Source organism: Corvus hawaiiensis, chromosome 1 (genome assembly GCF_020740725.1).
Source record: "Corvus hawaiiensis isolate bCorHaw1 chromosome 1, bCorHaw1.pri.cur, whole genome shotgun sequence".
In the NCBI taxonomy this organism is placed as follows: domain Eukaryota; kingdom Metazoa; phylum Chordata; class Aves; order Passeriformes; family Corvidae; genus Corvus; species Corvus hawaiiensis.
In genome coordinates this window covers 43,514,624-43,658,802 of record NC_063213.1, presented here as the reverse complement: position 1 = coordinate 43,658,802, position 144,179 = coordinate 43,514,624, and the positions used below count along the sequence as shown (strand labels likewise).

Here is a 144,179-nt window from a genome sequence, read left to right as displayed (position 1 = left end):
TACACGCAGAGAACAGAATTCACCATGTGAAGTAAAGAAGGAATAAAATAAACATACAGGTCATGCTTGCCAACAAAAGCAAACAGCAGGCCCTCCAAAGCAGCCTAAAAACCTGCCTGTGAACAGTTCTGGAGTCTCAGTACTGTTTTAACATAACAAACTCCTTCTGGGACTCCCATGGTAATTGCTGCAAGAAAAATCATTTTCATGTGGTAGCTAACTATGCTGTATTTCAAACCAGTGCCTAGATTATCCTCAAATACCTTTGACCCCAGGGAAATTTAAATTTAACCTTTCATAACATTGCATTTGCCAGTTCCAAATTACCATTGCCATTATTTTAAGTTATAGGTTTGATAGACTATGTGGCCTAGTGTTGATAAGATATAATTGAGACTGGACAAAAGTAAATGATTGTTTCACACTCTGTTCTGGAAACTGATCAATGTGTTAATGTGATATCTTGCAGATCTGATTGATCAAGCAAAAAAAAAGAAGAAGAACAAGGAAGGTTTTCATCTGTCTACTTTAGTAGGACACCATTTCAGCCTGTACTCCACACTTCTCCATATTTACAGCTGCAGATAACACCTGGCTGACTGGAGAGGTACAAAAGGCTTTCTCCTGTAGAAAAGTTACTCTGCATATTGGACCATAGCACATTCAGAAAGAAACTATCCATTCACACTCCCTTCAGATCCAGAGGACAGAAATGAATGGTTCATATGGCACCTCTCTAGCTACTGAGTAGCATCTCTGCTGTAATATTGTCCACTGGGTAAATGCTATTTTTCATTATAATAGTAAAATATGAACACCAGACTAAGTTCAATAACACTCATATTGTGGGCAGTAGGAACTGGAAAAAAGGCCTACGTCTTACGAAAGTTTGAAGAAAAAGGTAAGAGTTGTGTAAAAAGATTCTAGAATTAGTAAGAATCTCCATTTGCCCTTCAGCTGTCCTTTCTTTTCTATTAAAGCTTTGGGGGAAGAAATGACAATAGTTCATCTATTTTATTAACATCTTTTCTTCCCAGGAGAATTAGATGGGTGCAGACAGCAAGGATAGAGAGGATTATTTTAGGCTAGTACCTAGGGTATTAATTATATACCTAGGGTATAATTAGGGTATAGCTAAGAATCCTGGGATAATTATAGGAAATGGAAAACCAAGGCTGAATATTTGAAAAAGTTCTTTCTGTCTGTATTAGTCTGTAGAATTGTTGCCCAAGAGAAATGTTTATTGTTTTGCATATATAAAAAAGTGATGGACTATAAATTGGGAAATATATCTTATAAATTTCTTAGCTTTCAAAACATGCTTCTCATTTTAAATTCCAGATGAACCATGTCTGTTGGTATCCTCTGGTTTTCACTTGTGCCTTGTTTAAATCAGAAATATGAGATAATGGGATTGAGGTTTAAGAGTTGTTCATGTGCTTGAAATCCAGAATAATTTGTTTTTTCACGCATCCTTTCTGCTGTTGTTACTGCTTCAATGACAATTGCTCAGCTCTTTTCCCTTCGGAGTTTCTAACACGTTGTTTAAGGAAAACACAAGCTCTGCTGGGCACTACATTACAAGGAGTAAACTTTCCAGGAAGGTGGTCAGGATGCAGAAACAAGTATCTCCTAAATCTAACTTTTGGGATTATCTGAAAATGGAAAAAAAATTCAAGAGGAGGAACAGGAGGAGGATAGGAATGAGTCCCCTACTGCTACTACAGAAGGGCTGGTCAGAGTGAAGCCACCACCCATTTGGCTGTGAAAAAGGCTGCATTCTGGCATGCCACCTATTGTCTTGCTCAGCCAGCAGCACAGGCATGAGCAGAAACCCTTCCAGCTGCATTAGCTACAGGGAGTGAGAACTTGCAGGAGCAAGACCATGGTATTGCTTGGTTATGTGCTTCAATGCCTCCTTTTGCTGAGCACCAATCCCAGAGCCAAGCCCACCAGTAAACTGCAATCCACTGATTTAACTCCCCTGAGGTCTTCCCACAGCATCTGCAATCATCCCTTAAAAGAACTCAGGATCTTGCGGGCTCTGATCTGCCCCAGAGTGTGAACAGGTGAAGCATGGGCAAAACCATTATGTGGAATGTCCTTTCAATGACCACGGGGCTTTGGTCTGTGCCACTAGTATTAACCAAGACAGGATAATTTGTGTACCTTTTCCTCTGGTGATACCTGGTAGTGCATGCCACTTCCTTTATCTGAGTTTCAGACAGAGAAAAACAAAGATTGAAAATTACAGCTAGTATTTTAAACTGCAGGAGAGTGTACCTGTTTTTCTCTTGTTCTTTACAGGAAGATAATTGCTGTCATCTTCTAGGAGAAAGTGCCCTTACAATTGAATCTCAGGAGTTTTATAACGTCTTAAAAGTGGTTCGTTTATTATTTTGGGTTTTCCTGTTGTTCCTCCCCTCTCTCCACTGATTTGCTTTAGAGAAGCTAAGTGTACTATACATACATACATAAACAGCTACAGCAAAAACTACTTGCTTTTTTTATTCCATATTTTTACATACGTTTTTAATGACTTTCAATCAGACACAATCTGCAGTTATAATAAAACAGTGGATGTTTATTATTATTGCTATTACATTATTATTATTATTATAGTCTACACTATTATTATTGAATTGTAAACTTGAACTCTGTGGTGCATTTTTACAATTTTCTGTGATTTGCAAGTGTTTGGGGGTTCATTTACATAAAATGAAGAACTGATGGAGTTTTCATGCATCCTACAGTGAATTTCACTTTGTAGATTTCTTTTACAAGAGGAATGTCACTCATTTTTGATTACCTTAGTAATTTGCTTTGCCTCTAGTTGGTCACAATTTTAATTTAAGGAAAGGATTCAGTGTCTCAGAGACACTGGCAGATCCTGCCAGTGAATCCCACTGCCTGTGGGAAGTGCTGATTGATATTCAGAGCTTTAACACTTCCCATTTTGCTGAAGGAGGAGCTTCATCACAGACATTCTAGCTCTTTGGGCCCTATTTTTCACTTTTTTACATCCCAACCACGTGTCTCGTGCCGTGCCACAGCTACAGCGCTGAATTCCTCATCAGAGAGCTCTCTGAAAGCAAAATAATACTTCCGCAGTCTCAGCAGTTACTGTGTCCTCCAGGAAGTAAAAAATATCAGTTGGGGGAATCGACAGGACCTACATTATCCTTGTTTTATGCTGTTTAACTTGAAGCAACAAACCCCCCCAACTTTTCTTGAGGAGAGGGCATTTGTGTAAGACTGTACATCTTGCCATGCACTGAGACAAACACTAGTTAGTGAATAGACAGTTTTCAAAACCATCTGGGCATCTGTGCAGGTTGCTGCATGAAGGGCAGCAATCATCTCTGGTGTGGTCCCAGGTCAGGATTTCCAGGTGCACCCACAGCTCTGTAGAGGACAGCAAGTCACAAGGCACATAGGTATGACCCAGAGCTGAGCAAAGAAAAAGCTCTTCTAGGCGTGAGGCTGATGGCCCTGTTCTTTTAGTACTGTGTGAGAGATAACCCAGTTTAAAGGTAGGCATTTTCTAAATGGGATTGGTCAAGGGGATGTTTGAATGCCTGAGATGGTTTGACCTGTGACTTTGTCCGCCTCGTGATGAAGGTTGTCATTCCCAACTTGTCCCCCCTTCCTTTAACTACCAGCTCTTTCTCTCGATGTCCTTTTTAGCTGGGTGAAGTTTATATGCTTCAATCATATTCAATCAACCAGCAATTGCTTCACCTGAAACCTTGCTGCTGATCTGAGCAGAAAGCCCAGAAAGCAGTGCACAGACTCTGCTTTTCCATCCAGCACCACAGAGAGAGGTATTAGAAATGTCTCCTTCATGCTCAGGTTTTCAGCAACTTCTTCCAGCCAGCCAAAGACTTAACCTCATGTCTCCTTCTGAATATGGCTGACATGAGCCACGGTGGATTTCTGATAATCTCTTTGCTTTTTTCCCTCAAGAAAGAAATTGATGTGTTTTATCTGCTTTTGGCAAAAACAAGCAACCGACCAAAGAGCTACAGTGGAAAGGTGGGGCCCAAGGCCACAGTACAGCAGCAGTTTCTGACAAAGAGCTTCAGAAAAAGCCACGATGCCCCAGGGGTGGGAGAGCTCTTTCACTGTTTCTTGGAGACTTGAAAAGGAAAGGACAATGGGTTTAATCTCCAGACAGGTTATTTCTATTAAAGCTCACAGTAGAGGTAAGGGGGGACTCTATGAAAAGTTTGGACACCTTCACTCCCCTTGAGACTCCTAGAGGAGATGCCACCACAGCCTGATGCCACATGTTGGCAGTCTCGAGGAGCAGGGACGCAAAGGAAGCCCTGAAGTCCTGCTTGAGGGAGTTAAAGCAGTGTTGTGAAGAATCACTTCAACATGACAAAGGCCTGGTGGAGAACATGCTGGCAGCACAGGGCTCCCAAAGAGTTGTGTGGCAGACCTGGTGGTGAGAGCAACAGGTAGCACAGGGCTCCCAAAGAGTTGTGTGGCAGACCTGGTGGTGAGAGCAACAGGTAGCAAGTAAAGTGAGCAGCAGTAGTGGAGGGGAGTACTGGGATTGGGACTAGTGGTTTCTTGGCTAAGGTGGTGCAGCCTGACACCCAGAAGGCTGCGTCACCTTAGGGGAAATGCTGCACCTCCGTGAGGGTAATGGCTGGAGGAGGAAAACAGCAACTTGTCACCAATGCTGTCACTCATCCTTGCTGAGAGAAGGCTTGGACTGTGGCCAGAATGTTCTGGAGGCTGGTAGTTAGCCATTACTAATATGTTCATTTTTTCTTCTTCTTTTGTTCCTTTCTCCCTTTTTCAGTAGCTGCTCTGCCGTTTAAATCCATGCACTGAGCTCATGGCATGTAAGGGGGAAAAAAAGAGTGTTCCATGTGCACCCAAAGCCATGGGTTTTCTGAGATTTCTGAGCTTGGAGTTTGTGCCAGGGTTTAAACATTTCAGGAAGAATTCCCTAGAGGCCCCTCACGGCTGCCAAAAAGCATCCTGGCAGATGGGTTGCTACTCCAAGACTTGATGCAAGGAGTGGGAGGAGAAAGCTGCACGACGTGTCACGGCCCTGCCGCCTCCCAGCACTCACACTGCCCTTCAGCAGCAGCCACTGTGCTGCTGGCTCGCCCTGCCCGGAGAGGGAAGCGCTCCCAGAGAAACTCTCCTGGCATGTGGCTATTGATCTCACCAAGTGTTGCTGTAAAACGATCACTTACAGCATGGTCTGTAATCAGGATGAAGCTGAGATTTATTGAAGTTCCCCTCCTCAAGAGCCAGGGGTATTTATCTGAATTCAGTGGGTCCCCATTTGCCTGGCGACAGGACTGTGCAGATGCTCAATCACTGCCTTTCTTATGTTTGCAGCAGCAGACACTTTTCTTCTTGAAGACTAGAAGGGTAAAGCCCTCTGAAACAAAAACCCATGTCAGAGGTTAAAAAAGCCCAAAACACTAATTAAAATAAATAACTAGGGACACAGTGAGACTGTCTGCCCACAAGGCAGGTTCCTGCAAGCTGTATTTTTCAACATTCCAGAAAATAACCACTGAAAATTTTGGGGTTTTTTTTTGCAAGCGTCTACTTGCAAAGTCCTTTCAGTAGCATGGTACTTGCTCTTAAACATTTAATATGTCACTGTTTGCAGAAAGGCAGTGAATATTTTCTTAGCGTGTTCTAAATTATTTGAAGCTTTTTGCTAAAATAACAAATTAGTGCTCACCTTAGCCAAACCCACAAATATTTGTACAATTAAACAGCAAGCTTTGTAGTCAGAGTAGGAAAAGCATTCCCTTGTATTTTGTGGCGCCAAGCAGATTTTTTTTGTCCCACTAGATTAAGTTACATTTACCAATCAGATAAAATGAGCAACACCAAATGTATTAAACAATAAATTAAAGCCTACTTTTTTAGGAATGCTTAATTCATTAGCTTTGACATTTGGAAAGACTGAAATGCTGTGGTGGAGATAACGTCTTATCTGGGAATTATACCTATGGGGTTTAGAGGATTAGAGAGGGCAGCTGTAGTATGCAGGTGGGTCAAACCCAAGTGAACAGAAAGCAAACAAGGTGACATGCTACCTTCAACTGTGTCTGGTAGAAATGTCTCTTTTTTAGGTATTATGTAAGTTATTGTTATGTAAGCAACCTGCAGTCAGTCTTCCTGCCTCTTGTCCATTATAGTCAGCTGGGAAGACGGTAGAGGTGAGAATAAAAGAGTGTGAAAAAGAAAAGGGGTGAGATGAACTATTTCCTTGACCCAGACCAGACCCAAGAAGAGCTCCAAAGCTGAGGGCACTGTGCCAGCAGAAAGATTTCAGGAGAAGATTGACGTGCCAAGAAGTGCCTGGTTGGGAGACATTTTTCTGTGCGAGGAAGTGTCCTGTGCAAGGAGCCTCTGCTGCAGGTACAGGGCAGGGTGTGTGTGGATCCTGCCTACCCTGGCCTGCAGGACACCCCTGCGGCAAAGACCCCTCTGGCTGGAGCAGGACAGTGGTGGGATTTAGGTTGTGTGTCAATGCCAACTTAATTTACTATTTTCTGTGATGACTGAGAAGCAGTAAAGGGGGTCATTGACCATCAGAAATGAATGTTCTATTTTGTGTAGGATACATCATCTTTTTATTGATAGGTGTAACTCGTTCCATCTCTCTGTAATTCACTAGGGACAAGTGAAAGCCAAATATTTCGAAAGTCATTGTAAAGTGATGCACATAGCTGATAGGAAGGGCATAACCCCTCCCCTCCAACACCATTCCCCCCTTAAACTGCTATTTTGTGGAAAGTGTTGACATACTAGAAACTATTCCATTGTTTTAATATAGAATTTCAGCCTTTCTGTTTCCAGGGATATTTTCATAAAGACATGGTCTTTATTGCTTGAGAGATCATCTGCTCCTGCTGCTTATTCATCACTTGCAGCCATATAACACACAGTCCTCTGTGACATCATAATCATCTCCAGAGCAACTAATTATGATGCCACAATCACAGGAGTGACTTCAAGTGAGGAATAAGCAGCAGGAGCAAATGAACTTGCTAAGTAACAAATAGTCTGTTTTCAGGCAAATGTCCCTAGTAATAAAATAGGAGGAGGGGGGAAACCTACAGAAAACATGACACATGGCCAGAAATGTTCATAAATAGACCATTTAACAAAGTTTTTCACAAACGCCTCTTTGATGTCACATGCTGTAACTAGCTTCTCTGGGCCAAAATCTGAAAAACTGGAATAACTCCAAGGATTTGAGTCACTTGTACTGGCAAAGAAACAAAATGCACCAGATTACTTCAGATTTGCCCCAGTGCAACTGAACCTACCATGGAAATAGAATTAAAGTGACATGGGTAGGAGCTTTTACATTCAGATCAGACAAAAGATAAGAAATTTAGTGGGAATTGATAATTCTCAAATAACAGTGGCTTTAAACTGATTTAGCTGGAATTTGGCTTTGTAGAGTCAATGGTTATGCATGCACAAGTGTGAAAGGGAAGTCATCCTTTTACCTGTGCTACAGAGCTACCGTAGTCTTGAATGACGGCCCTGCAACTCTAGCAGAAAATAGCATAGCAAACCTCAGGCTTTCTAGTGAATCTGCTTGGTTTCAAATAAAAGGGGAAAAAAAGATACTTTGGAGACTGAGGAGTGGGTGAAGAAGTAGTGCAGTTGTTGCTGTTTGATTTGCTTTTTTTTTAATTTACATAAAGTATACTCTATATTGAACAACAACAGATGTCCTAGGAGTGAATGCAGGGTCGTAACTCATTCTCAAGGCTCTGTAGCTGTTCATAAACTGCTCAGGCGCTGTCTGACATCAGCAGAGTCCTGCAAGTGAATTACGGTCCCCTATCCACACTGGGGCCATACATTACTGGATGCAACGGGCAGCCAAGACACAGTTGGCTCATGTCACCAACTGGTTTACAGGCTGACGGGTAGTGAAGGAAAAAATTTTATTAATCAGAAGTATTTTTCCTAAACACCTTTTGCTGGGACACGTTCTGAAACAAATGTTGGTATTGCAGCGTTGGCTGCATTAACTTGAGGATTTGCTGCTAGAGTAGAAGGAACTTCAAGGACCATGTGAAACCTCCAGGAGAACATGATGTCTGAATTTCATTCATTTCTGCCTGTGCAACACCATGAGAATAGGAAAAAACATTAGTGCCCACAAAATGGTCTGGGGAACAGGTGTTACAGCCGATGGCAGGTTAAAATAGACCTGGAGGCTCCAAGAAATAGCCATTTCCCAACTACCAGAGAATAGCCCAGATGGCAGATATTCTGATATCAGTGAATCTTTAATACTATCTCATAAAGATTTAAAATGCAGTTCAATTTCAGCACAGTTATAAACTCACATCTTACAGTCATACCAAAAGCTCCCTTAATACAATATGGCTGCTTGCACTAAAAGCAACTTAAGCTAAGGATCACTAGTAAATCATTTGTTTTATGCTCAGTTCCTCTGAAAAAGTCTTTCCCAGATGTAGCCACTTTGTTCTCAGCATTTTTCTTCTGGGATTTAAGTAACTCACAATCCCTTCTCATCTTACTATATACCTAAAATGCTACATAGTGCAAGAAAATTTGGCCAGAATTCTTCACTTAAAAAGAATATTCAGGTTATTTTAGAATCTTTAATAACTAGAGAAAACCTCCCTCACCACCCAAAAAAGGTCTTTACTACCTATCCTGTCCCTATGTCCCATTGCCACATCTCCCATCACTACCATCCCCCAGAGGCTGAGTTTGAAGCCATCTATCTGTAACAGACACAGCTGAAAGGAGTGGGAGGAGAGCAGTGAATCAGCACTATAGACTTTAGTTCAATTTGCTTTCTTTTTATTTCCACTTCACCATTAAGAATTTAGCCAGAAAGGTTAAAATGAGGAACATGGCATGAATCAGGGCAAAGTGAAAACTATAAAGAAATTTAATGATTTTTTTTTTGTTTCCTTTTTTTGCTAACCATTGAGGAAGGACAGGGATAGAAAAGCCTACCTTGTAGGTGAATCTATTAATATAGGCCAGGTAGTTGCTGGGAATAAATTAGGGAAATCCTGTGACAGCTTTTATCAACACATTGGAGAATTATATTTTAACTACTACTTTGTTTTCAACACAAGGAGCTGGTTGTTAGGCATCAAATTTGGAAGAGGAAAGAAATAGTTATGCTAATGTAATTCATGGTCAGATGATACAAAGTCAAAAGAAGTTGCAAATCTGAGTGAAGATAGAAAAATTACAATAGGCTACAGAGAGGCTAGAGTCATCGGCAAAAAACAGCATAAAGGGATTCAGTGTGGGGAAAAACAGTAGCTCAGATAGAACAATGGAGGCAAGTGATCCAGAACACTGAAATTCAATGGAAAGCCAAAATATGGAAAGCAATTGCTCTGTAAAAAAGGAAATGTTGTTACTGGGCAGTAATTAGATATGGGTTTGAATTGCAAATAAATCAGCCAAACAAATAAACAAATGAAAAAGGACAAGGGCAAGATCAGGCTGTATATGTCAAAGTGCAACATGAGCAGAGACAGTGGTTCTTAAAAAAACTGAGTTGACTCTTTCTTTCTGAGTGTCACACTAGCAAAGTAAAAAAAACCCAAAAACCTAGCAAGTCATTAACTTCTTTCATTCTTTTGTGAGGAACTTCAAATTTCTTTTCTGTTGTCCTCCAATGCCTCATAATCAATGAGGGACTATTCACTCTGATTTGAAAAGTGCTCTTTCCTAAATTAAGTCAAATAGAGGCAAATTCATTGGACCGACCCAAGGCCTGGCTGTCCTCATCCTTGTGCAAGAGTTGAGTGTTCTTCCAGGTGTCTCTGTTATTAAACAGCCTCTCTGCTGATATCCCCATATCAAGCCATTACTGTGGGGTTTTTTTCTGACTTGAAAAAATACACTACTCTCAAACCAGTCATCTGCATGTTAAGCTGTATTTAGAACAAATCATTTTAAAGCAAAACAACAACACAAAAAACAAAAGAGCCGTGCCGATTTTTTTCTAGATTTTTAACAAAATGTTTGATGTTGTAGAGATTTCCAAACAATTAATGTGAAATTGGGGATTGTTGTTCCCATGATTTATTTACCATCTATAGAGAACTCAGCTGTGGTGCTGCTGCTATTGCTACTTTTCCCTCTGCATTTAGAGTTGAAAACTGATAAGCTCTTTGTTGGGGCACGTTTCCATGAATTAAAGTGTGCTGGAACTGCAAGGTTCAAGCTGCAGCAGTGTGAAACAGTTGTTTGAGCAAACACATGCAGCAGAGGTTGGCTTAGGGGCTTTTTGATTTTTTCTCTCCCTAATACATTGTCTAGCCTTGGGAAGGCCTAAAGAGTCATGTTTTTAACTGTGACTTGCTTTTGTGGTGAGGAAGGTGGTGCTGTTCCCACAACAGGAAGATCACCTGTATCCAAGGGCTGTTGCTTGTGGCCACTGCTCTCCCTGCCTGCTCAACACTTCCCCGCTTGCAGTTAAACAACTCATCCTCAAAGCTTGTTTCCTCTTGTAAGGCTTCATGCTCTGCTCTAGGAAACTGAAGCAGTGAACTTGTGACACGCTCCATTTGTGTCTAAAAGGTGCAAAACAAACAAAGCAAGGCAAATAGCCAATTTTATTGGAGCACTATGGGCTTGCTGTCAAAAAAGGTGCTTTTTCACAGAAGAAAAAAATGGCCATGTTGCAACAGATGCAAGGAATAACTTGCAGGATGCCCTGAATTTCTGTGTAGCTTAATAGAGAGAGAGTTGTGCCAGCAACGATGCATTTAAAATGAGCCTTAGTAGTGGGGAATATTTTCATCTCTCAGCTGAATTACTATAATTTTGCTCCAGTACACCCGTGTCGGTGGTGGAGGGAGGGAAGGTGGTTTATATAGGTCCATGGCAGACGATTGCCAGCTCTTCAGCCTCACCTCCAGCAGATCCTCTTGGGCCACTTGGGCAGTAAACCTTTGTCCTGGCTTAAGAGACCTCTTTAGTTACTGGTTTCCTTGTAACACAGTTCGTATGGAGCTGCAAATGTTGAGCTGTTTTAATTGGGCTTTCTTTTGGAAAAGACAAATCTCAGAGGGCAGGGGTAGCCACTGGGGACCAGCTGCTTTGTGCTTGCTCCAGCCAGAGTCAAGCCTTCCCTGGCCACGTGCTTGACAAGCACCTAAATTACCAGATTTTTTCTGCCATACGCTTCACTGGTCCCCCAAGGGGAACCAGTTGATTGGTTGGTTTCTATCTATATAACAGAGGGAAGCGATGCAGAGGTTTGTGGCAGAACTCCGGGAGAAGGAGGATATTTTGTCTGCCTGTGCTTTCCTCAGTTAGAAAACCATTTGAATTTTTTTTCCAACCACTGCTTCTTAGAATCCTATTTCCCTTGTCTCTTGTTTTAATACCGTAGGGCTGCTTTTAATGGTGACAATGTAGCCAGAATTAGATCTAATAACAGTGTTGGTATAGAGACTCCGAGATACAGCATCACATAAATAAACTAGACTGGGTATTCTACAATATTGTAAAAATGAAATAAGGAAGGTGTGACGTTAGGGGGGTGATTTATATGTGGAAAACTAGTGCCAAGAATATTGTTATGGGCCTGGCTCCTAGAGGCAAGATTTGTTAGCAGAAACTGTCTCTAAATATTTATGTTCAGCTAAATAATTGCTAAATAATTCCAGTTCTCAGATGGAAATTCAGGATCAGGCCTACCTCGAATGGGTGGTTGAGTAGGATGGTATATTGGTGTTTTATACAGCAGTCCTCTTACTCTATGACACTTGTAACTTTCAGGATATAATTAATCTTTTACAAAGTGCTCTTCATGGTCTGTCATTGGAACACTTTTAGATGTATTTCTTTAAAATAAATGAAGCGCTTAAAAGCAATATATTTGGTATTATTTATTTGGGAATTAGTGAAGAATTGCTTGTGCTTTTCTGCCCTGATTGTGTACTCTGCTTTGCATGAACTCTATTTTTGTCAGTTAACAACTTTGTGTGTGAGAGTGAGATTATGCTATTACTGTCATTATTTAGGCTTCCACAGCTTAGGGACAAGATTTTTTTTAATGTTCTTTTTACCATGTTGGCTAATACTTACTGTGCTCAAGATTAATGGTGGGCTCCCTGTAAGGAGTTTTTTATGGAGAGACTCTAGAAGAAATTACCTCTTATGAACATACAGGGAAGAGAGAGCCTCATCACTCAATGCAGCTGGGAGACAGACATCTACAGTACAATATTCTTCTATTTTCCTCATCTCAGAGCAGTGTTATAGTGATGTGGCAAAGGGGACTATTTTGAGTTTATGATCATGAAACAAAGAAACATTTTAAAGGGACCTTGTCAAGATTGGGAATTTTGATATTGGTACAGGCCCTCCAGTGGACTGGCTTTTGGTTACCTCTGTCCTTTCCCCTAGGCCATCCCTTCTTGCCCAGAAGACCAATTTGGTAAATCTGTTGAAGTAACCCAATGTCAGGATTCATAAAAAGCCCTGATCTTGGCGAAAGGAAGAAGAATTGCTTCTGGGCCATTAAAACGGGACTGCCAGGACCTGGGCAGGAGCAGTGGACATCGCAGGCTCCACTAAACTTGTTTTGTGGGGTCTGAGAGCTGGGGAGACCAAATGGGGTGCTCTTGATATTCATGAGTCAATGCTCTTATCCTCAGAGGTGAAATCATGTTGATCTCTCTTAGAAATCAGCTGCCAGGAAGTAGATATATTTTTCCAAGTAGTGACTGGGGGATTTGTCCAGACTTTCAAGTGCTTTTATCTGTAACTCACTGACACCACCAGACTTGGACAAATCTAGCATGGGTTGTCACAGTAGAACCAAAATCTTTCCTTGTCTTCCCATCTCTAAAATCCCTTTTGTAAAGTTCCGGACTGCCAGAAGCACTCCCTCCCCACAGGGAGGGAGAAAGAGTTCTGTGATATGAACAAATGACTGGGAGAAAAATGCACCCTAAAAATGTAAGACTCTTAATCTTCTGGACTCTAAGACATTACTGGATTTATGGAAGATAGATATCTTGTATCACTTACATGTACAAAGCATCACCTATCTTCTGAACCTGATATATTTTGAATATTTATGCAGAAACTGCTCCTTTATGCATTTTGAAATGCTCCTGATCTAGTTTAATCAATTAAAACAACATTAAATGCATTTGAATATCTCAGCTCTTTCTCTTATCAATATAATTCTCAAATGTTTTCTTTTCAGAGCCCAAGGTGATGAAAAATAGATTCATTTACTCTATTACTTCTTATAATTGTGGCTCCAAGAATTTTTTTCCCCTAATTTTGAAGCCACAAGAAGACTTTATGTGGCTCTAAAACTGCTGTTGGTTTTCATACCACAATACTCAAGGGCATATCTCTCCTTCAGGCTGCTATTGTTTGCAATCTGGAGATAAAGGCACACTTGATAAAACTCTTTTAATGATGTTAATATTAATACTTTGGTGGAATACTTTATCCTCTAGTAATAGCTTTAAAGAGTTTGTTGAGATTTTGTCATCTCATACATTTTAATAGAAAATTAGGTTTGTGATTAACAAGAAAAATATATCTACCTGTTACTTTATTTTACTTACAGTGTCATATAACGGCTGCCAGTGGAATAATGTATACCTTGCACCATATGTAGCTCGGCACTCGTGGTGAATACTTGATGCTTCAGACAGAAGTCAAGGTGTAAACTAGCTACTAGCATTACCATAGGCCACGCTGCTCCGTGTCTGTCCCTTGGGAATGCCTGCACGAAGGTAAGGGCAGGCTGTGAAGCACCTTTTTCTGAAGGAAGGAAAGCTCTCTCGTAGGGAACACAGCTGCCCCCAGGGAATGCCTGCACGAAGGTAAGGGCAGGCTGTGAAGCACCTTTTTCTGAAGGAAGGAAAGCTCTCTCGTAGGGAACACAGCTGCCCCCATTCTCCCTCCGCAGAGGTCATTTTGTGATCTGTAAGCCAGCAGCTCTATGTAGGCTCTGGAGCTAAGCCAGAGATTTGTAGTTTGCCCCTCTCTGCTCCTTTGGGAGGTTTTTATGCTTGGGGAAGTAGGAACAGTGGCTTGAGAGCACTTAGTTGCAGGGCTGTGGTGAGGAGGGAAGAGGAGACCCCACCTGTGGAGTGCTTTGTCAGCTGGAAACACTACCAGGAGCTGTGTGTGATTGCAGTTGAAGTTGTGCAGTGCCACCCTTGGAAGAAAACTCAGGTTAGCCCCAGGGTAGGGAGATCTTGCACTGCCTTCATCTCCTGAGGACCTCAGACTGCAGTGCATGGAGCACAGAGTGCTCGTGGATCATTGCAGTGGGATCCTCTCTCATAAAAGCCAGGATGAAGAAACAGTTTGGGGCTGCTCAGTGCTTAGGGACAGGTCCTTACTGCTGCATACTCTTTACTAAGAGCCATGAGGTGCACTTTGCTGGCTCCTTTGGCTCCTATTTCTAACCCACTTTTGCTGTATTTGTCATGCATCTTCTGAGCCTCAGCCAAATGAGCCGTCCTTTGGGCTTTAGGTTCAGGTAGTCACAGACACATTTCACCACGCTGCTGGCTTTAGAGGTAGGAGTACTAATCCCATTAGCTATTGAACCTGCACCCAGTTCTCCAGCAAGTGTACAAGCAGACTAAAGTGAAGGCTTCATTAAAGGCAGCTAAGTCCCTATATGGGAAGTCCTCCTATGGGCTATAGCATTGCTCACTAACAGGGTTCTTAAGAAAGATGGAAGCAGTCCTGCTTAAGGGAAATCTTCTCTGGTCATGTTACCCAGTGCTACTGCTACCTAACAGGGGCAAGGCAGCATTTGCTGAATAGGCCAGATTTACTTGCATGCAAGAGAGTAGGGGATGCATCCCTGGTCCCCTTGGCAGAGGGCAGTGCTGCTCTGCCCAGCATGGGGCTGCAGCAAAGCCATGTGAGAGCGATCACTATCCTTGCACAGGTCAATCACTTCACATGCTATTGCATTCCCAGCTGCATAATTTATTGTGGCTGCCACGTGAGGGATAGTGAAGACAGCCAGAATGAAGTGCTGTGCCAGTAACAGCCTTGGTAAATTAAGTAGTGATGCGCCTGAACAGTAAGATTTTGATATGGATCTGAATTTTGAACAGCTCGAGTTCAAGGGAGCTGGGATCCTGGTTTTGGGCTCTGTCCCATTTAGAATTACAGCAAATGAACCCATCACCATTTTGAACCCAATGTTTCACACTGTGATAGTGGCTGTGGGAACACTTGATCAGCTGCTGTCAGTCAGAGCAATAAATTGGCCAGCTTTGTGTCAGCTGATGAAAATGCTACAGAAAAAAGTGCAGGTTTTAAATATCCTTTGGTCTTTTTTTTCTCGGACCAAAAAACAAAAGATATTTGCAATAATATAAATAAGAATGAATTCCCCAGATTCCCTTCCCTTTCAAGCTGGTAAAACAATCATCTTCTCTTCTTGCAATGCTCATCAGAGCTCAATTCTTTGTGTCGCAGCCAAGTATAGCAAAGCCACTGCAAATCAGGGAAAATAAACATTCTCTTCTTGCTTGTAATTTGAGGTTATCTTAACCTGATTTCAGCTGAATGACATTTTGCAGGGCCTCATTACATGGCTCAACTATTTCTTCACCTGAAGGAACTTGCCAGCTCCAGGAAAAACTTCTCAGAAAGGAAGAATTTTTCATCCCTCACATATGGAAGGACTTAATCTTGGTACTAGACAGTATGCAGGATTCATGCTTCATAATGAGCTTCCACTGTGAATCAGGATGAGACTTTAAACCTGTTAGGGGTGGTGTAATGTGGTGATGAGAGATAATCTTTCTTGGAATTCCCTAGAAAGACCTAATGACTGTTGGACAAGCCAACAGGATTGACTGTGCTGAAAGTTCAGCCAGCTCAGTCTGCACCAGTGTGTGTTTGGGCTGTTTTGAATGTATCTGTTTATCTTCCAGGTACATTGTCCAGTGCATAACTTTAGGGGAACACTTAAGTGGTGTGTTTAGCCAGGGAGTAAAACTTCCGTGCAAAATTCAATGTATGCAGAAGCTGCAGGGAAACTCTGTCAGGGAATGTAGTGTGACAGGAACTCTTCAACTTGCATTAAGAAAATTCAGTGTAGGCCACATGGTAGCCTTCTATTTACTGAGAAGCTGGACTGTTATTTGCACTAAGCTTGACAATCTCAATTAACAATGTCCTTAACCTGTGTTAGAAGTCCTACAGTTATGTATGAGTATTACTAATACAGAGCTAGAAAAAAAGAGTGATTTATTGCTGAATGCCCAGCATTCATGACAGTAACATTTTCCTTTCTCCTTCTGCTGCCCCAGGACTAATTAACAGTATTTTCTAGACATCTAGGGAAACTATATTCATTTATCGTTTGATCTTGCTATTTTAGATGTAATTGTTATTTCCAGGTCTTTTTCCCTTCTTTTCAATCTTTTTCCTTTCTTTTCAATTTTCTTCCATCATCATTTCTTTTCCAGATAGTTCACATTGCCCAGTGTAACCTTGCTATCAAACATAATGGACTTTCTGAAAGACTCCTTAAGTCCCTTCTTCTATGAATAATCCTAATTGCCTAAACAGCCCATATGGCTTCAATGAGATTACTTGTTTAACTAATAGTTTCTCTCTCTTGCCTTACTGTCTCTTTCAATCCATCTGGTAATCCAAGGTTATAACTGGTCACAAATACTAGGTTAATTTGCTTTTGCAATTCAAAAAGAAAGAAACAAACATTACATAAATTGTTCTTCTTTGCTTACCTTTTAAGGCTGTCACTCTTTGACTTTAAAAAGTCTAATGAAAATTCTAATTCTACTGAAAAGCGCTAGCAAAATTTTGAAATATTTTCATCTTCTTGGCTCTTCTGACCAGTATCTTTAAACTCCGGTTTTCCTATTACAATCTACTGGACCTACCTCATGCATATGCATGACAGTAAGTCTGACAGTATCAGGTTACAAATATGATTCAGTAAACATTTATTCTAAGGAGAGCATTTCTGTTTTGACAATACCATCATGTATTGTGGTCCTTCACTGTCCTACAGTGCCTTTTAAGCAGTCCCCTTTTTCCAGTCTCAGGAGAACTTTTAAAGAGTGACGGGGTGATAATCTGTAATAGGATTTCTGCCTACAGAGTATTCACAGGGTTTTGAAGCTAAGAACTTTAACTAAATATATTAAACATTCTTGAACGAAGCATGCCCAAAGAAAGAGTAATCTCAATTCTGATGTACAACAGTAGATCACCAACTTAAAGGCTAACTGATGAGTGCAGATGTTCAGAGATCATGGCTAATTACATCACAAGCTGGCAACCACTGGATTCTAAGTACCATATGTTGTTTCTCAAAAATAAGTGATGCTTCTCCTATCCAAGAGGCTGCCACCACTGTCAAGAAGCTAATAAAAGAGTTTGGGGTCTCAGCGGATCTGCATTGGAGCCAATGATGTAAATTTGAAGATGCCACTTCACAGATACAGCCCAATGTTTGTGTGTCTGAGATCTAGACAGTGCTCCAAGCACAAGTGTGAGAGTTGCTGCCTGTTCCTCTTGAGAACAGTCTTGCTTGCTGGTATTCAATAGGAAATTTGGTGCCTACGGTGATGGTAAATGCTGAAACATTATTACAGGCATTCTGCAAATACTTTACCAGTCTGCTGTTTGTTCTGTGAATATCAAACCTTGGAAGAGTTTTACCTGTTCCCTTATATACTAATGTTCATATATAAGTCTTCCTCCTGCAGCAGCACAGAGTGGATCAGCTCTGCTGAGCTCTGTACTCTTAGCTGTGCCTGTCTGCAGACAGGAGGTGATTCTCAGTGTGGTCTAAAAGAGCTGTACCTGCTCACTGCATGACCATGGCTCATGTGGCAGCTAAGCCCAGCATTCTGTCCTCTCCAGGGGTGGGGTTTCCCCAGGTACAAGGGTGGCTTGTCTCAGCCAAGGACTTAGGTAGGCTGGGCCAGTGGAGAATCTGAGCTGGAGCACTGAGCTGGCAGGACAGTGTAGGTATATCCATGTTCACTGAGTTTCCTTTTCCTTCAGGGAATGTTGCAATGGACTCCTGGAGACCTATGCAAACAGAGGCTTGTGGGTATTAGCTGTGAAGGAAAGGAAACATTCTGCAGTAGTTTTACATTACATTTTTCAAGTAGCCCAGTTATAATTATCTGTATTCTGAGAGAATATTTGTGCAAGAAAAACTGCACATTTAGTATAAAACAGTGATAATTTTTACTGTTGGTCGGATGTTCTGCTTATCTGTACTCACATATTTTCCCTCTTATATCAAAAGCTGATCATAGAAATTTAACACCACGGAACAGTAGTGAAAAATACGTAGGGAAAAAGAAATAGTGAATGCTGACGGCTCTGGAGTTTCAGTTCCTAGACATAAGACCTCATCTTCTGTTTCATCACAGTAAATGGCAACTTGACCAGCAACTTGGGGAATACAACCATTATGAAAGGCAATGTCGAACATCCATTTTTAAAAAGTCCCTTCTGTGTAGGTTTTATGATACATTGTTTTCTCTGGATTTTAAAGGTGTCATCTGTTCTATAAAGGAAACATTTTCTTTGAAATAGATCTACATGGAGAATGAAAAAATGGGTGTTTGGCCAAGACCAGATATGGTCTGACTGATTGTAGAAGTAATTATAATTAAGGTAGGAGAAGCTCTAAAAGGGCAACATAGAAAATTGACATAATAAATACAGTAATAAAACAACATGGAATTTAGTACTTAAAAAGGCAACCCTTTATCTGTTATAACTTAGGACAGTGATTTCTAGCACACAGCACCTCACATAGTGATTGATATCAAAGAAGTCTTCATTTGGAGTGAGAGATGCCTCATCAGGTGTGCTGGAGCACCTGCTACACGTGCACCTTTCTGAAATTGCCTATAACCATGACACTTACTATCCTGCTGTTTACTCACATTTAAGATTAAGAAATTATTCATTGTTTAATACAGCATGTAATGCCTCCCCTAGAAAACACCTCCTCTGTGCAAACATACCATGTATTTATTATGAATGAAACTCATTAATAAGTAGTGCAATCAATATTTGAGCTCTCACAAATATCAAATGCTGGGGTTGCCTTTAGGCTGGTATTCGTCTTAATGTCAGGATTTGGAGAACAGGTTGTACTTCAGCAGAGGTATCAATTTCCATAAGTCAGAATCAGAAGTCGTGTCACCTGTTTTGCCATTTATCTACTAAATCATTCATCTGTCTCTTGCACATGTGCACACCCACTGCAGTCACTACTTATGGCTGCAATACTTACTCACTTTTGCAGAAGTTTTCCCCACCATGCCAAACAGATGTTTATGCTGGAGTCAGAAGGATGTTTTTCATCTTAGTCCTCATTCAACCACTTTCTACTCAAATTGGTTACCTCATTCTTAACCAGACTCTCCTTGCCTTCCATATTTTACCACATGTGAGGCACTTCAGTCTAGTCCAATTCCCAAAACCTTAGAAAAAGTTGAAAATGTTAGTAGAACTGATTGAAATTTTCAGCATAAACCTCTGCATATTCTTCTGTTGTCTGTTTTTCTTTACTTCTCTATTATGAACTCAGTGCATGGGGAGGGGCTTGTACATCATCAGACCTGATGAAAAGCAGGGCTGTAATGGGAGAGGTGGGTGAAATGAATATGACTAAATGACTAAATCTGTAGGAACTGAGAAATGATCCCTCTGGCTCAGCTATCTGCAAGGTGTAAGATTTAGCAGAGCTAGAGAAAGACTGTCTTTAGACCAGCTGAGGCCCTCTCTGAGTGAGGCTGGAGGTCTCATAGGGAAGCAGCTCTGGGGGTCCTCAGACCGTACCTGGTCTTTGAAGTTCACTGGAGAGATTTTGGTGTGGGACAGATGCCCTGGACTGTAGGAAGAGCAGCTCCTCTGTGGGCAGCTCCTACCTTCCCCGTCCTCTGTCCCTGCCTCACCCCAGCAGAGGCACATTGCCCTGCTCTGCCACTGCCCCCTGCAAGAGCCCATTCCAATGGAATCACCACAAAGACCTCAAGTGCCCCCTCCAAAGACTTTTGCTGCACTCTTTTTTCCCAGTGTAGCCTTTAATGAAGAAATACTTGTCTAAATAAATAAGCTGTACACTTTGCAGAATATTTCCCGAGTATAGGTCTCTTTATTATGGTCAGGACAAAAATAACTAATTCAATGCTAAATTAATTCAGTTGTTCTTCTTGCATTTCTCCTGACAGGCCTTTGGATTTTGAGTGATGTCCTTTTGTGACACTAGAAGATTCCTTTTTGTAATATCTTCCTAATTTTTTTAAGTTCAAATTTCTTTTCTTGAGCATGAAATTACACACAGTCATTCCCTTTTTGTTCTTTACCCTTACATGAATTTTTTTAAAATGCCTATTATACATGTCTTATCTTTGTCTTTTTTCCTGAGAAAAGAAAACTTACTGCACCAAACCTTATTGTATATAAAGCCGGGATAAAGCTGTCCTACTATTTGTTAGGGCTGATCTGTTCAGTATATTTATTTTATTCAGTTTATGAGCCATATAATTCCTGACCTATTCAAAGACAGACATCCAGACCTCAGGCTTCATAGCCTCACTACAAGTAAATATATAATACAGTAAAAGCTAAGGATGTAGCAAAATCAAGAGTGCAAGCTGAGTTCATAATGTCCAGCTGAACTCATTGGTTCCATAAAAACAGATATGCCAAACCATCATAGCAATATATGTGCGTGCATTTTAATGCTGTTACATGTATATTTTAAATTTTCATTGTGATACATTCTAAATTGAAACTTTTATTTTTTTATGGGGCTGTTAAGCAGTAAAATACCTGTCTTCCTATAGGAAACATAGGTACAGATTTCCTGGCTTATTTTCTACTATAGATTTAGAAACCTTCCCCCCCTCCATATCTTTCACTTTTTTTTTTTTTTTTTTTCTTTCTTTAGGGATGTAAGAAGCACATTGGCACAGAAGTCCAATACAGCTAGTGTAAATCAGTGTCACTCCCTCCAAACAAGCAGACCTACACTGATTTACACCAGCTGAGGCACCAGCTGAAGATGGTCATAAATTTTATGGTGGTTTTTGACTTTGGACTTCCTCCTTTTTCAAGGATATGCGTGATGAGTGCTATTCCTTTTGAGAAGCTGTGTGAGTTTGTGTTATGTGTTGCTCCTAAAGGTGTTTCTAACTGTCCTTGATTGTTCTTCTACTAAGTCAGCAGTTAAGCATAGCTCTGAAGAAACAGTTTTCTTACTCTGAGTCTAGTTTTCTATGCTTCCCTTTTTCTGGCTATTGACATCCTCAATGCACGACATGTTAATCAAATAAATAGTACTTCAAGCAGTACATAGCTGAACTTAATTTTTAAGGAACAATATTCTCCTCTCTTAAGTATCACTGAAAGCTTATACACAGAAAAAAAGAAGAACAGTTATCTGCTGAACTGTATCAGCGTCCTCTGATATAGCCATCTTTAAAGCGCTCCTTTGGGTAATAGTACTAATTAAATCCTGCAATGCTTATTCAGTCCTCTGTCCATAAAAACTCCCACTGATGGGATCTGAGAGTTCTCTGAAAAGCAGGGCTAACTTTATTTACGTGTATAGATATGGATTCAAATGCCTAACATTACACAGTCTGTTGGAAAATGTTGGCCTCCGTGCCCAAGGACTACAGAATAAGAGACTTTAGAGATGGACTGACCATTAAATAGAGTTTTTCTCAGCCTCCCACCAATATAAAGATGCACAGTACGCTACAGTGTATTTCTTTCTTTCAAGGAAAAAAACAGGAATCATTGAAAAGATTGAAAAGGAAATCAATACACTGGTTGCACTGAGTTTATAGAACATGAGTTCAAGGTAATGCACAGTTACAAGAATGAACTATTTGAAGTATTCATACATACTCATTTGTTACAAAACATTTATAACTGTTCTAGGAAAAAAGCTCTACACAAAGCCATCAATACCAAAGAGTGGTTTGTTGAAAAAATGTTTTGATGAAAAAAACCATATAAAAAATTAACTACACAGTGATGCGAACTGGTCCTATAATTCCTTAAAATTTTATCATGGTTGAGTGGCACAGGACACAATGATGACTCTTCCGTTAGCTACAATGTGATGTCTAATGTTCTGTCTAGATTTCTGTGATGTAAACAGTAGAGATCTTTTCCTTACTGAGTAGATCTTATTAGGGAGGGTTTTGTGATCTAACTGGATCTTAGCAGGTTTTTGGGGGTCAGTCCTATATTCTGCGTTGCTGTCCACATGCCAAGCCATTGTGAATGTAAACATCTTCAAAATGTCTTGGCAATTACATGTGCCCTTGCCAGACCCAAGCACATCTGTTTTTGAAAATCTAATGGAAAATCAGTGGTACTGTCTCCTACGACAGATTTTCAAAGCTGCCTGTTTACATTTCGATGATTTGGGTTTCTAACTCCTGAATGTTAAGCATCTAAATCCCTTTGGCTTTGCAAAGCCAAGTGGACTGAAGAGAAATGGGGATGCTGTCTGTATAGCACTTGGAAGAATATCAGGTAGTTTATTTTTGCCTGTTCATCCAGCTGCTCAGCCATTTCCCATCCTAATAAGTCTAAGTAGGCAACCTTCTGTTTCCCTAAGGAGTCTAGATTGCCTGTAGCTATGTGGATTGGTCTCTAATAGACAAAATATCTTATATGCACAGGAGGTCGCGCTGGTTCATTGACATTTGCTTGGAAAGGGGAATTTGCCAGCGCTGTCCATTTCCTCAGCTGTTTTTCAAACCATTTCTTTCCCTTCTGAGAAGGCTGTGGATCCCATGTATCAGACCCCCACCACTCACAGTGGTAAATCTCTCCCCTTCGTGGGTGTGTGGACACTGTCCTGCTCTGGGATGCAGGAACTTGGCACCCAGGCATGGGATTGGGGTCATGGAGCTCAGGCATTGCCCTGGAAAGCTGCTTGGCATGCAGCTTGCCTGCTCTGCTTGGCAGCCTGGTGTTTCATGGCTAATCAGCATGTGCTGGAGCACAGGCAGCACAGTTTAGAGTGGAATTGACCCCCAAATGTCCCTTTTTTGAAAAAAAAAAGGGTCAGATTTAAGTAAATCTCACGACTGAGGTAGCTCTCCTTCGTCTTTCTCCTGGCTTCAGGTGGCCCCTAGTACAGCAAAGGCCAGCTGCCCAAAAGGAAGGGCAATATCAGGTGTGGATGCCCATGTCATCCAGCCCCATGGCAATGTCACCCTCCTCTGGGATAGCCAGTGGGCTGGCAAGCCCATGGGATCAACCATGCTCACCCCTTGGCCTGCCACAGCTTCATCTGTGGGGACAGAGGATGATTATCTGATGTCAGCTCTATCAGTTTGACATTAATATTTCCAGCAATTGATGCTTTTAGAAATCAGTCATGAAGTACAATTTTAAACTGATTTTAGCAACCAGAGCACACTGCCACTAGGAAATGACAGCAAGTTTTTTGACAGCAATATTTAAATGAATAGGAAAGAGAAAGAGACTGTACCTGCTGCTGAGTATTGTGTTTTAAAGAAAATGAGAGGGGTTTTGCGTTTTGTCTTTTCTTTTTTTTTTCCCCCCTTAGAGGTAGAAGATCAATTTTTCTGGCTGGACACAACACAGGTGAGAAACTCTCAGGCCTGTAATTCCCTTGAACAGGCAGTGAGCTTGCAAAGCAATTTTGGGTTTCTGTGGATTAGGATAAATAACCTCTCTGAACTACAGTGTTGTTACATACAGACACGAAGAATATCCTACAGCAATCTCTGCTGTGCTTTGGTCTAGCTTGAACCTGCCAAGGTCTAACTCAATATATGACTTTCTCATCAGCTTAGCAACAAGTAGACATATTTACAAAATTTCCAAACAACTAAAGCACATCTTGCTCTTCCTCACTCCTAAGGCACAAGGAAGCTCAGTGGTGATGTTTTTTCCTGGAAGGGGGTGGTTCAAGGAGATGCTGTTTTAATATGATGTTACGTTCTGCTGAGCACACAGAAGAAGCTGGACCTGTGTGTCTGGAAATGGTGGGAGACCATCCATAGCAAAGCAAGAGGACATGAAAGAATTCCTTTTCCTAGTGAGATTTTGAAGGAATTTTAGGATAACAAAAAGCTGTCTCAGCATTCCTGGGAAGATGCCATGATTGTATGTGGTTGACTAAAGGTCTGCTTGGATCTTGGTGATGCGAGGGTCCCCACATGCCATATCCTTTACCTGTGCATCTGTCATGACATTGCTTTTGTTCCCTGGCACAAAAATAGATGTGCTATTATTCTCTTTCAGGCTTTTGGAGGATCTCAGTGGTAGAAGTGAGAGGAAGGATGAGTCCCTGTGTTTCAGTAGTCTTCAAGGGCTCCTGGCCTCCAGAGAGTAAAAAAAAAAGGAAACAGAAGAGTTAAAGAAAGTAGAAGATAGGGAACAACAGAGTTGTCCTTTATGAGCAGCTTTTTTCCCAGGATAAGTCTCCGGCTGGGGCTGCTGGGGTATGTGGAAATCCTGCTGCCAGACCAGGGTGCTTCATCTGAGCCCTCATCCACTTACCATCATTAAAGAAACCACAATTTTTTAAATGAGACATGACTTTGCCATTACTTTCTGGTTATGTTCCAAATGAGCAATCATATTTCACACAGGTTGCACACTCTTCAGGGAGAGTTTCTGATCTATACTTAGGATACTCTCTATTAATAATGGGGACCTTTGCTGAGGGAGGTGACAGCTCATTAACATTCTTCCCAGGACCTTCTATGTTTAGATGTTATGTTGATAATGCTGTCTTCTGGTACAAGTGCTCAGAAATAAAACTCTAGCATAATCGGCAAATTAGCTGCAGAATAATAAGCTTCATTACAGCTAGCCAGCTACTCCAGCCTTCTGCTTTTATCAATGAATTAAAAGCTCTTCATCTGCAGTTATTACTGTAACATGACACGGCAGCAATGCTGAACACTGAGAAGGCGATTTTGCTGTGATAAACATGGTCCCCCACAGACTGTGGTTCTGTAGCATGCTTCCCTAGCCATGGGTTTGTTCTCCATAATCAAAGATTTCATTTAGAAATAAGGCTGCATTGCATCCAGTGTGCCTGTAAAGGCAGCTTTTAAAATAGTCCTCCAGTGTAGGACAGCGTCAGGATGTCAGTCTGAGTCTGCAGGCAGACAGGAAATTATCAAGCCTAATTCAGTCGCTGCAATTCTCCATGTATTTTGTGCAGGGAATGATGAGAAAGTGCTCAGGTCCCTGCACAAAGAGTAACTGTAGTAGCTAGTGCTTAGAAAACCCCTAATTTATCTCTGAACTTCTGGATTTCCCAGTAGCTCTTTGTGGAGTGTGTGGTCTTCACTGCTGCTGGTATTCTTTTCTGAGGTATTTGTATTTGTTCTAGGTCAGGACTGTAAGTTTCAATCCGTCTCTTTTCTGAGATTTAGAGATTTTCATGTCAAAACTTTCTGTGATATGTTTGCCATGGTGTTTTCTAGAATCATATCTGTCCTTTTTGGGGCTTAAACAAATGTATGATGAAAAACACCTTGGAAGAGTTTTTTAAAAACATAATTTAAAAGCATCTGTCAGCTCAGATTTTGATTAGAAATCCCTTCTGATTTCAGTATGAGCTACCTGGCTTACATCTGCCAGGTACCTAACTACAGCTTTGCTCATTTTGAAAGGAATCTTCTTACTCCTTGGGTTTTGCAATAGCCAAAACCTGTCTTTTCCAGGTGGGAAGTTCTTTGAATGGTGGTCACCAGACACAAAGACATGAGAGAGTGCTGGCAGAGTAGAAGTCTTGGTGCTTGATGCCAGGCCTGAGAAACCCTATTTGAAGCAAGAAATCTGCAGAAATTTCTACTACGTTTCTCCTGCTCGTGCAATGGAAGGAATGATAAGACATTGTGCTGTCTTTTCAGGCTGGAAATTGCTGTGAGACCTGAGAAGAGAAGGTAAGCCCAGAAGAAGACAGGAGAGGTGTTATGTAAAGGCTGGACTGCAGTCACCCTATCGCCACTGAAATATTTCCCAGGTGTAAAAAATATAATTGCTAAGCGGTGTAACAGCACATTAAGGAAGTGGGCATACAACATCTTATTCTGAGGAGGAATTTCACTTAAAAACCTCATTCTCCCATACTATGTCCAATAAATCTAGTAACAATTTGTTTTGCTAGTCTTTTCCACCTTCCATCTTGAACTCTTCTGAAAGTGTTCCTGCATGGTACAGTAGCTGAGACACTGGAAGCAGCCTGTATTAGTTGAGTACAACTGGCACAAATGAAGGGTTAACACAAAGGTGCAAATGAATGCAGATTCTCTTCAGGCTGTGTTACAGTTCCAGTTCCAGAAAAGTTATATGTACTCGTACATCGTGAATTTAAAACTGTGAAAAAGCCACCCCTCCAATATCTAGAAAGTCCTTCTTCCTTTTGGGAAGTTCCTAGCCCTTAAGCTTCTTTCTGCAAGGATAATCATATGCATTGAGTACACCCTATGGAGTCAAGAACTTGGAAGATTTTTACAAAGACCCTAAATCTTTTTTAAAATGAAAAACCTGAAATCAATCTCAGCCCGAGTATCAGTGGCTTTTGAATGCTTTAGACATGGCTATACTGTTCACTATCTGGAAAATAATAGCTGCTTTTTAAATTTTTTTACTGAAAATTATATTTCTGAAAGAAATGCTTTTGCTGAATTTTATTTTATGTGTGAGAAAAGCATCACCTTCCAATGAAAATGTTCAGGTTCTGTGTAATAATGCTCAAAGAAAATAATTTGTTTGAGTTTTCATGACTTTTCTTGTGCATGTATTTTGAAATACTAGTACAAAATCAATGCAATTTTTAATTTCTCCCATACTTGCCATGGGAAAGCAGATTTTTCTAATAAAGTAATTATTTTTCCACTGGCTTTACATTTTGGGTTTTTTTCCTAAGAAAACATATGGTGGTTTTGTTGTTATTTGTTCTGTTTTAATCAAATTTAATAATGATTAATACTTGCCATTACTTTTACTGGGTCTTTATTGGCATGTGCCACAGTTAGCATGTGTATTACACATTGGCTCCAGAAATAACCAATCCAATCCAGGTAACATTAGCCTTTGCAGGTGCTGATGGAAGATAGGACAGGAAACGCTTTGCTCCTCGGACAACTCAGCTGCTCATTGCCAAGGAGCTGTTGCAGAGGGGGCCTGGCATTGCCAGGTAGCCAAACTTCTCCTCAGCTGAAGCAGTAATGCTGCAGATATGCCAGCATTTGTGGGCTCCCAGGTTTTTGGTGGCCTTCCTGGTCACTGATACCCATGCTGGTTGAAAGCCAGCTGTTTTCACCTGGGCCAGGGCAATACTTTTCCAAGGGCTGGTCCATCCAAGAGGCAGTTGCTGTATTATGTATTAACTCCTTCAAGGAACTATTACTCAACTCCATAGGAGCTGAGTGCTGGTTTGATTTCTGCTGCATGTTTGTCTCTGTGTAAAGATGAGGCAGGACTAGTTCTGCGCCAAGGAGAGGCCCATCATTGCAGGAGACAAGAGAACAAACATTTTCACAGTATAATCAATCTTATAGAGCAGATGGATACAGTAATTAGAGCAAAAACAATTTTGCCAAGAATATTAACATTTCAACAGTTTATCAGAAAGGGGGTGTTGACACCGGTCAATAATTTTCTGATTATTGCAAAACCATCTTAAGTTGTTGACTATTTTGTGCAAAATAGGACAGACTAATTTTGGCCTCCTGACCTTGTTTACAGCAATGGGAGGTAGCATTGCCACCAAAATCTTTTTTAAAACAAACAAACAAATAAACATGTGTTTATCCATGATTTGAAGGTATTGTAGGCCATAAAGATGTATGGAGTTTCCAAAGGCCATATTTATTTATATTTTACACAGTCTCATGATACTTGAGTGCATGTTGCAAAAAATTAAACAACTGTTGTCAACAGCACAAGTCAAGCCTACCCATTCCTCCCCCTCTTCCCATACGTGGATGAGATAAACATCATGAGTATGGACCCCAAAGAAAGAATAATAATAAAAAAGAACTTAGAAGCATCCAAGTTCATCAAAGTTTAAAACACTCCCTTCACTGGGGAAGAAATAGCTTCAATTTGCTTCTTTTTTTCTGTCTGAGTGTAGAACTGGCAAGTCTGTGTAAGACATGAGAGGAAATACTGAAATAAAATTAGTATAGATGAGGGGTGAGACATTTTACTGGTAGTGTGTATTTCTGTCATCTATTATTTCTTTTTTTCCCCTCCTCTCTTTATTGTTTCTTCCGTTTTTTCAGTATCAAGGCAATCCTTCCCACTCACATGTTTTGTCCCCTGTGCTGTTCCCCACTTGCCTCTGATGCTGTTCTCTTAGGGCACTTTCAGTGGTGGGCCATTAACACGCTGTTACACAGACCCAGCAGACTGGATCATTGCTCTGTGCTGAAGGACCCTCTCATCTGCCTGCTGGAAGGGACACCTCTGTGGGGCCTTGATGTAACAGCTGATTACACAGCTGGATAGAACATTTGAAAAAAGTCAGCACAAATTCTTTGAAACAATTTCCTGACCCTAGAGGCAACCATACAACTTGCTTTGAGGTATTGTGAAAGGACTGGGCATGTGGATATGAATTCACTTTGTGTCTTGCTTTCCCTTAATGAATCACATGAACCAGGCTCTGGCAGAACCCAGGAAGGAGAAATCAGCAGAAGGAGGGAATTTCCTTGAAGTCAGGAATGCCCTCCTGCCTACCCTGCCAGACGCCAGAGCTGAAGAAGTGGATAAAAGACCACATGTCCAGGCAGAAAACTGCAGTTATAGCTGCTTGACTCTCATGTGGCACATAACTTCTTACTAGCAGCAGTAACACTTTGCAGCTATAGCTTTATCTCTCTCAACTCTGGCAGTACAGATGGTTTGATACTGATGACCAGTGCTTAACGAAAAACCAAGGAGGTGTGGGGTAATATGGCCTTAAATTAAATATTTTTATCCCCAGTCTCAGTGCTCTGTGAATATAAGGCCAGGAAGAGCTTTCCTGTTGTGTCTTGTGCCTCTCACTCGTTTGCTGGCTGGGTACAAGTTAGAAAGAACTACCCCAGACTAATCTGCATCACAGCCATGCTGAATGGGAGATGACCGTGGCGTTTCACCTCCTTTGTTACAGCAGCAGTGAACTAAACTTTTATACTATGATGTCTAGAAAATAAAGTAGTTTTCCCCTTGCCCTAGCAAAGTAGCCAGAGACCATCAGGAGAGCAGCTCAGCAGCTGCAGTAGAAAAGAGCCAGCTGCTACTCAGAGCTCTTGCAGCTGCTCCGTGTTAGACCCTGTGGGTTAAAAGTCTGGACTTGAAAGTCCTTGTGAGAATAATTGTCCCATCTACTGGCTGGCTGGCAGGGGTTGTGATCAACAGCTGACATATTGATTAAACAGGAGGGACAACGGGTAAGCAGATAGACTTATTTTTCCAAAAATAATAGCAAGCGAAAATGAAGCTAAATCACTGGAAATATGCCCCTTTGAGTGTTTGAAGGCCGGGAGTGTGGATCAAAGATCAAGTAATGGAGGAAGTGGGAAGGGAATAAATGTCCTGAAGGTCCTGAAACAGCCTGAGTTTTGGCCCTCAAAGTTTGTGCAAAGCATCTCCCAAAAGGAGGCAGAAAGGAGGAGGGCGATCTGAAGCCAAGCCCTAGGGCAGATGGTGGCAGATGCTGCACACTGGAGCAGTGCTCCATGGGACATGATGCCAGCCCAAGGGTCTGCCTGCACAGAAATGATACATTGGATTAGGCAATCACCCTGGCTTCAGGAATGAGCTGCATCAAACGTGAATTGCAATCACATTGCTTTGGTCTGCTTTCCCATGGTGCACGTTTTGTCCAACAGCGTTTGCAAGCGGCGTCAGGCTCATGGGCTGCGTGGTGCCCTGGGGAGGGACCCTCAGCAGTGACCATCCCATCACCCAGAGTGCGTTCCAGAAAGCCCAATGAGAACTGGAGGAGACCTGGAATCAAACCAGTACATTCCTGTGGTTCTTGTCCCGGCCATCCTATAGCGCATCCTTAAAAAGCTTGGGAGCGATGTCTTATGATCTGATGATGTAAATATATACATTTTTCTTTTTTTTTTTTTTTAAATCCTCTATGAACCTTTACTTGGGGCTTTTGAAGAAGAGAAAGGAACAGGTCAGCTAAATCTGAATGTAAGTGGGATGAGCACGGGGAAGGCTGAAAGAAAGGTGGTAACAAGTGATAAAAAATGGCCGAGTTTTGTAGGCAAATGGGGTCAAAGGAGCCCTGCTTTACTCTTGCTGCAGTTGGAGCACAGTTGTGAACAGCAACTGTACCGGTACCATGGCAATGACCAAAATGATTTGGGTATGAATTTTTATGCTGGCATGCATAGGAGGGAGCATTTTGTAAATATGAGGTGACCTACTCCTCAATGAAATTATTCAAATCGGGTTTTTTTAAATCTGGTTATGGACAATATGGAGAATAAAGTACACAAACTGCATTTAGCATACCTGACCAAGAAGACAGCAAATTTCAGCCCACTCATATTTGTCACACTTGTGACTATGGAGGACTCAAAGCAACTGGCTGGATGCTGGACACTGTCTATGTGGATGCCATCACTGGGTTGCCAGCTGTCCAGTACAAGAGTGGAAAACAGTCCTTGGCCTCTTCAAAAGAAGGTCAGATCAATCCTTTGTTTCCACGATTTCTTTGCACTTTTTAAAAGCCATTTGTTCTTTTTGATATGAAGGGGTGTGTATAGCAGTGACTTCAGCTGTTAGATGGGCAGAAAAATGCTCCCTTTTACTGATTTTTAATCCAGTTAGTTGATAATTTCAAGCTTTGCCTCTAGAGGTGTTATGAGAAGATTTGAATTTTCTTTCTGTATTCACCTTCCACGCATCACTTATGGTTGTGCAGGTATTAAAGAAACAAGCTGAGCTACCTTTTTACAAGCCTTTTCTACTTAATCTTTTCTCTGAAACAGCTCTGTTACTGTGTTCATTCTTTCTGCGTTTTCACAGGATATTCAGTATGTGAACCACAAAGTAGTCCTCACAGTTTTTCCTTGTGGCCAACTTAGATTTCCTTTAATTTAAACTAGTCTTGTAATTCTCCAGCCATCTCTAGGCATTACTGCCCTCAATAAGATTTTATCTAGATATTTCTTCTCACTCACTTTTCCTCCTTTTTGGTCTCCTTCACTCTCTCAGCTGATATTAAATCCTTATTAGGTTGGGGATATAGCATTTTTCCTACTAAGGCAAGCCAACAACAACACCTCTTACTTATTTCACAGTGTAAGCTGCCATGCTGTTAATGATAAAGAATCACTTTTCCTTCACTTGTGAAAAGACAGCCTAGTTTACCTTGCCCTGCCCTGGTTTGCTCTAAGGTAAGTTGTTTTCTAAATTGCTTTCCCCTGGTGAAAATGTTGACTGCAGATGAAAGGCCATGTTTAGGTTGATGATGGGAGAGTGAAGAAGAGTTAAGCTGTTTTGGGGCATGCCACATTCAGGGGAACCCCCTGGAGATGGGGTGCATATGTGGGACACATAAGCTGAGGCAGTGCTGCTCGTTATGAGGACAGGATCCTGCTTTAATGTAAATGTGGAAGAGCAATAAGGTTTATTTTGTAATGCAAATAACAAAACAGAGTGCCCTTTTTTTCCAAATTCTGTTCTGGGAGAAGGTCCTCTGCAAATATAGTAGGATTATACATGAACTTTTCTGGCCCCAACAATTTCCAATCATTGCAACTGATGTTTTGGGATGACTACAGCAGTATCAAATCTCTCTCTGAAGCCTCTTGGGGCATCTTACTTGCTCCAAAACTTCTGAACTGTGTGTGCTTTACACATCTCTGCACCCACAAAGGTCGTGTTTTTTCTGTTCTCTTGCACTTTGATAAATATCTGAGCTATACAACACATTTGCTGTGGCACATCTGGTCCAAGGAGAAGGAGCACTGTAGGAGACAGCTCCAAAAAGTAGGTTTGAGGCTGCAGACATACTGCTTATCTTTGGATGTGATCCTGGAAGAAAATGAGAGGGTTTACAGCCTAGATACTACTTTAGCACATTGTATGGGTAAGCAAGTAACCTAGAAAGAGAGTCCCAGCTGCATCTGCCATGGTAACACGTCAGCAGCTGACAAAAAGAATCCTGCATATCTTACGCACAGGGACAGTACCAGAGGACAAACTGATAGGGGACCTCTCCTGCCATGGACAGCTGAGGAGGTTTTTGTGTTAAACTAGATACTGCCTGACAGGACAAATCCCACAGCTGGAGACAATTGTGCATTTTCCATGGAGTCTTGGCAGTACTCCGTAGAACTTTGAGTATTGCCATAGCACGCCTTGCAAAAAGGCTCGATCCCCTATGCAAGGGTAGCTATGGTGACCTTTCTGACTCTTTCTTCCTTCTCTGGCACCTTCCTTCTTTCTCCCCTCTGGAATGCACATCCCCTTGCCCCCTCTACTCCATCAGCTCAGAAGAAACCTGTCACCTGGTGGGTTTGCTCCAGTTGTCACTCTCTTTCCAATGCAAGTGGCTTATTCAAGCAGCTCTGCAGGGCTCACAGCGTGAATGGTTATGACAAAGGGTAGGTGACATCAGACACATACAGTCCTTGCTGCCTTATATTGAACTGTGGCACAAATACCTGAGTGTTGGCATACAACCACGAGAGGTGACATTTGACCAAGATGACCTGGAGCAGGAAGAGTGCCCGGGTCAGGCCAAAACGAAACAATACAGCGTGAGATAGTGGGAGGGCTGCCAGCAGCAGAGTGGGTGGGAAGGCTCCCATATGAACCTGAAAGCAAACAAACTCACTGCCAAGTAGCACTACTCCTGCTCCAAGGAGGATCACTTATTGCAGTTTGAATTATTAGCTCATTTGTTGTAGTAAAAGACTGTGTGGACGCAAGGCACTGTGAGGAGACCAACCTAAATTACCTCTGCATGCAAAAAAAGGCCTGGGAGTATATTTATATCCCTGCTTTGCTATGGGACTGTTATTCAAAGCACAATATAAATCATTATGTAAAAATCAAAATACCTTTGGTCTCTGCAATGTACCTGACTTCAAAGCACAAGTTCAATAAGTTAATCAGAATTGGTAACACTTGATGTTCTAGTAGAGCCCCTATAATATCTAATTTATACTGCTCTTAACATATGAAGCATTTGCTTTGGCAAATGAACTTAGTAATATTTGGTGCTTTCCCAGCACACAATCAAAGCACTGACTTTGTAAATCATTGCAACAAAATCACTGGTTTGGAGAAACCTTCTCCTTTCTCCATTTGCTGCACCTTCCCAACGAAAAGAAAAAAGTAAGTGAAATAATTTACTTCTATACATGGACAGTTTTTGCTGGGTCATCTTACCAGTTTAAAGTAGTTATACAAAACACAAATCTAAACCCCTGCATCATAGAGTCTTTATAACTATAAGTGACTTGAGGATGTGACTTGGGCTTGAGACTGTCCCCAGGCCACGGACCTCTTGGAATGTGGGGCCTAATTGGGTTTCTTTAGGGCTGGAAAAACAAACACGGGGGACTCTAGTATACATAAATCTTGTCAGTTAAATATAGAATAATGGGAATCATCAGAGAGTAAAAATACTCCACTTTTTATGGTAAACACCATAAAACATGGTAAATACTTCCGTTTTATAGCAAAAACTAAGTTCTGTCATCCCCTCCCAGCACTGAGTTACCTCTTTTTTAGGCATTTGGCTTTCTTTGCAGCTTAAATTCTATTTCTAGTAATATTCCTTTCCCATTCTTCCCGAAGTATGTATGAAATACTCATTTCATACACTCAGAGAAGTCCTACTCAGTGACTTTTACTAACAACTTCACAACTAATACTGTTTTTATGTCTCAATTTTTGTGCTCCATTGCAGAATTCGAGTCTGATTTCTTAATCTTTGCAGAAGTGGAAAGGTGTGTTTGTTTGTTTGTTTTTTGGTTTTTTTTGTATGTTTCCACCAGACGGTGAGAAAAAGGAACTTAAGGAACAGAAAAGGACATAAGGTAATTTTCTAGGTAGTCTGACTGGTCCATGAGTCAAGGTGGCATATGCTTGTTGTAGCTTAACTCCTCACAGTACAAATCTCTTGCATTCACAGAAAGCTGGAATCCTTAATACCCATATCACCTTTGAAAACACTGCTAAAAATTTAACAGAAACGCTTTTGGTCACTGAGGCCAAGTTAAAAGACTCTACTTGCAGCCCACCCACTGGGACACAGAAAGGCAATGATTCAAACTCCTGTGCAGGTAATGTGTGACTACAGAGGCTGAACTACTTGGAAGATAACCTCAGCTATAGTAGGAGGAAGAACAATGAAGATAATGGAAAAGAAACAGCTATAATAACCATCTGCAAGCACACATGGCCTCTACTTCAGCACCCATAAAACTTAAAATGAAATTGCTTGCAAAATATCAAAGACTACTTTATAAACATTTCTTCTTATGCTTTTGTAGGGTTGCCCTGTTTCTGGTATTCAGAGGGCTGTGTGTATTAGCGTTTAGTGTGGAGAGAGCTATATTCCAGGAAAGTCTTTCCTTCACTTCCCCTTCTGCCTTGGATATGCACACATTGTTAGTTACAGAGTGTACCCAAGGGTGCCAGCTGCATTGTCCTGCCCATCAAATCAGCTTGCATTGCCTGGGCTACGTATCCTGCCCCTCGGCTGCGAACAGGGATCAGTCCTAGCTCCGTCTGCATGGCTGTACAAAGCAACAATGCCATTTGAAATAAGGAAGAAATCCAATGATGATCACAGTGACTTCCCTGAACTAGGCTTAATTTTGCCCTTTTGTGACCAGCATAGCTTTGGGCTATCAATAGCTTTCTAGCTATTACAAGTAAGCGAGAACATAGTTTTACTGCCTTTTTATTGGAATGCAATGCCAAATTACATATATGTGTCCCTCCTAAGGCTTATTTCCCTCCCAGAGTGGTACTAAGGCTTTTTCTTTTAACTGGACTGGATCCCAAGCCCAAACCATGGTGCAGCCCCAACACAGTCCTGGGAGCAGCCAAGCGGTGCCGCAGCTGAGAGCTGCTCAATGGACCCACAAGGGCGTTGAGAAAAAGGACAACCTGCAGCAGTTCTAAATGTGTAGAATGACACCTTGTTGCCTAATATGTGTCTTCCTAATGAACTTAATGGAACTAAACGAAGAAATTTGCTAAGAGTCAATTGTGCCTTTGAAACTCATGTTCAGTTTTGCAAACTCTTGGTCATTTTGGAAGAACCGAGCTGAATCCCCATCCCGAGTCACACAGAGTGTGAGCTATTTCTCTCCTAGGAGAACAATAGTGTGTACTCCATAACTTTTAGCTGCTCTTTAGCCTAGACACGAGCCTTGCATAAATTCAGAGGTCACCAACTGTTATGGCTTTATCAAGAGCCTTATTAGTGATCATTAAAAATAATCTTGCTTGGGAGGGGACTGCTATGGGCAAAGCCCATCTTTCCTATTTACTTTATGACTATTAATGGTTTTTTTTAATGTTTATACATTAGTGCAAGGAACAGTGTTAGCATAATTCTAGTGTAAAATAAAACCAGCTGTATCCATTATAAGTGCATTACTGCCAGGAACTGTAAATATGTTTATGCCTGATAGCCTTCTGACTCAATAATATCCTCCTATCTCTGTTGGGCAGGCAAGTTTTTAAACCAAGAAAAGACAGGTTATGATTTTCATAACCAAACTGGGTTTCTTTTTGAAGTATGTTATCTAAATTCAAATTTTAAGCGGGTCATTAAAAAAATCTGCCTGTGATTTTAAAGGAGAACAAAGTGGTGGCAAGAAGGTATGGTGTGCACTAAGAACAAGTTATTCCTCCCAGATACACACATACGCAGACAAACCCTGCCATATCATACCATACAAACAATTTTAATTGTGTAGTTACAGTCAATAACCACTCCTAGTCAGAACATTTCTGCATAAAGAAAATTGTGATACACTTATAAAAACAGCCAGCTGTAACAAAATAACTGGTGTTTTCATAGCAATAAACTCATAAAAAAGAAATACACCTTTATACAGAAAATTTATACAGCTGTAGCTTTAAAATTGATTGTAAACCAAAGGAAGACACATTGCAAACATCAATTATTTTCACATTAATTGCATAAGTTTCTAAGGTGATCTATTAGTTTTATTTACCTAAGCTTATTTGCATGATAGTAAAAATTGCATACAACAATAAGAGTGAAGCTTATAGTATGAATTGCTTGGATAACATAGAGCACTTTTTATAGGCAACTGTGTAAAGCACATTTTCTCTATTTAAAACTTTTAAGACACTTTGTTTTACTGCCCATCAAAATACATTTATAAATAGAAAAAAAAATCAGTATGGTAACAAGAGAAGCAATATTACATTTAACGGAAACTTCCAAAAAAATTAATTACAACATGATGCTGCAGGATCTACAAATAAATAATGAGGACTAAATTGTGTTTCACATTTTCTTTTTTCATTTTCTCTAAAACCATGTAACAATGAAAATGGAAAAAAAAATACAGTGATCTTTATTTCCAAAAGAAAACAAATCTGAATTACGGCAGTGCCATATAATACAAGGCATTTGTTGGCATATGTTATCTTTAAACTGCATTCCACAGTCTATAGTTCTTTTGTAACATACAATAGAACAAGAGTAACAAACTCTTTTTATTTTATTTTTTTAAATAAATGTGAGTTTCCAAAGATCATGTGTGGAGTGCTACAGTAATAATTAAAAAACAAGAACAAAACAGAAACAAAAAAACAGTAAATCACAAAAGTTGTAATGCTTGTCTGAAGGCTCCAGAATCAAAATCACTGGTATCATGCTTATTGGGTACACTCACAGTGTATCCAGTGAACACAAATTAATATCAAACAATCCTCAACGCTTCATCTGTTGCTGCGAAGCAGTTTGTAAAACAGAGTAAAACATCTAGTGCAGTCTGCATTATCCTTTTTTTCAACTTTTGTGCAAGTTTTGGAAGATTCATTGGCCAAACAATGAATAATAAGGGTTTTGACAGAACGCAAGATGGAATTTTCATTTCATTAGTAAATACCAGCGGCACTGTTGAAAGAAAATAATACTTTTAGATCAGTCTTTCAATTCAGCATTAATCTCTGTGTTCCCTTCTACTGATAACTCTTCTTCTAGTTTAACTGAAAAAAGCGTGTTTGCATTTTTGTCTTGGATGCTGTCTTCTAAATCCTTGAGCAGCTCTTCTTCCTTGTATTCCGCAACATCCACCTCCAAACCAGAATTGTCCTTCAGCTTCCCATGGTGCTTGAGATAATATCGCTGGTTCTGAAAGAACTTGATAATGGTGTACTTGGGCAGGTCAAGCTGAGCAGAGAGAGTCTGGATTGCTTCTTCATCTGGATACAGGCCTACATCTTGTATGAAACTCTGTAGGATCCCTAGGGCCTCAACAGAAATCTTTGTTCGCGGTCGGGGTTTCTGACGATTTTCATCCTCAGATTCAGCTGGTGATGCTACTGTCGGTTGCCTTGGGGGTAGTCTGGGACCTGGCTGTTGTTGCTGTTGCTGCTGCTGTTGTTGCTGTTGCTGCTGCTGCTGCTGCAAGACAAAGAACAGCATTTTTTGGTACATGTATTCTTGCTCATATATTGTTACTGAGAAAATCCTGGGGAGGGAGCGGGGGGAAGAAATTGCAGAGCTACAAACAAAGGCTTAGCAAATTTAAAGAACAAAAAGGAAGAAAAAAAGAAAGAAAGAACAAAAAGAACACTGTAGGTTTGTCGGACCGAAAGCACCGATGATACAACATTGGTGTGGCTTAGCTGACAAATTTTAATGAACATGCTCCATGAGTCAAGTGCAGACAAGACAAAATGCTAAGTAGGTGACACAGTATAGGATTAACTTGACCAGCTTAGCCAAAACTGTATCAAGGGCAAAGTGAGAAAAGTGCCAGATGAGGGCAAACGTGCCGGAGCTCTGCCAGCAACGGCAGCTGCTGCCCAAAAACAAGGGCTGCAAATCTCTAGCAATAGCTAGACGAAGGGACTGCGGGGTCGGGGAAGGAGAGCATTTTAGCTCTGTAAGTACAGAAATATCTCACTGCTGATCTGACCTCAGCATGCACTGAGGTCTCGTCAAACTTGCAAACATTACGACAGAATGTGCTGGCTGGAAGCGCCTAACGTGATGCTGTCAAACCCAGCCTCAGCAAGGACAAAGGGATCTGGAGGTAGGAAATCTGTATTTCCCCTTCTGGCTCTGACCTCTCTTACCTGTGGTCTCTGAGCAGGTCTGCACTGCCTGTATCCCAACAAATAAACAGCAGACCTATTTACCTGCCTCTGTGTTTGTGCTGGGGATTATTTAGTTAATATTTATAAAGCACTAAGATGCAAAGCTCTAAATAAGTTGCACTATTATTATTAGAAGGGAACATGCTGCATTCCAAAAACTCAGGCAATAAAAATGAGCCAATATGCACATCAGAAGAATAAGATAAAGAAAATCATGATGTAAATAATTAACAAGAGCTTAAAATGAAGTTTTGCAAGCATGGATTCAGAAACATTCTTAAAAGGTGAGGCACTGGGCCCTAGGGACAGAAATGTTTTTCTCATCTACCACCAGAATACAGTACACTATAAGATCATGTTTAAAATCAAAAGTAAATATATCAGCTACTGTTTGTGTTGACAATTCTTTTGCTGCACAGCACAGGAAGCACTGGTTAGTAAGATATTTTGGATCAGCAAATTTCTTGTCATATGGTACAAACCACCAGTTCTTATTAAAAAACAACCACAGCAAAACAAGCAGTTGCTATCACTGCATTTTATTTCCCCTTGTGAGTCTCCCCTCAACAATTTTTTGTGTTTTGGTAGTGGTTTCCAGGCTTCCAGTTGCAGTTCTTTGAGGCCCTAAGAAGCACAAAATGCTGTACAAATGGTATAAATACCGGAGGGATTATAATTCTGTCCACTTCATAGGGACTCTTGTGGTTGTGGAGACTTCGCATAGATCTCTACAACCGGTTTAGAAGCCACTGCTTTAAGTGATCTTCGTATTCTAAGATCTGACACAAATGCCCTGGAATTAGGGCTCCTTCCTCATCCCTATTCAGGCCCTTTCATGTTTTATGGTCCACTGCTTTAAGTGATCTTCGTATTCTAAGATCTGACATAAATGCCCTGGAATTAGGGCTCCTTCCTCATCCCTATTCAGGTCCTTTCATGTTTTATGGTCTGTGAGCAGTTCCATTCAAGGCTCCAGTCCTGAAGAGATTCAAGACTACTCCCAGCACATTAAATTCTTACAAGACTGAAGGCTTTGTATATACAGTTTGAAAACTTGTATCTGAGCTACACATTTATGCATCTACAACAATTACCATGTAGAACAGTGGAGACAAAACTCAGGCCCAATCTCCCAATCCTTACTCTTACAAGTCCTATTAAGAGATTACAATGCAACTGCTTATGTGAATAATATTTACAAGATCAAACACACAACTTTTATCAACAAGGCAAGAAAATCTAAGTAAGTGGCATAGTGGTTGAATGTTTATACTGTGCATAAGCTTCTCCTTTTATCCCCTTAAGAAGCGATTTTATTAAAAACAATGTACATTTTCAAACAAGTGCTGTTTTATTACTTAATATAGATCTTTCTCTCTCTTTTTGCTAAATCAAACAGCAAGTTTCCAGGCTTTCACAATTATTTTAGTACTTGATATCCTAAGGGATTGTCTTATTCAGTTTGCTTTATCTTTAATATACACTCGTGTTGTTTCTGGCTGCAAGATAACTCTATCCTTCCTAGCTTTGTAAATATTTTTCTGTATAGGTAATACAAGTGACACAGGGTCTCAGCTGAGGTTGGGAAAGCATGGGGTACTATCTGCCCTTTAAGAAGGAGCAGTCACAAGGCTGACCTTGGGCCTTTTGTGAGAAGCGATTAAAGAGTCACCAGCTCAGAGAGACAGCAGTTCCCACTGACAACCTGGCCTACACAGCTTAGCATGATAGCCAGCTCGGCTCCTGGCTGGCAGCGCCAGCGCAAAAAGGGTGCGTGCAGCTTCTGGTTGAGGCCCTGATGGGGCTGCCCTGAAGCAGAGGGCAGCTGTTTCCAAGCTTCATGATGTGGGTCTTGCATCCCCTCCTCTCTCTCCCTGACATGGTGCCCTTGTGCCGGCTCACCTGCGGAGCAGCACCCAGCCAAGGTCCAGTGGTCAGCAGGCCTGGTAGGAAAGCGCCTCTATGCTCTCCTTTCCCAAGGGTGGTGGGAGAGGGGCTCTGAAGGAAAAACAAACAAATATTGACTCACCCCAGTCTCAACTGGGGTTAAAGTGGGATGAGGAACCCCCTTTCCTTCACTTCTACCCAGGATGAGCCACCACTGCTGATGGTTCTTGCTTAGTTTTCAAACAGCAGCAGAACAAGGTCCTCCTGCTCTGTTGGGAAGACCTTTGCCACCGGTGCCACACGCCCCTGCCTTTTGGTCCTGGTGCCTGTCCCGCCAGGCACAGCCAGCACGGGGCTCGCCCTGCCCCGCACACAGCTGCCCCTGCACTACCACCACGCACGTCTGCAAACAACCACCGAACCGAAACAAGAACTGTGGGTGGTCGCACGGTCTCCTTTGAACTCCAGTGGTGGACGGCAGCGCACTCTTATCTTGTACCAGGAGACCTGCATTTAGCCGGACCAGGAGGGAAGAAACACTAATTTCCTTTGCTCAGTTTAAAGCTTTATTTACTTAGCGCTCTGCGGGATTGGCCAAGGTAAACTAACCTGAATCTGTTCTGCTGGCACATGGATAATGTGGGAAGGCCTGTCACCATGGTGATGAACTGCATTGCTTTCTTGTTCATAAATGGCATCGCGTTCAGGCTGAGGAAGACTGAGGAACCTTCGGATCATGGAGAGATTCTCCCAGAGGGTCCTGTTCTCTGGCGAAGGATCTTCTTTCCAACGTAACAGCTCACAGAGCCACCCCTTGAAGATAAAACCAGAAAAACGTTAGTTTTTTCATCCCTTTGCAAGGGGCAAAAGGAGGGTGAAATGTGTACTTTAGAGGTGCTGCATTCTCTCATGCTCTCACCTGATCGAAAAGGCTTTCACTGCACAGGCTGGGCTTAAAGCACACACCAACACACTGAGAGGCTGCCCAGCCATTTCACAGACCCTTACCAACCACAGGCATTTTGGAAAGCACCTTCCCCTTCGTCCCACATCACAGTGCTGCTGTTTGTTTGCGTGACTCTAGGACTGCCTAATGTAAATCACAGCAGCAAAGGAGCTCCCTAACATCCTTTCAAAAGACAGGAATCCTATGACTAGATGCAGCCAAGCAATAACTTAATTTCTGCTACAAGAAGAGGTTTCCCTGCAGGTGAACTTATTTCAAGTGATACATAACTGTTTACAGGTTGTCCTCATAGATACAGAGAAAAACAGTCTCTCAGTTTTACATATTAGGATTATTAGGGGTTGGGGGGAAGGAAGATGTGCTCTAGAATCTGACACACCCTTTACACCATTTCCACATCAAGGCCAGCAAGGTGCCTAGGAATTTTTGGGATACATAATATGAAGTCGGCTACAGAATCCCCTGCAACTGAAGCAGTTGCTAATTTGCTTCTGAAAGAGACATGAGTTAATCTAGAAAATTTAATGTTTCCTTATGTCTTCTTAAAATTTAATTGAGGATTTTTTTCTAAACTGTGCACTGGTAGTTCTAAAAGAGGAGTGTAAACCCTCTAGCTAGGACAGTGTACATCAGCAGAAATTTTCTGATATATTAAAATTTAGGAAAAAAATATTTCATGTATAAAACATGCATATTTCCTTTATTTTAGCTTCAAGGATCTGTTTTCAAAAATAGGTCCATGCAATTTTATTTCTTAATGCTGTAGGAAAGATAATGTGACATTTTATTGAATCAACAAATAATATAAATTTACGGAAGCTTTTAGATCCTTTTTATATGTACCAGTAGTGGATTAATGGTTTATCCAGACTGGTTTACTAACAGATACAATAGACACATAGATATGATACAGATATGTATTTTCTTGAAGATACTCATATCTTTAGCTAACAGTTAATAAATACAGTGTAAAAATATTGCCACAACAGGAAGAGTAAAAGTAAACAAATAATGTTAATGTATTCATATTGTATATGAAAATATTTAGTGAGGTGTGTATAAAAATTTGAAGTATATTTGCTTGGATATAAGTGGAAAACTGAACAAATGACACAGAAGAAAATGCCCCCAAGAAACAATCAAAATGACAACTGTTATAGAGATGGTGGTAGCAGAGCTGAAAAAGCAAAAATTTAAATGGGGCCAAAATCTGCCAGGTGCTTGCAAGGTGTGCTAGGGATGGAGCAGAGGGAGGGGAGAGCAGGGGCAGCAGAAGGGCTTCCCTACACCCTAGGGATGGAGCACACCCCATTCCTTGACCATGCACTAAGCAGGATGCTGGGTATTGGCCCAGGGCTTAGCAAGATGACTGGGAAATGTGGCCAAATGCCTTCACATAGAGCACACAACACTCAGCCTGTCCCAGCTGGAATTATATGGCATGTATTCAAGATAGTGGCAAGGGTCTGTGGAACCTCACTGGAATGTATTAGCAGCGTAATGTGCGAGCCCTCCCTGCCCCTAACAAAAACAACATGTTGCTTGTGGTTCTCTGCTCGCCTTGCATCCATGGGGATACTGAGTGCTGGATTATGCTCAACAGCAGTATTTACTGCAGTAAGTTATAAGTGGTGCACTCAGAAAGTAGAGGTAGCTTGTTGGGGATGGAAGAGAGAAGATGATGAAAAGAAACCAATCTAGATCTTTTAACTGAAAAGCAGTTATAAAATTATTAGTTAAAAAAGCCCAAAGCCACAAACCATCCCATGCCAAAGCGTAAAAATTGTTCTTTGGTTGTCTGGCATCTGCACTGCTTCACACTGAAACTGTTGGCCCTCTTTCTAATAGTGGTGAAAAAAAGAGCAGAGCTATCATGACAGTTTGGTGAAAGTAAAAAAAAAAAGACAAGACAACCTGTCCCCCCCAGTGACACCTCTCTAAGGCATACACACAGGTTGGAAAAGAAGTTGCATTTAGAAGCTGCACATATTTTGTCTGCTGACCACGTGATTCACAGGGTTTGTTTTTTTCTTAAAAAGACAGTATAATTAAAAAATTTATAATTATAAAATGTCTTTATCATTAAAAAATGTCCAATAGAAAATATAATTCCTAGGCAATAACATTTTTTGCTGATTAAACATATTTCACAATGGTTTTTGTTAACTAAGAAATACAGAAAAGACAGTAAGGGGAGAAAGTTTCTGTATTTACTGGGTCAGGCCTTATTTTTATTAACTACTGATAGCTAACATTGTATTTCTAATATTTTTCTCTCAATTTTTGCACTGAAATAACACTTCTAATTCCTTATCTAAAATTATTTGATGAATTTTAACCTGAAACATGTCTCTGCTAGCCTTTCAGGGATTTTGAGATAATGAAGACAGATACCTCTGACAGGGTACACAGAAAAGATTGCTATTCTACCAAAATATCTCTATTCAACTTGGAACATTTTTAAAGAAGTAGATACACTCTGATGAAACATTCGGTGGAAAACATGGAAATGACCAACTGAATTCTTTTACAATTACATGGATAGAAACAATTTGTTGGTCTTCATTGTTTATTTCTGAACATATTTATGAAAGTTGATCTCATCAATGTTCTCAGAAGAGATAGTGGATGAACAGCAAGAGAGGCTGTAGGGGCTTATTTTGACAAGAGAGTAAGAACTTTATACCAATATGCTTTCTTTTGGTTCAAGACAAATAAAAATAGAGGTTTTTAATTCAGCTTCAGGTTCAGAATTCTGTACATGAAATAAAGCTCATTCATAAAAGTCACCTACATGAGCAAGTATGAAATGTTTTTATAAAATTTAGGCAAAGTAATCATCCAGACTTTTCTAATGGTTAATTTTAAGTTCCGTAAAATTTATGAGTTTTGTTTCCATTTGATCTAAAAAGTATGAACTGATGCAGATAATGCAGTTGAATTTACAAGTGAATGTAACAGGGCTGGTTTTTGTCCTTTCAAGCCTTTTTAAGTCTAGAGCAATTTCTGCCTAGTTTCCTTTTTTCCCCCTTGTCTTTATAGTCTTACAGGAAGTGGAAATGACCGCAAAATAATAAGGAAATATTTATAAGTCAGATTAGATCACAACCGGTTTATACAGCATATAGAGTACATTGTTAAAAAAACCAGTGTTAAAATAAAGAAGTTGATACATTTATGCAAAAAGGCAAACCCCCCAAAAACTCTTCAATGACATTGGGAACAACCTTGATTTTAAAACAGCGCAAATTTGCCAGGCAACATTACACTGAATATAAAGAGAGTACAAAGCAAAATATAAACATTAGCCACATGTAAATATGTTTGGAGAACTTTCAGGATGTTACTACTTTTCAAACTGACAAAGTTTAATTTGACACCTTCTGTTCTAAAACCTTTGTTTCTATTCAAAATCACGCCTTTAGCTGCTATCAATCACTGTGCTCTCCCTATTACTTAAAATACTGGCATGGGCCCTGGATAAGCTGAAAATGCCATGCAGATGAATTCTGAGATAATATGTTCAAACCTGTTATATACAACACAAATCCTGTAAAGTTATGTATTGTAAACCTACATTTATTGGGAACTAAAAGTCTTAAATCCATCTGCTACAAAGAAAATACTGTTATGCACTTTCAAGTAACCAAGTACCATCTGCAAAGGTCTTGCTACAGTAAGCAAGAAAATGGTGAAAAAAAAAAAAGATGCTAAACCTAAGATATTTAAAATAAATAAGAGTCTTCTGTCTGGTTTTCTGATAGGGATTTAGAAAAGAAACACAAGACATTAGAGGAAAAAAACCTGTGAAAGCCGAACTGCCAAACTATTGCAGGAAAAGCGCAAAGAGGATAACTGCCAAAACTTAGGCTCTGCAATACCCATGAGCATGCTTATTTTAAAGAAAGCATCTATGCATTTTATCTATATATCCAAATGCTATTGTATTCAATCAGACCCGTGCTGTACTTAAATAAAATCTTCTGCTCTTCACATAGTTTCTAATAAAATATTCTTCCATTCTGGTATCTTTCTTATTGAAAGAAAAAAAAAATCTACACGTAAGGTGTAAATACCTACCCTAATTACATCAAAGAGGACAACATTACAATCATGAAAAATGTTCTCTGGCCAAAGCTTTTCAAATCAGCAACAAACACATTTAGTCTGGGAAGAGAAGGCTACAAGGTGAAGCAATTGAACTCATTTGGTCAGTTTGTTACAGTGATAATAATATGCCAAATTATGAATATTTCTTACAGAATGACAAAGACTTCAGCATTTTTTAGAAAGGCTGTAGCTTAAATCTAAGAAGGGAAAACATTTTAGAGTATCAATGCTAAGACACGATCAGTTTTTCTTTGGTCTGGTGTATTTAAGATTATTTTGTATCATTCTCTGGGGCATATAGTATAATAAAAATACATGGTGTTAGAAGAAATCAATCTGAATAGGGAGGTGTTTGATACAAACATTTTAGCAGAAAGTGTGAATTGCATTTCAGCATCTACTGTGAACAAAGACTAAGTACATAATCCATTAAACAGTACTTCTAACTAAAAAAAATGAGTGTTGTAGACTAAACTAAAGTAGGCATTTTGAATGAGCACATTTTCAGCAACTAACTAGAAAGCTAGCAATTTATCATTCAACAAATAATTTTCTACTTTTAAAAGAATCTGTAAGTGTTACTTATGCTAATGAAGACTGTTTTTAATCTGCCCACAAACATGCTAATAGAGGGCAATTTTTTTTTATTTACAATGCTGAAGGCACTCCAGTTTATAGAACGCAGATATGAAATTACACTTGGTAAAATGGGCTCTTAATTGTCAGAGCAATCCAAATCCTTCACCTTTAACAGGAAAGCTTACAGACAAAACAAAGGAAAAGAGCTCATGGACTAAACTTTAAATATTGACTTTTTCCCCTTCAAAAGCCATCCAACTTGCTTTATAATCTCATTATTGTTCCAAATGGCTGCGCTCATCTTAGATACTTCTATTTCTTTACAAAATAGATTCCACATATGCAAGGGAAGAAAAAGGGCCGACACAACCACTACCATATATGCATATAGTATTAGTCTTTAGTATTAAACTTGTAGGCTGCACGTTGCACAGAAAGGTTGCTTTTGGAAAAGTCATAATACTTTGAGCGAGATACATAATGGTAGCAAAGGAGTACTGAAAGCATTTTAAATTATTTACTAGGTTAAAAGGGTGAAATGGTACTTTAAATACATCAAATTTCATCATCTGGGCCATTTTTTGGTGGCAAAGTGGTATTGATCTTTCCAAATGCTTAAAATTAACTATTTCCAGAAGGTCATTATTTGATTAAAGGCATTAAAGTTGAGGGCAAGAAATGATGCACTTTGTCTTCTTTCCCATTCAAATAATCGTGTAATTTAATCAGAACTATCCCTTCATGTCCTGTAATAAAAATGTTTGTCTTAAGATATTGTTCTTTACCTAACATATTAACCTTTAAATGTTATGAAGTTCTTAAGAATAATCTCTGCTTAGAGAAGATTCTTCTATAATGCAATGAAAGGATCTCCAGCATTTAAATTGATAAGGCCAAATTTCCCCTACACATTGATTGGAAAATGCATTAAACCCTTCAACTGAGATTTCTCACAGTGTTCAACAGGATCAAAAATTCAGGGAGTTCTGAATCAGTAAACTCATGCATATGGCATTGAGAAGCAAAAATAAGCAAATGTTAGTTCAGCACAAACAAATATGACCAATAAGTAACAATGGACACTGCTTTAATTTCTCTGGGGAATGTTGTTTGTGTTACATTTGAATTATCTGAAAAAATAGAACAGGGAACACCCACTGCAGGGGAAGAACAGAGCATTTAATTCAAAATTCATTTTCATGCTGAGATCACTTAAATCTGACTTCTTTCTGTGTGAAATACCTGTGGGTTTAGAGATGGGAACAAGCCTAGATGACAAGAGCAGTCCTTTTTACCCTTAGATGTTATTCCAGAATTTCCTGCTGCAGGAAAATTTATTCTGACTGCAGGTTTATCTTTCCTAAAATACATAAAGTGTCCTGGCTAGCCTCTATGCAAAGCTGAATAGACCTAAATGCTTCACAGAAGAACTGAAGTCTATTAAAAGAAAGGCCACTAGGTATTTATATAAAAATATGGGAAAACTAATAATCTACCAGATTTAGCAATTTTTGATACCGACCAACACATTTGTTAGAGTTCATTTTAGCTTATATTTTCAAGAAATTTTAAGCACTGACTTCCTTCTGTGAGGCAAAACTACTTTTGACTAATTTTAAAAACTCCAGTGAATATTCAATACTTTGGGATTTCCCTATTTTTCTTGAACTTAGGAAGAAAAAGCTCATTTTCAGCTGGTTCCAGAAGATAATTAGAGGTACCAGAATATGAATTCTCTTTTTGATATGTGGCCTAAAGTGATAATATATGTCCCCAGAACAATGGTTGCCTTAGTATTTTATTTACACTAATCAGCCTTAAGTTTCAGGCTTTCCCTTTGAGCATTCTCCTAAATCAGAGAAAGTTTGAAACCTGAATCTGTCCTTTATCTCCAGATATTCCTGGCTCATCTATTTCACTGGGTTTCATTACTAGAACGTTGAAAAGGGTAGCCAGATGTGGATTTTAAGTAAATCTCTATCTACTATCATCATAGATGAGATTTAGCAAAACAAACTGAAAACCCCGTAACCTCGTAGGGCTTTTCAGAAGAAAAGTAAACTTCACTGGCAGGAAAAACTTCCTTTGAAGAATACTGAGACAAATTATGCCATTTCCTTAACTTTCTTATCCAACCTATTATTCACCTACACCATCTGTTGGGATGGTACTGCTGCCTTTTCTCTGTGTGGTGAAAAACAAATTACCAGACAGCCAGCAGTGATACTGATAGCATTTCACCACAAATTTTTGGTGACATTTTAGGAGGAAAGGATTCCTAATGTGTCGTCATCCCTCTGCCTTTTCCTCTCCCTGGCTGCAGCATTTCAAAGTTAAATACATCTTTTCTTGTATACATCCAAACAAATAAATAGGGAAAGAAAACTTGCTAAAGCAGCCTCTAAAATTCAATGACGAGCATCCAACAAGTACAGAAGCAAAATGACATGGAGAGCTGTTGTCCTGCTCCCACAGTCTTGTCTGTCGTACCAGACCTCTGTCTCTACGCAGAGCCATGGTGGCCAAAAAGTGGCCAAAAGCCAGTGCTTGGAAAAAGATAAGCTGGGTTAAGGTCTGAGGCTGTATCGAAACTCCTCTGTGTGTCCCCTGTGTATGAGCACTGCAGACACCACCAGCTCATGGACAGAAAAAACCTAACCTGTAACTCTAAACCTGAGTGAAAACATAAGTATTATTACTTTTTAGTTGAGTATGGAAGAAATTCAATAATCTAAATGAAGGGCTTCTCCCAAGCTTGGTTTCTCTGCTCTCAGCTTCCTTCACCTTTTCTTTCCCCTGTTCAAATATATCTTTTTTACAGTATTGCCTTCAATTGCCTGGCAATGATAGGTAGGCACAAACCCTCATCAAAACCACAGTGTATATGCCTTTGAAAATCTTACATAAAATGCAGCTATACTCATAAACAAAAAGAGAAAAAAGTAATAGATGCAAAAAAAAAAAAGTGAAGCTTTACTCTGTCTTCCTCTATTCCAGATCCTTCCTCTTTCACACACCTGATTCAATCAGCATTGTAACCGTGAGAGAGCATCTGACAAAAATAGACTTAACAATAATCAAAAGACCTGAAAAAGAAAGAAAAAACACCTGCTAATTATTAAATAAGCCAGTCTTAGTCTGGTACATTACTTTTTATAGTATGGTCGTATAAAATGGGTCAGTGGGTTTCACAGAGGGTGACTGGTAATATATAGCCCTTTATCTTTTATTTAAGCAGAAAGAAGTACTGATTTCACTGCAATATCAATGTGTCCCTTGAAAGTAAATACAACCCTAAATTCAACCACAACCCTTAACAGCCCACATTTATTTATTCTTAAACATGCAATCAATTTTGTACGGCAGCTATATCTGCAGTTTAGTTAGAGAAGAGTCTTTAATAGAAAGAGGCTGGCAATTTTGAAAATCTTTTTTACTACTATCAATTTACAGTGAACAGCAAATGTTTATTATTACATTGCTTACAGAGATTTAACATTAGCTTTGGAGGAAAAGACCTCCAGTAAAAGAGCCATTGGGCCAAAGTGTCACTTTTGTAATTACTTATATGTTTGCCCGTCCTGTTTTATATTTTTAACAAAATATTATAATTTCCCAGATGGAGCAATTTAATTTCATGGCTTCTTTTCACATGTTTTTTTCTTTCCAGAATTCATTTTGGATCAGGGGAAGATCTACCACACACTGAGGAATCACAGGCTCACAGATATTTGGACTTCATTGTAAATTCAGTTCAGCTGACAAGATATTCGAACAAGTGACATCATTCCGAAACACACAGCTCAAATCCGTTCTCAGACATCCCTTCAAATTTTCACAGCCTAACTAAAAGCTTTCATATAGATTTGAATTAGACATTTAAATATTCTGAGAAAATGTCTTGTCTCTTGCAGTTAAGCTGGATTCTGTGGCTCTCAGTTTCACAGTGAAGAACATTTAATGCCCTGATAATGCCAAGGGTGAGGGGAGTCTTAAGGAAATTGAAAAGAAACTTTTCTCTGACTTTCCTCCAGATTTTGTTAACCACAGAAACAGTCAGAAAATTAATAACTTTCATTATCTCAAAGCAGTTAAAAAAAAAATCTTTAAAATCCACACCTGTGCGAGTTCGATGCCTCCCAGCAAATGAGAAGGGAGCAGCCAGAAACATGTACTTCACCCATGGAAAAAGAAAGGCAGTGAAACCCTCAGAAAGCTAAAATACCCTTACTTGTAGCACAATTGCTTGCGGCAAAAACTTAAAACAATAGGAAAGCTGGATCAAAAGGAAAGCTGGAGAGATCAGGTTTCTCTCTCCTGGGTGGGAACCAAGACAAGAGTGTTTCCAGGTAGCTTGCTGTCAGGAAGAGGTCAAGAACAGCCACAAGGGAAAAGTTCCTAGAGAGATCAGTTCTTAGTGTTTTTCTCACTGGCCAAGACGAGTGCCAGCCCAGCTGAGTCCCAGCCCCAACTCTATTTCCAGACAGCAGTTTAGGCAGTACCTTCTGCCCTTAAGTCAGGGGCTGCATGGAGCAGCATGCTTCTTCCTGCCCTGATCCCTCCCATCCTGTTCCTCAGGTCAAAAAGATCAATCCTTTCAGACTCCCTCCTTATAGAAAATAAGAGTAGCAAATGATTTATCAGAGGTGAAGCAAACTGGCTGCCTTAAAGCAAAAAATAAAAAGAAACTAATTTAAGCCTTTCATGGCTTTTTTTTTTAATAACTGTTCTTACATAAACAGTGGAAAGTTTGTGTATCAGTAGAGCTTTCTGTTGCATGCTATAGGTACTAGAGATGCTAAGCACCAGGCTCAGCAAAATAACCAGTCACCTGAGTAAACCCACAGATGTTAACTGGTATGTGTGCAAATCTTGCTTAGTTGGGGTCTAAAACTTCAGGGAATTCTGCTAAGGACCACTCAGTCCAAACATCCTTGCTTTACAAAGATCCTGAAAACCATATTTATATGCTTCTCAAATGCCATTCTGAAGTAAGGGAACATGACACTGCACAGGAATAAGAATGAGATGCCCCCCGAATAACAATGTGCTTTCAGATAGAATCTGGCAGATTTGAAATTAGATAAATATTTGCAAATTGGAATTTTTCCCCACTTAGCTAGCTGCATGCCTGCTCTAGCCTATTCAATAGATGCCAACAGTTTAGGGTAATGCATAAACAAAAATCTGAAGTTTGACTTAGAGATTAAGTTTGAAGAAAGTAAAGAAATTGATGCAATGAGAAATTATTAGGAACAGCAAAATAAAAAATTATCTGGAACAAAATATCATCTCCTTTCTCACCTTGCACCTAGAAATCCTGCAACATTAATTCAGGTGTTATGTGTTTTAAATTACCTAGTTCAACATTAAGGGAGAAAACACACATCTATTATTTCTTACTCCTGCCTTTGCCGCCCAGCAGCCCTTCACCTGGTTTGTAATTGGTCACTCCTCTAACAAATTGCTTCTCGGACTGTTACTGTATATTTGTGTTTGCACAAGACGCCTTTATTCTTTGCAGTTACATATTTAGCAGCTCTCAGTTTTTCAGCAGGAATTTTACCCTGTCATTTCCTGTTTAGTTACGGGTTGAGCTCGCTTTTGTTTTCTGCGCTGTTTACTTGGTACCCTGTTTCCCCCACAGCCAGGAACCACAGGCTGCTTGCTAACTCCTCAGCCTCCTCCTCGCCTCTGCCACCACAGCTGTGTTTTCATTTGTGCTCCTAGTTAACTCTCATACAGCCCACTCAAACTTTTCCCCTTTTCATTAATAGTTAAAACACTGACATACTCAATCTTCAAAAGCTTCCTGAATCAGTGATCTGCTCACAGAAGGCACAAGCAAACTGAGAAATCAAGAGTATGGCTCTTTTCCTAGCTAAATGAATGTCATCACTCAGAGAAAGGACCCACAAAGCCAGTATTGCTGGTGACCAGTCCAGCAAAGGCCAAGGGCATGGAGTGCCCACACTGTGCCCCGCACACAAAGGAATACGTGTACAAAATCATGATGTGCATGGGGATGTGCCTGGGGTGGGATTCCAGCAGGCAGGGGACAGGAGTAGGATGGGATAAAGAGGCAGATGGAACAAGAATGGATGGCGAGGGTGTATAAGGCACAAGAAGGGGTGAGAAAAAGTCCAAGGAGAACTAAGAGAAGAGCCATACTGGGAGGAATAAGAGAAGGTGGTGAGAGAAGAACAAAACAGAAGGTGAGGGTATAGAAAGCAGGAAGAAAGATTAAGAAAATCCATCCTGCCAGAAACAGCACCTCTTGTCAGGCAGACAGCAGGTGCTGCCTGGGGAAGAGCTGATTCACACATCTGGAATGTAGGAACCAGAACACCTCTACCTAAGAAAGAAAAACTAAAAATAAAAGACTCAAAGGAGGTGGGAGAAAGTGCCATACTTTCTTCTTTTGGCAATCCAGTGCTTCCCAACCGCATGATATTTTTCGAATAGCTTTCCAGAGAAATGAGAGCTGTATTTCCAGATCCTTGCAAGAGTCTTGACAGTTCATTTCATCATTACCTCGTCCAACATGAGCCGTTCCTGCCCTCCTCTTCATCTTACTTCAGACTTATTTTTGAGATAGCTGCAGCCACAGCACTTCCAGTGCTTTGGCGGCACCTCCAGAATGAGATTTTCCCTTTATTCGGGGCCTGCACAGGTCCTAGGGGAGTCACTAACGGAGAAGGCACTGCCATGCAGTGAGGGACACTGATGGCACACCTGCACTGACCTACACAGCTCTGGGGAACTACTAATGCAGTCAGTAGCTGCTGGCCAACTGGTATGAGCATGGGTCCTTAACCTTGTCTGCAGCAGCCTGGGGGGCCATCTACGTAGCCAAATTTTCTGCTGCAAACTTTACCTTCAAGTGGCTTTCCAAACCTGTCCTGTTCACCTTCTGACTGACTTTGAACACTGAGTCTTAGCTCCCTGACTCTTGCACTTTCAGTACTGCCACTGCATCACAAATCACTGCCAACGGATAAAACAACCTCTTACTAAAGCTACTTTTTTTTTAAACCTCCCCTGGAAGCCTTATTACAGAATAGATTTGATGAATTTCTATCCAATGCACTGCACCACTCCTCCCGCCTGACAGTACCTGGAACAGCTTTCGGAGAATCTGCTCAGTTGCATTCTGCACATTACATTGTTTTCCTTGCTGCAAAAATTGTTTTAGAGTCTTATAATTAAAACTTTCTATTAAAATTGCATTAATTTTTTCTCTGTGTAGGAAAAGTAGCCTACTGTGATCAACTAAAGAGTAGATGGTTTAAAAAAACACCTTACCAAGTACTGAAGGCTGTTTAATTAGGGAAAGCTGAACAATTTACCTGAAAAAATGGATTTATGAAAAAAAAAGCAAAACAATTTAAAGAAATTTTTGGTTTCCTAAAAAGTGGTTTCATAAGAAAATATTTAATTTTTCATAATCTGTTTTCAGAGGAAATATGAGAATATTTTAATAAAAAAACCAATCAATTTTCCATTTGTCAAAATTTCTAAATACTTTGAGGACTCTTTTTTAAAAAGAATCTTTCCCCCAAAGGAAGAGGTACAGGGAAGATTTAGCAAGGAGACAAAATCCATGGTGAAAAACTTTGGCAGAAAATTTTACTTCTACTAAATTTAGCTAGCAGTGAAGACTACATTTTTTGGTTAGAAGCTCTTCTTAAAGCAAGGTGTTTGCTGGCATGTTATTTTGATAACAAGCACAGTAGGTTGACTTCTTTAATAAATGGGCACAAACCCCAGAGATTAGAAAGTCTCAGAGTCAGTGGCAAACCCCTGTGCGGCATCTGATTTCTTTGCCAAAACAAGAAAGGTTTTTAATAAAGGTCAGGGAGAAATAATCTCCAAAGACAACAGTGTCTCTTTCCCCTGTATGTTTACTCTTTTACACCCCTTTACAGTTAAGGCAGACCTTAACACACACACGCACACACAAAAGGAAACAACAACCAAAGAGGAGGGGAAAAAAAAAAAAAAAGCCTGAAATTTTAGTTACACCACATGTGGTTTTCATTTGTGAAAAATGAACAAGCTGTTTGTGGTTAAACTGTCTAATCTGCTGTTATCAATCTAGCACTGCATTCAAGATTTACAGGATACATCAGCTTCTGTGCCACATTAGCTGTAAAAGAGAGAGGGGGTGGGAGGAAAAAGGAGGAGGAGAGAGTTTATCCTGAGGAATAATATTTCCAATGCAGCCACACTCACACTACATCTGGTTGTGCTGGTAGCGGCAGTTAAATTGAAATATTTCACAGCGTGTGTCAGAAACATGCAGAATGGTAATTATGACAGATCTGATTAAGCCTGAGTGCCACTAGCTCCCTGGCCAGCTCCGGTTGTGCAGGTGTGACCTTGTGCGTGCCTGCGTGTGTAAATAAAATTAATTACAAGCGAGAGGGCGAAGGCTTCAGTGACATCACAAAGCGGAGAAACTCCCAAGGGGGAGACCTAATGGAATATTTTCCCTCAGTCTAATAATACAGTTCATATTGACTTGAGGTAATTAGTGGGATCATTAAAGCAGTTTTCCCGGCGTATTTGGCTGCCTGATCAGATTAGTGAAAATGTTCTTCAGAACAAGCCCTGTGTGGTCTGCCAGAGAAGGAGGAAATAAAAAGCAACAAAGCATATTTTGGAATGATAAGCAGCGCTGGACTTTTTGCACGGCATTTTGCACGGCCAGTCCCAGGAGCCTGGGTGCCTGACTCTCCTGACCAGTTCAATCTTTCATCCCAGGTGCACATGTTCCTGCTGCACATTACCTGAGACTTTTTAATTTTTTTTCCTCTATACTTCAAAACTATGCCATCTCTACCCCTCAGTGCTTAAAAAAATCAGGTAGAAGACTTGTGGGAGTGCAAGCCCTAGAAGAAACCCATTAAGATAACTGGGGGAAGGAAGAAGAATAAATACATGATCAGCTCCTCCCCACCTCTCCCCAAAAGTCTAACAGGAGACTGAAGGACTGGTTTGAGAATCAGTAATGTTTTCATTTCCTAATGAGCTTACCCCACCAGAAGAAGAAGGGGGAAAAAAAGCAAAAAGTTTAACTATGATCTAAAGTCTTCCACAGTAACAGAACACAGAGCCCTAATCAAGAAATGGACCATTTGTTTAAAAACAGTCTATTGAGCATGCTCTACCTTGCAAATGGAATATGCCAAGCTCTGTCACAGATGGCAAGCTTTGACAGTTCCCATCCGTAGCGTCGATACTCGACAGTTCAGCACAAGATCAGTGACATTCTGTCTCATTAGAGCCACGCTAATTATCACAGCTAGTTTCAGGGGAAACCATGTGTTGCAATGGTCAATTTGAAGGAGTCTGTGCATCAACAAACTGGTAATAAGGATCAGACACCTTATTATATGACAGCATGCTGCCTATGATCTGATTTACTGAATCAGAGGTACTGAGGCAACACTGAAGCCTGATGGGTTATGGAATCGCGTGTACACAATGTGTAGCTGAAATATGCTTTAAAAATAAAAGGGAGCTATAAAGAAACAATACAAATAAAAATTTTTAAATGGTAAAGTTGTAATGTGGAGTTTTTTCATTTGTCATTAAGACATGCAGAGATGTTAGAGATCTTGTCAGCCAGTTTTATCTTTAATCAAATCATATAAGATAAATAATTCAAAATGAAAACTGTAAAATTATGGATTATGCTAAATTATAATTCATTCCATACTCTGATTTTTCAGTTTCAATAACATGTACCAAACATTCCTTATGTTGTGCCGTCTTGCTGCTTTAACATAATTTTATATTTTGTAAAGAGCTCTCTCTTCTTGGCTCTCTTTTTTCATTTGTACATTTAATGACTTAAACTTGTACTTGTCCTAGCTTCTCTCACTCATTTATGCTCTTACCACCAGAGAAAAAACATCCAACCAAGATGCCCCGCCTCTGCTGTTTCTGGACACCTGCAGGCCGCATCCTGCCAGGCACTCAGTGGTCCCAGCACCTCCCAGGGATGCGCCACAGGCTGTGGCTGTGAGAGCGTTAAGCATTAACTCCCAACCAGCGCAGGGCAGGTGTGCACCGCATCCCTCCAGGGAAGCTCTCCTCAGGGCTCAAATACGCTCAGTTTCCTGAAGCTGCTACCAGTCCTTTAAACGGCAGCATTTGAACAGCTCCTGCTGCCACCCGCCTGGCTGGGAACCTCCAGCCTCAGCCGATTTGACCTCATGTGTAAAGCATGCTCAGGAAGCACACTTTTTCATCAGTGTGTCAAAAAAATCCAGCCTCTGCCTTACGTGTTGAAAGGGCTACCTGGCTCCAAGGAGCTGTTTGAAGAGGTCAATATAATCCTCTTACCAGTTAAAAATTTTCCATTCTGTACCTGTTTCTTTGGCTTGAACTATTTCAGGTTTTAATGCCTTTTCCCCCCTCCTCTATGTAGATTTACAAGGGCAATTGCATGCTAATGTGAACTACCTTGAAAATTTTAAGGTGGTTTCTCTTCAGTGCATCTTTATTGATTCATGGAGTTGCTGTCTATTCTTTACTAGCAGGAACCCGAGGCTCACTGACGTCAAGCCACTCCACCGAAGTCATACCAATAATGTGGGATATGGTCTACCATGATCAAGAGATAAGAGAGTCAACTAAACTCAATTTTTCTACCCTCTTTCAGAGAAGTAATATTTTAAAAAAAGCTAAAGAAATTTCCTGAGCTTTTAACCTTTATTTCTGAGAGGAGATGTTGTAAAAGAGACTAGGACATGGGGCAGAGGAAGGACATGGAGCATTCATTTTTTCCCCCCACTAGAAACCTGAAAATCTTTTTCCCTCCGACCTGGGCAAGACAGAACACACTATGACTGTGTAACTCGATATTTTGTGAAAGAAACAAATCAGCTCTATCTGCCAAGTTTCACAGTTTCACTGAATGACATGCTGCTTCATGGGGCAATTCTTGATTGCATGCAAAAGCCCATCTTGCTTTCTCAGTTCACACTCTTCCTCTTCCATCCCTGCTGACACCCGATCCCACCCCGACTCCTGCTGCTCATGGCACCTCTTCAACTGCCAGAGCAATCACCCCGAGGCAATGAGGGGGGGAGGAAGATAACATTAAAAAATAATAAAAAATAGATGCTGTTGTGTGTTTCTGCAGCTAATGTTTTCTAACTACTGTATCTTGCCTTCGCACCAGGGCGAGGGGTTTATTTCCAGGTGGGCCTGTGAAATGGCAGACCTCGGAGTACATTGTGTTTCCACCTCGCGTCTCCCTGTGCAGCATCCCTCCCTGCTCCACAGAGAATCTATTGTACACTGAGGTTCGGGGGGGGGTGGGTGGTGGGGGGGGAAGAAGGTTTTTAAGCCAAGATTTAAAACCAGGAAGTGACTCAGCTGCTCTGAGGGAGACAAAGGCAGGAGAGAACTTGACAGAGAGCAGGGTGATGGTCGAAGGACTGAGTCCCCTCCTGCCCTGCAGGTTTCACCCCTCTGGGCAGCCTGAGGTGCAGTGCCCTGAGGAAACAGCTTTGGAAATAAATTTCAAGATCCCCTCCGAAAGCCACATTGTTACCAGAGGGTTACTCTTGGTGATAAAAAGGTTTCTTTTCCTCCCGCTGGAAAATAGTTGAATAGATTGTTCTATATCTGTGGTAATGGCATGTTACATCTCTGTGCCAGATCCACAATACCGTGCTTGTTCAGTGTGGGAAGCTGTTTAAAAATGACTTTCCTATTAGAGTATATAGCTTAGTCTCTAGATGGAAAAAGCCAGATCAAAGATATAGCATTTATAAAACTGCTGGTTAAAAAGATAAAAGTGAGATAACAGACATCAATTTTTCACTATAAATCTCTGGATTTACTACAACATTAAAATTTCCAGTAAAAGCAGGGTTTTATATACCTGAACTCTAATGGCCTATTCTGAAAATATTTATGTCAGGAAAAGCATGGTATTTGCATGCCAAAAGCATTTTTAGTGCCAATGTTTAGCATTCCCTCCCCATTTAACTCCTTCTCATTTACTCATGAGTGCTAGATGCTCTGCCTAGTGCCTATCCCTTGGATCTCCTCACACAGCCTCCTGGAGGAGTACACTCTGGGTGCGTACAAAGGCAAAAAGTCAAATATTTCTACTTAAATAGCACTACACAAAATACTTGCCTCATGGCTCAGGATGGAGTCTCTAGCATGGTCTGAAACCCATGATTTTACCTCCACACTTTGTATATGAAGCTACTATTAACCAAAGTGAAAGACAGGGACGGAAGGACAAGAAACGGAGCAACACAATGCAACAGCTCAGAAGTAACAGGTCAGAACTCTACGTCATTAGCTGAGGCTTCTGGAGGTATGCATAGTACTCCATTAGATTTATTTTAAAATTAAAAATCAAAGCATGATTCTGTGAGAACCAAGTGTCTCACCTTCCACATACAGGCATTTTCATTCAGTGAGAAGGGAAGGCATTTGGCATGGATGGGGCCATAAACAGGCATCGGCAGGACTGACGCTGCAGAGGAGTATCGATTTCACCCACTTATTTTACTACAAATAAAACTTCTTTAGGTAAATAATGCAGGCTATTGGCCTTAACTGTAGTGCATGGGACTCTCAGAGATACGGAGCTTTATATTACTTCAGTTTTTGCAAACTGTAATTTCCTAAATTTAAGAAAGCTTTAGCAATTTAAGGTGATTTTCAGCAAAGTTTTGCTTTCTTCCCTGCTTCATACTAGCACATGCAAGCCACGGCTTTTCAGGATAAGCCATAACATAAATCTAACTTCTCAAAACGCAGCAAACATACAGAAACACTACAAATCTCTACCTGCCTTATCTCTCAGGGCTCTTAGATTTGGGGGTTTTGTTTGCTTGTTTGTCTGTTTTTATGGAATAAAATTAGATTTCAGCATCTGTCACCATCAAGAAAAACTCATCCCTGGCTCCCACATGAGAACATTGTAACCACTGCACAGTTACTGAACCATGATACCTTAATGATCACTACACAAATCAACTTTTTTTTTTAAATAACGAAATTAAGACTGTGCTTCCATAATTACTTGAATCATACTTTCAGGTTATAAATTTAATAAAAACCCAATATGATGAAATTGTAAAAGTAACGTATGCCACACAATTTTATGTGTGGATTCTTTTAATTTAGGGTTATTATTTACATTACATATAATATATATATCTATTATATATAAATACTATATATATAATATCATTTATTTAGAGTTATATTTAGAGTCATTCAGGTGTACTGATTACATTTTAGCAAATAATACTGTTGGCATTGTCGTTCTACCATTAAGAACCAGCAACCTGGGAGAAGAGACAAAACACTAGGTAAACCTTTCTGTCTTCCTTTTGTGTGCATTTCTGCAAAGCCCTCTTTTCAATATAATCTCACAAAAAAACCATGCAGGCCTATTAGACAGACAACCTACAATAAAACCTCAAGATTTTAAATACTGACATTAGGTGCTTTGCCAATTAAAGTTCTAAAACTCCCCAAAGATATGATGTATTTCAGGAATTTGAATTACAGTATCTTCCTTAGCTCCTCAGTATAATCATATTAACTTCTAAAGTATATATTTTGAATTTAACAGATTTTTAATTTATTCTGTACATAATATATCGATCCTTAAAAACATAGAAACTTAAAAGATGTACAGAATGTATGCATTCCTATACGGGAAAAGAATTCAACATTTGAAGGAATGTCCTAGCTGTGTCCCCAAACCTGTTCAAACCCATGTGCCAGATAGGCCCTTTTCTTTGGAAAAGCCAACAAGCTGCCAGCAAAGTGCACTGTGAAACTACAAGCAGGCAAATCATCCCTCACCTAAGCCAGCACATGATCTCTCTAACAGCCCTGCAACCTCTGCCACACCAGGCCCCAGCACCCAGCTGCTTTGCTGAGCATCAGGTCCACATATGGTTGGTCCTCCGCCACTAAGGAGGATTTACAAACAAAACTGTTAATCAACACATTATTTTCTAATATGTTTCCTCCTGACTTTTCACTGTAATGAAGTGATTATCCCAGGATTTCCAGTTGCACTCTTGCCAAAGGCACTAACACAGAGCAAGGGAAGATGCTCGTTTTTTACCTTGGCGCTACCCAAATAGAAGCTCCTGTAGCGCATCATTTAATAGCAATTCTGTACAAAGTGCTCTAGTCAGCAGAACATTATCTGCAGTCTCCTGGCTCAGGCAAGCCCAGCCACCTTGCAGATGCTGGCTGCTTAGACATCCAATCTACTGTTGACCCAAATCAGTTTATTAAGAAAAAAAAGAATAAAATGAAAAGGCCTTCCACCAAACAACTACCTTTGTCCCCTCAGAGCTAGTTTAGGTCACATACGGTTTTACACCACAACTCCAGACTGCACTCAGACATTAATCAAGTTTTTATATCCAAAATAAGATAAAACCAATAATGTTCAATTTTAGTGATTTTAAAAAACAAAACTGTTAATCAACACATCATTGTCCTTCCAATTTTTCACTAAAACCTGGGTTATCTCAGGATTTCCAGTTCTGAATATGGAACCAATGTCTCCAAATTAAAAAAATACCAGTAATAGATCTCTCTCAAGAGAGGTTCTCTTAGAGAATATGTTTGAACAAGCCTTTTCTTTTTGCACAAAGGAGACTTTTGTGCCCCAAGAAAAGTTTACTTGTACCTCTGAAGAGCTCCAATGCAGAAACTTTTACAATACATGTACCTCCTTAATGTATGTGGCATTGCTATGTATTTAAAGATTATTAACTGGGTGACTAGTAGTCAGCTAGTTCCAGAAGACCCAACACATCCAGTCTACCTAGGAGGTCACTTCTGCGAAGCAGTTTTCTAGTACAAATGACACTTTATCTAACCACAGACCTGAAAGCTTGCTAGACACATAGGTTAACATTGCATTCCTGAAATTGGGGATAAAAATAACCCCTGGGAATACAGGTATAATCGTAAGAGTAAAATGGAAACGAACTATGTGTTTAGTGTTGTTTTCTGTACTTGGTAGCAAATTTTGTACAAGAATCTAAATTTTATACCAATGCTCAAATAAACCTGCACTGCATCCTCTGGAAACTTTTGGGCTTCATTTTGATTACCTGTCCCTTTGCAAGTCAGCACTGGAAGAACTGATTCACCTAGAAATTTTAAGGCTTTGCACTTAAATAAATATACTATCACACAAATCAGATCAGAACGTAATTATGTGGGCTGGTAGACTGGCTTCATACCTTAGCTTTGCAGAAGACTGCAGTGGAAAGGGGAAGGTGCAGAAAACGGACAGTTCTTTAACCCCAAGTTGTGACATGTAAATAAAGACATCTGAGGAACACACAGGTTGGAAGCTGCTGTAACATTCTATCATAATTAGAAACATTTCAAGAGCTCTGTAATTTCCAATCAAAATTACAGTAATTTCCGATATACAAGCCATGATTCATGACAGAATTTTTACATTCCATGGGAGATTATAGTGGCCTGATGTATGACACACTGAGTACAGCACTAACATAAACAATTCAGTTTAATGTTTAAACAGCACTTGGTGTTTAGAATCCCACAATAAAAGAAACATATTATTGTTGAAATTGTCACTTTGACAGTGATTGAAGGGTAGACAGGCATGTGGCCTATAAAGCTATAATTTTTACAGTCCACAGCTTGAGTTTAATCATTTTGATACAACATTTCCAAAATATCCCTTTAAATGCTCCTTACACCGTATAACTTAAGAGACAACATCTTTTCCATACAATAAAGTGAACTCCAAAATGTGAACAGCACAGAAGTCAAAAGTTAAAGACTTGCTAAAAAGAAAACCAGCACTAAAATGCTGACAGCCCAAGAAACATCGGTCTAACTGAGCTTCATTAGCTTTCCTTGGAAGATGCTGAATTTTTATATGAAGCAATTTTAGAAAAGTAAAGGAGTAGTGATTAAGTGGATTTAACATTTAATCTAACGTGAAAATTCAACATTGCAACCATTGGCGCCTTTGCCATTTCTTTCAAGCATTTGTATAACCACAGTTCTAGTATTTCCCATTTTTCTATATGTTTTTCCTTTACTTCTTGAGTACATTCTCACTTAAATCAATGCTTTCACACACTCCACTGATCTTTCTCAGAAGACATGTCACTTATGATAATCACACCCAACAAGTGCCTGCTGATTTCCCTCTTGCCACTAAACTTGACAGAAAATCTTCAGTTGAAGAAAACAGAATAGGAAACCACACAAAAAAGGCTTAAAACTGAATATGCAACATATACGTATGCACACACACAGGTAACCAAGCAGACATCGTGTTCCACAAAGAGCGCACGTTTTTTCTCAACTATAACTCGTATAAATGTAATCTTTTGAAGTCTTTTTTTTTGGTTTGATTTGGTTTTTTTTGACAGTGCCATCCACCTCTCACACACAGTCTCACCAGTGGGTCTGAATAAATATTTTTATGCAAAAAAAACAGCACTCCATTGCTCCTTGTTGCAGCACATGTAATTGCAAAACACCAAAGCCTCGTGATTAATTTGGCAGCAATACCCAGAGTTTGCCCACAGCTTTTGCCACATCCACACCACCTAAGAACTGATGAACCTGATGCCTTCTCAGCCACACCAAGACCCATGGGCACACAGGGAAGGTTCTGGCTGGTACAGAAAAGGGAGTGAGAGGTCTCATGAAGCCACTTCTCTACCCTGCCTGGTCCAGGGGAACTAGAGGTTACCTCCAGACTCAGCAAGGAGCTCTGAGTTGTTGTACTGGGCTGATACACTGACCCAGCCACCCATTTTAACTCACATAGAAACTGATCTGGGGGAACAATTGCACAGGACAGGGAGCTCTTTGCACCCTGGGAGTTTTACCTGGCTTTTGGTTGCCGCAACCTTCGCAAACAGTGCTTGGGACACCTTAGCTCTCTTCATTTCCTGCTGAATCTCATCATAAATGGAAGCATTAATGTTCATGGAATTGTTTTCTGGTTTTCCATTCCTCTCTGTAGCAATAGTAGCAGTTTTGACCTAGAAAATATGAAACATTTTTCATTATGAAAAAGTTATTTTCCTCTCTTTCCCTCCCTAAGTAGTTCCCCGTTGCATTTTACTCCTTTTATCCAATCTTTCTCTGATATTCTTTCAGCTTTTCAGAGAATTAACATTATACGTTATCTATGGTTCAAGCAACTGGGAAACAGGAAAACTCAGTGCATTGTAACTGGTGAGTGCATCTGAAATACGAGTTACCAATAACAGACCACTGCAAATTTCAATGTCACAAAATAAATTAGGTGGAAACCTGTCAAACAGTCTTGTAGAGACTTATAAATCCTTACATGATTTCTTTGCCCCACACAAATTAAATAAAAATTGTAAGTGCAACATAAAAGAATCTCTAATGAAATAGAAATCTGACCGATATATCTTGATTCATGTCTCATGCCCAGTACGCTCAAATGCATGATAATGTTGAAAAGTTGTGGCTTTAGATTGAATTTTTAAAAATTTATCTTATCAGTTTAGTTCTTAAGCAGTTTATAAGAGACAGTTCAGAATAATGCATACTTTAACCACTCCATGAAACCAAGATAGAACTTTCTTAAAGCTACTGATTCTAGTTGTATTTCACTTCCATACATCAAATATTTATTCTTCTTGCAGTCCAGATTAAATAAACACCAAACATGTAAACAAGACAGAATGATTACAGTACCACCTTTATGCTGCATCTGCAGCATTAAGGAAAACAACAACAAAAAAATACATCAGTAGCAACATGATGTGCAGGAGACTACCCTTTCCTTCATCCTCTGGAAATGATGGAAGTGATGTTTCAACACCAAGCATCATCCCACCAAGGTTAGACTGCAGTTTCTGCAATATCAGTTGAGAGGTACAAAAAATCAGCAGATACTCAGCTTATCCTACAATATTCTCAGTAGTCAAGGATAACGTCTGTCTTTAGCAGTTACTCTTGCAAGGCTTGCTCAAGATTAGTAGACCTAATGGGCCACTAATCCTAAAGTGGATCAGAGGAAAGGAAAAACTGGATTTCTGCCAAGAACCCACAAGGTGATGAAACAAACAAAATCAAACCTTAAGATTTCAATTCAAACCTACTGATTCATACTGAGGTTATTGAGAGCTGAATTAATTTAGTTATTCAGAAGTTACACATCTAGTTTAAGATAGTCATTCAGCCTAATTCTAAGTCTAATGGACAGAGCTTGGCACTTCCAGAAGGTGATTCAGCCTACCCTTAAGTACATGTCTAAACCCACAGTTTCACTATCAGTTTGATCCAGTGCAAGTCAGCATCTTCCTGTGCTCTGACGTCCCTTGAGGTTCAAAAGGAAATCATGACAATGTGATAATTCATCTTCTTATCTCACTCTCTATGAGCTTTCATATGTCACAGGTCTCACGATACGAGAGCCGAAGGCTTTGGATGAGATATGTACTTAGGCAAATCAGCAGCCCATTTTTTCCTAGAAATGCCATGCTCAATTTGTTTTAGCTATCATCCACAGTGCTTTTAAGATAAAATAATCTAGCCCCGAAACTGGGAGTGCATGCCACTTTTGCTGAGCCTGATTTGTCTATCAGGCTTTTCAGGAACTGTACTAACACACTCCCATTAACTACAAGGGGCAAAACTCCAGCGAGAGCAAGGGATCCACAAGCACTTCCCCTTGCCCGCATTCTGGCAGGCATTAGCACTTTCTGGTGTCTGAAAACAAGGGCCTAAGTAAAAAGGGAAATGAAGAAAAATCCCAGAATGTGGCATACAGTTAATCATGTGGGTTTTTTTCCATCTGAAAACAATTAGTACTTTGCAGCCATGCCCTTTTCTGCAGTGTGACATTTTACCAGTGACATTGCAGCAGAGGATGGCCAAGCCTATATCAAAGGCTGTTCAGAAATATTTGAGGTGCCTGGCAGCAGGCAATGTGAGGAGCAGCACCACAAAACTCTCTCCTTCTCACTGCAGAGCAGGAAAAGGTATGCCTGACACTGGGCATATCAGTACAGGGCTGCAAGAACAGGTGCATCTCCTGAACATCATACAGTGAAATCATTTAAAAATACAAAATCAATTCTATAACCTCCAAATGAGAAGGACTTGCCAGAAGATAACTGACCACCGGTGGGGATGTTAAACATACATAAACTGGAGACAGACTTAACTGCATGCATGTAAAAATCAGCCTAGGCTAAATTAGAGAATGAAAAAGAGATGGCTTTGTCAACATGCCTTCTTGAACCTTGGGTTTAAATTTTGGGAAACAAATTTCAGTCCTTTCCCCCAAGAATAATTTTAACTTGTAACTAATCCTTGAATGACCCAAGGGGAAGATGAGAAGATGAAGGTATTCAGCTAGCATACACAAGTCTTTTGGGAAGGAAACACTTTGCTCTTGTGATCTTGATCAAAATGTGTCTTCTCTGTAAGCACGCTGCCTTTCTGATTGCTGCTGAGCTTCAAAAGATAGCTTCACATTATAGCAGTACTTCATAGATCACTTAACTGAGCTGTGAACACCCAGATCATCAAAAACCATCACACACCATGCTGTAGACATAATTTAAACCATGCAACCTGGTCCACACTTTTCAATGTCCAATTTAATACAGATATGCATTTAACCCAAGGGAATTACTGAAAATCCTCATTCTGGTTTGCAAATCACATCTATCTTTATACAGGTACAATAAATTCAACAGCATCTAGTAGGTCACCGAAGTTAAAACCAGCAAACAAATTCCTATTGCCTCCTGTTGATTTAATTAGGGAACACTAATTGAATTCAGAAAACACTAATATCTGCATCAAAAAGCAGTATTAGCCCAAAGATCTTCAGGGGAATAAAAGTCTTAAAGTTATAAAATGATGGGTTTTGGGGATTACCAAGAGTTGTGGTTTGCAGTCATACCTTCTCCCTCTCCAATTCACTTCACTGCCCAAGTATAAAAATTCTCCTGCCTCTTAATAATTTCTCTTCAAAGATCAGGTGTAAACTCTGGCTGGTCTAGATGGACTATTGGTCTGCTCTGCTCTGATGAATTCCATGCAATAATGCCAATTAACCTCTTGGAGAATATCCATACATAAAACTGTTTCATAATTTACACATAAGCAAGCATCTAGGCTGTTGTGTTGAAATTAGAATTTAGTTTAAGACAGAGGCTGTTTGAAGCTGGGTTGAAAAAACACCCTCCTCCTCAAAAAAACCCAACAGAAAACAAAAAAGCTCTCAACGGTGCAACTTCAGGACTTGGGAGAGGAGGTGGAAAAAGTATTCATTTTGGAGAGAAAAACAAAACAAAACATAATCTCTCATCTCATCCACACTTAAGCACAACCTCCCACCCCACCCACACTTACAGCCACATTTTCTGTTTAGGAAAGAAACCATAGATCAGCTAATTTTTTTTTTTTTTGACAGTAACCAAATTTTGCAAATACTAACTGAAGAGGGGAGCATTATTTTACAAATGTAGCACACAGAATCAGAAATTCATTTGGCCATCTTCCTATCACCAATCAATCTAGTCTTCTAAGAATACTTGAAAAAAAAAATAGCGCATCCATCTCCTCCTGGCCTACCCAGATATATCTTCTCATCAAATAAGATTGATTACAGTAGCAAGAAGTTCTGAATTTATTCAATTTTCCTAAAAAAAGGCTAAGTTGTCATAGAAGGAATAACCAGTATGAAGAGGTTTTCACAAACATGGAAGCTCATTCCTTCCCCATTGAAACTGAAACAAAAAAAATCTTATATAACACATTCTCATAAGTACTGTTTTAGCTTGGGAACAAAAATCTTCTTTAATCCTGGTTTAGCTTTTAATATTACATTGTACATTAAAATTCATAAAGTAGTTCATTCCAGGCAAAACAAACTACTTTTCAGTTCTGGTCTGCAAATAGCAGAGGAGGTACAATAAATGCTGTTGCTTTCAGAACAGCTTTTATCAGGACAAGGTTTACTATTCCATTATTACAGTGGCGCCTGGAAGTGCAGTTATAGTTAAGTGTCAGGGTTTCCATTAACTCTCCTCCATGGTGGTTTTTTGCAGGGGTGGGAGGAGAGGATTGCATTTATTATTTTGTTCATTTTTACTTTTGTTAAAATGCAACTTGGCACAAAGATTATCAACCTAAATCTCAAATTTTGCCAGCTTAAATATAAAAATTTTGCTGGTGGTGATATATGGCACATGCATGTATTTAAACTCCAGGATTCCACTATAAAGTTTCATGGAAGCTGGTGTTATCCAGAACTCCTTGCAATGGAGATTCACTGGTCCTCAAACACCAACAAAGCAACATCTTCCTAGACACCAGTCTTTCAAGAGTAACATCCTATCTCTGAGACCCAACCTATGATTGCTTTAACATGAAGGAATTTATCTGTAGTCAGAGAGAGACCAGGATTGTATTTATGAGATGAAGGTTTTGGTCAATGAGTACCCAGAACCATGACTCATGCAAGATTTGTGGATACTTCTTGAAACACTGCCTTGTTAAAATAATATTCTGCTCTTGATGTTACACGTACTCTGTTTTTACACAGGATGATGATGGCCCCCAAGGGTTAACACAAATTTTCTTTGGGGAATATGGGTGGCAAGAAAGATTTCTTCCTCGGCTCTGCTGAAATGGAGATTACTTGTCCTGAGAAGGAAGTGTTCATAACTGCAGGGTGGCTAAAAAGCTTTAACCAGAATATTTTGAAAAAGAAAATCTGTAACTTGGCCACCTGTCTCCATTCTCCTCCACAAGTATAAAGGAGAAGGGAGTCATCTTCCCCCCACTTCCCAAACTGTCCTAATGAGACATAAAGGCCATCCCTAGCACCTCAGGATCCTTTAAAGTATCCCCAGATCCCTCATTTCCACATAACTGCAATAGACTCATTCTCTGAACTTGCCCGAGGAATACCCCAAAAGAGCCTCTGTGGGGTGATCTGCAAGACAAAGGTGTTGAAGTGTGGGGGGAAATTAAAAAAAGAAATAGAACATGAAAGGACCTTTTTCCTTCCTTCTAGATTGCAGAGGTTAAATGACGTCTCCATGCAGTACCTACCTGATGGAGATGCTAATACTTATAAACTCCAGTGCCCCAGGAAAGAGCCTGACAGACAGGCTTCTGCCCCGGGGGGGCAACTCGAACAATGTCCAAGGGAAAAATCCTTGTGTACGCCGTCTCCTTGTGCTCAGTCCACCAGTGTGGAAGATAGTAGCAGACTTTTACAACTTGACCAGCTTAGAAGGCTATACACACATCCCAAAAGCTCATGCATTAGAGGCTAATGATTTCAATTAAAAAAAAAAAAAAGTAAGATTTTGCATTTTGTTTAAGTCAAAGAGAAAGGGAGAAGTAAGGGGGACAAAGAGCTTCTTAAAGGATTTCAAAAAAGAATTGGAAACAATCCAGATACATAAACTCAAGTAGCAACTAGTAAGAATGCTGTAAAAATGAGATAAATTCAACACTGTTCCTTCTAACTCAGGCACCAGGGTTTATGCTTGGTGAATTCCTACTATCCAATCAGACCTCCAAGGTCACGCTTTCTGTTTTTCCATACAACAGAATGCAAAATTTACACAGAACAAGCTCAGCTGCTAAATGGTTAAGTCTGCTCTACTGTCTGGCCACCAGTTGGCAACACAAAAATGCAAAATAGATCCTTTTCAGGATGTTTATTTTCACATCCTTCTGAAACTGATAACTTGCAATTGCAAAATAAACCTTCATGTGTGGCATATTAGCTCCCATTTTTCATGGTTTCATAGTTTAATTGTTTCAAATGTTACACTGGTCTAAAGATTTAATATTAAATATGTTGGCTCTTGTGTAAATTCTGTTGTCAGGATAAACGGTCTGTTTTCTCTTTCAATGGTTATCCGAGAAGCTCACAGCCAAGCTGGAAAAATATTCTGCTGTATTCCTCCATAGTGAACTTTAAATAATTGCTTATAATAAATTTAGTAGTAAGGATGCTAGTAGTTTTATTTCCTTAGTATCAAATAGTCAATAAACTGCGGACATTTTGGGGGAGGTATCACAGTAGCAGTTTGCATTGATAATTTTGCAGTATCCTGACTATAATTTATTTCTGCTGTGATTTGTAAAGTTATACTTGACAGTGTTACAACTAAGATAATTTCAAGATTATTTCTAGCATCTAGTATTGTAGTTATCTTACCAACACAGATATTTCAATTTTCAAACTTAGGACTCTGAACACTCAGCAGCAGCTGAAAAGTGCTTCAGATGTTTATAGGTGGGTAATTCTGGAAACATGTAAGAAGGTCACAGAGAATAGCAACTCAGAGGTTTCTACATTCTCAGTTTATTCACTAGGGAAAGTGTGTGTGTTTTGTTGAATGACATAGAACAGCACAACAACTGGAAAAATAAGTGCTTTGTTCTGTAGACCTCAATATTAGTCTATAAGGTTTCCTTGTAAACTTGCTTTCCTTTTGAAGAGGATTAAAACAAAAATGTATGCTGTTTCCACTTTGAACTGTCGCAATTAGGTTAACTATACTCCTGACTCACACTAAAAAGAAAAAAATGTAATTATGAACAAGAGCACAGTAGAGAAAGATAGATTTCTCCCCCCTTTCCCACCAAATTTGGACTTACAGTATGTTTTGTCAGTTAAGAAAACCCCTAAGTCTCACTTTCTTTCTGGCTGCAAGGGATTTTTACAGTTTAAAGTGTGAATTAAAACCAGTACAAGGACTACCTCTGACTTGACATCCTTCTGGAAGGTCCTGTAATTAACTCTGTTCTTTAGCTGTGAAATTGCCCAAGACCACTTGAGACAGAGTGAGACATTACCTTGGCAGAAAGAGATAAGTTAAGAAGGAGGGTTAGCCTTGGCTCTGAATTACCTGGGCTGTGGGAGCACGTACAGATATTAAAACAAACTCAAATGTTATTTTAAACACAGTTATCTCTATTTAACTATTTCCCACTAAAGCATTACTATGTAAATAGATTCTTGTCCTTTATCTTGAAGAATATATGTAGTGGATTTTACAGACTAAACTCAATGATAACAAAACTACACTATTAGTTCAGTCTGTTTTTTCTGCTAAAAATTTCTTCTCTTTTGAAAAGTACTGCAGCAAGTCAAGGTGATCTTCTGTCCTCCCTCGTACAATTTTGTTGTTACTTTAGTCTGGTCCTTAGTATCCATTAGCTGAAGGAAAATTAGAAAAATAATCTCAAGAGGAATTTATAGCATTCCGAACGGGTATGGAACATAGTCATAGTCACAAGCCTATGACTGGTTAACAAAAACCTGCTGTTTTTGTCAAAAACTCAGCCATCACAAAATTCCCACAATCCCAAAGCCTTGCTTTGTTTAGCAAAACTGGACTGTGTATACAGCATGATTCCCACATATCTGCAGATCAGTTTGATTTTTCCTTGCATACATACAACCTTGAGCCACAGCAATGCAGAGTATTTCTGAAAATACACAGGTTTTGGAGAGTTTCACTCACAACCACATTTCTTCTTTGTGGAAATCCTGTGCATTCCTATGGCTCATGTGCATTTCTGATGTACCTTAAAACAAGCATCAGAGTTTCCTTGATCGACACAAGGACAGCACCATTGAACCTCTTGATCCCACTCTATCAAATTTGTAATTTTTGGAGAATTAAATCAAATAAATTTTAGAGAAATCAATAGGAGTTTCATTTTAAAAAATACTAAATGAAGCTTTAACGAACATATCCAAATCATTCAGAACAATGGATATAGCAAGCCTGTTATGTTACCCAGCTGTCAGTAGCTCAAGCTGGTGAAAGCATGCCCAGCATTTTAGGATGGGATCTTCTTTGCTCCATCATTTTAGCTTTACCTGTTTGCTTTGTGGAAAAATAACTTTTAAGGCACTACAAGGTACTCACACTTCTGCTTTCATTCCCTCTCAGTTTAGTGGTCCAAATCCTCCAAAATCCCTTTCTGAAGCTGTAACATTAAAAACCTAAGAATTGTAAGAAAAGATGACAGCTAAAAGCCATCATCTTTCCTTGCCCAGTAAAGCTTGTACCTCAATAAAATGAGCAAAAAATTCTGTAGGAACCATAATGGATAGAATTTATGTCAAAATCAGGAAATAGGTAGTAATAAACTGCTACTATCATCTATTATATTTCTTAAAATTAATTTGTGATATGCGCCGCAAGGAATGATTCTACGAGTGTTTCAAAAATGCGACAGCAAAAGGCTTCTTCTTTTTCAGAAAGGTCTCACCCAGCGGGACAGTGAGAGAACACAACGAGCAAATCCCAAAGGCAGAGAGAGCAGTTTACTTGTGGAGGCCGGCTGGGCGGTGTGCTTATGAGCGGCGCCGGGCCCATCGCAGAGGCTGCGTTCAAGCTCCTTTCCCTCTCGTCCTGGTAAATTCGATCTCGTTCTGCTTCTGGCAGCTGCAAGAAGTTCTGCATAGCCCGAAGGTTTACCAGCAAGGACTGCGAGGCAGTCTTGGGATCCTCTTCTTTTCGGAGGATTTCTGAGAGCAAGCCCTGTAGGGAAGGAAGAAAAAAATAGGCTGGAGAGTTAGCCTAGGTGAGTGTCTGTAAAACCATGCTCTGCAAAGCCACTGCTTATCAGTCCTCATTCTTCTTACCGCTGGGCTTGGAATGAAAACAGCAAATGCACTATTTGCTCCACATAGGATTATATTAATGGCATTTTAGGTAGCAGAGAAGAGAGCCTCAGTTGTACCCTTAATTTTATTAAGCACCTCTTTTAAATACAGCATAAACTGAACCTGACTAATACATCTTCCTCCTTTTACTGGCTTAACTTGCCATGAAATCTTTCACAGTCCACAGACAATCATGAGATGTTAAGGATAAGTGAGATACACTGGGGGCTTCTCAGGCTTCGCAGGCAAAATGCATACGCAACCTTAAAAAAAGGCTTTCCACATTTCTAGCAACTTAAACAGATCTTTGAAAGGAAGTGATATTTCACAACAAATCTGAGACTATAAACTTGCAATGTTCCGAAAATACTGCTTCACTGACTCAGGGCCATATTTTTTATAAGTCAGTATTTCTTTCTAAGAGTTGCATATTGGAGTTTAATGAGTGAGAAAACTCGCTGTTGGAGGCCCTCATGTTCCTCCTTCTTGCACCTTCCTCTCTCTTCATCAGGACAACCTTAATCCTCAAACAGTCCATCACCTGTGATATTTATATTTAATGTCAACAGGTTCTTGACCTCTCCTCCCCCTGCCAGATTCTCCTTTTAAATATGTTGGGCATTCAAAATGCTCTACTGTCTTGGAGTAACAAGATCGTGATAAGAAAGGTAACTTTTAGAAAAGCAGATGTTTACTACTGTTTAGAATAAATGCTGTTGCCATGCTGGGAAAGAGAGAGGATTGGTATGGGAGGCTTTTACTTAATAGGGTAACACGGGAACACACATGTGAATTTAAAGAAATAACACAACCCAATGTTTCTTTTCCTAAAGAACTCTTGTAAGTTATTCAGGATAATGGAGGGTAAATGGAGAGAGAAACAGACAATAAAAAAGCCAAAACTAAGATAGGTAATACTGACTGCATATATTTATTCCTAAGGGGGTACAACAGAATATGGCCAAAACGTATCTTTTTGGGAAGTCTGATGCTCACAGCACCTGCGGAAGTTGTCACCTCTCTCAAAGGTATTATCCTACCAGGCAAAAGACTGTTAGGGAGGTGCTGCTGCAAAGTCACTGCTCTCAAGCAGCTGTGCTTAGGCAGGACCAGGGCCCACTCAGTGTGAGCTCTGCACTTCTGTGCTCGGCGATGAGAACAGAGGTGCCAACCACTACACCTTAGCTGGTGTGGTCCTCATGGCCCTGTCTGTGCCTGCACACATAACAGGGAAATGGCATGGAAAAAAACAGTCTTTCCAGCACTAAGCATGAAAAATATTTTGGAGGAGGATTAAAAAAATAATAATCTTGGGGGATACTTTCTTACCACTTTTCTTGATCCCTCCTGTTTTCTGGTATCCAGGTAGAAATTACTCAGAAGGTGAACAAATGAGTTACTGACAAAAGTGGCACTTGGGTGAAGTTTTAAGTTTTTTTCTTAATGGTCAGTCTAATAATAAATTTACTTATTAGCAAAAATGGAAAATAAATTTGTGTCTATCATTTTTTTCCACTTTTAAGTACTCAAACCCACAGTTACCAATGTTTGTTAGTGGTAGGCTTACACAATCCACCACAAGAGGAGGTACAAAATGATTTTATTCTACTGGAGACAAGGCAAAGCTGCCTGCAGAGCACAGGATGTAGAGAACAGAATAGAACAATTTAGGTTGGACAGGACCTTTAAGATCATTGTGTCCATCCATTAACCACGCACTGCTAAGCCCACCACTAAAACATGTCCCCAAGTGCCACATTTATGTGTCTTTTAAATACCTCCCGGGATGGTGATTCCACCACTTCCCTGTCTGCCTGTTCCAGTGCTGGACAACATTTTTGGAGAAGAAATTTTTACTAACATCCAATCTAAACATCCCCTGACATAACCTGAGATCATTCTCTCTCGCCCTGTTGCTTGTTACTTTGAAGAAGAGACCAATGCCCACATCGCTACAACCTCCTTCTAGGTAGTTGTAAACATATGCAATTTCTGACTGTTTCTGTGCTGGAGACAACTCTCCATGAAAAAAGGAGCAAGAAAAACTAAACTCAAGTGGACTGATCATTGTCAGGAGAAAAGACTCCTTACAAACAGCCAGCCCACTGTCAGACACAGGAAATGTCCTTAAAAAATACTTTAGCCCGTAATAGAAAAGATTTGCTTGTAAAAGCCTTAGCCACATAGTGGCCAGCTAAAAAAGGCAGAAAAGGGTGCTTTTCTTGTATAACTTTTCCCTCTTCAGTGAAATAAGTAAATAAAGAAAATGTTGGTGTTTTTTTGGTTGTTCTGGTTTTTTTTTAACTTTTGCCTGCATTTCCATTGCTGTGGGACACCTCTTGGTGATTAGAAATGCCACTAAGTATTCATTCTCCTCTCTTCCCCCATCACTGTCATGAGTCTTGGCCTGAGCTGGGAGCAGAGCAGAGGAGAGCGATGCAGAGAGAGGAGGGGAGATGACAGAGCAGGGAGAAGGCAAGGAGGAGTTTGCTTCTAGGCTCTAAACCTAAAAGTCAGAATATGTGAGGAAAAACCATGAAAACTAAGATGTAGTAACCAGGTGCAGGCAAATTCTTAGAACACAGTTTGCCTGCTTCATATATTACTTCATTTCTACTGCTTCAATTTCTGAGCACAAAACTTCAGCTAAAGTTGTTAGACAAGATGTACAATGGGAAAAATCCTAGAAAGAAAACAGCAGCTCTCACATTCTGCCCTGTGCTGATGTGCACAGATTAGCTGCTCATTTTACCAGGCTTGAACTGGTTTTCCAAGATACTAGTCTTGGTGTGATCTCCTGATATTGTACCTCAATTGCACCTCAGGTTGCACAAAAACTAAGCTTGTTTTGCAAAGAGATTAAAAACACTGTTAGGCTCAGAACTCTACTCACTGTCCCTCCCTTGTATTTTTTTTGCACTGGAAATGTATTTTTTTAAAATGTTCCCAGGTTCCATTGGAAAAAAAAAAGTTTACATGTCATCACAAGTATAATTCATTACTAATGGCACAAAAAATGTTCAATAAATATTATCAGGGCTTTCAAAAGCTCATTACAAATTCTTTTAAAATGGAGATAAAGTGTCTGCCAATATGAACAAAAACACTGCCTGTCTGGCCCCCAGTTTGTCTCCTCTTTGAACATAATCACTGATTCAAATAGATTTTATCAGTGTGATAGAACTTCAAAGCTCCCAGAAGAAACATGCAATTTGCCCAAACCTTCCCAAAACATGCAGAACATCCCTGAACGCTCTCCCTCTTGGTTGCGGGGTGCTCCTATCCCATGTCCAGGTGGAAGATTATTCCCAGGCTCCACCCCCAAGCCTGGATCCCAGCCAAGTAAGTTATAAGCAGACACATTTATCTATGTCGTTTAGTAGCAAGAGGAGAGCTGTCATGATAGTGTAATAGCACCTTTTTACCTTTTATTCAATAGTGATATGGATAGTGTACTTTTTCTTAAATTACACTACGAAGAATTATATGAATACAGTGGCAATTTCTGTTATACTTAAGCAGGCAAATTTCTTTCTACCACATAATTTACAGAACTCAAATTCAATAAAACATTACATGATGGTCCATTACTGTTATCAATTTTGAATAATCCATCTTCATTTTTCATTTTACTGGAAAATAAAGTGTGCCAAAGACAAAGTGGAAGGAAAAAAAAAGTAGTGCCTGAGAAGGTGGTTTGTGTAAACTTAGATTTTGTTTTACAATTACACAGAGCCGCTTACTGCATACAAGCATTCTCCTTCAAAATAGCAGCATGAGCACAGCAGAATTAGCATGAGCACAGTCCTAAATACACAGAAGTTTTCACATATGAGAAAAGGCATTATACATGAATGAAAGGTAGTACGTCCTGCCGGCTAATATTTTAAACAAGCATGGGGCTCAAGTAGAAAGGAGGGAGAGAGAAAAGTGAGAAACACTGAGAAATATTCAAAGACCTTCAGATCAAACATTGTCACTGGTGGGAAAAAGAAGAGTAACAAAAGTCAGACATGGAAAAGCAGCAAAAAGCACTCTTCCTTCTTTCATGAAGACAGAGCCACAAGGTTGCCTCCATACAACAGCACCCAAGTTACTGCAGCAAACCTTACAGCTGAAAGTGTACACAAACAGAGACAGGCAGCCCTCAGTTCCAGTTCCAACCACAACCATGACTAACACAATTCCCTGCTCTTACACTGCAGACTAGTCACCCAGCCATGCATCAGGCTGAGCTACACCTTCGAGTCAAATGTCAGGCTGGCTGTGGGAACCCCAGCCTTTCACTTCCTGACTCATGCTTACATTTAAAAACACACAACAGAAATGGGAGAGCAGTTTATTTATTTGTTTAGGGCTCCAAGGGCAGTTCAGCCCAAAAAATGTTGCTGCTGCATCCAGCTCTAAGAACAAAACAGAGTAGAGGATCTCCCAGTTTAGCCTAACATTTGAAACAGCAGGCAGAGCCTCTCTGCTGATGGAGGGCTGTGGCACCACACTTTGGGGGCTGCCCCATTGCATCATCACTGTCATCCCATGGCTGCTTGGGACTACCTAGGGTAGGAAACTGATCAAAAATGCCATTTTCTAGCCTGCAAAGCACAAGAAAATACTGAACTTGCTCCTAAAAGACAGCAGAGGTATCTGCACAGTGCACTGACATCAGCTGGAAAAAAAATATTATGTTTAATAATTTGATGAACTGGCAACTGAAACATAAGCATCTCAATTTACCAAAATTAACCTGGCAAACAGAGAGACTGGTAGTCACCTTTGGACACCTTGCTTGAGGTGAAACTCAAATCTGCCAGCACAAGTACTAACTCAACAAAGTTTTCTATGGTGCACTGAAAGGAGGTGCTAACAGGATTCAACCTGTTTCTTTGCATCCGTGAGGTGGAATCACAACTGCTGAAGGACAAGCAAAACTTCAGATCCGACTGCACTCTGAAGACTTCCTAGAAGGACCACAGAGAAATTGCTACCACCAAAACTGCTTCTGCTCCCTGCAACAGTTGTCCTATTGTGCCTGTAGAGATGTGAATTTTCATTCAAGTTATAGCTATCTGGACTTTGATTAAAGTTTACAAGGCACATTCCTGAGAACTGTTTTCAAATTACCATTTGGAACTTAAGGGTAGGGGGGAAATTATTCAAGAACACATTAAACTCACACCATTTCTTTCTTAAGGATACACTTCTAAGGTGTGGCTCAGGGGTCTTTTTCTTCTTTACAGATAATTAGTAATAGTAAAAAAAGACACTCAAGTTTTAAGAAGTATTTTTACCAAATTCTTTCCTTGGATTGTGGAAAGATAGAAATATTTCTAGTTGACATTTCTGCTGCCAAATTAAAAAATCCTGAAAATCAGGATCAAGTGTTGAACTACCATGCTATGCTGGTAGAAACTTCCCACCCAAAACCACCACCAAATTCTGTATTCATATTGTAGAGCATAAGTCTGAAAAACAAGAGCATCTTCAGCCAATTTCGAAGTCCATTTTATTGCCTCAACATTATGCTAAATCACTCTTAATTTTTAGATCACTTCCTTCCTTACCTTTTACACTAAAAGCAAATCTCTCCCCTCATCTGAGACTGTATCTTGACACCAGGGTTTTCTTGCACAGAACTCCTAACCTATTTCAGGGAGTTCTTATGCCTTTAGAAACTGATGGCATGATATGGTCCCTGGACACAGCTCAAATATACTTATGACAGTTTCAAAACTGTCAGTGGTAAGCCTGAGTTAGGTTTCTATCTCAGAAAATAGTACACAAATTTAAACAAGCATTTGCACTTTCTCTAGCCAAACAACAACAAAAAAAAAGACTTGGGATATTAGAAAATCACTATTAGAAAATACCTCCTAAATAGCATCAGTTATTAAAGTACTATACTAATTTTAGCTAAATGTGATGTGTCCTTGAATAAGCTGTGAGGAATTCAGAAGTACAGCAAGCAGAACAAATTTAAAAAGTTTTTCTGTAAGAATTGCTGGTACCTGTGTCTACCTTGGAACATTAGCTCTCACTGTGGGTAAAATTAACAATTTCCAGGTTTGCAAAGGTGAAATGCACCCACAATAAACTTCTCTGTATTTCAGTGGGGCTTTGCTTCATATGAAAAGTATGCTGAGATATTTCTTCGCAAAACTGAGGCCGACACTCTCTAGGCTCCTGGTATGTTTCCTTTTTGCTCCCTGTAGTTTGCCAAAAACATAACAAACACTGAAAATCTTACCTAGATAACTGCAAATACTAACTTGATTAGCAAAACCAATTTGTAGGATATAGGGATACTACTCTGTGTTTTTTCAAATAGATTTGGTTGAAAATTGCCGATCTATGTAGATCTATTTCCTATCTCTTTAGGGGAATTGTTTTCAAGGTTCATTTTGGGGTTTCTTCCCAGTTTTGGGTCACTGTGAACATATTTTACCAAGCTGGTTAGCCACAAAGTCTGGGGAAGAACTGAACTTTAAACAAATATTTAATAACATTTGTAGTAAGAAAATTACATAGCAATACATAATTTAATATATATTTAGTGTAATAATAATACTAATATTAAAGAATCAGTATTTGCACTAGAAATCTGGTTCTACAGTTGCATTCCTCACATCAAAAGAGCATTTTCTCCTACTCTCTCATATAAATTCAATGTCCAGTTAGAACCAATTATCCTTGTACTTCAGGTAACAAATACTTCTCATGGACAAAGGACATGCCAAAAAGCTGTACGCAAAACTAGCTGAAAAAACTGATCACTTCAGAGGGGGAAAAGTTAAGATAAAATAGTGGGCTTTTAGGAAAACCTGAGAAAGAAGTAAATATATAAAATAAGCTTTATTTTCTGAATTACTTGCTTGGCTTTTTGTCCAGGTAAGATGGCAGCTGCAAACCACTGTAACGTGAAGCTCCTATTATTGCTTTAATACTTTAGAGTATCAATAATTAAACTTTTAAACATTGTATTAAAAAAGACTCAATGTCACTTATTTGTAAATATAACAACTGACACTGCCTGGACCTAAGTTAATGTAAGTAATCCCTGCATGAGTTTATGTAACCCATGAAATTTGGTATGAAAGGCCCAGATCTTGAAAACCTCCTCTGCTGTAAAGAGGAAAGACACACACACACAGAGCCCTACAGAGAATTCACACAATGACTCTACTTTCTTTTAGCTAAAGGAGGATGTAAAATATTGTAATGCAATAGTAATTCAGAACAATTACAAATGACATGCTGATTCAAACCTGGTACCAGAGCATTTGAAACAGAATTTTTATTCTCTAAGCTAAGAATTCTCTAAGGGAGAAACAAAAACGTTTCAAGAGAAGATCAAATGATGATCTTTTTTGTTATACTATAATCTGCAATGGGCAAATTGTTCCCTAAGTATGTGTTTTCATTTGAAAATGTGGAACCCAAAGCAAATTTACCTATGCCTTTTAAAAATATTTCCCATTTTAAAAAGTCCTATTAAAAATATTTTATTTTCTGTTAAAACATACTTCTAAAATTTTGAGATCTTATTATTTGCATTCGATATACTGACATTTCTTCCATAAATTCTGCTTGATTAAATTCCATGCAACATGGCATTAAGTTAAATTCATAGAGCAGAATAAATTATAACAGGGTTAGCTTCTAAAACAGGTGTAAAAAATAACACATTTTAGTGTTACTTATCAGCTTTGCTAGGGATAGCTTTTTCTGCATTGAAGAGCTGAAGTATATGTTCTGACGTGGACACCAGCAAGCTCAGCAACTACTGTTTTTGCAAAACAGTACAAAAATACATGAAAAGAGTAGATAATCTAGAGATAAAGCTTTTAATTTTTAATCTTTTCAGAAGCCTGAAAAGATGTTATTAAGACTTTCACTAGAAAATAATAAAAATAAATGCAAGTATGGATAAAAGACCATCTCTAGTACACCTGCGAAAGAAGACTGGTTGTTCAGTGTGTGCAGGTGGTCAGTGTGGGTACAACACTGCAACACAAAAAACAATCTCTTGGGTGACTTTGTGAATGGTTCTGCATAGAGCTGTTAATTTCTTTTACTGGGAAATTCAGCTATTCATAAACCATCACAACTGGAGAGGAACCACGCTTCCTGTAAGAACAGCGGGAATTTCCACAAACCAATCCCTGAGGATTCCAGTACTGTATCAACATGGACAGTGGTCCTGCAAGGATGTGTGGTTCCTTCAGAGGAGCTAAGTGACAAGGTAGAAATGAGAAGACAGAAGATGGCAATTACTAATTAGAGAGAGAAAGAAGAGAATCTTAGACTTAAAAAAAAGAAAAGAAAAAAGATGACTGACCTGAGTTCGGTTAAAAGCCACACGTGCAAATACTGCCTGTGAGATTCCTGCTCGTTTCAATTCATCACGGACCCACTGGTAGATTTCGGAAGACACCTCTGTGTTCGTTGAGACCTGCTGCTCCAACGGCTTGTTCATGGATCTACTGACAGGAGGAGGGTGGTTCAAGTACTGTTGGTTTAAGGACTGCTGGGCTAGAAGTCTGTTCACTGCATACTGCTGGTTCAGCAACTGGGCCATTACCAGCTGCTGATTTACCAGCTGAGGGCTAATGGGAGTAGATACAAGTCCAGGGTGCAGGTTTGGAAGCGGGGTCCGAACTGATGGTTGACTACCATGAGAAAGCTGAACAGGAGATGGAGGCTGTTCGGCTGTGTTCCCTGGGACTGGCTGCTGACCGAAGTTGACATGGTTGGCACCTTGCTGGGATAGTTCAGAAAGGCTATCCATCTCAACTACAGCGGAAAAGAAACATTGAAAAGGCCAACATCAGACTGAAAATCACAAACTTGACTGTCCTTACAAGACATGCTAATAAAAATAAACAAATATAAAAGGGTGCAATGCAACCCAACCACGAGCGGGTTGCTGCATCCCACAGTGACAGATGCAGAGGACTTCAGACAAACCAATTAGACCAACCAGAGATGGGGCAAAGACAAGAGACAAAAACCCAGTCTGTGCTGCAGATGAAACAGCAAGTGCATCTGTGTAAAGGGTAAGGAGGGCTGTTGGGGGAAAACATGCCCCAGCCAGAGAGGGAAGCCCCCGGTGACTGGTTTTGCTCCTCCCGTGAGGTCCCTGCCATGACATCGGCAGTTCCCAGTCACTGGAAATCTGTAACAAGCAGGGTGAGGTGCAGACCTCCCAATGCTCTGCTAATTTCTAGATGCTGCATCAATTGTATGGGACTGCTAGGAACTAGTATAATTTATGTAAATTACACAGATGGGCTGCTTTATCTTGCAACCATGTATGCATGGTTTTTTTCAGTGACTTGCAACATGGTTGAATTTTTTTCTTATATTAACTCATCTGCCTTTGACACACCCTCCTTTTTAATTAACAGCACAGTTTTTTAAACTACAAGAGTTCTTCCAGTTCCCCTCTTGTGCATGATTAAACAATATAAAATAACTCTAGGTTGATATAAAGGAGCCTCCTTTTTATCAGCATATGTCACTTTTTTTATTCTAGAGCTTTAGCAGATCTGGTCTGGAAATAGCCTTAAGAAAATAAGCTTTATTTAAAAACCAAAAGTCCAGAAGTTCAGTATTTTCAGAAAAATGTTGTAGCGCTTTTTTTTTCTTATACTAGTAAAGCTTTTTTTTTTTTAAAAGGCTGTGTCTGAGTTTTTCACAGTAATTATGATCTTCACTAACAGTCATCAGTGAAAAGCCACCCTTTCCTCCACAAGGATTGGAGCTGGATGAAGAAATCGCCACTTAGATTCCCAGCTGCATCCCCGTTTTCCTCCTCTGTCCTATCACAGGCAGAAATTTGATAAATAAAAAACAAGCCAGCTGTTCTGCAGAGAGTTCTGGTGTCCATATCCTGGATCAGTACCCAAGCAGAGGCCCTGCTACTCCTCACGCAGGTGAATTTGGGGGCAATGCTGCCTCTTCTGCCAGCATTAGGTTACACAGGAATACATAAGCACACATCTTCTATTTGCTGTCTTCACTGACCCCAAATGAATGGATGGAGAACATGTCTTAGCAAGCCATGTAAGTAAAATTTTGCAGGGGTTGCCCCAAGCAGGAGAACTGCTGCAAAGGATGTGGGAGAGGCTGTGGTGGAAAGGTCGCTCTCCCCTATGGACACTCTGCTGCCTCACACATGGACCACCTGAAACCAAGTGAAGTCTTACCACTAAATTTGGTGGTCTCAGAAGAAGGGTTCTGTGTTACACAGAAGGTACGAAGTAGATTAAGGAAAGAAGCTGCCTTTTTTCACTCAGGGAAAGTAGAGATCAACCCAAGTGGGCCATTCACTCGGAACAGTAATTCAAGCAATTATCACAAAAGTGATGCATTGTCTTCATTACAGCCTTAAGCTATAAAAGGCAAGGAACCCGTTTTGGTAGATGAATGATTTTGCTTCAAATACTGAAAGCTAAGTCAAGCTCGAAATTCAATCCAAACTGAGGTGCCATTTCTCCATTCTGTTGAAATTTACGTAGAAATTTTCTGACATTAAGTGTTCAAAATTATGTGAACAGGTTTAAAAAAGATAAAAGGTATCACAGAATTGATAGATTTTTTTCTCCAATAATTTACTTGTGCTTACTACGACAAGCAAACAATTGTCACAGCAACTATTTGTTAGAATTAACTGAAATTAGGGTCCCAAGGTTAGATAAAAATATGAATTTACAAAATTAGAGCATTCTTGCTGGAAGGCAGTGATAGCTGTAGAAGCCTGTTTCTTTAAATATACATTAGCCAGAGCAAGAAAAAAAATACATACATTAAAAAATCAGTTCGTCACAGTTCCAGGAACAGGTTTTCTAAACAATTATTCTGGGTGGTAGATCTCTAGATTTATGGAATGACAGCTTTACATCTCTGGCAACCCAAGTCAGCTTGGCTGTTTCAATAGCAAATATTTATTTAAATGAATTCTTTCACTATATATGTACTTTCTACATCTACTCATCAAAAGCATCCTAAACTTATCGTGACGGGAACTGGCTTCTTATATGACTGTGACAGACCTCAATGTGACACATAATGGTATGTAACCACCATCAAGGCAATTTTTTTTTTTGCTTACCCATCATATCTTTTGCCTTCTTGAAATGTTTATACCACCTTCCAAATTCCTGACATTTTGCTGCTGAGACATTTGCATAGTAAGTGCTGTTCACAATGGAAGAAATCATACTCTGTGTGAAAAGGGGAGAAGAAAAAAAAATCTGTAATACAGAGCAGTACAAGTCAAAGCACAAATTATTTTATTGTTGAACCATTATATTTTTAAAGTTTGAGAACCATATTGCATTTTAAATCCTATCATCCAAAGGCTTTTAAAAAACTCATTAATTGAGCATGAAAACAAACCAAGGTATATTGTAAATGGAAGCAAAAAATAGCAGATGTACTAAGGGAAGAACAAAGTTATCGACCAAGAAACATCATGCATTGGGATGGGCTCTGGACAGAAGATGCTAATCTTGAAAGTGAATTTTGTTCATCCTATTTCTGCTTTTAAATTTGATTGACCCTTCACATACCCACACAAGTTTACAGGCATGCAATTCCTACACTGCCTTTACAAGTGCACACAGTGACCCAAGTTACCCATGTCCAGTTACTCTGTGCCACTTATCACAGAGCAGACTCCAGAAAATCATAGGATAAAACTTTATCTGAATGACCTATTAATAGGATAAAATATAGGGTTTAAATTATAATAAAATATGTATCTAATAACCCAAAATGAACCCAGCCTTGTTTTTCCTAAACAGGGTATTTTAAGCGATTTGCAAAAACAGGCTTATGAAAAACTTATTGTCATGTCTAATTCTGTAACTGAATATTAGCTGTAAAATAGACCAAAGGAAGATCAAGATGATTTTTTTCTCAAAGGTTCTCGAGATATCAGATAGCTACAGTGAGAAATTTACCTTCTGCTCAGTTTTGACCAATTTTAAAATAGTGGAATTTACAATGCATAAAACTTTGAGTTCCAGTACATTCTTTTACAAATTCAATTAAGACTAAGCCTTGCAAAATGAGATAATGCTCCAACTTGAAAATTATACTCAGTATATGATGTATGAACAACAAAATTAGCAAATATAATTTTAACAGACTGAACTTTGCCACCCTTTAAATTTCTATGTGGAAAGTAGTTACTTTTGGCTTAACTACAAGAATTGTCCAGTGTATCAAAAAAACGATGACAGTCAAGAAGACAAAGCCTTGATTATTACATTTCTTCACTATTCAGCATGTAACATTTAGATATATTTGTGCTGTCTTAAAAATCATTTAGAACATCAACCCTTTGTTACACCAACTACAATAGCCACTGGAAGAAAGACTCTGGAGCAAAAATGCAATAAATGTTACTGTAAGTCTTCTTTTAAAAGGCTAGTTCAGTTTCTGACTAAAAGTACCTTCATTATTGATCTTAGTGAAGTTCATTAGAACCATTTTCTAGGGTATTACTCAGTAACAAGCTATTCGTGGAGGCGCAGAACTCCTAGAGTGAGGCAGCATTATTTATGCCAAATGTGGATACCCTCTACTTACCAGGCAGGTATTTTAATGTTTCTCCGAATCATCAAAATTCTTGTCATTTCTTGATACTACTCTGGCATTTCTGAAACTAGCTAGAAGCCTTTTGTCAGTGGTATAACAGGAGACTGAAATTTTAATAGACTACCAAAAGTCTAGCCTGAATGAACCAGAACCAAGCTCAGCTGAACCCAATTTCAACTTCCAGTATAATAGCAGTATAATTAATGTCTAATATGTACAAAATTATCTTTTAAGCTCTTTTATAGATTGAACCATCTTAAACACGGGCACGTGCTACATAAGTTGTGATTTTAAAAGTCCTGTGAATCTGAACTGGTAAATTATATGACTGCACAGACTACCTGCAAAAATGGCAGATCTGTGCATGCAAAATGGAGAACTGCACCTGTCAGAGGCCACCATCCCACACCAACTCATGTATTTTTCGGATGTCATTTAGACTTCAAGGTGGGTTTCACTCATATTACTTTGCCCCTTTCAGATGTCTTCTCCTGCCCAACTAACTTTAAGTATGAAAACATGTATATTAATTTTAGTAAATTACCTATTATTGAAGACGTTTGTCTAAGATTTCCTAGTGCTCCCTTCCATGTCATTTTACAACAATGATACACAAATGACATGGCAGTTTGCAACATCCCCTGCTTCTTCAGGAATAAATTTAATGCAGTTACTTTACAACCAAATAGGGGACTGGTCTGTTTAAGAAGCACTGCTGGGAATTTTAGCTTCACTGACACAATGTGAATTTCAAGCTTTGATGGCTAACACTGGGATGTTACTCCTGCTCTTCAAAGTAGATTTAAAAAAAAAAAAAAAGACAGACATTATAAACACATTTAAAAATGAAAATTATCCTGCATTTTCTTCGAGAACACTTCATGCAAACATTCAAGTGATATTACCTACGCTAAGAATCCTCATCAGGAAGAATCAATGATTTATTTACTAATTCACTGAAGGCAAAATTTTACAAGCCAGATAAAATATTACTACCTTGTTAACTCAGAAAATAACTTGACAACACTGAATTTCATTGTTTCTATGCTTTATTTATTGTCATCAAACATGCAGTCACATCAGTGCAGAGAGATGCACTTGGCTACAGAAATTTCCTATTGCTATAGAATTCCTGTACATTTTAATGCCAATCTACTTATATAAATGTCTGGTATGCTTATGGCCTAAAACTTAAGATTAACCCCATGAGATAGTGATCTTCAGAGATTCACTATCTAGACTGAAGGCATATTGATGCTTTTCATATTACCTGGGTCATTACACTTGAGGAGTTCCCCATGTCTTGAATTATCAATAATCAAAATCAAAATTATTGTATTTGAAGCACATAGCATCCTGGTACTACTGTACATATCCTCTTTATCAGTGAGGCACAGAGGCAGATACCTTCCACATACAAGGATGACGATTATAAATATACCATACAAATATTCAAATGCATCACATGCATCACTCATAAACAGATTTTTTTCATATTTGTGAGGAAAATTAAGAGAAAGCAAAAACTGGTCACAGATATGCAGTCTTAACTTATCTCCTAGTAGTTTATCCCTGAAAGTAAGTTGTGAGCCTTCAAGATCTCAAATTTCCCTCTTTCCCCTTTCCCATACCTCCCTCCCCCCAACCACATCACTTGCAGTCGTGTTTGAGAATCAGGAGATCTCATCTGAAATGGTGCCACCTTCACAGAAATCCCACTATTCTGGAATGATACCATCTGCTGCAGCCCAAGTGCTCTTTTTTTAGCCAAATAAGTTAATTATAATTGGGCATCCAACAACTGTGTGAAGGTAGGGGTAGAATTTGCTCTGAAGTTCAGCTGAGGTTCACCCAGCATAGATTAAACCAAATCCCAAATTCTCTGGAAGATTAAATACCAGAGATTTGAAAACTAGAAACCATATTTTTCTCAAAGAAGTTGGGGAACTCCCTGGAGAAATACCATAAATCTCAAGCAGGAATCGTTTCATATGCCCATCAAACAAAACCCAATAAAGTGGTAGCATCAGACACCTTTTGTTTTGTGCCAGAATCTAACGCAAGGTGCATCCTGCAAGACACGGGAGGGACCTGAGCCTTTCGTGCTGGCTCATCACTGCAGCCACTGCTGCAGGTGCTTCAAGGGAGGCATTTCTGAGTCATTGCCTCTAACACTGCTCTTCAACCAGGTGAAGTGTTGCTCGATCATTGCTAAAAGTATACTGTTGTCCTTTTTGCAAAACAACAAAAACAATGTTAATCAGGTTAATTCAATCATCTAAACCAAAACTGTTCATGCTTTTCTGCCAAATCAACCAACCACAGCAAAATCTGTTATCAGTGATTGCTCAGCTTCCAGTCAAAAAAGCTTTTAACCCCCACAGTCCCAAAACTTCCCCTAAATAACCTTAAAATTATTTTTATATGGGCAGAATAAGGCTGTTTTCATGCCTCATGAAGGGATACTTGGGCTGCAGTATTTACACAGAGCAAATACATGCTAACAGACTTAGCAGGGAGTAACAGACACAGCAGCTTCCTAGAACAACTCGACTGAATTAGATATCGGGGATTCCTTTGCAAATTAAACATTTTTCTCAAAAGGAGCACTGTAACCAAAACTTATTTAGGCCTTCCAGGTTGTTTAACTAGGAAAAAAAAAGCTGAGCTTTTTCACAACTCATTCATTGGTGTTTAAAGCTTCAAGCCTGCTCAGTGGAAGGGGCAAGGGCTGCAACAACTTATTTACACAACTATCTAAATACGATTTAACAGCTGATGGACAAATATTAAACTGGAAAATGTATAGTCATTTCAGCTTAATGTAATCCCCTTTCTGTAAACACCCAAGATGATTTTTTTTCAACCAGAACAGTCCTGACATCTCATAAGCCTAAGGGTGAATAGCAAGAGATTGTTTTTGATAGTTATAAATATTCAAAAGACATGCAGACCATCTGCTTTCATAATACAGGTAAAGCAAGACTGAAATGGTGACTGCTGTATAAAAATGGTTCTTTTAACAAAGTCTTCCTCTCCTCGAAAACTATAAAGACAGATGTCAAAAACTGTTTACACAGGGTAATCAGGAGCGTGCAAAATGTAATATTCCTTTTACACACAGTGCTTGCTAAAGAGATTTTTTTTTCTTTTTCTTCCCATCTGTGTGTTGCAACACATTTCTACAAGTTAAAAACATTTTTTCAAACAGAGATCTCATGAATACCCAAAAACATGCTATCTGGTTTCTGAATGCTAATTAATTTCAACCAAGGAATCTGATTTTTTTTTCTGTAGAAAGGAATGCATGCTTTTGAGATGGAGTACTTCAACAATGACAGACACTGAAAACAGAACACCCCACAAGTTTAATTTTGCACTAGTTTGACACTGGCTATTTTCACAACTGTTTTACATTCAAACCCGCATCTGCTAAATCTGGCTATAAGACAGGCAGCAACTATTCTCTCACTTTTCAAATGAGATTTTATTTACGTTTTACTGTTTATCAAGCTTTTCAGTATAAAGCCTTGTAACAACATAATGGTTTTGTGAAGTGATAAGTAGAAGATACCTCATCTTACACGCAGAGTATGAACAGTGCTGCCCATAAACCCTACAGTCAATTTTCAGAGCTGAAACACTAATCTTGACAGTACCCTTTTAATGTATTATATTAATGGTACAGAGGCGCTAAGCACCTTTTTTATAATTCTCAATAAAATGAACATTTACTGAACAATCTGTCAAACCACTGGCTCCATTTTTTAAAGCCAAACTTTTAAGGCTCTATTCTATTTTGTCTTCCATAATTCCTCTGCTTTACATTCCTAGACACCAGCAGGGGAGCATGCTCCAATGCTGCAAACTTAATATGGCTCTTTAAAAAAAGTAAAAGAGAAAAGCTATGAGCCTTTGTCCCTAGACCTAGTTTGAATAGTGATAAAGTTGCAGAACAGAACTTAAAGATTTGGGGGCATATGGAGGGGAGGATCTTTTCATAAAGGACAGAGGAACTTTGTTTCCTCTACTCTAGCCACTATCAGTGGCTTTTGTTTGCATGGAAATAGCAAGCATCAGCTCCAACACAAGCTGAACTCTTATGAGTGCTTATTTCTCTGGAGGCTCCACGTTAACATTTTTCAAACGGGAAGGGAACATTCAAGCCCCAACTGGATAACACAAGACTATCCTCAAATCAAAAGATTTTAGCCTGCCTGAGCCTACACCAGCCCACGTACTGCAAAAACCCAACCAGGGCAAAATGCTGTTCCTAGTGTTCTGGCATGGCAGAGAAATACCTGCCATTCTGAATAAAAGCAGGCCAAATATATCCAGCCACTAGCTGTGTTTTGGGCAAGAAATCCTGACATGGACAGTTTAACTGCATATGAAGAATTATGTTAAATTCCTTGGTCCATTAGCTTGAACTATAGCAAATAACGCCACTGAATTTGTTGTCATATGCCCTATAAACATGTAGGATCAGGGAAAAACCCACAGATGGACAGAGAAGAAAAAAACTTTTGTTTGTGCCTTTGGCATTGCACTTGGATGGCTATCTGACCTCCATACTGTTGCCAGGGTCAGGAAAGTAAGGATCTGCATGGCAAATGCTAGTCATATAAGTTAAAACTGAAGAAAAGGCAGATTTACCATGATGGCACAAGCTTTTCTTACAATACATTAGCATGTCTTTCCTCCTTTCTCCTATCCTTGAAAAACTTAATTTATCTCCTCCTCCTTTTCTGCCTTATGTTGTCTTTAAGCATTATAAATGTATGTATTAATGTAAACATAAAGCTACTTTGATATAATGAGGGAAGATATAAAACTAAACCCAAATTATATATACATATATACGCATATATTTATATATGTATAGAAATATACCCACACATGGGAAGATTTTGAAAATCAGAAATGAGGATTCAGCATCTGAAGGAACTGATCCTTGCACTATTTTTACCATTCTGTAATGTAAATTCCCAGTTGCTGCATGACAGAGCAGCATTCTCCCGATGTTTTCCGAGCATCTCCCACTGATGGATATAAATAAAGCTCAAATAAAAAGCTGCTTCCCAAGATACTACTCTTATATCTACAAAGGTTAAAAGCTTAAAAGAGAGAAAGATAGGTAGGTGGGAAATGTTAATTCAGATTTGAAGAACTTCATAACTGCATTACAAGCTTCATGGCACAGTGCCTTAGACTAAAAAAAAAAAAAAAAAAGAAAGAAAGAAAGAAAATGAAGTCACAACCTCAACCTATAAAAGATAAGGAGACATAACGCATTTTTGTCTTCATTGTCAGATGTCCAACACAAATCTTTTTAAGAATCCTGATTTTACTGCACATGATTTGTAAATGGCAGACAGTAGTAAAAGTCCTGGCTAAACCCTTCCTAGAAACAACCTGGATAAAATATACATTGCAAAATAACCAGTATTTAATAAGTTAATTCTTGGTGTACTTCACAGAATGAAAATGAAATTGAGGGGTGAGTTATTACACCCTAAGATTTTGATTATGCGAGTGCCTTTGCCAGCAGAGCTCTGAAATTTGAGAGCTGCATGCGTAAGAAAAGCGCTATCCATTTCAGCCAGGAATCCATTTGAAAGGGTTGTTATGAAATGACTAGATTGCTTTAAACTGCTCTTTCAGCTTGAACTAGGAATGCATGTTTCAGGGGCTCTCCCCACTGGTGCCCACCACAACACTATCTTGGGGTGTACAGGCAGAATTTCTGCTGGATGAAGACAAACCCAGAAGCCATGCTCCAGCCTGGGCTGGACTTCAAGTCCACAAGACCTGATTTAGGCCACTCTAGGCTAAGTTCCATCCCTCCTTATCAATTCCATGTGGTGACAGCCTCAGTGTCTCCATGAGGCTGCTGTTCCTGCATTAGGCAATGTACTACATGAAGCCTGTGCACTTGCAGTTGCGTCTTGGGATGCAATGAATGGGACTAGAGGAAACGAGAACCAAGAGGACAATCTGAATAACCCCAGATACCAACCAGCATTTCTTGTGTGGGAATAAAGAGGTAGGTGGGGTCTTGGAAATCGCACAGACTGATTTGGTGAAAATCTGAGACAACTTCAGCATTCCTTTCTGGTGGATTGCTTTTCTTTCCAACCACTCTGTTCCAGCCAGGTCAGAGTGCTTATGCCTTGTTTCCTATCTGGAATGTTTGTCCTAATGAATGTGCTTTCAAATAGTAACCTAATGCAAATGCTTTGTGTGATACAAGACATTTTAGACCTATTAATGCATTCAAGTCAGCTTTGTGTACGCTAAAATTTTCTACAAATCTGCAGTATATACATTCTCCTGATAGAGATGTTGATATTGCTCTATCTTCACCCAGCCACGATGTTTGTTTTCACTACAGCTTTTGCTTAATATTGTCCACCATGTTAAGGAAGATTTCCTTGCTGGGAAATAGGACATGATTTTCAGCAAGTCTCTTCTCGGATTCCACTGTTCTGCTAAGCAAAGCATCAGATGTCTGGCATGAAGTTGAGCCCTAAGGCACAATGTCCAGACAAGAAGTCATCAGACGCAGTAGCACTAACAGTTGTCTTGCTGAATTTCTTTTGGTGTTAAGGATAAGCCTTTCCTTTGATCTCTTTTCCATTTTATACATAAGTTTTTGCAGATTTTTAATGTCAAAAGAGGCCATTTTGAGCATCCATTTTGGAATCTACAGAAAAGGAGATCCTAGAACTTCATCTAGCAATTCCCGAGTTCAGCCAAGTTACCAGTGGCCGAGCTAGAGAAATCATCTAGTATTTATCTGAAGACTTCCTGGTCTGGATATTTCAGTTCATCCATTGTAATATCTTTCTGTAACTTCTAAAATTATCTTTTATGTACTTTTTTTCTTTCTTTTTTTTTTTTAAATGTATGACTAGCTTTTAGTTTGAACTTCATTGATTTCTGCTCCTAGTGAGTGCATTTCTCATGCCTCTGATTGCTTGCTTAAATACCCCTCTAGTGCCAAATGTAACATCCCTTATCTATCCTTTGTTTAAATGGTTAAGTCTCAGTTTTACTGTTTCAGGTCATGTGCCTCTTTATGAGCCACATGTATATCTGGTTATTCTTAATCATACAGACCCAAATTCTATGAGGGATATGCTGCTAAAAGCACATGAACAAACTTCTTTCCATACTGAGAAAAACATAAAGATTTGTCAAGAGATAATTAATTTATAGTATGAAGCAGCTATGTTAGCCAAGATACTAGTTTTGCCTCTGTGTTGCTATCTTTCACTAGCAAGAGTTTGTGAAAAGTATAAATGCTCTGAAGAATTCATAAAAAGATCCAAGATTCAATGAAGGTATCTCAAAAGAGAAATGTTCCAGCTAGTTTTCCATGAGGAATATGTATGTGCACTTTAAGGTTCTATTTACTAAACTTTTCTTAAGTATTAAAATATATAAATTAAAGAAAAAAAAAATAGCTGAATTAGGTTTAGCGCACAAAGATCCTCCTTACAAGAAGTGCAGAGTAAGGAACACACCTTTAGGAGCTCGGGGGTGTGCTAGCTGGCACATCTTTTTTGGTGGGATTTTATTGTGATATATATACGTAAATATATAAATACACACACTGATGCCATGAAGATTTTTGCCTTTTCTTTTATACCCCTGTTATACCTGTTTACAACTTCCGTATTCCTAGTGCTTTTTGCCTACATTCTTGGACTTGTTTGTCAAGCTAAGAGACTAAACATTTTAGAAGCTTCGTAGCTAGGGATCAGTGTGCCCCAGACCCCAAGGTCCTCTCCAGAACACATTCTGTAAACTAAGATAGAACCATCCAGGGGAAGGTTCCTTGGGGAGGGGGGCTCACTTGAGCCTCTCATTGGGGAATCTTTGATAGGTATGCTAATTAGTAACACCTATAATGTTATACCTGATCTTTGGGGACACGCTCAGCAGGGCGCATCTCAATGCATATGACCTGAATGTGTGCACCTAAAGATCCTTAAAATAAATACCAAGGTAAAATCCCTTTTCCCCTTCTAACCATGTATGACTCTTGATTTTAAGACCAGGAAAAGGCATCAACACAACACTTAAAATTCTAAGAGAGTCCCAATATACTGATTCAAATACAAACAAGTAAACTTACAGAGCTGAAATCTCCTCTCTGGCTCTAGAGAGGCCATTGATACCAACATCTTTTGTATGTGTCTCAGATTTTCATCATCACAAAACCCATCCTTCTCCCTCACAGTTTACTGTAAATTATCAAATCCCTTGGGACAGCCAGGCACACTTTCCCCCCTCTTATGGCACAAGCTTACAGAAGAACTGCAGTTCTGAGTGTAGGAAATCTTAGTACTTAAAAAACAAAATAAAAATAAATGAGATAGGTGTAGATGAGGACGTTTCATGTGTTCCCACCTCTGAGGAACAGAACTTTTCGCTTTTGAGCAGTTTATTCCAGGGCTTCGAGTGAGGCACGTCTGAGGTTGCTACTGTCCTGAAAAACTTGTCCTCTGATCACTGCTGCAAGGCACTAGCAGAATCTGATACCATTTGTGCTGTTCTTAAGGAAGTGTCCAAGGAAAGAGAGACAAAGCTCACCCTTGCCTTAGGGTTCTCGTACCATGGATCTTGGATATAAAAAGGAAGAACTTAATTGCTAATTAAAAAAGAAAAAAGTGGCAATGGTGGGGGAGCAAGCTTTGAGAGTTTTGCTCAGTCTGAGAAACTCATCTCTTTTCTTCTAAGTTATGATTACAGTGAAGGCATGCAATGAGTCCTGGCTGACAAGGTGAAAGTTGCATGTCTCTGAGTACTGCCTCTCAACAAGTGGGTCCTGTTTGCTTTTGCTCCTGCCAGGTAAAAATTATTACCAATTCAAGTAATTTTCTCCTGGAGAATCCTTATGCCTACACCCCTGCGTCCCCTAACACAGATGTACCTCAGCTTCAAATCTGCTGACAGTGACGCTACAGCACCTACAGAATTTGCTCAGCTTTTGGGTAGGTTTTATAACCACGCTGATCCCTGTGCCTCCCACCACTGCTAGTAATAACTGAACCAGTCAGAGAAGGTCTCTGCAAACCAGTCACAGCAGTGATTAAGATGTAGACATACGTATCTCCTCGCCCTTTAAATAGAAGGCTTAATTGGCGATGTGGATAGCAGCTTTCTAATGGACAGAAATTAAACTCCATTTAATTCCTGAGGAGACACTTCCAATGCACACGGTTTACCACATATTTGGAGTGGGGAGGGAGGGGGGGGAAGGAAGGAGCCGCATGCACAACTCTCTCTACCTCTGACAATCACGGAGGAAAAGCAACATGAGGACCAGAATGGCATAAGTGTGGCAGGTGTGAATTGACCTGCACTGGCAAAGCTGTGAGCTGGGAAACTTGCAAATCACATGATTGTGCAATACTTGGCTCCAGTCAGTGCTATCGTGTTCTTTATTAAAAAAAAAAAAAAAAAAAAAAAAAAAAAAATCTTAAAGACATGTACATCAAGTTAAGGGATTAACTGTCAAGTGACATTACTGAAATAGAGACAATATATTTCTTTATTGTTAATGAAATTCAGTTAAAAGTGAAGGAAGTGATAAAGAATGTACTGTTTTGTAATGTATTTTACATAAGAACGTAATATAGAAAGGGAAGTGCAATTAAATCTTAATGTGGACTTTTTTATTTTTAGTTTATCATCTGGTTTACATTTTGAGCCCCTTTGCAGCAGTAAATTATGCTGGCATTTCTTAGGGAATAACTGCCATGTTAATTTAGTTTAATAAAATAACTGACAGAAAAGGGGGAAAAGAAGCAAGAAAAGACAGTACCCCCCCCCCCCCACACACTCCTTATCTTTAGCTAAGTATTCAAATGCTTTCTATATGAATTGTCCGTGGTCCAACTCCAGTACCATGTAATAATACAATACATTACAACACAGTACAATACAATCTTGGGTTTCTGTAGCGCCCTTCATGCAAGCATCCCAGGGTGCTTTACAATCATTATGAGTTAAAATTAAAACTGAAGCACATACAATTCCTAATAGAATCATTTTAAAAATGCTAAACAGAACAAATAACTTTTAAGTCTAGATTTAAAAGTCCCAACAGCCAAGCTTTCCTTACTTCAATTGGCAATGAGTTCCAAAGCTAGGGAGCAAAGCGACTAAAAGCTCTCTCATGTTATGTTAAAGGATCTCTCATGTTGTTTATACTTGTGCAGTACTCCACAGCCAAAAATTTGCCAATAAGAGGGAAAAAAAAAGAAGATTTATTTGCAATCTTGTTTTAAAGAACACTGGAGAAGTGGTTTGTTAACTCTCTAATAAAGTTATGAAAAAAATAAATGAATCAGGGTTTGCACTTGGCTGTGACTGTATTAAGAGGTATGCAAGAAACGAATGCAATGAACGAGTATGAATGAATACAAAATTTTGTAGTAGTGCATTACTTGACTGCCTCTTAACCCACTAAATGTGCCCAGAAGAAAAAAAAAGGCATGGTTATGTGTATACATGTATCTACAAAAAAGAAGAACATCACCAAAAATATTTAGAACGCCAGTTTTTCTATATACCATTTCAGGAACACTGAGTGAAAACAGAAGTCAAGTAGGGCTCAGTTCTACAAAACATACATGGTTTAGAAGGAAAACGTATCCGAAGAAAACGTGCTGTGTTTCTTTTTCATTCTGTAACTTCCCTAAAACTTGAAGTCCATATGATGCAGATAATCATTCACATGACAGTTCTCAAAATTGCTGAGATACAATCAAAAATGGTTCGTACTCAAAGTGGGACGCACAGTCCCAAAAATGCATTAGTTTTGTACTTTGTTCACAAGAAAGCCTAGTGGAGGACAGGTGCTTATAACTCCTGTCTTTAGGAGAGTAAAAACAACAAAAAAACCCCAAACAACAACAACAACAAGTTCAACACTAGCACCATTCCTCTCCTGGACTCCTCCACTTTTCAGAAGCAGAAACAAGACCTCATTACAGCACAAATACTAAGGGACATGCTGACACCTTACAGACTCTCCTGAAGTCAGAAACTGCCTTTATTTGAGGAACAAAGCATGTTTTTCCCTTCCTCTCACAATAATTTCAGGCCTCATAACTGTTTTTGAAAGTGATTTTACATCCTTGTTATACTTAATTCTAACGAAAAGGCAGAAAAAAAATAGCTATATATTTTGGCCTTTAATAGGGTGCTGCACAGATTAAACAGTTGCAGACAGACTGGCATAGCTTTAACACAGAGTGTTTAGGTGCATCTAAAGAACATAAATCAATGATCAAACAATCAATCAATTGAAAGGTTGAGTACCCGGAGAAGGTCCCCATGCAGCTCTACCAAAACACGTATTACATCTTACTCATCCCATCAGCAATAGGCTCTGCACCGCCCATTTTATCTGGACAACTAAAAATTATAGGCACAAATTTTAATAGTTAATTGCAAATGTTTTAAGAAGCCAGATACCATGTCAGCTTGAAGAGACGTCACAGTGAATGCTCTTGAGCAAGTGGGGGGTGGGTTGAAAAGCCCTGCCTGCCAAAAGCTGAGCCCAGGCCCTCAAGGATTTACTTCCCTGAAATAATTAATGACATCTTTAAAATCTAAAGTACAGTAACTTCTAAAGCAGAAAAAAGAGCTGCATTCCTTACTCAGGTTATTAATTATTGGGGGAGGGGAGGAAGAGAGAAGAGACTTACGAGCCACAAAGAAATCCAAAGACTTGATGTCAGGTCTAGGCAGGTAAAATTAAAAGGGGAGGGGGCAAAAAACACCTTTTGGTTTAGTAAAGCATGAATTGAAAACCGCTCATAAAATGTATGCATTTTGGCAACTCTTAATAGCTCATTCCTTGATAGTCTAAGTACAGAAATTTTAATTTTAGCAAACGCAACTTTTTTGGTGAGGATTTTGGAAGGGTGAATCAGAACAGCAGTGTGAGCTGCCTATTCGCCAAGTGCCTTCAGATCAGGTGAACTGAGAAACACTGATGTTCCAAGAAAGCTTTCTTTCTGTTGTCTCTGCCAGATCATATAAAGTCTGCACATAACAGCTTACAAATTCAGGGCAGGATATCTGAACAGAAAGGAAAGTATATGATCTATACCGTGCCCATGTCAGATGCAGAGAATCACTCACTACAGCATGAAAGCTTGTTAAAAATGCAGTCAGGATAGTTATATTTGTCACAAGTGCAAAACTATTCAGACTTGGGTATCGTACCAGCACTTGTTCTGTGTACACGTACGTTTCATGGAATGCAAGCATATATCCTTCGGACTGAAATAACGCTATTCCCTTATCACCAAGAGCAAAATTATGTAAATGACATTATAGGTGGGGGAAGGGGGGGAACACACAAATATCTTCCAAAAATTTTAAAATAGTCTGTAAATTACTATGTCCCCAAGTATCACAGCCTCTGGATATTTTTTTTGAAATATTGCATGTCCCCTACAAAATATTGAACAAAAAGCCATTGAAATTTAAAATTCTACTATATATCAGGCCTGGAATTTCTCATCTTGAATGCACTGACTTATGGTTGTCCTGAGAGTCAGACTAGATACAAACAGTCTCAAAGGATAAGCTAAAGGGTGAAAAAAAAAAAAAGAAAAAGAAAAACCCCAGACACCTTCATATTTCAGGATACTATGGGGTAAGAAAAAGAATACCTTGCTTCAGAAGTGCTTTTGCAGTGCTTTGATAAAGTGCCCATTTGTGAATACTAACAGCAATCATTCAGAAAATCTTTTTGTAGAAAAAAAATCAGGCAAGATAATACCAGTAGAAAAGTCAATGCCATTTGATCACTGCCATATTTCCAAAGCAGTGCCCAGATACTAATTAATCTCTACAATCTCTTCATTTGGTAGGTGACTTGTTATCTTCTTTTAGTGGAAAAGGTTACAGGAACTCAAGATAAGGGGTACATCTAAATGTTCAAAAGCACACAGTGAGTTTGTTCCAGAATTATCAGAAGAATTTCCCGTCCTTTTCTCAGATCAATACCCCATGTTGCTCTCCTCTTCCTCATAAAAGTTGATCCAACCATATGTATCTCATATATATATATATATATATATATATATACACACACATAGAAACAGAGAAAGATGCAGTAATTCAGTAGGGGCAAAAGAGGAAAAAAGACCTTATTAATATCAGAATAAATACAGCCTGTGGTATTTCAGTTATTAACTGTGGAAGTAAGAAGAAACTTCTTCACTAAAAATCAAAACAGAGCAAAACTGTGAAAATGAAGTATGAAAATGCTAAGACTAAGGCAAGACACTGAAGGACTAACATTAAATAAGTAAATGCAACAGAGCTGCCTGCCTGCCTGATCACTTTAGAGCAGCTCCCATAAGACTGAGGTAGAGTAGAGCTTCTGTGCAAGGGTTTGGAAATAAGAATTGATGGTAGAACAATTTCTTTACAACCCTTTGGAGACTGAAGAGCCAAAACAGGAGGGAAATGAGATCTAGGCCACTCGCGAGATAGACCAATTTAATGGAATGCACAAGACGGCCCAAAATTGAGCCCTAGATTAAATTCCAAGTTACCTTCCCCATCAAAAGAGGTCTGGAGAGGAAACAGAAATGAAGCAAGCTGTGCGTATCATATGCAAAAAGTCTTTCAGTCGGCATCTGCACATGCTGCCAGTCTCTAGCAATAAAATCTGCAAACCCGATGTAAAGCATGAAAATATGCACTTCAGCACATAATTCAGAACAGGCTTGGCTTTTCCATGCAAAGTTTGTAGTGTCCTTTCACTTTGTCTCAAATTTTTGGTATCAAGCAGTCTAAATCTCTGGACGGCTGTCTGCAATTCCACAGCAATTCAGAGCCGCGCATTTGCTCCAGTCCATCCTAAGCACTGCAGGTCAAGTTTACAGGGATTCCCCATGATGTGGGCTCATATACTGAGAATAAACCTCACCTTCAGGCCTTCAGGCCACACAGTCACAGAGTGAGAATTACAGTAGCTTCAAAAAGGACCATGTATTAAACTCTCCTAATGAGAGCAAGAATCACAGTGGTATTTTACCAAGAAAGGCGTGAGTACCTTTACATCCCAAGTTCGTACCTTTAAACCCCAAGGTTTTAGTTGGACAAGAAAATAAATGGCTAAAAAATTTTAAAGAAAAAAAAACCACTCAAGCAAATAATGCCGTTAAGTTTTCAAGACTCTGCAACTGGTTCTCCGTTTTGTTCACATATTTTCAAGCTATTAAGTATATCTGCACTATAAAATAATATAAAATGTTTGTTTTTAGTTTTTTTCCGTACATAGAATGCCAGTATTCTGAACAAATATGAGCAATTTTTTAATATACAAAATGCAAGATTGCTTCAGAAAATACAGTAAACTCTAAGTGAAAATGGGGCTTCAGAGATGCCATGCATTGAGCACAGCGCCTTAATTACTTTAAAACAAGTCCTTCCATACCTACACAAAACAGAGTATTGCTAATGACAGTGACAGGAAACGATAACTACACTCGTTTCCACTTTGAGTCATTTTTCTGTGGTTAATAAATTATATCCATAACAGTGTTAATAAGTTACGGTATGGTGTCACTGCATTAGTTTGCATTCGTGATGAAGCACTTCATATGGCATTACCTATACCCATGGAAGAACATAACGGGAGAGACCCCCTCCCTGCTCTCAGAAGAATCTCCTATGCTGGCACTTTGATGGATTCCCTAAGGAAACACCGTCTCCTGACCTCTGCCTTGCTCTTACTTCTCACCTCTGCTGCAGGAACACACCACGGCAGGCAATTCACAAACTTTATACCTTTAATAAAACACTGACACTCTTAAATCAGTGCCCGTTCCATAGGAGTGATATACAAGGAGTTAGAGGTAAGACAAACGTGGGAAGTGTCAGATCAATTTACTCATGTGAAAAGGACACTGTCAGATCAACACATCTTCCCTCAAGCTCCCAGAGGTTAACAGGAAGACTTAGACTGACTGATGGGCTCTTGATCAACTGCTCTAACAGCTTGATTTTCCAAAAGTTAAGATTAAAGAAATGTATTTTAAGCTTAATATTACTTGATTTTTGAAGAAAAAAAGAAAAGCAGAAGTTATTTGAATTCTTGCAACCCAACTATGGCAGCACTGGTAAAGATAGAGATGGCAAAAGTAATAAGCATGCTTTAAAGAACAGTAAGAAACTCACAGCTTTAAGTGTATTCCTTGCAAGTAAAGAAATATAAACCAGTAAGCAAACAGTCCCAAATCAGAGTTCTCTAGTCTGGAGTTTTAGTCATCTCAAGCATTAACTTGAAGAGCTGCTATTAAGCAAGTTGGGTTTTTGTCCATTAAAGTTATTACAGAAAAATTTAGTACAGTTCGAAAGAATTTTTTTAGAAGAATGTAACTATTGAATTGTCTCCAGTACCATGATACTGTCTATAGTAAATCATTCCTTTTAAAAGTTTTTTTCTGCTTTATATATACATATATACAGAAACTCCTTCGTGAAACACAAGGTCCAAATAGAAATGAGATATTCCATCTCAATAGAAATTATTTGCTTTCCATGAGTATCAAGTAAAAAGTAACCCTATTAGATTAAAATGGAGAAAAATCCCAAGTTATCTGCAGCCTCCATAAGCCAGTGCAAAAGCTTACATGCTTTTACAGTAGGTACATACAAGATAACTTTGTAGACATATTACTGGAATGGTTTGCAACCAGTGAAGATAATTTTGATTATTTCCACTTCAAAACTTCCTATATTGGAGCCACATCACTGAAAACAATCTAATTGTAGTGAAAAAAAAAGTGATGGGAAACAAGTCTGATAATCTATCTTCATGAAAAATAGACAGAGGAGGAGAGTAGTCTTCTGTAGATTAACTGAAGTCTTTCAGAGACAAAGACTCCAGTATTCTAAGCAAGAGAAATAAAATCCCCATAAAAATACCTTTACTTCCTTAATTTCTCTTTTCCCCTCCCTGCCACAGTTAGTATCATTTATTTGTATATTGAATTTGTCTCGACTGCACCACAATGAAATACATTTTAAAATTTAAAAGGTAAAAAAAAATACCACGTTCCCACCACAGCATCATTGGACACCATACTGCGTAGAAAAATGAGTTGCGCCTTTGCAGTAATTTGACAAGAGAAGAACAAAAAGAATGGCAAAAATAGAACAATACAACTAAGGCTTGAGGAACGCATCGGTTCAATATTTAGCAATGCATAAATTGAGGTTTCATTTTTGTTTAGGTATATTTTGATTAGAACTAATAAATGACTGATTTTCCTTTGGTTCTTTGCAACAACAACATATCACCCAAAGAGCTTTATTCTTTATTCTCGTCTCATATAGCATGCCAAAGACTGTCTCAGTTTATGAATTAGCATTTAAAACTACTGTAGGTTATCTAACAAGCATTCAGATTCAATAGTACTTTTGACAGCAATAAGTAAAGAGCCTTTTAACATCTTGAACACATGTGCTTGAAAAAAGTAGTTGCATCAAAGCAGTTCAAAGACTGAAGACAAAAACTAGTTAAAATCCAGTTTACTGTGAGATGATTTCAGTGTGGTGTAAACAACTTTTCACAACATCCCATGGGAAACGTTGTAAGGCTATGTTCAAAATGAATCAGGCATATTTATAAAGATCATGAAGTGGTCAAATGCATTTGCATTTTTGGCAGATCCACTCCACGGGTACTACTTGCTACAGTCTGTAGAAATCTCAAATCTCACATCAGCGTTGCCTATAGTGCTTTATTATTTATTACATGTTATGCTAAGTACCTGCGAAAGGGGACATTCCTTGGCCAATGAACTCTGGTTCATATCCTTCAGTAAGTCCTTCAGAGCATTTCTTACTGTTGTGTGAGACCATTGTTCAGGAGGCAAGTCTTCTAGTTTAGGGCAACTATTTGAAACACAGATTAGAAAAGGGATTATTACAAGATTGCATCCTGCTGCAGAACATTCCTTTAAGACAGACAGATTTCATTTTGCGCATCAAGCAGATGCATCTGGAGATTGCTCTCGGTCTCCTGATTGTTCCGATTAGTTAATTACTTTATACAACACATCTGCTGTATTGATGCATGAATTATACATCAGCTGCATGTGGCGACTATTTTTTCATGTTACTTCTACCTTCCTGCTCTGATGCGCTTGGTAAAACAATTTAAGGTGTAATGCTTTCTCACGACTGATCATGAAAAGCATTAATATATTAACCGTTTTTTCTTTTTTGTTGCCGTGAAATTTAAGAACCTAGACAGCAACAATAAGTGTGAGCAAGTCATTCTTTTACAAAATGCACACAGATGGTACTGTTCATGATATGCAAAAATATTTTTCTCTTAAGTAAACTTTATGTAAAATGCCTTCTTGTAATGCATCATTTAATTGACTAAAATGCAATATAGTTTTAATGAGATATCCAAAGAAAATCTATGTATCAGAGCTATAAAAGTTTGCTGCAATAGTATACTGTAAGTTAAAGAAGAATTAGAGTAACTAAAAAGGAATTTAGGCAAGCCTTTGTACTTTGAGCACAAAGCACAGTGGGAATGAAATACAAGCAATACTGACAGGTAAGAGCAGACAAGTAACAGTTCACGTCCCAGAACTGGTCTGTGACTTACCTGTGTAACTGGATTTTCAGTGTGACCACATGATACACGTCTTGCAGCATGTCTGCTACTGTAGCATCAGGGGCATCTGTCACATAGGAGAGTGGAACTGGATTCCACTTCCCAACCTGGATAAGCCCTGCAGGATTGTAATTTTTGGAGGGGAGGGGGAGTGGGCAAGAAGGGCAGGAAAAATTGAAAGAAAGTGATTTACCTTATTCCTAAGGGCAAAAGAAATATCTGATTTTAACAAGACAGCCACCTTTGTTTCTAACCTCTTAAATCTGGCAAAAGAAAAGAACATCCCCCCCTCCAAAAACCCCCACCCACACACCACCAAGGATAGGCTTTATCTATATTATGAAATTATACAAAAGTTTTACAGTAGAGATTTTTTTAATATGTACAGAAGTATATTTTCCTAAGTTCCCATGAATTCAATAGGACATGCTATAATAGTTAGCATTCCTCTTAATAAATTAGAAAGGATTTTGCAATGCAGGAACTGAGCACAAAAAAAATTACTTTGCAGTCTATAAAACCATCAGGAACAAAATAAAAGAAACAGAGCTGGATATTCAGTCATAAATGCAAGTTGACTCTCAACAGTCCATCTGCTCAAATATGCTTTACACTTCCTTGTGGATCCTCAGTGGAGCAGATTATTAAGGTCAATAAGCATACTAATGATTCAGTTGAAGTCTTTTTTCTTCTTTAAAAAAAAAAAAGAAAAAAAAATGAATTTACCTCCACATTCCCCATGAACAAAATGTGCACTAACTAAATAAAAACACATTAAAAAAAAAAAAAAATACAGAGACAGAATCTGCCAGAAGTTTAAGAAGTAAAACCTGCATTGCATTCCTGAAAGAAGTCCTGCCCCTCCCCCAAGACCCCACAAACAAACACAATTCATTGTACAATTTCATAATCTTATTTACCTTTTGCTTGGGCAGCAGAGCTGTGAGAATATCCAAGAGATAGCAATGCCATTTCAATCAGTTGGTTGAAAAGCATATCCTTCCTCACCAACACAAATTCTGCATGCTCCTCCTTAGAATCATACTCAATGGCATTTTCATAATGTTCCACTACACAGAAAACTGGAAGCATACTTCCTATTAAAAAAATTAAATTTAACATATTAAACTTGAGTTATAGTAGAGTAAGTGGGTCTATACAGCGTTATGTAAATAAAACCTGTACGAACAGGCAGAGGAGGCATCAAGAATCATCACAAATATTTGATCAACATATTCCCCGAGTCCTTTCCCCTCACCCTCCTGAAAAAAGAGAAAGTTCTATAAAACATACATCTCCCTGAAAGGCAAAAATGCAAATTTATCTTGCTTGATCAGATACAGATTTAAAGAATTACCTTCTATAGAAATAACAAGGTTGACTGAAGAGAACTTGATTCTCTCTGTCCTGCCTGATTTGTTGTGAGTAGCAGGCAGCATGAGAACCTAAATACATACTGCAGATGTCTTCACTGTAAGCCATTTTAGTGCCAGCCACATAATTTTGTTCGTTAACATTAAAACTTTCTTAGTCCTGCCAAAAATATTTAATTGCTTTCAACATCAACAACAAATCACCTTGTGTGTTATATATTCACTCTGAAAAGAGTACACAAGGAAACAAGGCAAAAGTTAACACTAATTCATGCTTCATTCACTGAGTGCACTTGAGCACTACTTTCACTCGCATCTTTAAGGAACAAATCATGATTTCAATGCCACTTTAAGAAGTGTACCTGCAGTTCAGGCTTATTTTTGTTGTTCTTGTTGTTGTTATTGTTGTCTCCTGCACTTTACACCCCACAATGCTATTTTGGCATGCCTGAAAGTTAATTACTGATTTCCAGTTTTGTAGCATCATATGGCAAACTCTTCCATACACTGCACAGAATACTAAGCAAATAACCTTTTTTCTTTCCTTTTGCCTTTTTTTTTTTTAATTTATTTTATTTTAATTTTTTCCTCCCTTTTGATGACAGAGAAAGAAGTAACAAATGACCCAAGCTGCTTTAGGGACAAAGTCTCTCCCAGCAATCAGATTCCTGGACTTTATGAAAATCCCTCCCAGACGGACATGGATGACACAATGACCTGACATTTTAAGCTCCGATCCTGTTCCACTCTCTCCAGCAGGTTAGGATCTCTCAATGACAGAAAGCAAAAGGGTTAAAAGGAGATGTACAGAACTGTCTTATGGCAGCCTGCCAGAGGGGTATCATCTTTAGCATAAATGATGACAAGGGTTATTTTAACAGGGCACCCAGGAACTCCAATTAGTCCTACAATGTTAATGCCTCTATAACCACTGCCCTCTAGACTTACAGAAACCTCCTAACCTGCTAAGGTGCACCAGACATGCTGTAGTCTGAAAGGAAGGTTTACTCTTGACAATAGAGTAAGACCATGTCTGTTGATTTGTGCTCTAACGTATAGTAAGAAATCATGATAGAAAAGATACCTCTTAAGCACGTATATTTAAACTACATCTGTTCACCAGAGAGCCAATCTCTGGCAAACAAACCCCTTCAGGCTTGCAAGAAAAAGCTCACAAACTCACTCCAGTTTGCCCAATAGGCTCAGCATGAAAGACTGAAAGACAAGAGCAAAAGCTTGCCAATATTTATGTAGTGCAGGAAGGAGCTTTTATTTTTTTTTTTTTTTCTTTTTGGCTTTTTTTTTTTTTTTTTTTTTTGTAATCTGAGTGAGACTGGCCAGGAAGGGAGAGAAGACCAAAGCAAAAGCAGTACATGCAAAGTGGTGTTTACTTCACTGGTTTTAAATAAGCTGTGGACACACACGATTCATCTGCAAAAAGGTGGTGGTTTGTTTTTTGGTTTTTTAATCCCTTTCAGGCTCTCACAATTGATGTTTCACCTATTACCGTCTGACTCAGAGTAAGGGCTCAAAATTCTTAAGCAGTTTCACCAGTAATTCCTGAAGATAAAGTGCAAGCAAAGCTTCATTCTAACAAACAGTGCAGATACATCCAAAACCAGCTAAAGCATATTTGTTTTTCTCCTTATCAGTTCTGACAAATTAAGCTATGATCAGACACAACACACAGGTACTTCGCTGCTTATCAGCACGCTTTTTGCCAGGTACATGGTTTCCTGAGTTGCAGCATTTTGGAAAATGCAGTACTTTAAACAACACAGGAGAGCCTCCTGGCCAAATTTTGAGGCACAGCGTAGATTATCAGAGGTGGATCCTGGTAGTGCGACACAGGTATCATCTGACTACAAATCAAGCCACTAAATCTTTTAACAAACTGTCACTAGTGTCCTTCTGTTAATGTGAAAAATGTTGTACAGGGGAGCACAATCTCAGCTGGCTGATCACTCCTGCTAGTACTTGGCAAGACCTCCAAGTGCAGCAACTTCATAACCTTCTAGTATTAAAGGGGAGAGCATTGGTCAGTGCTCCCTGCTAAAAATACAGCATGATTTAAACCTGAAGGCAGTGTTAGAGCTTTTGCTGAAGGTTTACGAGTCTGTGTAAACAGCACGTCTGCCATAAGGAGCAGTGAAGTCTGTAGAATCCTTGTCTAAAACTGTCCTGGCATTAAAGTTTGCTGTGCAAATATCACATAATACCAGAGACAGCTGAAATCTCCTATTTAGGAATTTATGGAACTTATATGTTTGCAGGCGTCAGAAAGTCCTTTTTATACAGCCCCACTGCTTCACTGTACAATGTTAATGCACTCTGCTTGAAACGCCGTAATAAATTATATTTTTAATGCTCTTACCCTGGCTTTCTTAAGATGCATACATTCTTGGCAAACAATCAATAAATAGGGTAATCATGAGCAGAGGCCAAAGAATTTGCTGAAGTGCTGTTTTTCCATTTTTAATAGATAAAGATCTAACAATACGGACTGCTGTGTCTGTTCATTTCAGGATCAATATATTCTTTGTTTTCGCCAAACCGAGGAAAAAATAAATGATTGTACGATAAATGTTATGCATCAGACACAACGAAATTCCTCTGCCTTCTAACTTTGTGCGTTTAATAGTCTTGGTTACATTTTGCACTTTGCTTAGCAAATACAAGAAAAATCTGGATTATAAACATAACTGATTATACTAGGAAAAGTAAAGGCTTTTTTAACACATATGCCAAATTACATGCAGCATATTTTTATTTAAATTAGCAAGCCCGCAGGACATGGTCAAAAAGACTTACACATTTTGATAAGTAAAATTTGTAAATTATTGTCCATTAAAAGTATTTTCAATGCAAACAAAAGCCATCCATATACAAACATCAATGATTCTAAATGTGCCTTTTCCTTGTGTAAACGTCTAATTACAGCAAACCAGCCACTGAAAAATATGACACCCAAGTTGTTCATTGTTCAATAATGAATTGTACTTAAGAAAATAAACTGCAAAGATTGACATCATAAATGACTTTTCCAATGTGATACCTAAAGATTTACACTCTCTCCTTTAAACCAACTTGCAACTGCTATGGAAACACTGCTGCCCTTCCAATCTTAGGACCATCATCAGGAGGAAAGGTGAGAATTTGTTTTGGGGGGTTCAGTATTTACTGTTACGTATTTTTGCGTTTCTTAGCCCAACACTTACTCGAAGAATTAATGCACCAAATTACTTATATTTCAATGCAAGAATTTGCTTTAATCAGAATAGCTAGCCTTTACCTTAACAAAAATCAGACTCCACCCTGAAAAGCAAGATGCTCCACCCAAGAATGAACCTTACATTTCCCAAATGTGATTTATATCAGAATTGGGAATATATAGTGTTTTAGACTGGAGATTTTAATCCTGAAATATAAATGAAGTAGAGTCTGCAAAAGTATGCTTCCCCCCCAAATATTATAAATCATATTTCTCTAATGCAGAATTATCAAAAGTATTACCTTTTCTAATATTAGTTTTCATCAGGTGTCCAGAGTGTTTTAAAGGCACTCCTTGCATTTTAGTTCCTGTACTTCCAAGTCTTCCTCTTCCTAATGGGCTCCCATTCTGTTCCAAGCGCGCAATTTTGGCTGGTGGACCCTTCGGATCGCTTACATTGTTAGACATTTCTGAATGTTCTTTCCCCTGAGTTGCCTCGTTCAAATGATCCATACTCAGTCCCGCCTCTAAAGATCACCTGCCATGATTCAAAAAAAAAATATATATGTTGTACACGTGTGCGCATATGTATACGTACACAGCCTGCACATGTACAGAGACAGATATATACGTATCATAAGCTCATAAAGAAGAATAGATAACTATTTTAACTAGAAAGAAATGCTTTTTTAAAAAGAAACAAACTTATTCTTCAAAAATTACCTCATACCCCACTTTACAGAGAGATTGTATCATAATCTAGTGGAATTATTTTTAAAAAGCCAACCAGAGTACCTCTTTAAAAAACAAACAAAATCTTTGGAGATATTCTACTAAAACTGAGAGTCTAACACTCATATAAGTGATGATGATTGTCAAGGTGTGTGCTCCAAGACAGCTATTGTTACAAATCTCACAGAAAGGTTTGGCATTAATCACGGATGTTTTTACTGTAGAGAGAGAGAGAAAGATTCTAATGGAAAATTTCTTGATCTATTTGATTATAAAATGGATGAACAACAATAGAGAGATTGTGAAAACTTTAGTTGAAGGAGCAACAGATTTATTAGAGATGTAGGCTATTGTCCATTTACAATTCCTCTCCCCCTTAAAAACAGAAGTTAGAAAAGAATTTGACATTTAACTTCAGAAAGCAGTGGCGGGAGATGGTTGCTTTTGAGTTTCCTAACCAATACTATACAAAGAGTTTATCAACTTTTGCAAAGTTCAAAATATGCAATTTTTCAGATGTTAAGCTTTAAGCGTTAAACAGAGCAGTTTATTCAATTAAGAAAAATAACTGAATAGTTTCTCACCAAATATAAAGCTGGGGAAAAATTCTCCACAATTTCTACGGTACTTTTGAAGCCCTTAGATATAAAAAACCCCTAAAACCTGGGTGATGCTGACACAGCTATTTGAAACCAAAAAAGGAGAATTTCAATAGCAAATTAAGAAAAGATATATGCTAGCATGATTGTACTTCCCTTTTTATAAACTTTTGAAACCTCTGTCCATGAATAACAATTACAGCTAAATCACTAAAAATCTCCCAAGCCTACAACGTAACAGAGTAAGTTTTAAGGATTTTTGCCACTCATCAGAATCTGTGTTGCCAGCTATATTAAAAGACCTTGCTGAGAGCAAAGGAATCTTTCTGGTTATGATTTCATTAATTAATACTGTTCTGATTGTTAGGTATTTTACCCACCTTTCCCTGACACGGAAAGGTATAACTACACAGACAATTTTATATATATATATATATATATATATATATATATAAATAATATAATCACTAAGGACAGGTCAACAGACATTAATCTATGAACTAGTATTTACATTAGCAAGTGCAAATACTAATACTGGGGAAGTCATATTTAGAAAGACTGGTGTGAATCGGATAATTGCTACTTTCTTTCAGTTGCCTAGTAATTCAATACATTTTCTGTACATTTCAAAGCGAAGTTACTAGAGCCTAAATATCTTGGAATCTTTATATATATACTTCTATGTCACCAGTATACATGCCAATGACAATTTTGTAAACTATTTTTTTCTTGTTTGAACATCATGCTGTTTTTCCTGATACAGTGAAGAGAGATGCAATGTATTAATTCGAACATTTACAAAGCAACCTCAAGAATGCAACCAAAATAGATGAAGTTCAGACAATCGTTATTTTTCCTTATGCTGTTAGGTGACAGGCTAAGGTTCACCATTCATCTTTATCCCATCTGTTTTAGGTCATGCGTCTCATTAACAGTAAACATGCCTATTTTAGCCACTTCTCAAAAAGAATTTTTTAAACTGTGTAAAGTGTAACCTAAGCAAAGAATTACAGACTCGTACTGTTAACATCTTCCGATGTTTCTGACGATGCTAACATACCATAGGGCTGCTTTTCTGAGACTGGTCTATCTCAAGAAAAAGAGGATTAACAAAAAAAAAAGGAAAAAAAGGGGGGCTTGGGGGCGGGGGGGGGGGGGGGGGGGGGGAGAGAGTAAAAGAAAACACACACACAAAAAAAAGCCCCGAACAAGAAATTCCTCATCACTTTTGGCAACTTCAGAAGTACTCTAAGGCACGGAGGTTCTTCGCTACAAAAAGTATCTAGTCATCATGAGTCAGAATCGCACTACATCATGTACAGTGAATAAAAGTGATAGATCGCCACTTAGTTAATACACTGACTGCAACCAAAACATCAAATGGGTCATTTTCGCTTGGCCTGAGAACACCCACCCATCGGCATCCTTTCACCGCTTAGTCATCTTGTAAAAAGCTTTATGTTACAAAGCAAAATTACATGCACATAAAACACCTAATTTACTCATTTAAACTCCATGCCCAAGGCTAAAGTTCACTGAAACCTCAGTTTGGAATAGTGATGAGCAACAACCAGCATGGCCTGCCCAGGGAGAGGGTGGAAGGAAAGACCTATCATCTCCGCCGGTTCCAGGCCAGGAGTTTCCCCGGGTTTCACATATAGGCATCTTTCACAACTACAAGTTTTCATCACAGATCAGTGAGAGAAGAGCACAATTTCAAGGCACAGTTTCCTGGAGCCAGCGTAACACACAGGCACACCGCGCAATTTCTGAATGAGAGTCGGTGCGGTATCTCCTTTTGTCGCGATGTAACGCTGCCGGTATTATATTATTTCTTTCTCTCCTCCTGAATCAGCCCCCTCCCCATGCCTTTCCCCTCCTCTTCCCTCCCTCCCCCATAAAAACCCATAATCACATTTGAGAGAGGCTCCGCACTTATCCGTTCCATATGGCTCTCACAATCCAGGCCAAGCTTTCCCTGTGACCTTTTAAAGAGACAAAGAAGCAAAGTACTTATCTAGAAACAGAAACACTGCAGTTTTCTGAGTGAAATTAGCAAAACCGACCCGAAACTCACCACTTCAAAACTTGACAGCATATAAATAACAAAAACAAAGGAGGTTTCCTTTGCAGCCCGAGCTCTTGAAGAGGAAGAAGTTCAAGACTGATGTTTTTTAGGTCCCCCCCTTTCTGAAGGGGGGCGGGGGGGGCAGCAGACCTGAGGACTACTTCCCCTAATATTCTCTTATTTTCTTTTTTTTTCTTGTTGCTATTTTCCTCTAGGCGGGGAGGGGCAAAAACAGATAGCGAGAAACAGAGTAGCCATGAGCAAAAATGGCAATGGACAAAAAAATAGAGATTAAATATCTTTTGAGAGAGCCAGTTTTCGAGGTTTAGCAACGGAAGACAGAGCTGCAGATCAAAATGATCAGACAAGTGTAACGCTCAAAATGAGGAATTAATAATAATAACAATAAAAAAAATAAGTAGCAGGTTTAAATTAAGGTGGAGGGTGACTTAAGTCTAGCTATCCTTTCAAAAACAAAACCAATGCGTAAAGGATCAAGTGAGAAAGGGGGTTATTAAAAAAAAAAAGGCAAAGAAAAAAAAAAGGCAGCTTTTCTATCCAGTGTGAAGAGCAGAAAGTCTACTTCTAGGTTGTCACTTACACTATTATTCTCCAATAGGCACCCAGAGGAGCAGCACACACAGAAGGAGCCCGCTCCCCTCCCCCTCCGCAAAAATACACACCGTAACAGCCCCCAAACTTTCTGCGGAAACCTCAGCCCCAGAGATCGCTACTGGAGATAAAAAGAAAAAAAAAAAAAAAAAGTGGAGAGAAAATTGCAGGAAAAGGCACTAAAATGCCACTTTTAATCTCGCCTTTGCGGTCCGGGAGGGGAAAAAAAAAAAAAGAAAAAAAAAAAGGCAGAGAGGACCTGTCTCCTCTCATTTACCGGGGGCTGTTGTGCGAGTGGAGGGGGGGGGGGGGGGGGAGAGAGAGGGAGCGAGAGAGGAGGGGAGAGAGAAAAAGAACAGAGGGGAGGAAGGAAACACACAACAAGGCACACCACCACCACTACAAAAAAGTGACGAGGTTTCACTCCCTCCGAGTCCAAAACCGGGAGAAATTATAATTTAAAAAACCCCCAATCCTACAAGGAAAAAAAAAAAAAAAAAAAAAAGAAAAAAAGAAAACCAACGACAAAAAACTGGTTCTGCTTCTGCAAAGAAAAAAAAAAGAAAATCTGGGAACTCCGAAAAGAGTTACTCGCAAGAAGGGGTAAAAAATATTAAATAGAAAGGTTGCAAAAAGCCAATAACAACAAAAACCAAGCCAGCAAAAAAACCCCAGTAACAATTGAAAAAGAATAATAATGGTAGGCTTTGTATTTTGTCTTTGTTGTTTTTTTTTTTTTTTAATTCTCGTTTCCCCTGGCTGGCTGGGTATGGTTGTTATTTAGGCCGGTTTGGTGGTTGTTGCTGGATGTTACATGGATATATGTGTGTGTGTGTGTGTGTATGTATGTGTGTGTGTGTGTGTCCCCGGACGGAGCTGCCTCGCTCTGCTCTGCTCCCCCCCCCTCCTCTCTCTCTCCCTCTCTCTGTTTCTGTCCCCATTAAATTATTAGTTGACTCATCACTACTCCTCCTCCTCCTGCTGCTGCCGCCGCCGTCCCCTGCTCACAGCCTCCTCTCCTCCTCTCCGCTACCGCTCGCTGCCGCTGCTGCCGCTGCTTCTTCTTCCTCCTCCTCATTTTAATACAAAATAACACCGAGGCCACCGGCTTTTTTTTTTTTTTTTTTTTTTTTTTTTTTTTCCACAGCCAGAGACGGGAGGAGGACGCAGCCTCCCTGCTGCTGCCCGGAGCCCTTCCCCGGCGGCCCCGGATCATCCGACGCGTCCTGGGAGAGAGAGAGAAAGTGGCAGAGGAGGAGGAGGATGAGGAGGAGGTGGTGGTGGTGGTAGTGGTGAAGGAGAGAGGCGTGGGGGAGGGGAGGCCGGGAAGGGGGAGGGGGGTCGGCAGAAGTGCGGTGGCAGAGAGGGACCGCAGCGAGGAGCGGGGAGGGGGCGCCGGGCCGGGCCGGGCCGGGCCGGGGGGGGGCGGCCGCCGGCGGCGGTAGGTGAGCGGGGGGGCGGGGGAAGAGGGCGTGCGGCTTCCGGGCGCGCACGAATTTGCAGCGAGCTGGGTGCGGGTGAGGCGGCCCTGCCTGCGCCGCGCACAATGCCCGCTCCGCGCCGCCCCGCTCCGCGCCACAGCGCGCCCCCCGCGCGCGCACCCGGCAGATGGGGCCTGCGGCGGAGGGGGCGAGCCGGGGGGACGGGCACGGGGGCACAGCAACAGCACCAGGAGGAGGAGGAGGAGGAGGAAGAAGAGGGGCGGGGGTGAAGGCTGAACAATATCCTGCCGGCGCTGCCGGGTGCACGGCGCTAGCGCAGCCCCCGCCCCTCCGCGCGGAGCCTGCGCGGGCCGCGCCGGGCAGGTGCACGGCGGCGGCCCCGCAGGTGGGGGCACGCCGCGGGGGCCACCCCGGGGAGCCAGCGGCCCACGTGGGGGGAAAGAAGTTTCTTTTCCCCTCCCCTTGCTGTCGATACCGACAGGGGTGAAAGAAAAGCACCAGCCACGGTTCTGAAAGGCGGCGGAGGCTGGGTGAAACCGGCTCCGTTCCGCGGAGGGCATCATCCACCGCGGCTCTGGTGGCTCTGGTGAGCGCCGCGGCCAACCAGAGCAAGCTGCAACACACCATGGGTGAGAGCGATACATCGCTCCGGGCTCGGGACGGCGAGATGCCACATCCCCTCGCCACAAAACTGTCCCTGTGTCGAGTCCGCAGCGCGGGACCGAAAGCCATCCCTGAAAGATGAAAGCTTAAAGGTGGTAAAGTATTGACAAAATAAGTAACTGCGAGACAGACATGGCTTTTTCCCATCATGCACTTGGAAAAAAAGTAACCCAACTAGCCAAACTTGAAAGCAACAAGTTTGTACAAGCTGCGAGATAAGAGAAAAATTAAACTTCTTTATTGATAAAATGCACAGTGTTTGAATAGACTGTGTCTGAAGGGAAAGTTGCATCATCGACCAAAGAAAACATGAATTGCTGCATAGACAGGTATAACCAAAATGTTTAGGGCAGTAACTTTAAAACAACTGACAACAAAACAACAAAAACAATACAAACATGAGGCAGCAGCAAAAGTAAGTCAGTGAGAAGGCTAATACCACTTCTGTAATACACAAAATAGCATGGCCTCTGAACACAAAAGGGGCAAATCTTTAAATCTGTAAAGAGAAAATTTTTGCACTGCACATATTATTAAAGAAGAGGAATACATCAAGACTAGGTAAGGAATCACATTGATGTTTACTAAAATAAGCACAAACAGCATATAGGGCATGCAGGAAAAAGAAAATGGTAATAGGGTGAAATGCATGAAATATTTATCATATTCTGCAGTGCATAAAATAGATTATAATCTCAGAAGCAAAGAAATGCAAGGCTGGAAAATGAATACAGTGTTACATAATACTATTATTCAAAGCAGAGCAAGTGGAGGTGGCATATGTATGAAACATGAAAATTTGTACCTATGTTGTGTGTCTTGAAAAGGGTTACTAAGATCATTACTGAGACAGCTGAAAAGGAAAAATAAAAACCAAAACCCAAAACCAAAGAAACATGTTTCACAAAGAAAAACAAGGGAAGATGTAGATGACATCTTCCATAACATATGATCAAGGGGTAACTGTCTAGCAGGTTGTTTGTTTAGAAACAATTCTTTTTTCAACAAGATAGAGTATCAATCAGTCCCTCTTAAATATATATATATATGTTTTCCAATACATTTGAATACTTGGAGAAAAACTGTGTTAACTAGTTGAATTCAAGCTTTCTGGGCAAAATGGAAAATATCAATGTATTATTGTTCCAACCTTTTCAGAAAAGCCTGATAAAGTAAACTTAAACTTCAGCAGTAAGCAAGACTGACCACTAAAGAAGAAAATCATGAAGGATGTGAGAGTTTCAGCTGGCAGTATGCTGCCTGCAGCATGATGGAGGAAAAGGACATTGAAGATAATTTAAGAGATGCAGAGCTGATTAGAATAGAGCAAATATGATCTGGAACAAGATGTGGGACTAAAATACCACCTTATAAAAATGATTACCGGATATGAAAATAACAAAACCAAAAAACAATAACAAAAGATTAAAATCTTCTAAAATAACTTTTGCTTTGGTGTTCACAAATCATTCTGTTCATGGTAAAAAAAAAAAAAAACAAACAAAAACGTTTGGATTAAAACAAAGTGATTAATCTAAAAAGCAGAGATGGTGAATTAAAGAAGCAGGGAGATAACAATCTGATAATACAGGAGCACAGAAGGCCTAATAATGATATTATTACGCACACTAACCAAACACTGACAAACAAATATTCTGTTAATTATATAATCATGCATATGCTTCCTATGCTTGAGATAAATGATTATGGAAAAGAACTCTTCTTGAAATTGCATATATGCACTAAACCTTATAAACTCCCTACCACATGGATTAATCTAACTCCCATACACCACTTATGCCTGGTAAAGTATTTACTACAGACTTGGAAAGCTGAGTGTGGAACCCTTGCTTTGACTAGAAAGCACGAATTACTGAAGGCTGCTACGTCTTGACAGATAGACAACAATCAGATATCTCTTATCAATACCGAACTACTTGGAAATAATTCAAGATACAGATATCTGATTTTCATTTGACCTATTCCAATTTGCACTCAACTTTGATATTAAAATGTTCAGCTAGAATAAAGATATTTATAATAAAAACATATATAAAGAACAGAAGATGAATAGATATTGTCATGGATACATATGCAGGCAATCATTTAAACATGCGGCAATAGTAACATCACATTTTTCATAGCTTCTAGTCAACATACAGCAGGCAAATATATGCTTAATAAAGGTTATTAATCCTTAATAAAGTTGTTGCACTGTTTTTATGATATATAAATGCATTTTGCACTAGCTTATGTTGAAATAAGACAAATATTTTAAAAAGTTGGGCTGCATATTTTCAACCCCATGGTGAATTAACTCTCAAGCAGCAGTCTCAGTAGCTGCAAAGCAAAACAAATTCTCCAGTGTGGCATGCTGCCTCAGTGCCTCCTAAGGTCTCTATTCCAATATTTTCTTGTTCAAAATAAATTAGGAAATATGGGCCCAAATCTTGAGGCTTGGCTCTTGTGCAGTGCAAACAGAAATGACCTGGCAGCAGAGCAAAACCAGCATGGCTGTGTATTCTCTTTTATCAGATTTCTTTGGGGAGATCAGACTGATTGGCTTTTACTCATATGTACTTCTGACAATGCTGCAGCCCTTTGGGTAACCCGTAAGCACCAGCCCGTGCTGGAGGTGATGCAGAGCTGTGCAGCAGCAGAGGGACTGCTGGGAAACTCCCTTCGGTGGGGATTTGAATGCATTTCCCCCACTGCAAGGTGCGATGGGTGCACATCTATGGGTAATGGTAATTGCTGGACAGCAAGGCAATGACAGTACCATTCTGTGGCTTTCTGAAGGTAAACATCTGTGGCCGGAAGGTGGATGACTCCCCGGAGGTTTTGTGCCTACTAGCCACGTGGGTTAGACAGAAGTGTGGGTGAAGGGGAAGGATGCACCCTACAGTCTTTTCTCACCTGTGCAAACCTCCGCACAGTCACTGCTGTTGTGCCAATGCGGTCCTGCAGCTCTACACGTTTTGTACCTCTGACTGAAGTTGTTTTTCAGTCTCCTCAGACTAACTTTCCCTTCGCTTTGCCCTGAACAACAATAGTTGCCTGACACCGCTCAAATGCTTCAACCAACCTGACTGCGGCAATCTCAGTTTACATACGACCCAAGAATCCAGTGCACATCAATGTGAATCACAGCATTCTGTGACATCCCCCACGCTGAACTCAAAAGTTACATACCAACCTAGATTTTTTTGACTGCAACCTGCCCCAGCCTGGATAGGATGCCTGTCAAAAAGCAAAAGTGCTATGAAATGAAATTCATAGCACTGAAAGGCATCGCACACAAGCTGTCGTCCCCTCTCACATTTTGCATGAGCAATTTCTGCTCGTTTGTGTTCTCTCACACACCATGTCCTGAAACAGTTACGTAAAATGAATATTTAACTTACGATAGTCAGCTGTATTGAACTGCACTTAATTGGTTATTAAGTGAAGTAAATTATCCTTACCATATTCATCAGAGGTGAAAAACCTACATATATGGCTACATGTAGTGCATTCATTAGTTTATAGACCCCAAGCCCCCTGGGAAGTATCAGATATCTACACAGTGTCCCATGGTGCAGCATTTTGTAGTTGGATGTCTCAGCTAGCTTGCAGATATGTAAAATCATATACAAACAGACATCTCCCTATTGATTGCCTCTGTGACGAGGCTCGTTTACTCCTGCAAACATTATCTGCAATGTACTTCAATCACAGAATCTTTTTTTAAAATAGAGTTGAATAAGAATATGCAAAATATGATTTTGGATAAAACACGTTACTTTTAGTCAAACTACTGCACCATTTTGTGCAAGTCATTTCATAGCTGTATGTCTATTTTGACTAAGATGCTTGTGCAACTGAAGTAAATACATACTTTGCAGATGTGGCCCCAACAGTTATTTCAGTTCACCCCTTGGTGAGTCATGGAGAGGCAAAATGCTGGAAGAAAATTATGGAGTAAAATCCAACAAATCTGTTTGGCGTGATGTACTGAAGGGTGAACAAGAGCACTAATGAGAATAGCGAGTCTTTCACCCCCAGTTGCCACAAGAAATCTTAGCTTCTTAAAGTTGTAATAGAGAGGTGCCCACTTTCCCATAAAAGATCACAGCAATCAATAATAATGGTTAATCCCATAAATCTTACTCTGTAGTTGCACAGTCTCTTGCCTGCTATGTGGACAGAGTTCACTTTTTGCTATCTATAGTAGGACATCAACTCCCACAAACACTATATATATGCTATTTAATACAAGCCAGTATGTTTTATGACTGTGGATTTCAGAACCACTTCAAATAAAAAGCTTCGGCTTTAAAAAAAGCATTTTGAAGATCATATTCTCTTCCATCCTTAACACTAGACCAGGACCTTGATGAGTCATGCTCGTAATTTCCATGTGGCAACTACTTCCACAAAAAAGAACAAATAAAAAAAATGCAATAGAGCTTTATATAATAATATTTAATGCAATTAGGCAGCTGGAAGAAAGGAGGAAAGTTGGCATCCTAGGATCAGCCAAGTTTCCCATGTCATAAATGTATGTTCAGCAGGTCACTAATTTCACAGCTTTCTCCCCAGACATATAATTTTTAGGTCTTTCATGTGAAGATGTTTAATGTGGGACACTGAGAGATGAAAAAAGAGTGGTTCCTGTTAAAGCCCTCGTCATCACAGCACTAGATAACTCCTAGGCATGAGATGGGCATATAATTCTTACCTAAAAGAGTTGATAAGTGGTTATTTTGGGGATGTGTCTGAATAGAAGCTCTATTAATTTAACAGTATGTAAATGATGATCCCTAGACATATAAAGCCATAGTTCCTGTTATTTTTACTTGTTAAAAGGAAAGTTACCCCAAGTTATCTCCAAAGTGTTCTGCAATGTTGTTTGCAATTTTTTGACTGGTTCTGCTTTTTTCCATTTTGTGACTCATTTTCCCTCACTTCCAGCCATTGTGCTTCTATCCCAGTTAGTATGCTTTTAGGAATACAGAAATTTGATCTAATGATTCAGGTAAGGATGGATTTCACACAGCCCAAGCAAAGCTGTGCATTATGGTAGAAAGCATCTGAACCATTGCACTTGGCCCTGCAGAGGGTTATTCAAGTATTATTATCTGGAGCTTAGATGTTCCTGCTGCTGAGCTCAAACCACAGTGAGTTCTTGCATAGGAATTCTTCATCAACAGGAGAATCATCTCTGTCATTGACCTGATAGTACAAATAAAAATCTACTGACACAAACTGAAAACATGGAAGAGTTTTAAGTCGAAGGAAATGGTTAGAACTGATTGATGAATTGAACTATGTCTAACTTTCATTATGAAACACAAAACCACATGAAATGTCCTGTTTCCAGTTTCATTATTAACTCAGAACTCTGCCCAGGTTCTGCTACACTTTTGCTAAGGTTCAAAACCTTTTAAGTAAAACTGTGCATCTAATTACAGCCAAACTTGACAGGAGTCAATATTCATTGTACATAAAATACATGCAAAATGTGTGGTTTTGGTGTAAAACATTGAAAGCTGGTGGTTTTGGCCAAATTAGCATTTTCTTCTAAGGCTCCTTCCAATCTCAAACTCAGATGATTCCACAGTTACAAAGACAAAATGAATGAGATTTTCACAGTTCTTTTCAGGAGCAATTAGCTGTTAATATTCACAGCTCTTTTAAGGAACAAGATACCTGTTAATATTTCCAGGTGCTTAGTAAAAAAGATTTAACGTATGCAGTGCCACTAAGATAAAGGTCATTTATGTAAGTGTCAGAGTATGCTTAGTTTAATGCAAACAACACAAAGCAAATAACTTCAAAATGTTACTCCGCACCCCAAAAATGTTAAAAATACTTGTTCTGATTTAAAAAAAAAAAAAAAAAAAAAAAAAAAAAAAAAAAAAAAAAAAAAAAAAAAAGATAAAGTAACAAAAATGTATTCAAGTATTTGATGTATTTATTTGCTTGAAGCAACTATGTTTCTAGATTTCCTGCTAAGTGGCTGCAATGGAAACAAACTGAGACGGAGAGCAGCAGTTGGAAACTCACTAGAATATAGTATTTTTAGGGCAAAATTAGGTTAATATTTATGATAGTAATTTATACTCATGAAAGCACTTGAGGAAAATGCTTTAACAGGTGTGTAAAAGTTAGTTCCTGCGTTAAATACAAAAATTTGTGGGGAAAGGTCTCTCTCTTCTCTGTAATTTGCTTCTGGCAGATTATACTAAAAACTCCTTCCTGTATTAGATTTTTTCCTTCACAAATGTTGGTAAGATGCTCATGAGAAGTTTTGGAATATTATGCTCATGAAAGATGCAGTGAATTCTGTCAACTCATTTTTCCTTTATAGGTATACAGATGGAAAATCTCTCTGCACCGCATCTGCAAATGTGCCACTTCCAAAGTGGGTGGGGCCAGGTGAAGAAATGCTCCAAATTATTGCAGTCATAGAAAAATAATGTCCAAGTCAACTCACCCCCATATTTTTCAAACACGGGACACCTTCAAATACAAGAATCGCTCAATATGCTGCCATGAATGAACTATGCATAAACTCATCTCACATCTAAGCCCATGCTTAAAACTCTAATTTTAGATATTTTTGTGTAAAAAGAAAAAGAAAACATATTCAGCTCTTCATTTACTTAATACCAAGTGGTCATTGCTGTGGGAATATCACAAAGTGTTACTGTCTTTTTTGCTTGATTTGGTTCCGTAAAAATCTTTCCATGACCAAAAGAAGTATTGCACTCAGTCCATACTGAACTTTTTAACAAAAAGCAATAAAGCAATCTATTTCACTGTCAAATGATTGAAAGAAATTTAATTAATGCCTTTGGAGGGAACACCTATATAAGTATCACAATCACAAGAATGTGCGTATATGCATATATGAATACATATGCCCAGCTGCAGTCTACCCTGTTGCTTTAATGTCATAACACTATAGTCCATGAGCAGCTGAAGGCAAAAATGAACTCCTATAATTTAAAATATCATGCTGACACAATTTTAAGGTCAAATTACATTGTGTAGTTTATTAGAAGGTTAAATGCTGGCTTCATCACAGGACACTCCAGCCCTAGAAAAGGCAGGCAGTATAGAAATGCTCATAGACAAACAAATTAAAAATAGTAAGTTATAAACAGGGGAAAATAAGTTTATGCCACACCAACAAAACCAAAAAAAACCAAAAAACCCCAAACCCAAAAAACAGAAAACACAAAGACGCATGAAAAGCAGTATGCTATGTTAGATGTTTATCTATACATAAGAGACAGGTGTCACAAAAACAAAACAAAAAAATCACGAAGCTAAAGAGAAACTTTAACTCACCAGTTTCCATCTGTTATATCTGAATTCATGCATAATTGATTATCCATGACTGGTAAGTTCTTTTTTTTCACTAGCCTAACACAGTTTTCTAAACATTATGTGTTAAATCACCACCAAAGTAAAGGGTGTTTGAGAAACCGTAAGGGCAGAATAAAAATTTTTTAATGAAAAATAACATGTCAGTTAATAATAGAGCTGACCTATGTTTAAGAGAGAAATTTTAATCATGTGCATATTAAATATTAATAACCTATTCTGTTATTGTTATAATAAGGTTAAGTAAGCTTCTCCATGCTTAAGGAAAGAGAAAAAGTAGGAATATATAACAGTGAAAAAAAGTGCTGAGAAGCAGAGACATAAGGAAAATGTGTCAACAATAAACAAGAGGAAATGAGAAAGAAGGAAAAGATGAAGGTGGAAACTAATCTCTATGTGTCATTATGACTGCCAGAGTACTGGCAAAGCAGCAGCATCCTTTTATTTCAATTTTAATCATTTCTGAATTTTAATACCCTGCTCCTTTTGTAATTCTCCTGGCATTCCCTATATGCATCCATCCCAGCCAAAACACCAGTGTAAATTAAATGGCATGCAACCACACCACTGATGTAGTTCTCCCAGTAGAACCAATTGAGTGACCAAAAAGCAGAGAAGGTATGACTACTTTGCGCCCCCATAGACCACTGGCCAATTAAGAGACTTAATGTTCTTTAATTCCTTTAATTTTGAAAAGAAGGGCAGTGGTTAGGTAACCCAGCATTATAGAGCCATTAAAAAAAAATAAAGCAAGCCAGTAGTAATACAATAATCAGTGACCATCAGGGCCTGGAAAAATGAGTTTGCTCTCACTGGCACTAAGGAGCATCACATGATTATTTAATTACAGCTCTAATTTTTGTCTCGTGGATGGCAACATATCAACAATTAATAGGGCAAATAGAGGAGACTGCATTTTTAAAGAGACAGAACCTATATGAAATAGTGCTTGGTAATGCAATTTATCAGACAGTATAATGCTTCTTACGGCATATCTGTCATCCTGCCAAACATATAAAGAAATTCTACTGGTTCAATTCTCTTGCATGGTATCTATAAAATTCTTCTGGAATGCTTAGAAAACAATAACTACACCTATGAGTATCCTAATTGTCATTTTAAGCGGCAATGCAGAAGTCGGTTCCTTGTAGGGCTAGCAGCCCAAATAAAGTAGTGGAATCACAAGTTTCAAATACAAACATGCTACAAAATTGCCTTAAGAAGATTATAATGAATTTCATCAGGAATGGTGAAAATGATTATGGTATTCAGTGAGTCAGGTGAAGAAAAAAAGAAAAAGAAAGTCAATAAAATACAGTCAATGGGATAGAGATTGATTTTGTCTGATTGACTTTACTGTGAGATTTTCTTACAAAGCACGCTGAAACTAGGGGCTCAAAACCTATATCGTACAGTTCCTGCACAGAACTCCTAGATAAGAAATGAAAAACAAGACCCGAAAGAAGATGTATGATACATATTATCGATTGAAAAGCTCTGCTTTAAAACTGTTGGATGCGGTTTCCCTTGTGCCTCATCCTGCAAAGACGGCAGTGCGGAACCTAGGAACTGTGGGAAGTTCAGTATGTTGAGAAGCACTTTTCACAATAGGGGAATCTGGAAGTGTATCAAGAGAAAAACTAATTTTATGCACCTTTTTGCAAATGTACTCACTTTTCCACAGCGATGGGTGGACCAAGCTATGTACCCCATGAATTTATATTATTCAGTGTAAATTTCAGACAATAGTCAATATCTGACATAGCAAAAGCAAGCTCCAAATTTCCTCTCAGCAATAAGCTGTACCTGTAAAAAACCTACCAAACTACTCTTAGAAGCTTTTTAAAATCTTACTTCTCCATATAAAAATTAAACCTGCTTTTTCATTTGATATTCTAAAATCTACCCTTTGAACAAGCAAAGAAACGCTGAGTTTGCGCTTTTGCACAGAAAAAAAACCTACTGCTAAACAGCAGGTCAAATATTATTGCAAAAAGTGTGACTTGAGAAGCAGTACTATTACAATAAATGCTCCATTCCTCCCCAAAATTGTGTCAAATTAAGTTGTTTTCATTGAAGTCATGAACATTCTGGATTGAAGATCTTAATCTATAATCTTAAAAAGAAAGCTGGCAAGCAAGAGCTTGTATGTAAAAGTAAATATCATTCTTTTTATGCACTGGTTACTATACAGATAACATGTCTCACAAAGACTGTAATTAAATGTCTAGTGCAGAAGTAACACCAAAAAGCATACAGTATTATTACATTACAATGAATCCTTAGAAGCTAGAACTGTCATTTTTAAGTTTTAAGATGCCTTTAATTATTCTTGAGACTCTTTTCATTTATCAAGGAAGCCCACCTATGATGAAAAGCGCTAATGATTTAAAATCTTTCTAATACTGCTTTCCACAAAATTATTAATTTCATCTTTGATTATAAACATTTTAAAACTCAGTCTGCAATTTCTCTCCATTTTTTGCATTTGGTCTTTCTGAGAGCTTGCGTGCATGCATGCTCTCTCCCACTCTCTTTCCCTCCTCTCTTTTCTGTCTTTTATTTAATGTAATAGAAGTAGGAACATGGGGTGTGTATGAAATTTAGAACTTTCTTTCTTTTCATTGAAAATGTTTTTAATTACCTGGCTATTATGACCAGACACACATTCTAAGTGCAGTTACTGAAAAGGAAATACCTTTCTCATACCTTTGCATGTGGGTTTGAGTTCAGAGCAGCAATTCTTGGCACTTGTGCTGAAAATGTTTTCCACTCTAGGACTGATTTACAAATATAAAGAATTACTTAATCCTTCAGTGTTCTATGAAACACGTATATTACTAATTTTGTAGCTGGGTAAATAAACCAGGAGCATATTAAGGCCACATTTATAAAAGAATAGTGTGCTGCAGCTTCCTTTTCTTTCATATGAAGTTGTGTGCTGAGCATTTTCAAAATCAGGGTTACAGCATTAAGGATGGCAAACATGGCATGGACAGTTATTAACCCAAAATCACACATTTTTTTCAGGGCTGAAACCAGAACCAGGAGTCCAGACACCAGAAAAGAGTACGAGACAGTCCCCCAAGTATATGTGATCTGAGCGCATCACCACTTTGTCTAGTGAACAGCAAGTGTAATGACCCACAAACGATTGCTGCTGGCCAAATAAATCCTGTCAGAGCAGGATCCTGGGAAGATGAGATGCACTTGAGGTTTAAAGCACCTCCCTCATCTCCTCAGGTCATATCATGTCATAATGTGCCACGGGAAAGAGATAAAGCAGATAGTGGCTGGAAGTTATGTAAGGCCAACACAGCTGACAGACGTGGCCCATCCTGATGTTCTGCACCCAGGTGCAGCTGGGGTGACTGAGGCCCATCTGCAGGCCAGCAGACTCCTCTGCCTCTCTTCTAACCCGCAGTTCACAACAGCGAAGCACAAGGTGGCGAGAGCTAACTCTTGTGAACCTACAGCTGTGCAGAGGTGTCCCCAGCCATGCTTTACAACAGCTCAGAGACAGCAGCTAGCCTACACTCTGCTGAGAGCAGGTCCTACAGTCCCAATCCCAGCATACACAAATGCACAGGGTCTCACAGGGAAATCAATCTCCAAAGCGACTGCTGTGTGTTGGTATTCTAAATAAATAGCTACAAGGTGGACCTTGGCACAAATACTAAGTGTTAATTTGCCCCTCAGCCTGTCTGAACACCTAATGTTGATCTTCTACAAGAACAGTGAAAACTAAGCTCTGCAGTGACACAGCAGTGTGCATGGGAGCAAAGTCAGGCTCAGCAAGTTTAAAAGGAAATATTTAGAATTCAGACGGTGCCTGAGGTATGTTACTACACTCTACTACTGTACTCTACTATTACTATGCCATTCCTAGTACACTGCACCAGATAAAACAGATTAAGAGTAGATTACAACTGGTACAGGGCACAAGGACCAGATCAGAACATATGTACAAGATCAGTGCTGGCAAGTCTCCTTAAAATTAATCTCTATCAAGACTTACACCTACTGAGAGCAATGCCGTGCGGAAACCATTAGAAAGTTGACATTTGCAAAGCTATAGAATGGATACCCATTAAGAAATGAAGTGTTGGTGATAATTGTGGTAAGCTCAGATGCCACAGGATGGCAAATATTCGAAAACACCAGCATTTCTGAAGAGAACATCAGACTATATCCTGTTGGAAGTAACAGTTACAAGTTGTGGTCTGGGCTGTTGAGAGTTCATGATACCACAGCCAAGGGAACTGACCAACAAGCCAACTTAGTGTTAAGTATAATACTTTCAGAAGCTGAGGAAGAAATGAACCTCTCAGGTAAAGGTTATTAATGGAAGCCTTCAACAGAGAATTTAGAGAAGCTTTTTGCGAACTGTGGGTTATTCTGACTGTTGTTATCTTCAGTTCAAATACTGGCTACTTGGACTCATTAGTCCAAGATTGAAAGTACCATCAACAGGGCTTTCTGACATGGACTTTATAAAGTTGCAAAATTTCCGTATAACAGGCAGTAAGAACTGTAAGTTACTCTTTAACCGTCAAACTGTTTTACTTCTTGCTTTTTTTCTTTTTTTTTTTTTTTTTTAGAATCAGTAGCAACTTTGTGACAACTAAAGTTTAAAAAATGCACTTGATTGCATAGTGACAGATTTGCAGAACATTTTTCATCACACACACATATGTGCTTTCAGTTATTAATAAAATGCTTCTGCCCTTAATCTGCCATTGCCTGAATATACAATTTCAGTGTCTTGGATAGACAAATACTGTTAAGGAATTCTGTTTTCCCTGTTTGAGATGCAATTCAATTACACCAAGTTAAACTGAATACTATGTCTTTAAAACTGGCTTCGGCATGCCACAGAAAGGAATACCGAATCACTTTTCTATTAAGTTTCACTTAGAGTGGAATGATAAAAAAACTTTCTTCTCTTCCTAACCTCCCCTTCCTTTTTCCCTTGTTTTAAACAAGGAAGAGCCAGCTGCCCTGGGTAACACCACAGGTAGATATTAAAATGGAGACAGCCATTATTTAGTGGCGACAGGAATATAAATACAGGCACTAACCTATAAACTAGTGTTTACTTCAGGAAAGTAAGCCATATTTTTTCCTCTGATTGCCGTGCTGTCAGTTTAATGCAGCGTAAATAAACAGTAGGTGCATGATAGCTTTAAGTAGAAAGTGTTCATTCCACAAGAGGAGCAGATTACTGAAGCCTGATGCCTATAACGGCAAAAACAGAACTTCCATTTTACCTGGCTAAGAGACTTGTGGCTTTTCTATCAAATTAATTTGTCAGAATTCTATGAAAAATATTATGTACTCAAAGAACTTTACCAAAAACATTCATTTTTGCAGCCCTCAACTCGAGCCATTTGAAAAAACAAAAGCCAATCACTCCTCTGTAATTTCATCATCCCATCGCTCTAAATGAAAGCTTTATATAATCAACCTAATATAACAGAAAATAAAATGATATATAGAATTGCCTATACTTTGAGTTATTTTGTTCTTATAAATATATTCCCTGACTGAAAGTAAAAAAATTCCCCTTTGGAAAAAGCAATGATGTCTGAGAAGATTGTATATACACTCTACATCTATTAACATAAATTATAAGAAAGTAAAATGTTCCAGATGTGTTTAAACTGTTGTAGAAGGAAAGTTTGTGGCTTCACTGGATATATATTAAATATATCTAGAGAGAGCAATGGCAGTTATATACAAGAAGGCAATAAAATGCTTCACTAGAGTCTATGTTAAAATACCATAGTTCCTAGAAATATGACTAAAACATTTCAGAAGTCATATTTCCTCCAGTTTTAATTCAGAAATCTACTTTAATGTATTTTCCTATATATTACAAAGTATTTTATTAATAAAGTAATCTCCTTAATTTTTTTTTTTTTTCAAATACAGCTGGATACCTAAAGAATTACTACAAATTCCTCTGACAATACTTAGATTTAAAAAAATAGATGAAATTAAAAAGGTGACAATACTTTGAAAAAATCAAGTAGTTGATATATTTTAAAGATTTGGTGGAGGTTTTTTTGTTTGGTTTTTTGGTTTTTTTTAAGAAGAACACCAGACTTCAATGATTATCTTCTAAAAGGCAGTTGCATACATGTAAACCCTTCTCTATCCCAAACCTGTAACATGGGAGAAACCTCTCTAAAGAGGTTTTAGTGCTGCAGGGGTGGATGTGCCCATGTCCCCAGCAGAGCTGAACGTGGTGCTTGGTGCCTGTGGGATGCTGGCAGGGGTGCAGGCAGGGCTGGCGCTGCCTGCCCTGCCTTGGGAAGCACAGCCACAGAGGGCAGGTGCTCATCCGCTGACCTGCTGGGCCTACGCTGCAAACCAGAGAGGTGCCCTGCTCGCGTACAAGCTGGGGCTGGCGTGGCAGCCTCTCTCAGCTTCTGATACTGCCAAAGCACTGTGTCCCATCAGTGAGTTACAGATTGACTCTGCTTCACACTGCTTTCTCGGGAGCACAACAGCAGGTTAGGATTCATGAGTCGCTAAAATAGCAAGAGAAGGGAAACTGCGAGAGTTACTTTGCTATTTAAAGTATCAAGAACAAAGAGTATAAAAAGGAAATGGCCAGTTTTTCAAAATTCATGCACAAAAAGCATTTCATTTAAATATTTTTTGTTCCAGTAAACTATTTTGCATACAAAGGACTTATTTATTACATATTTGAACTTGTGGGAAAAAGGGAAGGAATGCACTGATTCCTGAAATAACTCTACAGCCTTTTTGGAGGCTTCGCTCTTCTGTGCTCTTGTTGTACTCTGAACAGTTTTATTACAGGGACAGAGGAATTCCTTGGAGTCAGTTGTTTCTTTTCCACTAGCTGTACTGAAGAGTGGGCATACATAGCATACTAGCCAAGGATTTTAATTTCTCTTCTATTGCCTTATTATGTGTGTACCCTATCTGTTCTGATGCATGCTTATATGTGAACACGTTGCATTTTCTGTCTGCTCATTTTTTTACCTACTCTATGTTATTTCACATTTCCTTGCAAAACCATTGCTTTGATTTGAAAAGCAAGGTAATACCAATAACAATCTCAAATAGAAAGTGAATTAGAAAATGAGTGTATGTATAAACATATTAAAGAGCATATAGGAGTACGGGACTGGAAAGAACACTCTCAAATTCTACAAATAGCGCTGAAGAGTAATTAGAAGATAGAAATTGCAAAGAACATCCTATATTCATGTCTATACACTCTACGCTTACAGTTTCAAGTTGTTTTTGAATAGTGCGCCTGATTTGACACATTTCTATCTGGTGATTGTGTTAAATGCTTGAAGAGATAGTGAAATATCCAAGCATTCCTTGTGCTAACTACAGCTGAAATTTTACACTTATTGTAACCTTTTCTAACAATGTGAGAAAAACAGAGTAAATATATTAAATTTGTTTCACAACAGATGCTTAGGTTGTTAATATTTAAGATGCCTATTCATGCTATTCCTGTCTGCACATTTGTCAAAAATGTAAGCTTGAATGCTAATGTTTGCCAGCAGACTACAGCAGACAAATATATGAATGCACTGTACCAAAATAATACAAAGTAGAAATAAGGGGCCGCTGCTAACTCCCACCCAAGCAGCACGGACCAGAATGAAAGGGCACCTCCAGATCACACGCCCTGGAGTCTCTGCATCTGAATTTGTGAATTTTCGCAGAAGCGCTGCGCTCATTTGTACGGACTAAAACCAGCGGAGAGCTTTCCTCAGTTTAAACTCATTCCAGCTCAGGAGCTGGTGCAAAGTGTTTCAGAAAACTTAGATTTTAGTGAAGTTTCTCCCGCAGTCAGAGAAAGCTGGAGACTGGCAGAGGAAAACTCCGGGTCGGGCAGGTGCCTGTCAGGAGCGCTCCCCCCGACAGCCGGCGGAGACGGCGACAAAGGGGCGAGGGTTTAGCAAAACCTCGGGTGGCGGGTTCGGAGACGGAGCGGAAAAACCAAAAAATAAAATCCTGGAGCACAGAGACGAGTTCCTGGCACTACTCCCTGTGACAGCGGCAGCGCCGGGTCGTGCCGCGGGCGGGCGGGGGGGACGTGCCACCCACCGCCACGGGCGCGCCCCCGGCTGGGCCAGCCATCGCCGCTCGGCCGCCCGCGCAACCCCCGCGCCCCGCGGAAGCGCCACCCCGAGACCCCCCCCTCCCTGCCCGCGACCCCCCGGGCCCGCCGCCTCGCCCCGCGCCGTCGGGGGCGCCGCCGCCCCGCGCCCGCCGCTGCCGGGAGGCGCGCGGGGCTGGGTAAGAACTTTGCCAAACTTCTGGGTTTTTTCCCTCTGCCCCCACCCCCACCTCCCCCCACTACCCCCGTGCCGGTGGCGGGTGAGGCGGCAGCGGGCAGGGGAGCGGACCGGAGCGGGGCCGGCGACCGGCAGCGGCGCGGCGGCAGGTGTGAGCCCGTGCCGGCCGGGAGGCTCCGGCAGCGGCAGCGCCAAGCGCGGCCACCCGCCCTGCGCCTCCCTCCCGCCCGCCCTCCCGGGCCGGCACAGCCGGCCTCGGTAAATCGCCGCGGCGGGTGCCCCCGGCACGGCCCCGTCCCCCCCCGTCCCCCACGTCCCCGAGGAGCGACGCCGAAGGAGCGGGACCGACTCACTCATGGGAGCGCGGCGGGCGAGGCCGGCGACACCTCCGGCTTCCGAGGCGCCGGCGAAGTTAATTGCACTGAAGTTCAAGTTGTCTTTTCACCCATCAGGAGTGGGCGTTTAAAGGAAGGAGAGCGAGGAGGAGGAGGGGGAGGGGGGGAGAGTCTCTCTCGCTCGCTCGCTCTCGCACACACACACAGGCACACGCATGCACGCACGCACATACACACACACACACGCACACGCACCCGCCCGCTCGACTCCGCTCCCGAGCTGCCTCAGCAAGGAGGAGCCCGGACGGAAAACACCAGGGCAGCAAGGTACCGGCGTGGGGCAACCCTGCCTCTGCCTGCGTGTGTCTGTGCGGGTGTGCCTGCGTGTGTGTGTGTATATGTGTGTGAGTGTGTGCGTGTGCCCCCGCTCCCCCGCCCGCTGCCTCGCACGGCTCCTCCGGGCGGGGAGGTGCGCGCTGCCCCCGGGGAGGGGGCGGCGGTGCCGTCGGGGCAGCGCGGCCGCTGGAGGCCGGTCCGACTGGGGCCGGGGGACTCCGAGCCCTGCGCCGCCCGCTCGGCTCCGCGCCCGCTGCCTCCTGCCTGCACGGCGGCGGTGGGAGGGGGGGGAGAACCGAGCGGCGGCTGGAGCGCAGCGGTGGCGTGTGTCTGTGTGTGTGTGCGCGGCGGCTCCTTCCCTCCAGCGGCTCCCGGCCACGCGGGGCGGTGGGGCTGACTTGGTGGAAGTGCCGGGGGATGGTGGTGTGCGTGTGTCCATCCCTGCCGCGACCCCCTACCCCCCGCAACTCGGGTCGAAACCCTCCACTGTCCCCGCATTGCCTTCCCCCGGCACCGCGCCCCCACCCCCCTCTCCCCCCTTCTCTCCATGCTTCCCCCGCTCCTTTATTTCCACAGCTGCCCCCGCGCCCTCTGGCCACCCCTCGCCGCTACTCCCAGAGCACCGGCAGCAGCCCCTTTCGGGCAGGCAGCCGCCCCACGGCCACCCGCGATTTGAAGTGGCTGAGGGAGAGAAGCTCCGCTACCGAGCTGGCGGCCTCCGCGGGTTGGGGATTCCCGGGTGCGGACAGGCATCCCCCGGAGGCCTCGGCCCGCCGGCAGCTCTGCTGCCCCGTCGGGCCGGGAGCGGGGCCGAGCCCCGCCGCCCATCACTCTGGGGCTCCTGCCCGGTGTTTCACCTGGCGCCACGTGCTCCTCCGTAACGCTGTTTGAGAATCGCCTTTATTCGTGAAACTTCTCCTAGGGGAAGTACTTTTCTCTCCTTTTTTTGTTTTTAAGACCTTCTTTCCCCTCTTCACTGATGCAGGATTTGGAAGTGGACTTCCTGGAGAATGACCCTGGCAATGAGTGCAGGTTTCCCTGAAAGCTGAGGCTGTTTCTTATTCCCTAGGAAACTGATGGGAGAGGGGACCTCGGATGTCGGCCCAATCTCCGTCTTTTATTTGTCTCGACTTTGAGGCAGATTTTCTCTTTCAGCTCTGGGAACTGACAGGTACAATTCCCATAGGCACCTTTGCATGAAACAAGACCAAGGCCAAGAAGTTGATACGTCATTGCTTTTGCTAGCTAGCCAGCAGTATGTCCTTCTATTAATTGCTATTAAAAGGTTAACCTTGTAGCTCAGTTATTGAATAATCATTAATCCATGGCGGATACACAAGCCGAAAGGTTAATAATAGGAATAGCAATTAATAATATTGACCTTGCCAGTGGGGAGAGTATTTTTGTCACAGTTATTAAAAGGCACTACTATTTATACTAGGTACAGTGGTGCAAATTTGGACTCAATATGTTGAGTACTAATTTACTGCAACAACACTAGAAAGTAAGCCACCCCTTTATCTCCATGTTATCAGTCTGCTGACTTTTTCTCTGTTTAAAATGTATCATCCCCTACTCTCTCATTTTAAATAGAAATGCTAGGTCTTTAATCAATTCTGACATTTCCACTAGAAAATAACATTGAGCTCACTTACACAGATAAAAATTTATTTGCCTGCAGCTGATTTGTTGTAGTGCTTTGGACCTATTCATCTCCCAGAAAGGACTTAGCTTTTTATGGTATTTTGATACCATGGGAATAAATAGGAAAATAAATAGGAAATCAGTACGGAGGGGTCATTCTCACTTTTATAGGTCCAACTCTCCACTCCCTGGAGTCGCCTCCTTGCAGGGCTGCTCTAACTGACTGACTGACTAACCTACATCCTTCTATTGTCAAAGACCCATCTCCTTTATCTGTATCACATTTTTGACTGGCTGGTCAGTAAGCCCTAATAATAATCGTGTTTCATGTCTCAGAAATCTAATAATCAAGTTACTCATTGCTACAAATTGCAGCTAAACTATTTGGGTTAGTCATGTTATCCCCACTTTAAAGGCAGGGAAACTGAAAAGGGAAAATTAACACATTTGCCTGAGGCTACACATGGATTTAAGACCAGATCCAGAACTGGAACTGAATTTAGACCAAGCTCCCTCTTAAAGATCCTCAAATGCACTACGGAAAATCCTTCCTTAAAATAGAAATGTAACATAAACCTTATTTTTCATCAACTTTGTGTATTAGTCAAAATATACACGCTTTTTTTTAAGGTCACATTTTGTTTTTAAAAGATAAGATCTATCCAGCTTAAAAAAAAAGTGTGGTAATACTTTTCAACTACATTGGGCAGTTTACTTTGGAAACAAATATTTAATATCAGACTGTGAGCAGTAATGGGAATAGAATTGCTTGATATTAGGCTACTGTAAACAATATTAGCTGAATGTTATGGTATAGTTACAGACTAACAAAATATGATGGGAAGTCCAGCATTAGTATAGAAAAGGTGCTCTTGCTTACCTAGTGTGAATTGGTTTTCACAATAATGCTCCTTCAGTGCTTTTAGTGCCAAAATCCCTAATATGGGTCTAAACCCTGAAAAACATATGGAACAACCATATACTGTGCTTGAGAGTTATGATTTATATCATTAAGCAGTGAGTTTTACCAAGTTGTGTCATTCATGTCACTGAAGCAAGACATATATTGCCTGTCCTTTAGCTGTGGCATGTCATCAAAGCTATATGGTATGACTGAGCACAGATGGCATGCCTAAAAAGCAGGTGTACAATATAACTTTCCTATTACTGACACGTAGATATTTCCTCTTCCTCAGTGTCCACCCCCAGATGTTTGCTTGCCCAACCTTCTACAGGAACTACAGAAAGTCCTGTTCATCCTGCTCATCCCTGATGCCTGGAACTGTGCAGTTGAAACCCTATACAGAATAAGTGTTCGCATTCTTTTTAAATTTTTTTTTTATTATTTATGCTGACAGCTCCATTCTGTGCATTTTTAGAGTCCTGATTTGAGGGAAGTGGGTGCAGATCTCATTCAAATAGTCATTCTCCAATACCATTAGCATTACCTGCCAAAAATGAAAGTGGCATATGAATCACAATAAGCCACTCATGAATTTGTGGATTTAGAACCTGCCAAGGAACAACAGATACACACGCGATTTCAAAGACCCGTCAGTTTTAGGGACTTCCAACAATGCATGAAAGTACCTTTGTCCAAAGATCATGTTATTGATGGCACATTCTATAAGGCCTACAGACATAACTGATTCCAGGGTAGGATGATACTAACTGAAAATATTTCTGTTCCAGTCTTTCTTTTACAAGTGAGGTAGTGAAAATGATGAATCTGCTAATCATAACTATGTCAGAGGCCCTTCCTGAGGTGCCTCTTATTGAAGTGCTACTGTGACATAATGATGTGTTGCTTTTGTGTGAGAAGAGCTTTAAAATCCTCTGGGAATTATCACAGTTGCTTTCCAGTTCCTTTCAGACATGTAAATACCTTTATGTTTAGACATGAGTACAGAGGGGTGGAAAGTGAAGTTCAGTGAGGAGTAGAGTGGGGTTAAAAGCATCCACATAGACCCAGGAACCAAATACATACATATGTGGGGTTTTTTTCTGTATCTGGTATTACCTGGGGCTTGAAGTGAAATGTTCATTATCAAGAAGCAACGCTGCGAAACCTGTGCCTACTTGAGAGTTATGTTGACCCATGGTTGACAGAGAAGGCCATCTTCAGCTTGAAATTACAGATGAGCAACAGAACTCTCAGTAGCACTCAGATACTTACGTTCTTCTCAAGTAATATGTACATTATCAAGTATGGTTTATCACCAGCTTTTAGTGTATGGATAATGCTATATCAGTGAAAACCACTACATGCCACGTAGCATTCCTTATAATTGCTTGCTTTCTTCATGGTTTGCTTAAGCTGAGCATGTCAGAAACTGAAAATAACATTTGGGTCTTTTTTCCTTCTTAACCTACAAAAACTCCAGCCCACGTTTTGAAAACTATTTATATGTTATTGCTTGTGGAACATAGCAAAGACACCTGCATACTGGCATGGTCTATACATGGATGTCTCAGCAGCTTGATGAAATGTTAAGACTTGGTTTGAGTAACTGTGTTTTTCCAATCAGTTATAAATGTTATCTGTTGTAGATGAAAATGGTAGTCAACAGATACAACCACGCTGAAGTAGCCTTCTGTGTGTATTTTGAATGTGAGTACCCCAACCTTTTCTGATGTTTCATCTTGCTAGTGGCTCAGTGGAAGATAGATGACTTTTTCTGAATGTATCTTCAGTGCCTTTCTGCAGTCTTTTGGTTATTCTACTGCTTGTTGGTTACACACCAATCTCTTGAGCTCAGGCCTATATCACCTTGCTACTTGAATGTCTCTTCTGAAAATTTGTTTACTGAATTGGGCATCATGTCAATAATAACATATTCATCTGTCTGTCTCCAGACTGGCTTAAGTTCTCTCCAATCATTCTGTGAAGGCCCATGTTTCCAGGCCCTGATGCTACACCGTACCTCAGTCCATTTGGCTTCTCTCCGAGATGGTAACTGTTTTCTGCTCTGCATCTCTGTTACAGGAGATCTTTGGATGACCTAAAAAAGTAAAGTGCATCCCGTAGATTTCCTTGTAAAACTTTGCTTTTTGGAAAGGAAGATCAACTTTTTGCAGGTGCATCAGTGATGTCAGACTCACTTCTGTTTTGCCTGACTGCCGTCTGCATCTTCCATCAGTCTAAAAGTATAATTTTTTAAAGGATTGAAGGAGTTATATTAATATTTGTGTGAACCACTTTTCCTGCACATTGTCTGTTCTTTTCTCCTTCTACTTGGTGTCTGGTTTGTCTTGGCTGCTTTTAAAAATTCTGTTGCCTGTAGTGAGGGACTGCCAGATTAAACCACTGAAGAGAAACCAGGTGACTGTCTACTTTTATGAATATAGGTTGTGTATAATAAATTCCGGTTTTACATCTATGCAAATTAAATCATCATATGATTCTGACTACATGCATTTTTTATCAAATATGGCATATATTTCACAAATTATACTTAACTTGTAGTCATGCTACAATTTTGAATACCTAACTAGGAGTTACAAGGTGTGCCACTAGATCTTAGTAAACAGGTCTACAAACCCAGAAGAAATAGGAGAAATTCAGCTTTTTTCTTGTATTCTTGGTAAGTCCAGTGAAAAAGCTTTTCCTCCTATAGGTGATAATATAAACTCCTCACCCCTGTGCTGTTTAGAGATAAAAATACACTTGGTTTCTAGAAATGTAGAGATTTTGTAAGGGCCTAAACAGAACGTGCCCAGAATAAAGAGGTTTCAGAGAAACATGTCTTTGGTCTGGAGTTTACAGCATCTAGTTAGTGAGGCCTTTTATTAATGTTTCTGTCACAGAGTAGAAGACATCAGTCACAATGTCAAAATAAACATTTTACTTCTTCAGAATTATATTTTCACCTCGGGAATATTGTGAAGCAAAATCAGAATTTAGCATAATTCTTCCTGTGGACAGACAGGGCAGTTTTAGTGTCAAGCCCTAAGCCTTGCAATGTGATTCCCAACCATAGGTGCACCAGACTTTGAATAATCAGTCTGTCAGATGAGCTATGACAGGCATTATGCTGCGAAGGTAACCACTCAATGCTTTCAATGTTAACTGTCTTCAGTAACTGCTGCTGGTTTTTTCCTAAATAAAAAGATATTTTGGTGAGCACAAAGATGTCTCTTTCAATGCTTGTGTTTCGGTCACTAAGAGGATCTGGATGGTGTGAAATGTGGGAATCGGGTGGAATTTAAACATGTGAACAAACAGCTGTGATTCAGAAAACCTCTGCTAAGAAGTTGCCTAAACCTCAAAGCACTAGGTTTGCCTTAGAGTTAGTTCCTTTTCTACCTGGGACTCCTAAGTGGCCATTCACGACTGTTCATGCCCACCCAAGTCCTCTCAACCCACAATATTCTTCTGCTCGAGTGTCTTGGTCAGCTTGGCCTCCTGGTTACTCCAGGAGTGTGCCCAGACTCCCTGACATGACTGCATTCTTGACAAAATGCAGCAGGGTCAGTGTGGTAATAGTGGGACTTATTCCCAGGACTATTTTTATTTTTACTCTTATTTTTGTTTTTGTTTTTAATTTTTTTTTAGGGGGATGTTGTATGTATTCCACAACAATTTAACGTAGTGAAGACAAAAATAATCCCAAGAAAACTCAGTGTGTGTGCCCCAGCCCTGGGAATAACCTAAACATAAGATTATGATCTAAGGAATCTTGAATTCTTTTGTGCTCAAGGGCACTGTTTCAGCAGAAGGGTCGAGACTGCTTCTTCTAAAATAACCATCAGCCTGGTGGTCAGGGTCCTCCCCGGGGTGAGAGGAGTTGTAAATTGGGGCCTTTCAGGGCAGCAGAGATGAATCCCATGATTGCATTAGTGCTCTAATCACAGAGTTGTTATATAGAGGGAGATGGGAAGCCAGCTTCTCCTCCAGCTATGTTTTAATAAAACATAAGTTTTGAAGGAAAGATCACAGGAACCTATTTTCATAGAAAGAATGAGGGTGTAGATATTGAGTGGATGGAGGCATCTCTCAGACAGCCCTGGGTAGAGCCCTGACTTTAGAGGTAACTCTCAGGTAGAGCCTTGGCTTTAGAAGGAGGCAGGATTGTAGATTTGGGACAAGCCTCATTTTTCCCCTTGTTAACTCCAGTTGTCTTATGTTGAGGTCAAGACATGCTGTGCTGGCTGTTTTCCAGGCCACCCAGGTGTCTCTCCTTGTACTCCAGAGGAAAGTTGTGCTTTCAAAACATGATTCTGGATACCTGGTCGGGAGCCATGGGACAAAAAATTCAGGGTTGGAACAGTGGAATCCTTTATAGGATTAGGCCCTAAACCATATAAATCAGTATCTAATTATTCCTAACAGATGATTTCATATTAAGAGCAATATTTGGTGTCTGCTGGGAACTGTTCTCTCAGGACAGTTTCTGGTCCATTTTTATTTTGCATCACAAAGGACAGCACAGGAAACTGTTGGATTGCATATTATTTATAATGAAAATTCTCACTGTAAGTGGTTGCCATTAGAAGCTCTAATGGCTAACATGGCTAGACACTCATATTGGTTTTGAGTCCTGTGGGACACAAGGTTAGAATTATATTTTTATGGAATTTATCCAAATTAAAATTGAAATAAACACTAAAATGTTGGCCTTTTCTAGGAAAAGTGTAATGATATTTAAAGATGCTTATTTCTTCTTTAAAAATAATTTCATTTTGTCTACTTGAAAACTTCTGAAATCAGGGGATGATATATCCCTCCAAAAAAAGGTAATGACAGCAGTCGCTTTCCTCTGCCATGGCATCACTGACTGCTTTTGCCACATATAGGATGTATGGGCAGAGTTCAGGCAGTCTGCTCCATGTGTGTTTTCTTCCCCAAACCTGCTTGATACAGCTGAAGAGTAGGTTACAAAGCTGCCCTGGAACCCTTCCACTTGTGATCTACATCCTACAAGATGGAATATTCTAAATATCTTGGGCTTTCCCTAGCTAACAAGCTGGTTATTCTGGCTATGCATGAAGATACAGATTTGGGTCTTAATTAACATCTGCAGTTTAATCAAACCATTTATGATCCTGAGAAATCTGAACTGTAGACTTTCTGGTTTTTCTGATGAGAGACAAATACCATGAACTAAAATAATGGTTTAGTATATAAAGCCTTTACACCAGCTCTGTGGCTGTGGTAACTTTTGTGGAAGCGTGAGAAGTCTGAAGATCATATTTTTCAATGTCTGATGAAGAATTTAAAGATAATAGATATGAGAATAAATACACTAGGGACTTGACAAAAGATTTTTGGTGCTTAAGTTTAAACAGCATTCTATGTCATTTTACAGGGGCTAGCTCTCCTGTGGTGACAGTCCTGTAAATCTCCAGCTAGGCCCAGTTTTATTATAAAAGAAGTTGGCCCAAAAGAGAAAATATGGAATAAATTGCTGTGAAAGTGGATTGGCCTGTTTAGTCTGGTGACCTAGTGAAACAGTGGAGGACTTTATAATCTTCAGTGCAGACAGGTCTTCATTGCTGAAGGAAGCAGGAAGTGCTAAGAGGGCTGTAATTGCATATTCTTTAGTATGAAATATAATTGTTGCTTTCGCCAAACAGATCTCAGACAGATTTTAATAGTGTGCACACATTGAGAAGCCTCTAGAACACACCTTTTTACCCTAATTTCATCATATATATTGATATATTCTAATGTATTTACACCCTCTAAAAATGTAGTCTATGTAGAGCATTTCTGAATTGCAGGGCTCCTTACTCTTTTTTTTTTCTTTTTAGATTGACTATGATGATTCAGTAAGACAAAAGAAGACCCAGGAGATGTGTTTCTTTTGATACCTTGAAGTTTCTGTCCTAGAAAAAAGGCTTATGTTTGCCATGATTATAGTGGCCAGTCTTTACTGCACTGTCAGGACCTTCCCATCTTCCAGTGGGCAACATGTTTAAAAAAAACCCACAAAACCCTCAGTATCGTATTTTTTTTTTTTTTTCAAAAACTTCAAATTCGGAAACTACATTTGTGATGTAGGATAATTTTCTTTGTTGAATCTGAAGGGATAAAATTTTGTGTTACACCAGTATCAGTTTAAGTCTTGGTCAATACGAGGGAAAGCAATGTTGTGCAAAGCCTATCATAAGTACTGAATGAGAAATCAGCAAAAGCAGACATGAGCTTCTAACACTGCTTCAGGTGGCTGAAATTCAGTTTTTCTCATTTCATGTTCTATAATCTTGTTCTAGTCATTGCTAAACAAATAGTTTTCTTAACTGGCATTAGGTGTATGGCTTCCTGTGAACCATGGTAACTGAGGCTTGAGATTTATGAACGATTGTTTAGTTTTCATCAAACTCCCTCAATCTGTAGATCTAAGCAAAATCACACCATATGTTGAAAATTAGTTCAGTAGTGACTGTCTTTCAGCAGCTGTGCTAAATTTGTATTGTTCTCCAGTGCTATGGACAGCTTTTTTCGAAACAATTGAGATCACAGATATATATTAAATTATTTTTATTACTGTTGAGTATCACATTTTAAAAGCCTTGAAATCTTCTTTCTGTGAAAGGTGAAGCTAGGAAAACATTTGCTTTTTTTTCCCAGGATGCTCATGCTTTCAGTTTATTTGTAGAAAAGGTAAACCATGGATAGATGGATGCTCCATGATGACCAAATTCTAAAATAATCAGCTAAAACTGTAAAAGGTTTCAAGTTCTGCACCATAAAGCTCATGTAAAAAAAAAAAAAAAAATTGTAGCATTCTCTTGTAAATTGGACATCGGCTTTAGAATATAAATACTTAACTGATAGTAACTCATGTGAGTTCATCAATTCCTTTTATATCATCTGCTGATCAGTCACTCCCTGTTAAAGGCTTCCATTGCTCAAGTGGCCTATGTGTGAAGTATCCCACTTTAGTCCCAGACAAGTATTCAATATAATTTATCAGATCAAGGAAAGAGTAGGACAGTCTGCAATATCTGCTGATGATAGTAAAACAACTGAGGTTAAGGAAGAGATTTTACTAAAAAGAACATCTACAAAAAGAAGAAAAGGACCACTATGGTTTGTCATAGTTCATATGATTTGTCTCTTTTAAAACCACATGTCAAGGTAAGTTGTATCTGTGCAAGCAGGAAAATGAAATCGTGGTTTGCTACTGCTTGGCAATGTTCAGGCAGTGAGTCAAGTCAACAATACTGAGGTTGAGCAGAACACAAACCAAGGAGGCTGCCCATGCAAATGATACATCCTGGTTGCTTCCTCATGAACTCTTCCATGAAATCTTGCTGCACCCATCTTGATTGCATATGCTAATCCTGGCTTCTTAATTGACTCATAACAGATTTATCTGGATTTCCAACTTCCTCTTCTCTTTAGAATGTTAATTAAAAGTAAAAAGATTACATTTAAGATATTCATGACAGTAGCAGAGTTTTCTGCTAGAGGTGTTCAGAGCCAAATTTTGCTTTTATTTAGATGGGACTATTTAAAATCAATGAGCTTAAGTCTGTTTTGCACTTGGGACCTTTTGATACCCACATACTAAAAAGTGGCCATAGCAGCAATGGAAGACTTGATAAAGTTAATAGAGTATATTTTCTAAATTTTACCTCATACAGTAAGATTGAGAAAAAGCCCCCAGCTTTTAGTATAAAATATATGTAACAGTCAAAAACCAGTTTGTTTGGATGAAAATGAGCTCAGAAGTGCTCATGTAGACTTGTATATTCTCCCTATCTTCCCCTAAATCATTCACTGTCACTATTAGACCTGCAGAAGTAGGAAAAAGAGGGCTTTGATATCCTCTGTATGGAATATGGAGATTTTGAGTCATGTCCCTAGCCTAAACAGATAATTGTCCTTTGGTATTTTCTAACCCAGATGCAGAGCTTGTTTATTTTTAGTCACTATTTAGGAACACTTTAAATAGTAGTTATGTTTTTTGTCATATGGGCAAAATAAAACTTAGTTAAAGTAGAATGAAAATTCTCTTTCTCCTTTTTAAAAAAAAAACAAACTTCATTCCTACTGTGGAATTGTACAGGGCTTTTTTTCCTCATTTTTGTTGTTGTTGTTTTTGTTTCTCCTTAAGGTATTTTGTAGTCATACTCTTGATTGGTAACCCACCATATTGTTGTTGGTAATTTGGGGTTTTTATGTTCAGTAGATTAAATTGTACTATCCTATTTGGGATCTTCCCACCATTACAGCTTTTGCCACCCATAACCTTACTTTATGATCAAAGGGGAAATAAAGGGAAAGCAGTAATGTTAATAGGCTTTCCCATGCAGTCTCTCAGGGAATGGTCTTTTTATAAGTGTCTTGAACTTGACCTCTTCAGAAGGCCCAAAGGTCCAACACACATTTTTAAAGTTGCATTTAAATTTTAATATTTTTATTCTGTGAAGCCATTTAAAACCTGGCCCTCAAAACACAAAGCATAAATCTTTCAGGACAGTCATACAGTAAAATTGATGTGTGCGGAAGAGAAATTCCGGAAAACCCCTACGGCTCTGTTGCTTTGCTTTTCATGTTATTTTATAGATACGTTCCCTACAACACCACCAAATAATCAAACAAAATCCAATGAATAATATTGTGATTTCATCACTCTGGCATTTGAACTTGCAAATACAATTTAGCAATGAATTAGGAGAGGAAAAGTTTTGCATTGCCCCACCCTCATTATAAAAATGTTCTTCTGAGCCAAGCATTTGAGGCATTAGAAAGATTTACAGTAATAATATAAGTAGCAATAATGAACTTGGGAACAAGGGAGTCTTGTAAGAGATTCTCAGAATGAGAGAGAGGTTTTGTAAGCAATTCTATCAACACTAAATAAATATTTAGGAAGATTGTCTTCTCTTAGTGAGTCTGTATAATAATTGTAGTGCTAATAGGAAGTATATGATTTGGATATGAGAAGATATGTATCTCTGAGTCCATTCAACTTGTTTGTGTGGGTGAATCTAGTTCTCATTAAAGGTACTGGTTTGACTGTCCTGATTGCTACAGTCTTCTTTCCATGAAAATGTCAGCTTTGTCCCCTGCTGTGCAAGGTTTCCAGCCATCCCAGTTCATCTGAGGGCAATCTCTTCTGTCTGCGGTCTCTTTTATTTTGGGATGGTCAACAAGGCAGCCAGGTGTGACAGGGCAATTTGATAATGTAGTTGGAAAGGAAAAAAGCGTATGTTAAATGATTGAACTTAACCTGTAGGTGGGAGTCACACCATTGCCCATCACTGTAATGTCTGTGAGCACATCCCACAAAATTAATGTTTAATTTTTCTTCTGCTTGTGAAAATTTCCTACCCTCCATTCCTAAATTCAAGTCTCTGATCATACCAATAAACAGAAGAAACTGGGGAACAGGGGAAGACAAGGCATGAGGGAGGCAGGCAAGTGTGGCTGCCTTACCTCCCTGCTCAGGGTCCTGCTAAGAAAGGAGCAGCCAGGATGGAGTGTGACCTCTTGTTCCCAGCACTCACCCTGGCTTCCTGAGAGCTGAGGATGTGGGCACACAAACAGGGAATCCCGTTGGAATTGCTGGAAAAAAACTCTCATTAACTTAATGAGATTTGGAACATTACAAGGGAACTCCAGCTGGAACCAGATCTGAACCTGAGTGCGAAACATTCCTGAATACACTACCACAAACTTGTTTCAAGGAGAATATGTGCTCAGACATACAAATGGCTAGATTCTGATCTCGGTAACGCCAGCATGAATTTCTTGACTCATACAAACTGCACTCAGAGGACTAGCCCTGAAGACTATAAAATGAAGATGCACACATGCCACAGGAGACTGCAAAAGGAGGGTGGAGCTACGAGGATTCAGCCACACACCTTGCTGGAACACCTTAAGACAGGTAGACCTGGCAGCAGCTGGCTGAGACGAGACTTTCATCCTGCATAATCACTACTTTCCATAATTTAATGCAGAGTCTGACTGGGCTCACACTTCGTTGTGCTGCAGTCTAGCTACGCTCAGATCCTCACTACCAGACTTCTTGCCCTCTAACAAACACTCTCCGCTTTCATTTCTTTAAGATCAGTAGCTGAACTGCCATGACTGTTGGGCTTCTGGGGGAAAGAGAACTGCCTTGTGACTATCAGAAAGATAGATGGAGGAGAGAAGAAACAGATTCTCCCTTCAGCCTAGTGTGATACGGCAGCAGGCTGGGCTCAAAATAGACAGAGGAAGTGCTGAATGACCCAAGTGATGACAGGCTTGGTGGCATTCTCCTGCATGTACAGAAGACACTTGTTTTGTCCATATGTCTCCATACTGTAGCTGGGAAACTACTGTAGTGTTCTCCTGGAGTGATATTCAGACCGCAAGTTTAGTCTGAAGGAGAAAGCCAGTGTGTTTCCATCTAGTTTATAAACTGTTGAAAAATGTCAGTAGAATAGAGATCTCTACATTAACTGTGTTTTTTTCCGTCTGTAGAAGTACCAAAAGCTCTTGCTTCGATCAAAGTTAATGTGAGATTGAATTGGCCCTTTAGATAGAGCTTTGACTTGTCACCTATTTAAGAGTGTTTTCATTATTTTCTGATTAGTTACACAGCAATGCCAAATTTTACTTTTCTTTTATTAAGTAATTTAATACTCAGAGCTCACAGAAAACTTAACATGTCATCCATCTCTTTCAGTTTAAGTGATTAAAAGCAAACTCCATTTCTTAAAGTAGATCCTTTTTTTTTCACACATTGCACATCCGAACTTGCAGTGAGACTAATACCAAACAAATAAAAAACTTTCTTTTTTGAAACTTTTGAACAAGTTAAAACACATCCAAAACTCCATTCGCAGTAATTGATACTAATTAAAATGCTGAAGCTGCATTAACAAGAAATGAAAAGGAGTATTTTGGGTCTTATCTTTTGCAACCTGAATGTTTTTCATGCTCAGCTTTTCATAAATGCGGAAATATCATACCTTGTATTATTTCCGTGGAAAATGCTATTGCTGTTTGGTATTTTATGGGGTGTGGTTTATAATTTTATTAACACCATCTGTTGTTTAAAAGATAATATAGAATGTTTAAAAATTACCAAAAATGCTGGTGTACACAGAATCAGGAACAACATTTGCAGTTTGCTCTTTGCCTGGCAATTCATCTGCACATAAAGCTGATTCATATTGAAGACAGTTGAATTTAACTCCTTATGGTTCATGGGATGCTTTAAATATCTCCATTGGCCTGTGTATTAAAACACTATTAATATCATGAACACATTTGGTATCTGAAACAGCCCTTGCTGCCAGATCTTAAAAATGCTAAAGGGTAAGTAGGGAAATGAAAGGCCATATTATGAAAGAGCTAAGAACCCTGAAGATCACCTTCAACCAAAATTACAGAATTACATGGTTTTAAAAGGGAAAGGCGAGCCAGCAAGATGGATGAGGAATGGATTTGTTTGCATGTCTTATGCTTCTGGTAGAAGTGCTTAGGCACATCTAAAGGCAAAAAAGAGTTTTTAATTACTGAATAAACCTTTTTTCCTGAAGCTGAATGGAAACACATCATCACGGGCAGGTGGTTTTACACATTTCTCTCCACCCACAGCCTGAGAGCAGAGCCAGTTAAAATACAAAGGCAGGAGAGGTCATAAATACAGGAGGTAGGAAATGCCTGAGTGAACTTGGAGACAAATCAGTGCTACCAGACCAGGAGAGATGTCTGTGGTTGGCCGGTGTCTTGGCCAGGTGGAGAGCTATTTCAGCTTTGCTTAAAAGACAAATCATCCAGGCCTTCTCAAATCTTTGTCTATTACCTAACTGCTTAGAATAAATAGCCAGTTGCATTTAGGGAGAAAGGAGAGACAAAACACTATTAGATAAGGGTTTGCCAGTCACAATATGATTCTTCTGGATTTGTGGGCCAGAGACAATTGTTCTTTTTGCTAGAGATATACAAAAAAGAAGATAATTTCCAGCATGATCCCACAAAATAAAATTTGTAACACTTTGGCTTCCAGCTACAGATTTCCTATCCAAAGAATATGCTGGGGAGGACAAATCCTCCTGTTACCAAGAAATGGAAAATCCTTGTCAAGGAAAGGCGCATCAGCCTGTTACTGGCTGCCAACACAAATATTTTGGACTGAGAAAAACTACATTTCAAACTAACAAGAATCCAGGTGACAGATGTTTTATTTAAATCAATATCATAACCTTATCTATAAGGAAAAATGGACTAACATACCTATTCTAGGGGAAAAAAGAAAGTATTCTAGCTACTCTTGTACTGAATTCATATTCTGGGAAAAAAAAAACTCAATCCCCAAAAAAGCAGACAAAACCTCCTGCATGGGTGTATATACTTTATACTGGAATTAGGCTGGTTTTTATTTTAGAATAATTATTCCACTACTCACAATGCATGGTAATTATTCCCAAATAAAGTCTTTTTTTTTATTGCAATGAAGCGTCCACAGGGAGCTATCACAGAGTAGTTATCCTGGAGTTGCTCTGCTGCTTAACTTTCCCTGAGTAGACAAGCCTTAAGAAATATCCAAAAGAAGATCGAGGAGGAAAAAAAAAATGTGTCTCTGCATGTGTTTCAGCATCAAGTGAGTGAGTGCTAAAAATTATATATT

The 144,179-nt window shown here is 39.6% G+C and overlaps 2 protein-coding genes across 6 annotated transcripts; both read right to left on the bottom strand.

Annotated features, from left to right (window-relative positions):
- Window positions 1-35,963: 35,963 nt before the first annotated feature.
- SATB1 (SATB homeobox 1) lies at window positions 35,964-128,979 on the bottom strand. 5 transcript variants are annotated; one of them, XM_048302222.1, is made up of 13 exons: window positions 109,912-110,813; window positions 109,750-109,819; window positions 106,806-107,041; window positions 102,840-103,016; window positions 101,911-102,037; window positions 101,060-101,183; window positions 82,747-82,858; window positions 79,972-80,426; window positions 71,299-71,511; window positions 62,824-62,979; window positions 40,876-41,079; window positions 40,282-40,377; window positions 35,964-37,681 (listed from the first exon to the last, which is right to left on the bottom strand). In XM_048302222.1, exons 3-13 carry the CDS (start codon window positions 107,014-107,016, stop codon window positions 37,199-37,201), a joined length of 2,358 nt encoding a protein of 785 aa, XP_048158179.1. In that variant the 5' UTR covers window positions 107,017-107,041; window positions 109,750-109,819; window positions 109,912-110,813; the 3' UTR covers window positions 35,964-37,198. The 5 variants fall into 5 exon arrangements, with proteins under 5 accessions (XP_048158179.1, XP_048158169.1, XP_048158178.1 ...); XM_048302212.1 differs by lacking the exons at window positions 109,750-109,819; window positions 109,912-110,813 and adding an exon at window positions 128,638-128,979; XM_048302221.1 differs by lacking the exon at window positions 109,750-109,819.
- On the bottom strand, window positions 127,889-128,641 carry LOC125334405 (bcl-2-binding component 3, isoforms 3/4-like). The gene has a single exon (XM_048321227.1). The coding sequence runs from the start codon at window positions 128,639-128,641 to the stop codon at window positions 127,889-127,891; it is 753 nt and encodes a 250-aa protein (XP_048177184.1).
- Window positions 128,980-144,179: the final 15,200 nt, after the last annotated feature.

Excerpts from the sequence above, each read along its gene's own strand:
- LOC125334405 (XM_048321227.1), bottom strand. The coding sequence starts at position 128,641 with ATGAGTGAGTCGGTCCCGCTCCTTCGGCGTCGCTCCTCGGGGACGTGG.
- SATB1 (XM_048302212.1), bottom strand. The coding sequence starts at position 107,016 with ATGGATCATTTGAACGAGGCAACTCAGGGGAAAGAACATTCAGAAATG. Across the intron at positions 80,427-82,746 it reads GAAGGCAAAAGATATGATGG|TTGAGATGGATAGCCTTTCT; the intron begins GTAAGCAAAAAA and ends TTTCCGCTGTAG. Across the intron at positions 62,980-71,298 it reads CGCCCAGCCGGCCTCCACAA|GTCAAAACTGCTACTATTGC; the intron begins GTAAACTGCTCT and ends CATATTTTCTAG.